The 126,678-nt window shown below is 40.8% G+C and overlaps 8 protein-coding genes across 11 annotated transcripts in view; 1 reads left to right on the forward strand and 7 right to left on the reverse strand.

The window, feature by feature from the left end:
- Nucleotides 1-12,379: 12,379 nt before the first annotated feature.
- On the reverse strand, nt 12,380-28,661 carry zgc:92275 (cholesterol 7-desaturase nvd). The gene is made up of 7 exons (XM_028602242.1): nt 28,142-28,661; nt 21,320-21,508; nt 18,445-18,623; nt 18,069-18,194; nt 17,606-17,725; nt 15,627-15,803; nt 12,380-12,826 (listed from the first exon to the last, which is right to left on the reverse strand). Exons 1-7 carry the CDS (start codon nt 28,656-28,658, stop codon nt 12,665-12,667), a joined length of 1,470 nt encoding a protein of 489 aa, XP_028458043.1. The 5' UTR covers nt 28,659-28,661; the 3' UTR covers nt 12,380-12,664.
- A 3,378-nt stretch (nt 28,662-32,039) lies between these two features.
- Nucleotides 32,040-38,169, reverse strand: LOC114571059 (bile salt-activated lipase). Its single transcript, XM_028601837.1, has 11 exons — nt 37,999-38,169; nt 37,402-37,549; nt 37,137-37,256; nt 36,819-37,016; nt 36,513-36,643; nt 35,956-36,063; nt 34,158-34,272; nt 33,362-33,548; nt 33,008-33,211; nt 32,403-32,612; nt 32,040-32,278 (listed from the first exon to the last, which is right to left on the reverse strand). Exons 1-11 carry the CDS (start codon nt 38,134-38,136, stop codon nt 32,110-32,112), a joined length of 1,728 nt encoding a protein of 575 aa, XP_028457638.1. The 5' UTR covers nt 38,137-38,169; the 3' UTR covers nt 32,040-32,109.
- Nucleotides 38,170-40,665: 2,496 nt separating this feature from the next.
- On the reverse strand, nt 40,666-45,093 carry LOC114571097 (bile salt-activated lipase). The gene is made up of 11 exons (XM_028601891.1): nt 45,028-45,093; nt 44,516-44,663; nt 44,252-44,371; nt 43,971-44,168; nt 43,716-43,846; nt 43,457-43,564; nt 43,221-43,335; nt 42,289-42,475; nt 41,938-42,141; nt 41,057-41,266; nt 40,666-40,947 (listed from the first exon to the last, which is right to left on the reverse strand). Exons 1-11 carry the CDS (start codon nt 45,091-45,093, stop codon nt 40,767-40,769), a joined length of 1,668 nt encoding a protein of 555 aa, XP_028457692.1. The 3' UTR covers nt 40,666-40,766.
- Nucleotides 45,094-49,203: 4,110 nt separating this feature from the next.
- On the reverse strand, nt 49,204-58,470 carry LOC114571244 (bile salt-activated lipase-like). Its single transcript, XM_028602108.1, has 11 exons — nt 58,405-58,470; nt 57,841-57,988; nt 57,599-57,718; nt 57,318-57,515; nt 57,063-57,193; nt 56,826-56,933; nt 56,577-56,691; nt 54,933-55,119; nt 50,382-50,585; nt 49,771-49,980; nt 49,204-49,661 (listed from the first exon to the last, which is right to left on the reverse strand). The coding sequence occupies exons 1-11, from the start codon at nt 58,468-58,470 to the stop codon at nt 49,481-49,483; spliced, it is 1,668 nt and encodes a 555-aa protein (XP_028457909.1). The 3' UTR covers nt 49,204-49,480.
- LOC114571245 (bile salt-activated lipase) lies at nt 57,907-66,303 on the reverse strand. Its single transcript, XM_028602109.1, has 12 exons — nt 66,226-66,303; nt 65,708-65,855; nt 64,463-64,582; nt 64,182-64,379; nt 63,927-64,057; nt 63,689-63,796; nt 63,440-63,554; nt 62,090-62,276; nt 61,745-61,948; nt 61,143-61,352; nt 60,144-61,033; nt 57,907-57,988 (listed from the first exon to the last, which is right to left on the reverse strand). The coding sequence occupies exons 1-11, from the start codon at nt 66,289-66,291 to the stop codon at nt 60,853-60,855; spliced, it is 1,668 nt and encodes a 555-aa protein (XP_028457910.1). The 5' UTR covers nt 66,292-66,303; the 3' UTR covers nt 57,907-57,988; nt 60,144-60,852.
- A 1,044-nt stretch (nt 66,304-67,347) lies between these two features.
- Nucleotides 67,348-79,034, reverse strand: gtf3c5 (general transcription factor IIIC, polypeptide 5). Its single transcript, XM_028601477.1, has 11 exons — nt 78,693-79,034; nt 77,184-77,382; nt 76,779-76,980; nt 76,396-76,579; nt 75,530-75,634; nt 73,607-73,721; nt 73,314-73,394; nt 72,908-72,996; nt 72,458-72,540; nt 70,206-70,345; nt 67,348-67,667 (listed from the first exon to the last, which is right to left on the reverse strand). Exons 1-11 carry the CDS (start codon nt 78,894-78,896, stop codon nt 67,474-67,476), a joined length of 1,596 nt encoding a protein of 531 aa, XP_028457278.1. The 5' UTR covers nt 78,897-79,034; the 3' UTR covers nt 67,348-67,473.
- A 14,582-nt stretch (nt 79,035-93,616) lies between these two features.
- Nucleotides 93,617-99,393, reverse strand: gfi1b (growth factor independent 1B transcription repressor). Of its 2 annotated transcripts, none has more exons than XM_028602142.1 (7): nt 99,106-99,393; nt 98,593-98,693; nt 98,000-98,179; nt 97,126-97,355; nt 96,810-96,947; nt 96,021-96,186; nt 93,617-94,169 (listed from the first exon to the last, which is right to left on the reverse strand). In XM_028602142.1, the coding sequence occupies exons 2-7, from the start codon at nt 98,684-98,686 to the stop codon at nt 93,991-93,993; spliced, it is 987 nt and encodes a 328-aa protein (XP_028457943.1). In that variant the 5' UTR covers nt 98,687-98,693; nt 99,106-99,393; the 3' UTR covers nt 93,617-93,990. The 2 variants fall into 2 exon arrangements, with proteins under 2 accessions (XP_028457943.1, XP_028457944.1); XM_028602143.1 differs by lacking the exon at nt 93,617-94,169 and adding an exon at nt 95,483-95,567.
- Nucleotides 99,394-102,829: 3,436 nt separating this feature from the next.
- The window catches only part of tsc1b (TSC complex subunit 1b), a 36,674-nt gene continuing 12,825 nt past the window's right edge, over nt 102,830-126,678 (forward strand). The window contains exons 1-14 of one of the 3 annotated variants that reach the window (XM_028600824.1): nt 102,830-102,954; nt 110,741-110,959; nt 111,231-111,334; nt 111,763-111,915; nt 113,493-113,637; nt 115,198-115,352; nt 115,445-115,518; nt 115,627-115,805; nt 118,580-118,698; nt 120,709-120,874; nt 120,999-121,120; nt 122,095-122,188; nt 123,253-123,360; nt 125,117-125,768. In XM_028600824.1, coding sequence (XP_028456625.1) covers nt 110,851-110,959; nt 111,231-111,334; nt 111,763-111,915; nt 113,493-113,637; nt 115,198-115,352; nt 115,445-115,518; nt 115,627-115,805; nt 118,580-118,698; nt 120,709-120,874; nt 120,999-121,120; nt 122,095-122,188; nt 123,253-123,360; nt 125,117-125,768 — 2,180 coding nt within the window. In that variant the 5' untranslated portion in view covers nt 102,830-102,954; nt 110,741-110,850. Of the gene's footprint in view, nt 102,955-103,431; nt 103,745-110,740; nt 110,960-111,230; nt 111,335-111,762; nt 111,916-113,492; nt 113,638-115,197; nt 115,353-115,444; nt 115,519-115,626; nt 115,806-118,579; nt 118,699-120,708; nt 120,875-120,998; nt 121,121-122,094; nt 122,189-123,252; nt 123,361-125,116; nt 125,769-126,678 lie in introns of those variants that run through there. The other 2 variants (XM_028600826.1, XM_028600825.1) reach the window with 2 other exon arrangements.

Below are 126,678 nucleotides of genomic sequence, written 5' to 3' on the forward strand. Positions count from 1 at the left end.
TTCCTCTAAATCTCTCCTCCTGCCCACCACTCACACATCAATAAAGCTAGATCAATCTGCTCTGCAGCCATTATATAAGCAGTTTGCTGGAGGAGCAACACAACACAAGACTCCCCGGCTCAGTCAGACTATCGCACAAAAATAAGCGCAGGCAGTGTAGAAGGCAAAGATTACTGCAGGCTTTGAAACTTAAGTATGCACACATACATGGACACACTCTTGAGTTCGCACTTTGAGCTGCCGCCCACACATACAGTATGCGCAGACTCACACCACCCACACGGTCCTCTGCGAGGCTAGAAGAAGAGCGTTTGTGAGTGTATGTTTTTTAAACTGCTGTTGAATAATGTCTCATTACCATCACGCTGTATGGTAATACAGACAAGTAATTTGGTTGGAAACTGTTCTTTTTCTTTAGCCAAGGCAAATTCATTGAAATAGCACAATGAGGCAGTTTCATCTGAGCTTTCCTTTTCTCAAAGGCAGAGCAGGATACCCAGGGCTCGGTTTACCCCTATCACCATTTCTAGCCACTGGGGGACCATAGGCAGGCTGTGGGAATGCATATTACTGTTAAAAAACCTCATAAAGTGACATTTTCATGCCATGGGACCTTTAATGTCAGTGTATGGAGCCCCTAAACTGACAAAATGTACCTAAACTTTAACCAGGCAATTCAAAAATATAAAAAGGGAATACACCAACAAATATTGTTATTCAAATCATCAAAATGGAGTGTAAAAAGAAAAAAAAGTTCTATATTTTTCCTTTCACCTCCAATCACCTGGTTACAAATGCAAATAGATTAAAAAAAAGTCCTTTACCACCAGTCAGTTGATAAAATAAATAAAAACTCAATTCAGTTTACTCCACCAATTATTTTACACTAGCTACGGACTAATTATCATCCTATTTTCTTTTTTGGTCTTGGCACAAATGTAATCATTTATCTATTACCTATTTTCCTGACACAGCATTTCCCCATTTTCTTCAGAACATTCCCTTTTCAAGATGTTGAGATGGTAGGTTTGCGAAAACTACGAAAGGTCTTACAAGACTCGTTGCCTGAGGACCAAGCCTAACCTTAACCATTCGATGTCTGACCTTAACCACCATCTGGACACTTCCTCAGTGGAGCGATCAAGTTGACTGTGTGATTAGCTGGCTAACTCAGCGTAAGTTCCTTCAGGAAGACTGCTATGCTTCTCTCTCTTCCAACCCAATCGGCTGCATTGTCATCAGCTGAATGTGGGCATTTACGCTTTCAGTTAAAGCAACACTAGAGAACTTTTCCCGCTTCGGTCCCCCTACAGGTTGGAAGCGGAGATGTCCATTACATGACATTATGCAAGTTTGCCAGATCGGGTAGCGTGAGCTGTAGTTCCAATGAGACAACCTGTAGGGAGACCGAAGCGGGAAAAGTTCTCTAGTGTTGCTTCAAACCAACCGGATTTTGCCACAATCTCTGTGAGCTATCGCGTCGTTGCATTCAAACTTTAAATCTTCTCTACACTTTGCTGCTGTCAGTTGTCATTTCAGGCTAAATCAATGCGACCCTCCTCCACCCCGTTCACCTCCGGTTCTCATCATTCCCAGCACCCAGGGTTCCTCCATCAGAAGCCCAGCTTCACATCACATCCATCCAGATCTTCAGGCTTCCTTTATCCCTTCATCACCTCCACCAGTGCCTGGACTCCATCGGGGGGGGGGAAGGGGGGTGATATTCCTATATATCCACGGCCTCTATACCCCTTATAATTTAACATTGCGATGGAGTCTAATTGCCAAAGACTCTAAAGGCCCTGAAACACCGCAGAGACTACAGCTGACAGCCAAGTACCATGTTCGTTGTGCGCCTGCGTGAGAGGAAATAACTCTCCATACCAGCAAGCAGCGGTAACCTATTCTTCCTTCAACAAGGGATAACTGTTAAACTGTTAAACAACCTTGCTGTGATACACAACAAACAGCGCTTGCTCGATCAGAACCTACGGTCCCTCTGCTTCACTCCCCGCCAGGAAGACGGCGGATACTGGGCGATGGCTAACCAGACTGTCCCTCTCCCGGTCGGTCATCTATTCTCTCAGCAAATAAGTCTCCCTGCAGTGGGAGCGGAGGGAGCGGAGGGACCTAGCGGTCCGCTGCTGGCTCGTTAGCCAACGTTAGCTTCCTAATTTCCCTCACCCAACGTGCCTTCATCAGACACTGGTTACAGAAAATTTACCAAACAAAATTGTCACTCTGTCACTGGTTTTTGGAAGAAACTTTCGAACGTCATTTTTGACCAGTTTTGACAGCTCTTATGTGTTTTGGATTGATCAGGGGAGATGAAAAATGAAAAGGACCCTCACAGTCATTTTTTTGCTTTCCTCACTCTCGTTTTCAAGCTGAACAGCCAATCAGATGAATTGGGTGTTCGGCGGACGACCACCAACGCTGATTCAACATCTGGATGTTGAAAAAAGGCCGGCGCTTGGCGACAGTTCGGGACATACCGCACAAACTAGGTCGGCTTGGTGTGTCAGGGCCTTAACATACCTTAACATACCTATCATGCACCATGTTCATTAAACTTATTTTCACTCTTAAATTAAGTCTCTCCTGATTGAAATACTGTTACCAAAACAAACTATACTCTACTATATCTTTTTTAGCTAACTATCTATCTGAAGCTAACTTTCCTCATTAAGCTACTACACCAGCCAGTGAGTGCACGGCCACAAAACCATATGTGCACTGGCTGTTTGCTGCTGTAGCCCTTTACTGTGTATACATATCTAGGGATTTGGCTCAATGAATCATTGACATTTAAACATCATATTGAAAATCCCATCACCAAATTGCGGCAAAAACTCAGATGTTTGTACAAAAACAGATCCAGTTACCTTTTGAGCTGTAGGAAAATGTATAGTTGAGGCAGTCTCCTAGGTTATGGTGATATCATCTACAGGTTTTTGTTCACATTAGTCATTAATGCATGGATAAATAGGGTCCAGGTTGAAAAATACCAGATTTCTCTATATTTCACTTCATTTTTTATTTATTTATTTTTAAATTGAGTGGTAAAAAAAGCCTTTAATTGAAGAATCACCCATGTATGAAACACAAAGTGGAAGCGATGGGGAGGAAAGAACAGACAGAGCATGTCACACTTGAACTCCTACATACTTTAGCGCTTAGCATGACAGCAGTGTGTTTGTCTGCAAACTGCGTGTCTTCAGCTCCTCATGTTGCTCTTGTGTCAGATGGGAGCTTATTTCAGAACATTTTGCTCTGACCCGAACATGTCCAAGTTGAATTGTGTGAAGAGATGTACCATGAATACATATGTACATGTGTGTCACTTAAATACATGGAGCAGCATTTAGCATGGAGCTGATGTCCATGTTTGTTGGACGCTCACATTATCTGATCGAGGTGGGGGGGCTAAACAGGTCATGCTGTGCATTGCCAGTGTGTTGACACAAACGGAGTCTTGCAAATGGATTTTCCTTAATGAGTCATCTCAGATGGATGCTTGCCCATCTGATGTGTTTCTCATGTAGAGTGAAGTCCTTGCATAAATTATAGATGTGTGAGCTCCCTCAGTGTTCGCTTGCTTGCTTGTCCCGATGCCAAGTTGAAGCATTCATGCTGCAGAGAACACTATGACTCTTAGGGACTTTAGAGTCCAGGTAACATGCTGCAAAGTCTTGTCTGGGGATGCAGGCCTGATCAATATGGATCAATGTCTAGTTTCCCATTAGAGCGGCCTGTCAGCTCCAAATTCTGGCTTCAGTAATTGAGACAGACGACTCAGTCAGGGGAGAATTAGGATTCGTACATGTTATTACATAGTATTATGTAATAACACAGTACATATTACATGATGTTCTTGTTGTGCAGCTTACCATTTTGAAACACAATAATATATATATATATATATATATATATATATATATATATATATATATATATATATATATATATATATATATATACATATATATATATACACTTTATAAGTAATATGAGTGATTTGTTTTCAAAAATAAATCACTCATATTACTTATAAAGTATATATATAAATCACTCATATTACTTATAAAGTATATATATATATACTTTATAAGTAATATGAGTGATTTATTTTTGAAAACCGTGTCTTGGCGGTTACCTTTGCCTTATCTCTGGCATCAGACTTTAAAGCCAGTTATCCACTCTGGGAATAAAAAAAAATAAAACTATGTAAACTTCATTAAAAATGCCCAACACAAAAATCTCCATAAACTGATTTTTCTACCAAGTTAAATTTTACATATCACTTTAACATGGATACATATAAAATTAATTAATATTACTGTTATATATATATATATATATATATATATATATATATATATATATATATATAGATATTTTTTAAACCCATACGAATCTGGTCTGCAGTTATTTTCCCTATATTAGGACACATTTGTTAAAGCTAACCACAGTGTATTTATAGATTTGTTGGCCATTTGGAAAATGGTAAATTTGTATTCTCTATAGTTTAACTTGCAATATCATCTGAAATCTGTAGCTATGGCAACAGCTACAGTGTAAAACATGATAAATCCATTTTTATTCTGATTTCTTGAGGTGAGAGAGACTCCTTTGACAATGGCTTAACTTTGGAACCTTATTTTATATATCCTGTTATGGACAAGCATAGTTTCATATGATACCAAATACATTCACTAGCTCGCCGACGGGTTTAAGCAGCGCTTAATAACATTTCAGACTGCCAATTCCATACAAAGACCAGACAAAGCCCATGTTACAGGGCTGACTTTAACGAGCTAAGTTAGCGTCACTGTTCAAGCTGTAGGCTACAAGAACGTGAACGTTTTCACGCTCCAAAATGTAGCAAACTGTCACTGCCGCTATAACAACATAAAGCAAATTGCAAATGCACTGCAACAATGATGCTGAAAACATAAATGTAATTTATTTGACGACAAAGTCCATATAATATCAACTTACCCTGGGGAACGTCAAGTAGATTCTGCCAATCGTCTCTGAAACATTTGACAAGGCTTCTTCATAGTCTTCACGTAGGTTAACAGCAGTTGGCATCCAGAAGTGTTGCATTAATGCCATCTACCGGAGAGCGCTGGGATCGTCACTTGAGACACAAATTGTTTGTGACAACAACAGCGCGGAAAAACTGTCTCAAAAGTACCTGCACAAATAGAAAGAGATTTACAAATATATTTACATTGAAAAATAAGTTCATTTACAAATGATCAAATGCGAGTTACAAATCAGACGCACGGACACAGATACGCATTTGCGGATACAAATCGCTCTGCATTCATTTGTGCATTGTGTTTCACACGTCACAAATTAGAGGCACAGATACAACACAGATTTATGAATACAAATCACTCTATTAATTTGCGAATTGTGTTTTACAAGTTGCAAATACTTATGAGACTGTTTTAGCACCATACATTTGGGGGCAGCAGGGCATGCTGAAAACAACTTTGACTTATAGTCACCTTTAAAGTTGTACATGTAATGGACGAGGAAATGTATAATTAATTTGTCTCCATAAGTCGTGTTTCTGTCCACCTCATGAATGTAAATGCAATGTTCACTCAATATTTAATCCAGGTCTATGTCTATCTTTGGGTGGCCAACCGTGTGGGGCTTCCCTCTGCTGCGCCAGTGCACGGAGCTCAGAGCAGTCGAGTTCTGCTGAAATCCGCCGCGTGACACGGGACGGGTTTCTCAGAGGACCACCCTTACATATGGAGTCATCCAGCGGATCTCGACCCCTCTGAACTCTGTGCGCTGCTGCCGTGGAGGGACGCCATACACCGCTCATCTGCACACACTGTCCACACTGCCATGACACACAGCTGGATTTAAATCAGCAAAATATCTCTTTAAGGTGAAGCTGTCTGTTGCTACTGGAAACAAGGTTGATGAGAGTGTAGTTGCGGAAGTTGCCGGTGTTGTGTCGAAGTCTGTTCCCCGTCAATATGTGTTTCCCCCTAACTAAACCTAAACCCACAGACTGTAGCTAAATGTTAACAGTCTATGCCTAACCCAAACCTTATCCCTTACCCTAATTATGGATTGGGGTGGGGGAACAGTGTGACACAACGCCGGGAAATCAAAATAAGGATCCAAACTAGACAAAAAGCCTCTGAGTCAGTGGTCCTTTTCTCTTTGGGTTTGTCGCTGATCGAGTGACTCTGAATATAAAACATATTCATCGATGATGTCGCCAGTGTCGTATATGACGCCAAACTTCATGTTTTATGTCATATTTTATATCTCCAGATCAATGCAATGCAGACTTACTTTGTTGTTGTTGTTTAGAAGCAGAGATGTGCAGCGTTTCAATGAGGTCCTCCGTGCAATTGCAGGCCATCCAGAAGTTTTTTAATCCATCATGGAATTACAGTGTTTTTGTAAAATAAAAGAATATTTATGAATCCAAAAATTAAGTCACGTAATCTCCCATTTCTCCAAGACGCTTCGACCTAAATTAGTTCTGTGTTTTGAGCTTGATAGCTAACACCAGGGCCTTTCCAAAGGCATCCGTTAGTGTTACACGATAAAAACTATTTGGTCAACTTTTTGTTTGAAAGGCCATCTTTTACTGTTACTGCCATCTTGGCTGACTTTTTTCACAGCAGACATTTTTTGACTTGTCATAGTAGGAAAAGCCCAGCTGAAATTGATAACCTTAACGATGGCTCAGTTCCATCAAGTGTCACAGTAAGATATTTCAGTGAGACAGCATGCACAATACCAGGGTCTCTCCTAAGTGGAATGCAGCCATCATTAATGGTTTTGAATACACCTGTGCCTTTCCTACTATGACATGTCAACATATCTGCTGTGTTGGTCTTGACTGATGATGGCTGTGTGGACCAATCACATGAGGATATGTCAGTATAGACAGGGAGCTTGCCCAGCCAATATATAACCCAACCCTGAACAACATGTTACCTTGCAACGGTGTGCAACAGGCTTCGAGTTACGTTTTCTCTTGTTTGGTGGGTGTGTCTCTCGTTAATTGACTGTTTTACATTACGCGTCACTTAGCTGACGCTTTTATCCAAAGCGTCTTACAATTGCTATATACGCCTCTGGAGCAACTATGGATCAAGTATCTTGCTCAGGGACAAATTGGTTGATGCATCACAGTGGGAATTGAACCCAGATCTCCCACACCAAAGGGATGTGTCATATCCACTGCACCATCACCACCCACAGGTGATGCCCAATCAACAGAGACGTGTCTGTAAACTTTTGGTACTAAAACGGCACAGCACTTGCACACATAACAGTGTGTTCAATACACCCTGTTACAGTTTAAAAAAAACTTGATGCTACGTTTTGTCGGGGCTGAATGTGGCCTTGATGAAGCCCTGGATGTGGAAAAAAAGCCAAAAGTCTACTTTATTATTGTTCTCTGTGTGATTGCAAAACACTTCTGAGAGATTAAATTTCCAACATACATATCCTGATAGGTCCTGAGAAAAATAATGTCTATAACTTCATTGGGCATAACAGCATTGAAGTTATACAATTTATTTATTATTATTATTACACAAGGAGACCATGCAAACCAAAGATTGGGGGGGGGAAATGGCTCAGACCTCAGAGCGTTAAGGCTGAATCAAACCATTTTTAAATAATATTTTAGGCATCTTTGCCTTTGACAATTTTAAATTTGATAATCAACATAAGAAGCGGGGGGTGACATAACTCAAAAGTGCACTGCATCAACAGCAAAACAAAAAAGGAAGACATCTTTCATCACTGCTCTCTTTTTTTTCTCTTTGAATGAATAAAATGGATATAAAGGCTTTAATTGCCGGCCATGTCTCCCTCATGTGCACTATGAAAGGAGATCAAGCTGGGTTTTGTTGCTAAGAATATGCAGCAGTAACAGCAGAGAGCATCCGAGCTGTTCTGATGAGAAGTAGGTCAATATGTGCCTTGGAAAGATGTAAAGATTTTTGATCCAAAATCAAACCTCGGTTTATCCGTGGCACCAAATCCTAAAGTACAAAGATAACAAGAGTCAGAGGTTGACAAACTGATAAGAGACTGGATCCTGTCAGGTTGACAGATATTTTAGAAATGTTGTACGATGAACTTAATGGCTTTTTTTCTCAATATGTTTACAATATCGAAAACTAATTCTTTATGTGCATGTGCAAATTATCCTAGTCAAGTTAGCTTTTGCCACCTCCAAATTGGGCTTATTCCAATTATTATATCTAGAGTGAAAGATTAGTCAGAAATGACTAAGGCCGGAGTCCAAAGGTGAGTGTGGAATGATCAGGGTAGGAAAGATTAGAAATGAGGTTAATAAAACAATGGAAGTATACGTGAGATTTGATATATTTTTGCAGAGGAACTGTGAGAAAAATCAGATGCAGGTGCTTGTTTTTCCCCAACTGTATTTGTATGGTATCCGAATAGCAGGTGTGATGACCCTTGCTGTGTTAGTGTGTTAGCTTGTTAGTGTAAGCTGGAACACCTGAGTGTTCCCAGGTTATTTAAGCCTCTCTCTCTCTCTCTCTCTCTCTCTCTCTCTCTTGCTCTGCCAGTCAGTCACTGCTGTTCAGCTCTTTCTGTTTTGCCATTGGTTTGGTTATGTTGCTGTGGGGTTATCTTTATGTTTAGTTTACACACGCATGCATGCACACACACACACACACACACACACACACACACACACACACACACACACACACACACACACACACACACACACACTACCCATATGGGATCAGCATATGCTTGACAAGGAGTGAAATGGCTATGTTATATACCATATGCTCTATGGTGCCTCTCAGCCACTCTATATCAGGGAATTCTTTCTGACAAATCCTGCAAAGATTACAGAAAATACAAGAAAATTGAAATGTCGGTGCCTAAACCACACTGTCCTCATGTACACTTACACCACTGACAACCACACCCCACACCTTTTTTAATAATCATTTATTTGGTCTGATTTGGTTTCATTTGAATAATAAAGTATGTTTGTGTAAAACATTACCACGGCGCGTCTCCCATTTGCTGTGGCATAAGAGCCGGGTCATAACAACAAGCAGTTCATTCATAAACCATTTTGCAGAAGTCAGACATCACTCGAATGATGATCCATACGCTTTAGCCGCCACTGAAAAGTATGGACAGTATAAGAACAGGAACGACCATGTATAGGAAGTAGCCCAGCAGCACCAGGAAGAGCAGCAGCAGAGCAGTGACGCAGAAGCAGGTGAAGTATGGTTGCACCAGTCTGAAGCCTCTGACGAGGCGGCCGGGGAAGATGCTGCATCCACATACGTGCGTGTCTGCCTCCAGCTGCTCTTCCCCGCCAACGCAGCACAACAGCGACGCAGGGACGGCCTGAAGCTCAGGGCCAGGACTGACGGCGAGGTCCGGTCCGGGCTGGTAAACCCTGTCACTGTACGACTCCTCCTGCAGCCTTCTGATCTCCCACTGTGGGAACGGGGTGGTCTGTCGACAGAAGGGGCACTGCAGTCGGCTCTGGTCCTTGGCCCGCCTCATGATGCCAGCTATACAGCTGTGGCACAGCGCGTGGTTGCAGTTGAGTAAAGTGACGTGGTGCGAATGGAGCAGCTCGCAGCAGATGGGGCACTCGTGCCGACTGCTGTCACTGCACAAACTCCTGACACTTCCACCGCAGCCGGCCTCGCGCCTGCCAGCCAAATCCAGCTGATGTGGAACAGATGTCTTTGGGTCAGCCCCATCTGTCGCCGTTTGCGTGTCTGCTTTGCGACTCTCATCACGGCTGTCCTGTTTGTGCCGAAGCAGAGGCTGTGCGACCGAGTCGCTCTCGTCGCCTCGCTTGCCCCTCGTGGTGTAGAAAACTCTGACACAAGTCCCTCCAGCAGCCAGCAAGTGCTTGTCTTCGAGTGTAACAACGCCTTCCTCCCCAGTTCCAAGGGCTTCTGCCTCATCCATCCTTCATACGAAGATTTTTTCTTTTTCTTTTTTCCTGCCCCGTTTTAGACATTTAACGCAGCCCTAACACAAGCTCAACATGTTTCTTTATTACAGCAAACTTACTTACTTCGTGGACAAAGCTCAAGTGAGCAACAACTGTTGATGTAATGCTTCAGTAAAACAAAGGCAACCCAGTCCTCTCCCTCTAAAAACCCAGATAAGATAAGCACATTCACAGATAAGGAGTGCTGTGCAATAATAAGAGATTCAGGGAAGTGCCACTGGCCAAGTAGTACAGTGAACATTTCACTCCTTCGCTCAATTTAACACGCTAACGTATGCAGTGCAACGGCAAGCTTTCGCCATTTGAGTATGCATGAGCAAACACATTAGAGCAGAGCAGACAGATTTATTCTGCATATTTAAATAAACAGTACATCTGTAGATTAGCCAGTAACAAAAATACATTTTAATATTAAGATGGAACAAAAGATAGTTCATCTGATATTCATTGTGCTTTCTTTTTTTTTGTTTTTTTTAACATTGCTGGTTATTTGCTTTGAAAGGTGTTTTCTCTCTTCTAACAATCTCACGGAAATTGAAATGCAATGCAAAGCAATTGCACATAATCAGCCCACAGCAATCACCACAGGCAACTGAAGATTAATGCACAGCATCATTTAACAAAGCCTCGCAGCAGTGTGGGGCATCAAGTCAGTGACGAGTCGACAATGTGCACAGTGAATAAACAATACAAATGCATATTGCTGTCTTTCATACAGATCTGCTGGAGCAGTAATCTGTATGTAAAACACAAACTAAATAATACACCGACAGTTTATGAAATACAAACACGTCCCAATTTTTAACATAAATAATCAGACTTGAAATTAAGTCAAGACTGACTCTAAATGCAGTGAAGATTTGTAATGCGTAGTCATAAATAAAAAATAAAAAAAACACAAAACTTTGCATACTGACATGAATCCCTGATCAGGGGAAACACATAGAAGTAAAAATATTGCTATAGATGTACAAGGTGTACTTCGTTTTATTACATACTTGCAAGAGCCCATCTTTGTTTCAGTCTCAGTGTCTTGTTTAAAGTAAACAAGACATGGTAAAATGAAGGGAACTTATATTTTCTTCAAATCCTATTCATTTTGGGTCAATCATTTTCTTGTATGTTACAAGTTCAGAACAGACAGGACCACTTCATCATTTCTCACCATTATCTAGCACAACCATGCTAATTAAAGGAATAGTTCAACATTTAAGAGACAGATTAGAAGATAGATATCATGTCTCTGTTAAAGCAGCTGTAATCAATAGTTGTTTTACAGTATAATGTCAATGGATGTCTCGTATGGGAACGTGGTGATGCTACAGAGAATTTTCTGCAGTCTGTAGTAGGACATATCACCAATGTTTCTTCTTAACCCAAAGTCTAGCTTCATTTTTCCTTGGTAGAAACTTTTTTAGAGGAATTGAGGAGATAACAGAGAGAGATATGCCTAAAAAACTGTTGAAGTGGTACTTTAGGTTGTCATTGCACACTGCTGTGACTAGAAAGTCACTATCAGCCGGCTATTGAGTACCCTGAGATATCAATCGGAAAACAAAGACACACCTGCCATTAAACCTGCGGCTGAGGCATTGGCCAGTGTGATTTAAACTTACAGATTGGAAGGCCAGATACGTGTTTTCTAATGCAGATAAAGTCAGAGTGGGAAAGAAACTGATATCAGATCATAGTGTTGTGAGACTTTTCACTGAACTCAAACTCAAGGCAGGTAGTTTATAATAACCCATATCAACATACAGACAGAAAACAAGATTAGCTTGCTGCTCTTCAGCACTGGTAATTATGTATAAGAGTATTCACATAATGCAGAGTAAAATGGCTTTGTGGTCTTCTTAGTATTGCTTGCTTTCTGTATTAGCACTGGTTCATCAAAATGTATGGGCTGAATCCACTCAGTTACTTATACCCGTCCAACCAGGCAACATGACATCTGTAGGCACTTGTGTATGTAAAGCTGGAAAGTCATATTATCCCCTTCAATAAGACTTATTAAAGGAGGTTATACGGTTTACCAGGGTACAAGCAGCCGAAATGGGTTTCCTCAGGAGGGTGGCTGGCGTCTCCCTTAGAGATAGGGTGAGAAGCTCAGTCATCCGTGAGGAGCTCGGAGTAGAGCCGCTGCTCCTTTGCGTTGAAATGAGCCAGTTGAGGTGGTTCGGGCATCTGGTAAGGATGCCTCCTGGAACCCCTCCCTATGGAGGGGTTCCCATCCAACTGGGAGGAGGCCTCGGGGAAGAACCAGGACTAAGTGGAGGGATTATATATCCCACCTGGCCTGGGAATGCCTCGGGATCCCCCAGTCAGAGCTGGTTAATGTAGCTCGAGAAAGGGAAGTTTGGGGGTCCCCCGCTGGAGCTGCTGCCCAACGCAGCCCGACCCCGGATAAGCGGACGAAGAAGAAGAGACGGTTATACGGTTTAACATAAGTTTCAGGCTTTTAAAAGAGCCCCATCCCAACAAACAAATCAGGTCTCCTTTTCCTCCTTTAATTTATTACTGTATATGTGACATAAGAAAATCAATCGTGGACTCCCCTCCTCTGACAGCTCTGATTAATGTCAACCCTGACCTGACATCTTCTCTGCTGATCTCTCCACTTTTAGTTCAGGGAGGTCAGAAGTCCAAAGTGTCACGCTGGTATTGCAGCCGCGGGCTGTTCCCGCTGTAGAACTGACTGTACCAGCGCCTGTGCTTCTGGATGGCTGAGTCTTCCTTCACGAGGAGAGGCTTGGAGATGTACTTCTTATTGTTCCAGATCATCACATCGCGCTCAAACTATAAACACAAGAAGAAAACAGGAGACGCTCACTGGACAGTTTCACATTATGATTTAAAAAAAAAAACATGATTCATTATAGGTTTGTTTTACAACTTCAAGTCCATTGGAAACTAGGGCTGCGTATCGTTTAAAAATATTTGATACCAGTACTGAGACCAATACCGTGACTTTGATACCGGTTCCTAACTGATCATTTTTTCGATACCAATTTTATAAAACAAAAAGAAATTACAACATTACACATTATGGCACAAATCGTTTTATTTATTGTTCAGCTCCTACTACGTGAGCCCCGTCTCTCTGAGTTTTTCCTGCGTGGTCTCTACGATGCATTATTAGATCTTGATAGAAGCATGCTGCGTGCTTATTGGCTTACTGACGCTGATGAGATTTACTCTTTAGGTATTGAAATTGGGTATTGAATGACGAGGCATTTTTCTATACTTTACTTTAGAGGTAATTTGGTCGGTGCCTAAAAAGTATTATTATATACAGTACAGGCCAAAAGTTTGGACACACCTTCTCATTCAATGTGTTTCTTTATTTTCATGACTATTTACATTGTAGATTCTCACTGAAGGCATCAAAACTATGAATGAACACATATGGAATTATGTACTTAACAAAAAAGTGTGAAATAACTGAAAACATGTCTTATATTTTAGATTGTTCAAAGTAGCCACCCTTTGCTTTTTTTGATAACTCTGCAAACCCTTGGTGTTCTCTCAATGAGCTTCATGAGGTAGTTACCTCAAATGGTTTTCACTTCACAGGTGTGCTTTGTCAGGGTTAATTAGTGGAATTTTTTCCCTTATTAATAAAAAAGCAAAGGGTGGCTACTTTGAAGAATCTAAAATATAAGACATGTTTTCAGTTATTTCACACTTTTTTTGTTAAGTACATAATTACATATGTGTTCATTCATAGTTTTGATGCCTTCAGTGAGAATCTACAATGTAAATAGTCATGAAAATAAATAAAAAAATGCATTGAATGAGAAGGTGTGTCCAAACTTTTGGCCTGTACTGTATATTATTATAATTTGGTACCCAGCCCAATTAAAAAACATGTTTGTGTCTAATCCCAGTACAAAATCAGCAGGGATTTCTGTTGTCGCTGATTAAATGTCACTCCACACTGCTGAGAGTTGGCATTTTGGTCCACACTCAAACTCTACTTCTGGAAATGCCCTCTATAATTGAGTTTCCTGAGGTGGCTCTTTGAGTTAATGCCACAAGCAAAAACAAAATGACAAAATAATTGAATTCAATTATTTTAAACAATTAGGTATGTAACACTGCAAAACATTTCAGAAGGGTTGTAGAAAATGAAAGAGGCTGACCAAAACGTGTCTCAAAACACAATATTAAATATTTTATTTTAGTACCAAAGGTTTGCATCAAAAACCTGGTCATAAATAACCTTGTTCTTTTTTCAGGTAGTTTCTTATTTAAAGGGGTAGTTTGGATCTTTTGAAGTGGGGTTGTATGAGGCACTTCTCCATAGTCAGTGTGTTAGCTACAGTAGATGGCGGTCGGCGCGCCCCCCAGTTTGGAGAAGCAGGCAGGAGTACCGACACGGAAGCTAAGCTATGTCATGCTGTTGATTCAATTCTAAAATGTAATCCTCATCTGCATCTGTCATGCTTCCTGTGTTTAATTAATCTGTTTATCTTGTTAATCTAACTGACAAACTTACTTTGGTAGAATTCTTTAGGCAGTTTTAGTGTGGACCCACCCATTACCATCCAGAAAAAAAGTACTTTGATCTTTGTCATTTGATCCAACTTAATAGTTTTCTTTTCTTTTGTTAAATCAATGACTGTGTTTTTTCCGTTTATCACACAGCTAATTATCAAGTTTAATGAGGGCTATTTACACCTTTTCTGTGACTGTGTGGTGTTACTTCTTCTGTTAGCAATGAGGATGTTGAATTAAATCAAAAGGCAGAGTGGGAGGCAAATGCACACAATGATCTCTTCACATCAGAGCAATCTTGAATCATAAACGTGTTACTAATAAATTAACAGTCATCTAACAGCAGCAGGGGCGGAGAGAGGGGGTGGCTTCTGGGGCTCCAGCCCCGAATCTTTTAAGGTTTTAAAAATACCTTCAACTTTGTGTCATTTCCACTCAGTCTCTCTGACTGGACCGGAAAATCTACAGAGCAAAACTTCCGTTACTGGGGAAATATCACCATTCATTCTGTGAACGCTACTAAGATTTTTTTCAAGAATAGCAATGCTGTTTACGCCAAATTTGTACTTTAAAAATAGAAACATCATTGCAACTTTTTAGGTGGCAGGACTGAAAATGAGTCATCCTCAAAATATGGTGTGTTCTGGTTTCAGAATAATGAAGACAGTTGGAGAACAATTAGATACAAAACAGGATGTAGGCTCCACAGGATGATTCTTTTCCTTGGCAACTATTGTGTTTTGCCCAAATGATTTACAGATTCAGGCATTCTATTATCTCAAATATCTGGAAAGATAGTGCATATAGCTGCCATAAATGGAGCATGGTGCCGGATCCCACCTATAGTTTGGGCTGAGCCCTGAATGTTAACAACGTCTGTCTGCGTCCTTGGACAGTAGTACGTACGCTATTAATGCAGTTTAACTACTTTGTACGTTTTGATGCATACCCTAAAAATACCTTATTATTTTATAGATCGTGCTGACAGCAGGTTGAGAGTCCATAGACTGAACCGTACAGTTAATCTGCTGCAAATCCAAACAATGTGACAATGAAGGACCATGTGACAGTGATAGTAGAAGGTAAGTGTGTACTGCACCTGAATGCACTCTGCTTTGAGGATGAATTTGGGCACCAGAGGTGGGATGTTAGACTGATAGTAGATGGTGTGGGAGACACACTGCAACAGAGGCTCCACTGGAGTCACACAGTGCAAGATAACACCCCGGCCCAAGAAACTGTGTTCAAATTGCAGGAACACCACTCCTGGACCCACCTGAAACACACACATGTATGGTCACTGCAACCTGTAGATTAAATTTTCATCAATTTAAGTTGGTAGTCAAATATATTTTGATTTATTTGACATCAAGCCCATCTTACAGAATCTGTAATGCTTCAAAAGCAACAGTGTGTTGATCAGAAATGAACGCATAGCCAGACCTTCCTCCACAGCTCTGCGGAGGAGGGTCTGGTCCACACAGCATTCTGGGATGGGAGAAAAACGTGCTCTGGTTTATTGGCATTTCTTTAAACCAATCACAATCTTCATGGGCGGTGTTAAGCTCCGCATGGAGCCGCTGCAAAATAGCCTCGGGAAGGAACTTGTTTTGGAGGAACATGTACGTTCAAAAGTCGTGCAACAAAAAACTCAGATTGGACAGATAGTCTAGCTAGTTGTCTGGATTTACCCTGCAGAGATCTGAGGAGCAGTTAACCATAGTCCTCAGAAATCCACCAGAGTTTAAAATTCCAACACAAAGAAAGCGGAAGGTAACGGACATCGGTGAAAAGACATACATCTGGCGGAATCTCCTGCGGCACCGGAGCCATCCCGGAAGTGGAACGTCGCAGGTATAGACTAATTGTAAAACATTGCATTTACATTCATGGTTAAGCCCAATAATGACCGCCTCTCTGTCATGTATTTAATTTCATTCCACAATAATGCTGCTAACCGCCCACATTAGGCCAACCATATATTTGCCATAAACATTTGTGTCATGTCTCTGCAACTGGCACAGACTGCACAGGGTTTATTAACTTTCCAGGCCAACACATTCTTACTTGGTCAGGACCCCTTGGAGTCACTTTTTAACTTACTGGGTACCCCTTTAGGTAAATTTTTCAATGTGCAGGGTTATTGGATAGACTTCAAGATGTGGTTAATGTGAATTCACACAAAATTACTTGGTTATGTTAAGGAAACCAAACAATTTCAGGTTGAGGTTCAGGAATAGATTGTGATCCTATGTTTGTTATTTAACCTAAGTTACCTACGTAAGGTAAAATAACTCAACGCTGACTTTTGGTTTCACATAGGACACAAACAGCGGTCTCCTGGGTGAAAGTCCTGTGTTTGACTTTACGTCACTCTTTATACTATGACACCTGATTTCCTCCTGACAGGCACTGTCACTACCCGATTTGTTCAGGTCCTATCCCCCGACCAATGGGCTATGCTGACCCTAACTATTCGATTTCAATGCCTAACCTCAACCATCTACGCACATGTATAAAACAAACTGTGTTTCCAGTAAGAATCGGCCAGTGACAGACAGTCCTGCACGTGCAAAACTGATGCTAAAGAGGTACCCAGTGCATTAAAAAATGCCGCCAAGGGGTCCTGACCAGGCGGCCATAACATGAGTTGTGGTGTTTTTTTGCATCAGACAAGTAGTTTTCTCAGCTGTATGAACACTGAGTTCTGAACACCAATGTTCTACATTGAAGATTGTTGGAGGCTTTCAGTCCTGCTGGTTTTGTAATAAACACTGTTGCTATAACACACAGCTCACGTCCTTTAGTCTCTGTGCGGTTTTCATGAACACAAATCCTTTGACACAGCCAGAAGCCATGTTAATGTTAACTTTTCATCTAATTTAACAGCTCTGTGCTCTTGAGTTGAGGTACACTAGATCTTTTTTTTTTATTTTTTTTTTTATCTTAAAACATATCAGTGTGGGTGAAATCCATTTTAATTTAATGGCACTATTGATTTGATTATTGTTGTGTGTCAATATAATTTACAAATCAGTCAACAGGGAACTGCAATGCTACTTTGAACATGTACTGTACCTGTCTGGCCACGACACAAATGTCCAGCAGAGACCAGTGGCATCCAAACACAGTCAGCGCATGTTTCACCAACATCTGAGAACAATGTTTGTTGGGCTCTGGCTCTGGTTCCCATTGAACCTTGAATGAACACACATTTATGCATATACACAGACACACACACACACACACACACACACACACACACACACACACACACACACACACACACACAGCACATACAGTGGCATTCAGACACAGAAGTACCTTCAATAATACTTCATCCTCCCGAAATAAATATATTCCATCTAAAATCTAAATACCAGTAAATAGCATAAAAAGGTTGGCATGGCTTAAAACAGTATGTTGAGTGTTTTCCACGCGTTTCAAGATTTAGAACTCATTTGGCATCCCTGAAACTTTGAGGATTGTAAAAGCACCATCACATGTTGTGTAGCATCTTTCAGCTTAGCACGATTCTTACCTTCCAGTCATGCCGCACAAACTCCCAGGTTTTGCTGTAGGTGTAGCGCAGATCTACTCCACTTAAAATGCCCGGTGTGTGCAGGTGGGCGAGGTGGGCGATGTCTGCTGCATTTTCAGGGATCTCCTACAGGGAGCAGAGGTCACCATGAGCACATTCTCTGCATGTGGAGCTTGATACTGAATGTATCTACAACTGAAAGTAAACCGTTGGAGGAAGCCAATGGTCAGCCACTCTAAGGGGTGATGTTTCTTAATTCTAAACAACTGATCACTTATGAAAAAGTAGAGACACCTGATAAATTGGTTTTCAACTTCAAACAAACTAAAGCCTCTTCATGCTGCGTACATAAAAACACACACACATATGAACCTACCTCTATGTGAGCGTTGATAAAATGTTCCGTTCTGCCCCGATAGACCCACTCGCCCTTTGTAATTTCCTGCTGCTCTGGGATGCTCCACTGAGGATCTTCTTTATCACAGTGAAACCAAACCAGGATCTGCCTGTTGACCTCACAGCTGGGCCAGCAGCGCACCTTGGCAAACTCTGGCACTGAATGACAGATGAAACCCAAATCTGAATCATACAGTCTCTTTCGGCTTCACCACTTTTCACATATGACCAATACACAATGCTGGTCTATTGACTTTTGGTAAGACCACTTCAGCTTATTTAATATTTAAATACTATATTACCATAATTTAAAGTCAATGTATTAACTGAAGATATTCATGCTCCCCGGAGGATGAAACATTTCCATTAGTTGCACTCCATCAGCTTTCCTCTGGTGCCATCCTCCAGCCAAATTGTACTCAAACTAATGTCCCGATTATCTGTAAATATGCATGTTCTTCAGGATATGAATCTTAATATTTTGTATTCTTAATATTGCTGACCCCATACACTTTTCTGCAAGCACCACCGTTGGCCCATTTCCTTTTCAATTGCACACAAAAAAATATTTGCATCTCTTCGCCATCACAGGCTGAAATGTTAGGGTTAGGTGTAGACATTACATGTCTGCCACAAAATGCCCTGTAGCACCACCCTCAGGACAAAATCTGCATTTTACTGCAGAGCTTGTTAGTTCCATTAAAGGGGTGATAGAATGCAAAACCAATTTTACCTTGTCATAGTTGAATAATGACAGATTAGTGGGTAACTAGGATATACATAGAACCTCTAAATCCCATTGACACCTCTTTCCTCTGCAAATCTCACAATTTGAAACTGCCTCTGAAAAAGGGCAAATCTCAACAAGCCACCTAGTTGACGTCAACTCGGCGGCTCCTCCTCATTTGGCTCTAGTCTCTCTCTTTGTCACGCCCCAACATTTGCATAGGCTACACAACTGACCTGCGATCAGTTAGTCTTCTGACTCTAGGTCGGGCAGATCTCAGAAATTGTATACATTGTTCATTTGCTATTTTACCATTAAATTCACTTCTGAGACTTTTTTTATGTGAGAAATCAACTATGTAGAAGTCAAATATGGGCCGTTTTACGAAAATTGATGTCTAATTGCAAATTTTGTCCGACTGTGTGTCGGAGTTCAGCGGCCGGTGCTGCCTGTGTCCGTCAAGCTGGCAGGCCACGGCACTCCATACCCGCGCAAAGTCACCGTTTTGTGGGTTAATGGACTACCAAACGCTGCTGCCTGGACAGAGCTCCAGGGCCTGCAGCTCTCCTCTTCCTGCTAAATGCCCCGTGTGTGTGATTGAGAGCGTGGTCAGCGAGCTTGTTACGCCAGCAATCTATTACCACAGGTTCCAGTTAATCTTATAATGTGTGTAATTATAATGTGTTGAGGTATTTAAACAAACGATCGGTGAAATAAATGCCTCTTGTCCGTGAGTCTCATTGATAGAGCCTGCGGCTGGATGGAGCTAGCTCTATCAATGAGAGCTAGCTAGCCTCCTCTTAGAATTCCTCTGAAATTCACAAAAAATTATAAAATTGAAATCGGACACCATTGTTAGCTTTATAAGACCTTGGGCTAGAGGTTATATAAGTGGAGTAACAAAATTAAAACTGTAAATATACTCAAATTACGCCGAAAATGAAGCTAACTATCCATGATTTGTAGCTACACATAGCTAAGATTGAAGGGACAGTCGCAGCTAACGAAACCCTTAATGTTCACAAATATTCATTAACTTGAAATCGGACACCGTTGTTAGCTTTAGAAGATCTTTAGGTAGATATTGTGTAAGTGGCGTGACGAAATTCAAACTGTAAATATACTCGAATTACGCCGAAAATGAAGCTAACTAGCCGCAATCTGTACACATAGGATTGAAGGGACAGTCGCAGCTAACGAAATCCCTAGCTAGTGTTCACAAAAATTCATTAAATTGAAATCTGACACCATTGTTAGCTTTGTAAGACCTTGGGATAGCTGCAATATAAGTGTCGTGATGAAATTCAAACTGTAAATATAGCTACTATAGTTATGCCGAAAGTGTAGCTAGCTAGCAGCGATCTTTTGCCATTGTATTGAATGGGACATATAGCTAGCTAGCTGCTCCTCCAAAAAACGCCTGATGTTCATAAAAATGCCTTACATTGAAAAAGGACACAACGTTAGCTTTGTAAGACCTTGGGGTAGCTGTGATATAAGTGCCGTGACGAAATTCAATCTGTAAATATATTATAGTTATGTTGGCAGCCGGCCGCGGAGGCCCGTAGTGCAGTATCCACAAAGGGTGACTTTGCCCGTGGTATGGAGCCCAGCAGGCTGCCGCTTTCTCGTCAGACTGTGTGGAGCTCCTAAAGTCCGACACGTCTGACCAAATTTGCAATTAGCCATCGATTTTCGTAAAACGGCCCATATTTGAGCTTTATATAGTTGATTTCTCGCATAAAAAAGTCTCAGAAGTGAATTTGGTAATGAAACATTGAAGTGTCTGGAATTTGAGATTCTTTCGCTTCTCTAATGTGTGTGTATGGGGGATTCGCTCAACCAATCAGCTGTCCACTCGCACTCGCCCCCCCCCCCAGATTGTCTTGTGTTCTACTGCCAAGTTCTCCAGCGTTACTTGTCTGTATTTGCATGATCTACCTGTTCTGACCCTGCTTGCCTGTTATTTGGACCTTGGATTCTGCCTGCCCATCTTTGGATTTGTTAGCCTGTGTGACTAGTCTCTTGCGCTGTGTTTCATCAGGGGTTGAACATGCCCTCCTTCACTTCCCCTCGGAACTTGCTTTTTGTAGAATAAAAAACATTGGACACAACCTTTAGTTCATACCTTTTTCTGCATAGGGGATCCTCACACACTTGCCATCATTCCCCCGAAACTGCCATCCATGAAATGGGCACTCTATGCAGCTTCCCACCACCCGTCCTCCCACAGCCAGATTGGCACCCAGGTGGGGGCAGTAGGCATCTACCACGTAGGCCTTCCCATCCTGGTCCCGAAACACTGCCACCTGCTCACCTAGGGCCATTAATTACAATAGGGACAAACACTTTAACATTTTCATGACTGAGCTGACACTTTGGAATACAATGGTAATGTAATAAAATGTAGGATGTGACATTATGTGCAAGATTTAACACTTTTTGTATGTGCAATTGTAATGACTAAGTATAGTTGTGCCTCTCTACAGAGTATCTCCATTGACAAATCCACAGAAAAAACAGCAAATTGTTGTAAATGAGAGGATAAACATACAGCAACTATCCATGCAAATTATGTATAGATTCCTCAGAACAATGTTCCTCCAAACTATTTTTATGGTGAAACCTGCACATAGAGCAATTATTCCTGAAGACACTGACATGATCTTCATTTAAATTAAAAAGATGTCTGTCACAAACTGGCCCAAAAAACATTTGATTTTGAAAGAAAATTATTCAAATTTGAATAAAATGTTGCTACAGATCAGAGTGTTAATGTGGTGTTTGCTTTTTGTGATGTGTTTAAAGACATAATTTTAAGTGAAAACTGGTGCAATCTGTGTATAGGAGGTTTGGCGTGCATTTCTGTCTACCACAGTGTCTTTTTTTTTTTTAGCACTAACACTGGGGGACACCAAAATCTGAAATTGTACGCATAGTGGCTTTAAACAGATGTCGGTCCCTTCTGAAAGACTTTCAACACATCAAATTTTCAATTTTTTCATATTTTCATATTTTGCATATATTTAAAAGTTAAAATTCACTGTTTAGATCAGAAATCTTCAATGGTCTGGTATACCTATAGGGGGTCCTCAGAGTTACTGCAAGGGGGGAAAAACCAATAACAATAGGCTTACTATCCCGGAAATTAGCCACTAAGGTAGCCATCAGCAGATACAGTTAATCCTAAGGATTCACTGTGCCACATGTATATTTAACATTAAAACATGATTTATAAAACCATGCCAAAAAGTATTATTTTAATAACTTAGAATTCTATGGACTAAAAAGGTATGTTTAAAGGCTTTAGGCCGCCCACACGGGTTTGTAGGCCTAGTTTTATATGCAACTTAATTTTATACAATATACGTAGTAGGGGGTCCCTGATCCATCTCTCTCAGTTAGGGGGTCCTTGGCTTAAAAAACGTTGAAGACCCCTGCTTTAGATGGTTACACTTGGCCTGGTCAGATTACGTTCCGGGGATTCATTACAACTGCAGTTTAGTAGGTATTGGGACCCACTTTTGAATGGTGCATGTTAAGAATGAATCTGTGCTCAGTCAGACACCACATGTAGAGATCTCCACCTACTTTATTTGGCTTGACCTTTGGCTGACCCTGTGTTCAGATTGCTCCCAGATTAGCACAGGCTGGGACACTGGTCAGGAGTAACCGCTGAGCTACCAGTGACTAGTCAGGCTATTCCCAAGTAAAATTCTAAGAAATCTAAATGACACAGCACAGATGTCTCCAGACTGCTGTGGGTCAGCAGAACTGAACCACAGTGAAATGTGTGACAGCAGCATATGGGGAAAAGACACACTAGGCGTAATTGAATATATGATGTAAATCGATTACTGCAGAGGAAAGTTAGGGGCGAAACACCGCAGTCATTCACAGCAGGATGCAGATCCTGAAGGGGGCAAAGTTGTATTTTGGGACAAGAGCGCGAGTAAGAAGAACAGAGGGTATGTAAGAGAAAGAGAAATACAGTTCCGACTAATGTTTATTAAGCATCATGGACAGAAAGGCATTTACATTCTCTGGGGAAAAAACACAGTTTATGCTTAATTTATTGTTGTTCAACAGTAGAACCCCAGTATTGTCTGGCAATCCCTCATCCCCACTTTGGCAACCACTGATCTGCATCATCACATTTTAAATGTGTAGGAGCTATAATAATCTGTTGTACTGGTGCTGGCTGTAAATCTGATATATAGAGCAGCCAATCAGTCAACATGTGGTCAAGACATATACTGCATACTAAGCATGAGTTCATGCTTAATATAGTTCCCTCTTGACAAGTTCATTCTTGACTGTGGAAATAGTAGATTGACAAAACAGGCTCAAGCTAACACTACTATTGATCTTACGTCAGGAGATTAAACTTCATGACAACTGGGCAAACTCCATCTGCCATTAAAGACCGTAGGACATGATTAAAACCTCTGAAAAAAGCTAATAAGGGGAGTAAATTGGGATGGTTTCAGGAAATTACAAGGCGCTCTCACTCCTAACTCGTCAAATACTGACGCTTGGTCAGTGGCCCTCAGCATCAGATACCGACACACAACGCACCCTTTGGCGCCTGTATATAACGCACTGGGTGCCTAACCCTTAAACAACACCGGACCCAGGAGAACTGGGTTTGTGTCCCATTCTTGTCCCACGTGTCACTTAAACGTACATGTTTTAACCCCACCCACCATATTTTTCTAACCCTAACTAATTGTCCTGCATGTTACATTACATTATTACATGTCATTTAGCTGACGCTTTTATCCAAAGCGACTTACAATTGCTATATGTGCAATATATGCTATATGTCAGAGGTTTCACGCCTCTGGAGCAACTATGGGTTAAGTGTCAGGGACACATTGGTTGATGTATTGCAATGGGATATCCACTGCGCCATCACCACCCATCCGCATGTCACGTACTGTACATCTTTTAACACCACCCACGGTTTTTTTTTTTTTTTTTACCATAAGTGGTTTTACCCTGCAAGTTGAAAAACGACACCAGGGATGCCGACTTTGAGGGTAAAAAAGTGATCCAAGGTGTCCTGACCAAGTGCGTTAAAAAAACAATGACGCCAAACGGGTACCCAGAGCATTAAAAAGTGACGCCAAGGGGTCCTGGCGTCAGTATTTGACGTAATCGTATTAGTCATTTATCATTATTATTATTATTATTATTCTCTGGTTACAGATTGTCAAATGTGAGGATTCGTTGCTTTTCTCTGTTTAATATCTTCATTGAATTAAATTGAATATCTTTGTGTTTTGGATTTTTGCTCACATAGAACACCTCTGGGAACTTGATGTGATGGATATTTTTCACAATTGTCAAAATATTGATTGGATTAAATGATTAATTTAATTGAAAGAGTAGTTGGTAGATTAATAGGTGATAAAAATTGTAGCTGTAGTGTATGCCGATTCACTCGGCAAGAGCAGGTTTTTTTTTTTAAACTGGTGGATATCTTTTCCGGGTAGAAGACCTTTCATATACTGTTTGTGTATTTATGGCAGGTGATTCGACTGAAATATGAAAGCACCACCTGCTCTTTGAAACCTTTTTGAACTCAAACTCAAAAGAAACTCTCCGAGGAGATCAAACAGCCGGCCACATATCGACACGACAACAACAAATCTAAAATGGGAAACGCGTATCTGTTTTAAATAAATCACATATCAGTGTGTGAAATAAATTTACGTTTTGTAACAGAGTTGCTACGTATCAAGCAGCGCGGAGACATAAAATGTGACATGTTAAAAGCTTTAAAATTGTGAATGATGAGTTGTCATGAGACCTGATGCTGATTGGCTGTCAGATCACATTAAACACAAAGTCAGGTCAAGAGGTCAGCTAGTTCTCTTCAAATAAAATCAATCAATCAATCAATCAATCAATCAATCAACCAATCAATCAATCAATCTTCATAATAGAGACTTAATAATTTACTTGGATTCATTTGATTTTAAAAAGATGATGATGTTAAAGATTTGGTTATAAAGATTTTAGGACTGCATGAAATGTAGCCACTTAGTGTTTGAATGATGATCACCTACATATATTAATGATAAAATGACTGAAGAATGTTAAACTATGTTCGCTGCACTTTAGGAATTATCTCTGTATCATTTTAAACAAGACCTTTGAAGACATCCCTTTAGCTCTGGGAAGTTATAATTTCAATTCAATTCAATTCAATTCAATTTTATTTATAGTATCAAATCATAACAAGAGTTATCTCAAGACACTTTACAGATAGAGTAGGTCTAGACCATACTCTATAAATTCTAAAACCCCAACAATTACAGTAATTCCCTCAAGAGCAAGCATTAGCAGTGGCTATTGCGACAGCGGCAAGGAAAAACTCCCTTTTAGGAAGAAACCTCGGCAGACCCAGACTCTTGGTAGGCGGTGTCTGACGGGGCCGGTTGGGGGTGTGATGAACAGTGGCAAATAATAGTCACATTAAAGATAATGGAACAGTGACTTTGAAGGTCATCGTGGAAGTTCATGTCATAGCAGGGCACATTGTGTCATACTGAGTAGTGCAGTCTCCTATACCGGATCCTGACTACTCTGTGCGTATGAACATCACAGCAGGGCGTTGCGGGATGTAACGTGGCGCTGCAGAGCACGGGTGGATGCGGCGGACGCAGCAGGACGCTTCACTTTTTTTATGACATTGTATAGCCTCGCGAAAACTATCAGTGAAAAAGATTAACCAGGAATCAGCAGATTGATTGATAATCAAAAGAATCATCCGTTAGTTGCAGCTTTACTACAATTATGTAATCATTCAATAAATACTACTTCCATCTCCATGACGCCTTTAAATCAAACAAGCAGTTAAAAACTTGAAAGAAACAATGAGGCTTTGTTCCAAAAGACGAATGTTACTAAGCAACCTGAACGCTAAACTACTCTTAACAAAGAAAGGTAGGCCATTGTTGTTTAAGGGTATACTTTAAATACCAAAAAACTTTGTAACATGATTTGTCTCTCCCATCCTGGCAACTTAGCCCCAAACACTGCCTACCTGAGAGAGGGCAACAGGGACCGGGTGACATGACAAATGTCAGAGTGGTACAGAGGCCAGCAGTGACAATTAAACCCTAAAGAACTGAACATGTGCTAGTTTTGCTTTCCGGAAAAGGCAAGTTAAGCCTTATGCTAACCTTAGCCGGGAGCTATAGCTGCAGCCGCTAGCCTTTGGCTACAGTTAGCAGAAGGCTAAACAATAAGCAACATTTTCGATCCATCTCTGAAACGCTTTGCTGATATTGACACGTGGTTTATTGCGTTTATTGTCAGACTGTCTTTTAAACTTTCTTTTGATACGTGTAGGTGGGGCTGGGCAATAGGGAGAAAATCAAATCAGATATCAAGATATTCTTGACCAAATACTTCAATATCGATATTGCGGCAATATTCTATGGTTGACAATTGGTGCTAACAAAATATCTTCACACTTAGATTTTAGATAAATAATCATTAGTAATGTGGACATAATGTCTAAGTGGGGAAAAGCCAAATAATAGAACAGCTATAACAGCCTGGTAAGTTCAGAAAAGTACATCACCTTACTGTAACGCAGCCTTTAAAACCAGGAAAAGACAACACTACATGCCATATTACGATATTACGATATCCAAAATCTAAGACGGTATGTAGTCTCATATCATGATATCGATATAATATTGATATATTGCCCAGCCCTACGTGTCTGTCTTACTTTTTGGGGTTGCTTTGCAGTGTAGGCAGTTGTTGCCAATGCTGGAATAGCAACTTTTTCGGCAGGATTACCACCACTGAATCAGGATTTCATCATCCAAAGTGACGTGCACGCGCATCTGCTTTTGTACGTAGTAGAGCCAAAGGAGCACCCTCTCTCTGAAATGACCTATGATTGATCTAAGTCTCCAATCACAGGATGGATTTTCTCAAGCCTGAAAACAGAGCCAAGAGGAGGTGCAGAAGACTAGTTATCTCTCAGACCACTTGAATTACAATATGCTGAAAGACTGTTATGGAATATTTGCCCAACAAGGCCAACTGCCTACCGAGGCATAATAATAATCATAGGGGATCATCTGTATGACAATAGCCCCTCCTACTGTCCTGAATTGTAATGCATTTATTCTTAAAATCATTTAAAAACGAACACATTAACTGAGTTAGATGTCAATGGAATGATAATTGTTTTGGTCAAGTAAAAAAATTTGATCTTCTGTGCACCTGAGAATTACACTATTTTGTTTAGGATGAATGTTATTGACCTTACTATGGTAGCTGATTTGATTGACATTACACATTTACATGACTACTTTTTGAAAGTTAAACAGTACTCTTTATTATTATCCAGATCAGTTATACTGGACTCGGACTCTGAAGGGATACCTTAATTAGCCTATCTTGTTCTGGGACACTCACAGCTATTGACACTGCCTGCAATAAAAACCTGTGCATTAAATCTGGGTGCAAGCATGAACTTAGAGTTAAACTTTAACACTTACACAAACATCTCCTAGCAGTTCACTAAACTCACCTGTCTGCATCTCACATCTAGCTGAGGGCTTATATGACATCACACTGCTACCAATGCCTGCTGCAACACGGGTGCAGTCAGCGTCAGCATCTTTACTAGCCTACCTGTCCCACTGCTGAGCCATTTGTCTGACATCACTTATCTCCCGAGGGTTTTCATACCTTCACACTTTAATTATGTTACAAAAATATGACTATATTTTCCCCCAAATCAAAATACAACTTATTATTGATATACGAGTGGCTGTATTGATTGTTAAGTTACCCACTGGTCATCATGTTTGTCCAGCATTCACTTAATGCGTCACAAGCTATAATATGACACCTGGTTACTTTAGTTACTGCAGGGCCTAGGAGGCTAACCCAACCGCGCCACTAATTACCATACCTAGAACAGATACACTTTTGACCTCGGCCATCTTCAGCATGTGTGAGTCCAGCACTCGGTACCAGCCGTTCGGATAGACCGGAGGCAGCTCTCCGGTTTTCCTCCTGCGGCGGACCTCGTTCGCCGCCTGGGCTCTGGAGCGACCGTCCTCGGCGATGTATCCCACATCGTCGGGCCCCCTAAGTAGCTCCAGGGGACTGAAGAGCAGCCCGTGCAGCCAGCCAATGGCGAGGAGGGAAACCCCGGCGATGATGCAGACCCCAGCCCGCGCGAGCAGCCCAGTTTCCCTCCATATAGGGTACCCGTTGCCTACCGAGTCCAGCAGGTCTCCGCTTTGCATGATAAGCATTGCACCTACTCCCAGCCCAATAATTACAGCCACCTTCCAAGTGGACATGCTTTGATATCCTGTGCCCGGTGCGGCTCTGTGGTGTCCCTGTCTCTCTCGGCTAGTTATGAGCTTCCAGAGAATTTGACATGTGTCATCGATATGTAAGCGCTTTGGAAACAAGATCATCCCACTTTTGTTTAAGCCCCACCTAGGGTTGGCACTGAGCAGAACTTTTATTTGGGGCCCCCTCTTTTCTCTCTGCCGCTATTAGCCTACCTGTATTTAGCCTTACCTAATTAGATTACATTAGATCAGAACAGCTCAGCTGCAAGTGTTTTCAAATTAAAAGCACAACGATTAAAGACACAAAGATTATTTGGTCAAGTGGAGTTATTTAAAGGTGATCCTCACTTGTTCCATAAAAACATAGATTCTTTCAGACTGCAAAGTAGCCTACAACTGATTTAATAATATTAACACATTGGTCTAGACTTATTGCACCTATTCCAAAACCAGACAATAAAATTGATTCAATTAATGTAATGACAAGTTCAGAATCAAACACAAATGTATGTAACTTTTGCAATATAAGAAAGTCACGTAACCTCAGCAGCATCCCAGAATTCAATGTTAGATACCCTACTGTCACCACTTGGTTATTTGCACTGTAAGATAAAGGAGGAGCAGCTGTACATACAGCATATAAATGCCATTGACTGTATCCTGTAGCATTACGATTTCAAAACATAACAAAACTGCCAAGGGTGTCCACATACTTTTGACCACATAGTGTATGCAGTAGGCAATGTAATGTGATAGTATATCGTTAAACAAGGCAAAGCCAATCATAGGCATTCTCATTATTAATGACTTAACTTAACACACAAGACAAAGTGAGTAATTGTGCATCATTGTAGCCTTGCACCGCATCAACAATTAAATACTAAGCAACGGTTGTAATTATTGTGTGTTCCTTGTATGCATCAAGGAACCTTTAAAAGATCTTTAATAGCTTCCCTGGTATGCATTACATGTATTAGTTCATATGTTATATATTTTATTTCATACATAATATTTATTTAGTTTAATGTGTTCTACATGTGAAGAGTTAGGCCATGTACGCCTGTATAATTAACCTATACGTAACATGACTAGGCCTGCAAGCACCCACTTGTAGGCCCTCTTAAATGCAAGATCTCAGACTGTAATATAATATTGGCTTCTTGCACATATATTTATTGGATTTATAGTAGCTCAGCAGTACATGTATTGCACAAGATCAATATGTAGTGCAGTGCTGGTAAATGTAGGCCAGTTAGCAGCCATAACCAGAGAAAAGGCCAACTGAAATGAGGCCGTCATCCTGGCCCTAAAATAAAAAGTTATTCCCTGAGTAGAAACCAGGAAGATGTAGTCTGTTCTAAACTCATTGATTTTTTGATGGTCTCCTTGCTGGGGTTTGAGCTCCAGGTGTAGGTGAATGTGGAGTAGGCTTTGTCCAAACCAGCCTTGCCCTTCTCCTTAGAGAAAAATTACACTCATACTCAATTTAGAAAATAACAATTTGTTAATGCACCTTTTAGATGTGTTGGTGTATTATGCGGTAATTAACGCAAACTGCATGCTTAACAAGTTTCCCTCCTCTCTCCCTCTTGACAAAGTTACAGCAGAGTGCATCAATTAGTGAAAGTGCTCATATTATGCTCATTTTCAGGTTCATAATTGTATTTAGAGGTTGTACCGGAATAGGTTTACATGGTTTAATTTTCAAAAAACACCATATTTTTGTTGTACTGCACATTGCTGCAGCTCCTCTTTTCCCCCTGTGTGTTGAGCTCTCTGTTTTAGCTAAATAGTGAGACATTTCACTTCTGTTCCATCTTTGTTGGAAGTCGCACATGCGCAGTACCTAGGTAAGGACTACTAGCCAGTCAGAAGTATGAGGGCGTGTCACGCTAGCAGCTAGGCGAGCATTATAACATGTGTTACAAAGACTATGTTCACTGCAGGAAAAAGTGGCCCAAATCCGGTCACTTTTAATTATTTCATGGTACTTTTATTTCATAAGTCCACATTTATTAATTTCAAGAGACTTTTATTTCATAAGTCCACATTTATTTATTTCAACAGACATTTATTTCATAAGCGTGGTGCTCCGTCAGTTGAGCAGTAGTTGGTGGTATAGTTACCCCAGAATAGGTGACTGCCGGTCGTGCTGCTCCGTTCTGAATGTGAGAGATAGCCAAGCCCCCTGATTTGCATATAAGAACTGGAAATAAATAGAGAGGGAAATAAATAAATGTGGCATTAGGAAATAAAAGTCCACAGAAATAAATAAATGTGGACTTATGAAATAAAAGTCTCTTGAAATAAAAGTAACTAAGTACTAAAAGTAACATGAAATAATTAAAAGTAAAACCTTTTAATATATTTAACTAATTGATTCATTTGTATATGAATATTTACATTTATTTAATTATTTATGTATTTATTTATTGCCTCATTTATTTATTTCACGATGTATTTCAAAGGCATGTGTATTTATTTATTTATGTATTTATTCATTTATTTAATATTGAATAAAACGGCATTCCATAATTACATGCACAAAAAAAGATATGTAACACAATAAAGAAAAGGGAAAAAGCCAAAAAGCATAATATGAGGAACCCCCACTAGAGGGCATGTTTTCCACTAAGACTTATATAAATCTGTATGTCACTGCAGGTAGATTTGGAGAAAATCCTACTCTCATGTGGCACATTGTCAAACACCTAATACCACTCTGTCAGGAAAATGATGTATGGAAAATAAATTAACATTAACATCTAGCAGATGTAATCCATGTCTGTATCAATATGTTTTGTTAATGAAGATCTGAATCCAAATACAGATTCAACATTATTTTTTTTATTATTATTAAAAAAATAACACATTTAGAGAAATGGGTGGCCTCAAAGCAGAGGTAATTTCTTTCTGAGTGCTTTCAGTCTTGATTTGGCTGGTGGGGGTTTGTTTCTACTTGGCTGTGATTGGCTGTGTATCAAGTGACTTTTTAAATCACATTCAACTACATACCTTATTTAAGCTTTCATTTTTTGGGATTTTGAATTGAGGGCTGATGGCTGCAGTATGTTAAGGTCTTCATATGATGTGGGTGGGAGATTGTGTCACATCTTATCATTTATTTATTATGAGACAAACTCTTTTGCTGACTCATTAAACATCCACTGGCGATAAAGGCTACCCCTTTAGGTAGGTATTCAAGTTGAACCATTTATTTAAAAAAAAGTCTCAGATAGATCTATTTTTAACTCATAAGGTTTATTGTACACACTCTTTTATTTGGAGGTGTTCCTAGGGAGGTGTTCCAGGCACGTCCAGCTGGGAGGAGGCCTCGGGGAAGACCCAGGACTAGGTGGAGGGATTATATCTCCAACCTGGCCTGGGAACACCTCGGGATCCCCCAGTCGGAGCTGGTTAATGTTGCTCGGGAAAGGGAAGTTTGGGGTCCCCTGCTGGAGCTGCTCCCCCCGCGACCCGAAACCGGATAAGCGGACGAAGATGGATGGATGGACTCTTTTATTTGTACATTTGGTGTATTTTAAATGAAAACAAAAATGCATCACTGAGCATGTTATGGGAGACTGGGAAGGGTGCTGGTCCAAAGGTGGACAAAACGCTGCCTCATTTCCTGTCCAATGGAGCTCTCATTCATCTTAGCATTGATGTCCAGGAACTGCTGTCCAGTGCTGGTGAATTCAGGCCAAGTCACAGGCACCTTTAGGTTTCCTTTGTTTGGGTTTCTGTAAAAAATTTAAAAATAAATAAGTAGAGGAAGATGTGTAGAGTATCCATTAGTTTTGTAGTAAAATAATCCTCAAGCTGTTAAAATGTTACAAAGTTGCACATGCATGCAAAGTGTTTTACCCAGTTCTGGCGAAGTTAGTCCAGTAGGCAATAATATAGCCAGACAGGTCTCTCTGTCTGTCCCCATAAGCCTTTGATGTGGTAAAGGGTTTGCCAAACACGTACTGCAGGTCATCAGCGTGATCGGCTCCCACCCAGTCATGGTAGGGTTTGCCTGGTCCAGCCAATAAACTGGGCTCAGACAGCAAGTAGGAGTAGGTACGGCCAGACCTGTTTAGTGTGTATATGTCCGGCATTACAATTGGCAACAATCTGATTACGCCAGTCACAAACGTTGCCCTTACCGTTCAAAGACACAAAAGAAAAAACAACCTTGTGTATAAAAAGTGTATTTTAAAAATTCCTTAATGTTAAAGGGAAATATCAGTCTTATTTCAACCTGGACCCTATTTCCCCATGCCTGTGTGTCTAAGTGACTAATTTGCTGTTTTTGCAACTGACAGGCTCAGATTGGTATTCTAAGTGTCTGACCACATTATGGAAAGATGACAAAGTCTCATTCTGAAATAACGCGAGGTGAGGTTTCAATGAAAGTCTGGCGTTCTACATTTAAAATAGCAACTAAAAGATATTTGAAGGCAAAGAAATCAAGCAGTTGGCCTCACTTGGCATAAGCTGCATGCTGGAAGATGGCAGTCTGTATAGGAACCAGGAAGAGGTAGTCAGTCCCAATATCCACAGCAGCTGTCTTAATATTGGTCTGGGTGGGTGTTGATCCCCAGTTGGACGAGTATTCTGCAAAGGCAATCTCCAAACCAGCTTGCCCCGTCTCTTTGGTATAAGCAGCAAGGAGCCTCTTTACGTCTTCTCTGCAGGGGAAATAAGGTAGAGAGCTCCGTTAAGGAAAAGGACTTTGCCACGTTGCTGTCTTTGGCCTCCAAATTTCTTCTCTAGCTTTCACTGTTTAACTTTTAAAGCTGTGGGCCAACAAAACATCTCTGAAGACGGATTAGCCTTACACTATAGTGTCTTGATTCTTGTCACCAAGGGAAGGAATGTCCTTCGAAGTGAACAGATGTCCATCCATGTTATTAACCCCTGCAAGGTAATCAATTTCAGCGGCGTTGTGAAACAACTTGCCAGGCTGATCAGGGAGGAAGTCTCCATCGACAACAGGAGACAGAGACAGGTTGTTCACACCGGGATCTGAGAGAAAGTGGCATATATTCATATATTGGTGGTTTGTATGTAAAGCATGATTAGCTCAGTTGTAGCTCAATAATGCTGTGCAATTGTACTGTGATAACTTTATTTTGTACTTTAAGATGGATTATGACCAAATGTCATAAGAGCATGGCTGGATTACTGAATGTGCCTACTGGGCACACCTGCAAAATGGGACTTGAAGAGACACATACAGACTATAGAGAGATGCAAAACAGCTGACACAAAGAGACACAACTATGATAAGAGGCAAAGAGACACAAAGCAACTACAAAGAGGCTCAAAATAACCACAAAGAGACACCCAATAACTACAAACATTCCCAAAACAACTCCAAAGAGATGCTAAATGACTACATAGAGGGGCGTAACAACCACAGACCAAAATATAACAAGACGAAAACAATTACAAAGTGACACAAATATATGACGCAAATGTCAGGGGCCTATTGTCGCATAATAGGCCCATGCTTAAAGGCACCCTAGACCTAACTACAACGGCACAATTTTCATAATTTGTGAATATTGGTTATTTACATGTGTTTATTATATATATTCTAAATAAAGTAGTTTGAAGGAAAATAATGCTCACGGTCTGGTGAGCCTGGTACAATGATGGGAGCAGCCATGACGAGAGCCACAGCATCAGTTGATTTGAGACAGGCCTCCATCCTGTCATCAGTGGGGCAGCCGACGGTCTCTGCAACCTGAACACATGGGAATAAAGCAGGTTGGAAGTAGACTGGCAGAATGCCTGATCGCAGCTAAACTAAGTGCTTCAGCTCTCCACCACTGATCAACAAAACAGCAAGTGAGTCAGCGAGTGGTGGTAGAAAAGGCTGCTATAGTTAACAATAGAGATGGTCCGATACCGATACCAGTATCGGTATCGGCTCCGATACTGCCTAAAACGCTGGTATCGGTATCGGGAAGTACTGGAGTTTATGCACCGATCCAATACCACGTAATAAAGCCCTAAAGAAAAACTACGTTAAAGTAGTTTATTTATGTTCTTTTTCCGTTATAACTGACTGTCAAACTGGAAAATAAAAGAAAGTTCTGGGGCATTTGTGTTTGTTCATGTTTTACAAAGAGTTTAAACTGAGCCAGACAGACAACAAAGATAGAAATCATATCCCATCCATACAGAGATAGTAGTATACAGCTGTTAAAACATAATAAAATATATGACCCACTGGTATCGGATCGGTACTAGGTATCGGCCGATACGCAAGTTCAAGTATCGGAATCGGTATCGGGAAGCAAAAAATGGTAAATTATTCAAGCCCTGTGGAAGTTTTCTTGTTTGTTTTTGTATACACTGATCAACAGGCCTAAACGGAATCTTGCAGATTTGAATTTTTACACTTTTCAGCAGTGATCCAGAATGAAAATCTGCGGAATTTAGCGGACTGTTTTTCTGCTTGGGGATGAGATGTGTTTTTTTATTTTTTTATTTTTTTTTAATTTGCAGAAAATCTACAAAAATTCTGCGTAATTCTACATCCAAAGATTCTGTGTGACCTGCTTATCAATAGAAAAAGACCAGGAACATGAACATTTCCACACGGCGTGAATACTTTTTTATTGGCACTGATATTTGGTGTAAATGACAATGAAATGAGCGCTCTGTCTGGCCTCTTTGATTAGTTGGCCTGTTGCAGATTACAGATCACAACAGCATCACTAGCAAGTTAGTCAACCTATTTAGCTACAAAGCTAATTAAAAAAAGAAATTCACTGCATGCCGTTGTTCATGTAGCAATGTATATGTAATTTTAATATTGAACGTATGTAACATAGTAAAGATTCAATATATCACCAGATGTTATTTATGTCTAACTTCCAATACCTAATACCAGGTTTGGATGTGAAACTATTGGATTAGTCTGTATTTCTACAATCTACTGAGGACAAAAGAAGGATTTACATTGTCATCATTTAATGAGAAAGTTGTTTAAAATTGTTGGACAGAGACTTTGCTAACCTGAGCTCTGACTCTTTTGTCTATAGCTTGGGATACTTAGTGTCTTTTGTGAACCCACATATGTGATTACAACTTAACTGCTGGGACTCAGTAAACTTTTCTTAACCTGAATCTATCGTCTCAGAGTTGATCCTTGAGTTTTGGTATCCGTAAGTCCTATCAACGAATACGCAGGAATTTGAGTAATTGGAGTCAGATATGTCAGCCTTCGGGCCTATGTCTTTTTCGGCAAAATTCCCCTTCTACAAATTTAAGATTATATAAGTCTTTTATTGATCCCCAGAGGGGAAATTCAGGTGTATTTGAATCCTATTATGAATATAAATTACCCTATAAATGAAAAATTAGGACTTTTTTCCTGTCAGCAGTGTAGATGGCTCCATGATATGTCACATTGGCATACCTCCTCTGCCACCTTGCGTGGGTTCCTGTTCAGTGCCCAGGGGCAGAAGGCAACCCCGCTCTGGGAGATGGCTCTCTTGAACAGCCCTTTGTTGTGGGGGGAGAGAGTCTGTGTAGGAAGACATAGAAGGAATATACAATTATTAAATGTAGTTGGATTTATTTAGCCTATTTGCATGACATTTTCAGGCCTCGACACTTATTGTAACTAATGGCTGCATTAAAAGGTTCAGCGGGTAACTTTTGTAAAAATAAACTTTTGTCATATTTGCTGTCTGTCACGATATAGTGACAGTTAAGACAAACTGGTACTTTCTTCGCTTGCAATCTTTTAAATTGACAAACATCATTTGTGTAATTATTGGCTCAATTCAAATGGGATCAAAAAATGATTTACATTGCAGCCCGGTTCGCGGCTGCCGGTTACAGTGTTCTCACTACTGGACCGATTTCAAGGATTGTTGTTCACAATAGTCATTCAGACACAAATGCTTAGGAAAATAGGGTCCAGGTTGAAAAGAAAATACAGGACACTAAGCCAAACCCTAACCCTTTCACCTGGAAGCTGACACTAGCTGCACCTGCAGACTCTCCAAAGATGGTGATGTTGTCAGGGTCTCCTCCGAACGAGCGGATGTTCCTGTTCACCCAGGCGATGGCGGCATGCTGGTCCCAAAGGCCGTAGTTTCCTGAAGTGGTTACAAATTTTTGAGTCAAAAGCATTTTAATACAGGCAAATCTGCTGACACACAAGCATCCACAATGCTTTTAAGAACTACCCCACTTTATTCCAGTAATTGAATGTAAAGAACACATCGAGGCTGATAGGAGGTAGAAGAACCAATTTCCATCCACTGCCCTTACCAGGTAAGCGAGAGTCCCCTGTACTGAGGAAGCCCAGGGTGCCCACACGGTATCCCACAGACACCACAATAACATTGCCCTTGTCTGCAATTTCCCGACCGCTGTACAGATAATTGTTGAGAAAATTTGGCCCCATAGAACCACCGACAATGAAGCCTCCTCCGTACAACCATATCATGACTGGGAGATTTGAGGACACTTTGGGTAAAAAAGAGAAGCATTTTATTTTTTATTTTTGGGGGGTATTTTAAGTACAACTAATGCATCAATGATTCTCACATCCATATAAAAGAACAAAACAAAGAAATAAAGCCATACCATTTTGGCCGTGAGGAACCCATATGTTGAGGTAGAGGCAGTCTTCACTACCAAAACTTGAAGTCTGGAGCATGCTGATCTGAAGACATCTCTGAGCAAACTTTGTTGCCTTCAGTATACCTGCGGATGAAAGAATATTGATCATTTCTTTGCAGTGATGATTTTGCCACCGAAGAGAGATTTCTACACAGATTTTTCAGATTTCTAGAACAAATGATGCAGTCAAATGTTCAGCTCTGTTTGGTCAGATTGGGTGTGAACGCACCATCCCAGCCAGGGTGAGGTTTGGGTTTCTCAAATGTTCCAGGCTTGGCAGCAAAGGGAATTCCTTTGAAAACATCTACGGAGCGGAAAAGACCGAGGCGGATATTCTGGCCTTGAACACCGCCACCTTCTGTTTGCACAACGCCCAGCTAGAGACACAATCAGAAAAGAGCTTTCAACTTCAATGAAAGCATAAAACAGTATTGCCTAAAAAGTAAAGAAAAGGAAATGAAACTCAAAAAAATTAATCGTGGCATCGTAAAAAAGATAACCTAGTGCATAGTGTGCGCATTAAAGACCTGTATTGAAAAATTGTGAACATATCCTTTAGCCTATTTTCCCCTTGATGCATTATAAAATGTTATGGGAATAATTTCTTAATGTTGTTGCTTGTCACTGTACACAGAATGTGCTTTTGAGAAATTGCATTTTTGAAACATTGTTAGAATTTCCCATGTGAGAAATTTGACAGGGATGAAGTGAACTATTTATAAGGGAAGGCAGACACAGTTTTAACAATAATCACATCCCATCAGTAACAGATTTACTCCATGCAAATTGTGTATGCTTTCAATTACAATTATTGAAACAGACTTACAGAGGCTGCTGCGGCCGTTCCCAGAGACAAGACAACAGCAAACAGAACCTTCAGTTTCTCCATGGCTGTCCAGAAACCAGCGAATGCCTCACCAGGCCCTTCTGCAAGTGAATGAAAGGTATGCATAGCTGTATACATGTGTTATATATAACCTCTTATAACCCCTGCTGTCATCCTGTGTCAATGATTGGACTAAACCTCTGATGGGAAACAGCCTGGTGTAAATCATGCCATCTGCTGAGTGAAGCAAGATATGACAATCAACACCCAATGCCAGATGTCAACACAGAAGTAGATATGCATTTTACAAGGCTATAAGAATGTTGTTTTCTTCTTTGATATTAGGAGTAAAATGTAGATCATACAGTACAGTGTAGATGTCCACATATTAAGGCCAATTAACAAACGGACGAGAGAAAGCCCAGCATAAGGAGGCAATATGCTTCTGTTGACTCACAAAAACAGGTGGAACGATTCACAGATTAGTTAATCACACACGGTTTGAGATTAGATAAAACTTCAGAAATAACCCCGCACATCTGAAGTGCTCCTATTGGTTAAAAAAAATGTATTTGACCTAGATTTTTAGATTTTTTCTAGATTTTGTCACAACACAGATGCTTCTTGTCGATAGATTAGAATATATTAGATTATAAACACTGTAGGACAAAAATACAACATAAAACAGGAGAATTTGGAACAGGATTGGGAAATCCCTATACGTACACTTCTCACATTGATAATGTATGCATATTACTGTTGTTTTTTTAATTACAAAAAAACATTTACATTTTCAATAACATTTTGCACATTTGTATAGTGTGTAAGTAATATACACAACCAACTTCAGGAATACTTTTGTACACCATAAATGTCTTGTATTGGTAGCTATATGAGATAATTATTAGTGTTAAAACTTAATAAAACTTAATGTGGGCATTGACTTCCTACTGTTGGGGTATTGTTGTGTTCAGTTTGTAATAGTTTTAAGTATAACAACAGGCTACTGAACAGTTCCTTTATGCAAGTAACTGTATAATTCACAAAAGTTTATTTTCTGTTTCTCCTGGGTTTAACATGGTTAAAAGGCAGACAAGTCTAATTGCATTCACAGAGACCAGATTATGTGTGGACAATAAGTTGGTAGCACCTTTTTAATACAAATTCTTCTACTAGACTTCCTCTAGTATTTCCAGAATTGCTGAAAAAAACAAAGCTGTTTGCAGTTAATTTTCTAACTGCTCAGGATATATATATGTATCTACTAACTGTCAGCAGACAGGTTAATGTTAGCGGTCTAGCTATACTGGCTTTGAAATGTGTTAAATTGCTGTTAGCTGGCTGTCCCAACCTAGTTATTTTATCATATATTACAAATAAAACAAAGTTTAATTTAGGGCTGGGCGATATATCGATATTATATCGATATCGTGATATGAGACTAGGTATCGTCTTAGATTTTGGATATCGTAATATCGTGATATGACCATAAGTGTCTTTTCCTGGTTTTAAAGGCTGCATTACAGTAAAGTGATGTCATTTTCTGAACTTATCAGACTGTTGTAACTGTTCTATTATTTGCCTTTACCCACTTAGTCATTATATCCACATTACTGATGATTATTTATCAAAAATCTAAATGTGAAGATATTTTGTATAGATATATATAATCTGTTTATTATTTATTCATTTGATTTTGCAACTGTTAACTGAAATAGCCGGTTTCTATGAAACTACTTGTGACATGTCATATTTGGCTTTGACTTTGACTGAACAGTTGCTCTCACTTTGCGGAAAAAAAATATCGGGATATATATCGTATATCGATATTCAGCCAAAATATATCGGGATATGACTTTTGGTCCATATCGCCCAGCCCTAGTTTAATTCCTGTTCCTTGTATGAAATTACGTGTAACAGAAGAAAATAGCCAATTCATGGTTGGAGCAAGGACAAACGACAATAAGTTATCTTATTTAGCTTCGTTAGCTATAGCTAACAAAGCTAAATAAGATAACTTAGCCTATGTTAGCTAATTAACATTAGCTAGTTAACATTAAGTCAAACTTGCATAACCTTAACTTAATCTTCTCGATAATCTCAATTATGTGTCTTGAGTAAATTAAAAACAGCCTCACCTTTTTTTTCTTTGTCAAGTGTCCATGTCATAACAGTGATAACAACCTCTAAAGGCCTCGTTTTGAAGCTGGTCCAGCTCTTTTCTGTCCTGATTCAGGAAACTAATAGAAATCTTCAACTCTGCCTCATCCTATTTTCCTCTATCATGTCACCTTGTCATTGACAAGCATTTATAATCTTGTTTAAATCAGACTACCTGTAATTAGCGTTAGCTAATGCAGGTGAGCTGGTACCATGGCAGTGCAGTCTGAATATCAAAAAAATAAATCGATCATTTTTTATTTTTTTATTTTGTTTATTCTGTATTGCGAAGTTAACATATATTTCCTGCACCACCAGTGATGTTTTGAATCATTAAATAAGATCTGATACCAAAATTGTATTAACTTTGCATCTGTTATCATTCAAAAACCACATGAACCAAATACCCAGGTTCCATGCAAAGTGAATATGTTTAGCACTACATATTCTATTTAGAAAGGCCTAAAACATATAAAATAAAAACCAAATAAAACCAAGGACATATAATTTGTATTCGTCATTAATTTATTTTTCATGAACCAATACTAATTTAATACTTCAGGTCTTTAGGTCCACATTTCAGGTGCACAGGTGATTGCACACAGTCTTTACTCTGAAAAGGATATGGGAAGGTTGGGTAGGATGCTAGACCAGAAATGCACATAACGCATTCTCATCTTCTGTCCAACATAGTCCTTGTTCATCTTAGAGTTGATCTCCAGGAACTGGTGTCCAGTGCTGGTGAATCTAGGCCAGGTCACGGGCACCTTCTCTCCTTTGTTAGGGTCCCTGTGGACATAACCAGAGAAAAGGGCATATGAATTGAGGCAGTTTTAGTTTTCTATTCCAATGTTTGATTCCGGTTGGTTTTATTTCTGTGATTCTCTTATGTTTATACCCAGTTTTGGCAAAGTTGGTCCAGTAGGCGATCATGTAGCCAGAGACGTCACGGTGGCGAGGCCAGTACCCCAGTGGTGTGGAGAAAGGCTTTCCGAACACGTACTGCAGGTCATCAGCGTGGTCGGCTCCCATCCAGCTGGGGTAGGGCCTACCAATGCCCCCCATACGGTTGGGCTGAGAGAAGAGGTACGAGTAGGTACGGCCAGTTCTTTGGTAAGACAAGGAGAGAAAAGGGATGACTACACCAAACAGAGCTAAATAAAGATGGAGTGTGATAAAAATAATAATTATTAATTATTATTATTATTATTATTATTATTAAGTGAATTCATTAATTGATACACAAAAAGCCATTTAAAGTAATTAACTTAAATTGTATTTAAATTATGCAATCAAATATATGTAATACAATTATCATTCCATTTTGCCATATTATGCCATTTAATAATTAGAAAAATAAAGTTAAACTGCTGAATAAAATGATTTTTTAGGCCTATATAACAAAATTGTTTCTAATTCTATTAATTAATGTATCAAACTGTCACACTTCCATAACTTTTGGCTTCTGCTTTACAGTTTGATTTAAATTCATCCACACTTAAGAAGCTAATGTGACACACTAAAAAAAAACATAAGGAAATAAAGGAACTCATTTTGTGAAAAACGCAAAAGGTGATCAAACGTTTTCCATTTGATGAATTACTTCCAAGCAAGTTTAAAGCATCTTTATATAAATGTTCCTAGGGTACTACGGTTGACCCCCTTGAGGTAAAGAAAAGTTACGTCCTGTTTTTATCCCGCACCTTCTAAAAGCAAAGTGTGGTACAAAAGGGCAAATAAACTGACAGCAACATCTGTACAGAAAGATCTTATTCTCACGTGGCGTTGGCAGCATGAAGGTAGAGGGCAGCCTGAGTAGGAACCAGGAAGATGTAGTCTGTTCCAATCTCCACAACGGTTTTCTTGATGGTCTCCTTGCTGGGGTTTGAGCCCCAGGTGGAGGTGTATGTGGAGTAAGCGTTGTCCAAACCAGCCTTGCCCTTCTCCTTAGTGTAAGAAGCCAGGAGCCTCTTCACATCGTCACTGCAATCAGGAAGTTTTGAAAATGAGGTCTGATAAAACGCCATACCAACGCACTTCTAACAAAAGTAGAGTGTTGCTCTTGGTAGATCCATTCACAATTGCCCTTTTCTTTTCAAGTTACGCTGTGATCAAATGGCTTAAACTCACATAGGGGTGTCCACCAGGGGGGAGTTGATTGAAGGAACATCTAAACCAGTAAACAGATGTCCGTCCATGTTGTTGACTCCAGCGATGTAGTCGATGGCAGCAGTATTGTGGAACAGTTTGGAAGGCTCATCCGGCAGGAAGTCCCCATCAATCACAGGAGACAGGAACAGGTTCCATACAAGTGGGTCTGACAGAGACAGACACAACCAGACACTTACTATGTACAGTACTAACTATGTCTCTTTTAGAACTGGCATTTTAATTTCCCATATGCTGTATCTGCTATTGGTCTGAAAAGAACAAGCTAGAGGAATTTAGCCTTGCGTGGCACTTGTGCACCAACGGTGATTTGGTAATTTATTCTTTATATAAATATATAAATCTAAACTCTTAATATGAAAGGAATGGAAGTGCCAATCAATCAAAATTGCTAGTTTAGTTAAAACACATCAGTGCCATCAAAATCCACTACAGTATGGGGAGCATTTAAACTGATGTGCACTGCATAATTTAAACGCATGTTGATGGTCAGTCAGCCATTGGGTGTAGTCTTTGCAGTTGGTTCAAGCACAAATTTTAGAAGACATTTTTAGGCAGTGTGAGGTCACTTTCTGTTTGACCAGCCAAATGTCCATCCAAATATAGATACATTTTTAAATTAATATCGAAAATCTGCAAAAGAAAATGCTAACTAATATGTGTTTCTATCCACTACTGTTTTGTGAACATAACGAGTTGAAGACATTGAGGTAAATATAATCTAATAAATATATCCTGTAGTAGCACAATTCCTCCAGTGGGGTGCCATTAAACCATTGCAGAAGAAGGGGGCGTAACAAGATGATTTTCCTGACATGACATTCCTCTGGTAGAAAGCACCACAATGTCTAAAATGAAAATGTAAACGTGGTTATGTGGCGTGCGGTCCTTACGATCAGGTGAGCTGGACAGACTGAGAGAGCCCGCCAACGTAAGGAGAGCAGGATCAGTCATCTTCAAACAGGCAGCCATGTTTTGATCTGTGGGGCAGTTGACCTTTAGAGCAACCTGGGGAGGGAGTTCAAATCATTGTTAATTGTTTGCCAGCCCTGGGATTATATACACCTTTAAATTAACTATTCCAAAAAAATGTTAAAAGTTCCATAGAAGAAATAAAACTGCTGTGTACCTCCTCAGCGAACCTGCGTGGGTTCTTATTAACAGCCCATGGGCAAAGAGCAACACCGCTCTGGGAGATGGCTCTCTTGAACAGCCCTTTGTTGTGGGGAGTGAGAGTCTGTGGGCAGATAATATATATTTTTTTATATATAAATGAAGTTAGATTCATATTGACAAGTTGTGAATTTCTTTTACCTTTTATAGTGTATATATATCATCAATTTATCATTTCACACAATGAGTTAGACACCTAGAAAAAAGCTTCTCACCTGGAAGCTGACACTAGCTCCGCCGGCAGACTCTCCAAAGATGGTGATGTTGTCAGGGTCTCCTCCAAACGAGCGGATGTTCCTGTTCACCCAGGCGATGGCGGCATGCTGGTCCCAAAGGCCGTAGTTTCCTGACGCGGATCAAACATTTCACTCAATCACGGCTGAAATTATTAATTTATTGGAACAATTTATAATAATGGCAGGCAGGCCAACATTGTCTAGGTTGAATTTTGTCACTGTGCTGGCACCTACCGGGTAAGTCAGAGTCTCCAGTGCTCAGGAAGCCCATAGTGCCCACACGGTATCCCAGTGTCACCACAATAACATTCCCTCTGTCTGCAATCTCCTGCCCGCTGTACAGATAGTTGTCCAGGAAGTTAGCACCCATCGAGCCCCCAGCCAGGAAGCCTCCCCCATAGATCCAGACCATGACCGGCAGACCAGTGGACACTACAAGACAGAGACAAGGAGAGCCAGTTGTAGAGTGTAGATCTGATATGGATGAATCACTGTAGGCTTCTCTCAGTCTTTACCTTTGCTGCCGTGAGGAACCCAGATGTTAAGGTAAAGACAGTCCTCACTTCCTCTGGTGTCAGTCATCAACATGTTCACCTGAATGCATCTCGGCCTGTACTCAGTGGCCTTCAAAATACCTGATTAGAGACACACACGGTGTAACAGCAGAGTAGGACTTGGGCAATGATGTATGTTTTCATGACACATTATAAAAACCTTTTCAATTCAATACTTCAATTAGTTAAAAGATAAGGGGGGATAAGTTAAATCAGACTACTCACCGTCCCAGCCAGGGTGACGCTTTGGTTTCTCAAATCTTCCAGGGATGGCAGCAAAGGGAATCCCCTTGAAGACGTCCATGCGACGGAAAAGGCCAATACGAATGTTCTTACCCTCCACCATACCTCCCTCTGTGTACACCACCCCGAGCTACAGGAAATCAAGCACAAAGAAAATGCAAGAAGATTGACTTGAAATGGTAGTAAGGTGAGATTTGCATTCTCAGTTTCCTTTTGGCATGTTTGGGGAAACATTTTCAAATGTCATGCAACACTGTAGCAATTTAAAGAATGCTTTGTTGCAAATAAAATGGTTAGAAAATGTATGTGACACAGACAAGACTTTTGATCAAATGCAATACAACATACCCATCAGTGATTGACGGCTCAATCATATTTTCTTAATTAAGAATAGAAGCTTAATTTATGGAAGTATTTCACTTTTTTAAATACTGAATGGAGAATATTAACACATGGTTCTTTGGATATACTAAAATAACATTTGTGACACTTACAGAGGCCGCAGAGACCGTCTCCAGAAACACTGCAACAGCTACCAAAATCCCCAGCTTCACCATCATGACCACACTGTGACAATCGGGTTGATTGTCAACCAGACTTTTATACAGGAGACCCCTCCCCTAAACAACATCTGACCAGTGTTCAGTCAGTGGGCCCGCTTTTTCCACTATTACATAACACATCATTTTTAAACCACCTTGTGTCAACAGCACTTTCCTCAATACTTCACATGGATGACCTCAAACAACTTCATCAAAATAACACGTGGTGATCAAACAGAAATGTAGGTGGATTTTTCTGGCTTGTAAACATGGGAGATAAGTTTTCAGTGGACATTGGGAGTAGGAAAAGTGCAGATTTCAGTAATCCCTTCTTTCTCTCAAACACATTGTTGGCGTTTATGTGGTTGTATTTCCTTATGACACATGAAGAACTATCTTTACCCCCTCCACCCCACAAGAAACTGCCAACATGCAAACTGACTAAAGAAGTGAAGTTGTGTGAGGATGTGTGTGGATGTGTGTGAGGATGGCCATTGCCATGGCCTTGGGCCAGACACTAAACCCTGAATTGCTCCTGATGCTGTGCCTCGGTGTGTGAATGTTTATCTGATGAACAGGTGGCGCCTTGTATAGCAGCTTCAACCACCAGTGAGTGAATGTGTGTGAATTGTTGTCTGTACTATGTAAAAGTGCTTTGATTAGTCATTAAGACCAGAAAATCACGATATAGTAAATGCAGCCCTAAGCACTATATAAATGCAGTCCTATACATTACATTTAAATAGTGATGGCAAATAAAAGGGTGAAAGGGGGCATCCTTGTCTTGGGCTTTGATATTACAACAAAAATGAAAGTTTCCTCTCAACCTAGGCCAAGAAGTAGGTTAGAATCTGGGCCACACATTTTGAGTTAACATTTAAATATGAAATCAGTCTATAGCTGTCACAAAAGAGAGGAACCTTGTACAATTGTAATATAAGGGAAATTATGTGATCACCGATGCTTTCTTTTGGCTTTAAGATCGTTTTGAGATATCTAGCGGGGGACTTTGAGAAAATTGCTGGGGCAAAAAAAAACCTTCACAGACATGCCTTGGCCTTCATGGAAAAGGTTTTTTGTGACTGATGTTTGAGATTTGATCTTTCGTTCTGTCCAACTGGACTCAAAGTTACACTGCTGGAGCAATCCAAAAGTAAATCCTTGCTTCATGTAAGACCCTTTTCCTAACATTGCAAAGCTGGACTGTAAATACCTTCTTCAGAGATTACAATGAGGAGTTTTAGTAAATGAAAGTGGACATGAGCATTGCTCCAAAATCTATTTTACTATGGCCAGTGAGGGTATATCAATCTAGCCGATAACCTACACACCAGCATCTTCATGGCTGTCCAAAAGCACCTGTATAGAAATGTGGACATATTACCATAGTTATATGTGTATAGGCTACATACAATATGTTCAGCCAGGGGCCACCAACAACCAATAAACCACAAGGAAGACACAACTGAGTCTTTGCTCGTATATGTCTTGTCTTGGTTTCTATATGTAATAATTATTAGTGTTTGTTGTGATGAATAAAACGTAATGTGGGCATGCCACTCATATACAGTAGGCTAGTTGGGGTATTAATCAAACAAATTCAAATTGCAATGACATTGACCAGATTATAAATAAATTGGCAATTTTTAAATAATAGCTCTATCAATGTAAAACAATACAAAAACATAATTTGTTGTTTTAAGACAAGCCAAGACAAAAATTATGTTGAGTGTAGCAGAGCTTTGTTTTCCTACAGGTTTCTGAATACTGCTGAACGAATCCATGAAGAACAAATTATTTGTATAAAATGCATTACTTCAACGACTGAAGTTGGCTTCCGCTTCACAGAGTCCGATTCAGCAGTTCAGTTTATTTGCACGTTTTTTGCACCTCTTACTGTTGTGAAAGCGTGTGAAAGTATTAATGTCTAAAACATACTTTAAGATATGTGAAAGCTTTATTATATTTATGTACACTAAAGGGAGATTTGAATGTATTTTTCACATGTAGACCACATTGAACTAGGTTCAGTTCCAAAAAAACACTATACCTAGACTTTACAAAGAATAAAGCTTTCACAAATCTAAAACCTATTTTATAAGAATCTTGAGCCTCTCTGGGATAATTTAGTCCAGATTTGACAAGTCTAGGTATAGTGGTTTTGAATCTGGACCTGGTCCAATGTGGTCTACGTGTGAAAAGATCCAGGAAATCTCCCTTTATTGCATTTTAACAAATGTGTGATAACAACCTCTGAAGGCCTTGGTCCAGCTCTTTAGTGTCCTAACTAACGTTAAAGGTCCCATGACATGAAAATTTCACTTTTTGAGGTTTTTTAACATTAATATGAGTTCCCCCAGCCTGCCTATGGTCCCCCAGTGGCTAGAAATGGCGATAGGTGTAAACCGAGCCCTGGGTATCCTGCTCTGCCTTTGAGAAAATGAAAGCTCAGATGGGCCGATCTGGAATCTTCTCCTTATGAGGTCATAAGGAGCAAGGTTACCTCCCCTTTCTCTGCTTTGCTCACCCAGAGAATTTGGCCCACTCATGAGAGAGAGAGACATCATGGCTTTCAAACGAGCAAAGTGGCAGTTGGTCAAGGCCACACCCCATAGAAGGTATATAAGAATGGACCAACAGATCCCGTTATTATGGCTATTAGAAGCACTTTTCCGGTGATCTCTTGCTTTACTGCGCAGCCTCCAACTGAGAGAGACAACGTAAATGTGACGTGAGCAACCAGTCTGAAAGTTGTAAGTCTTCTGGTAGCTGTGCCAAGAGAAATCTCAATCATTCCTAATCTTGCAGAGACAGAGAGCGTAGGTATATGTAAGGAGATAACATGGGCACAGGCTAATTATTGCTAACTAAAATGCTAGTTAACATTAGTAATTAAACCTAAACAGCTAATGTAAGTCGAAACTGCCTGCGAGCTTCTCCTGTACTATACGGTAATTTCTCTACAATGCGACAGTAAGTTGTGTGGTTATGACACAATCATTTTTACAAAAACATCTACTACAGAGCCATAACATGAGGTACAAGTTAATGGAGCCTTTTATACATTGTCGTGTTTCTTTAGAAATAAACAATGGACAAATAGAGTCTTTACGCTTCAGATGTAAAGTTATTCGCTGTCAAGTGACGTCAAAATGAATGCTAGTCAGTGGGATGCTAACGGGAGGTGATCGCTTTGTAGCATCAAAATGGCGCCATCGGAGGTTAGAGTTCTGAAGCAAAGCTTTCCCCCTTGCCACACCCCCACTCTCCACCTTCCCCCCCTTCTCTCCTCCTCAATAGCATTTAAAGCTACAGACACAGAAATGGCACATACTAAGGAACGCTCATTGTGGGACTGGTTCTAGTGCTAGGGCTGTAATTCTGCACCAAGGCTGAATTTCGGGAAAGAGACTTCAGATACAGTATTAGGGGCCCACTTAGGCCTATATAAAAGAGACTTCAGATACAGTATTAGGGGACCACTAAGGTCTATATAAAAGAGATTTCAGATACAGTATTAGGGGACTACTAAGGTCTATATAAAAGAGACTTCAGATACAGTATTAGGGGACCACTAAGGTCTATATAAAAGAGACTTCAGATATAGTATTATGGGACTACTAAGGTCTATATAAAAGACTTCAGATACAGTATTAGGGGACCACTAAGGTCTATATAAAAGAGACTTCAGATACAGTATTAGGGGACCACTAAGGTCTATATAAAAGAGACTTCAGATACAGTATTAGGGGACCACTAAGGTCTATATAAAAGAGACTTCAGATACAGTATTAGGGGACCACTAAGGTCTATATAAAAGAGACTTCAGATACAGTATTAGGGGACCACTAAGGTCTATATAAAAGCATCCAAAGAGCACCATGTCATGGGCCTTAAATGGATTTGGTGAAGACAGCTCTTAATTTGCATCGTAGAAATCTTCAATCATCTTGTTGTTCGTTGACATGCATTAACCAGGCACATTGCCTGAAACAACATCAGCTGTCACCATAGAGGCTATAAACTGGCTTACATTAGGCAACCTGTACGCTAGCTAAAGCAGATGAACTGAAGAGTTTTTTTTTATTTTGTTTATTTTGTTTTGCAAAGTTAACACTTATGCACCATCAATACTGTTTTGTAAATTAAGATCCAAAATATGATTAACTTAGGATCTGTTGTCATCCAAAAACCAAACAAAACCAATACCAAGGTTTCATGCAGTAGTAAATATGTAAATATGTTTAGCACTAAATATTAAAAAGGCCTAAAACATAATAAAAAAAAAAAACAATGAAATATAATTTGTATTCGTCATCAATTTATTTTTCATGAACCAATACTAATTTAATACTTCAGGTCTTTAGGTCCACATTTCAGGTGCACAGGGGATTGCACACAGTCTTTACTCTGAGAAGGATATGGGAAGGTTGGGTAGGATGCTAGACCAGAAATGCACATAACGCATTCTCATCTTCTGTCCTACATAGTCCTTGTTCATCTTAGAGTTGATCTCCAGGAACTGGTGTCCAGTGCTGGTGAATCTAGGCCAGGTCACGGGCACGCTCTCTCCTTTGTTAGGGTCCCTGTGGACATAACCAGAGAAAAGGGCATACGAATTGAGGCAGTTTTAGTTTTCTATTCCAATGTTTGATTCCGGTTTGTTTAATTTCTGTGATTCTCTTATGTTTATACCCAGTTTTGGCAAAGTTGGTCCAGTAGGCGATCATGTAGCCAGAGACGTCACGGTGGCGAGGCCAGTACCCCAGTGGTGTGGAGAAAGGCTTTCCGAACACGTACTGCAGGTCATCAGCGTGGTCGGCTCCCATCCAGCTGGGGTAGGGCCTACCAATGCCCCCCATACGGTTGGGCTGAGAGAAGAGGTACGAGTAGGTACGGCCAGTTCTTTGGTAAGACAAGGAGAGAAAAGGGATGACTACACCAAACAGAGCTAAATAAAGATGGAGTGTGTCACAAAAATAATTATTATCCTTTGATAAATCAAGGGAATTCATTCATTTATGCATAACATGCAATTTAAAGTAAATAGCTTATTTTGTATTTAAATGATGCAATCAAATATACTATCTTTTACAATTACCATTCAATGTTACCATATTATGCCATTCAATTATTAAGAAAATAAAGTTAAAATGCAGAGTAAACATTTTTTCTATTATTTTATGTATCAAACTGTCACACCATTACTTTTGGTTTCTGCTTTACTGTTTGATTTATGTCATCCACACTTAAGGGCTACCAGTCTTTAGAGACAGAATGTATGTACAGCAAGATCTTATTCTCACGTGGCGTTGGCAGCATGAAGGTAGAGGGCAGCCTGAGTAGGAACCAGGAAGATGTAGTCTGTTCCAATCTCCACAACGGTTTTCTTGATGGTCTCCTTGCTGGGGTTTGAGCCCCAGGTGGAGGTGTATGTGGAGTAAGCGTTGTCCAAACCAGCCTTGCCCTTCTCCTTAGTGTAAGAAGCCAGGAGCCTCTTCACATCCTCGCTGCAATCAGGAAGGTTTGAAAATGAGGTCTGATAAAACACCATAGCAACGCACTAGGGGTGGGCAATATGGAACAAAAATAATATCTCGATATTTTTTCCGATTTTGACGATAACGATGATTAGACGATATCCTTTAAAAATGTGTTTTTAAAAGTCTGAGTTACTTAATCACTGATGATAACAATGGGCACAATGTTGAATGAAAACAGTTCTTATTTATTTTATTTAAAATGTAAGTAAGTAAAAACAATTCAAAGACAAAATACTAATACTATACTAATAATAATTGAACTAGTGTAGGAGCATTTAACTCTGTGTACACATTCAGTTGTTCACCTCTGCTGTAATGTAAATTGTGCAGCATACAAGCAAGATGAAATCATAATAATAAACAAAGGGCTCTGTTCTGTAACATATTGCACACAACCAGGTCCTTATTGGAAGCAGTCCTGGAGCTGGGATAGGGTCGAGTCAGGCCAGGTTCTGATTGTCCTTTTTTTTTAAATTTTTTATTTATCCTTTATTTTACCAGGTGATGTCCCATTGAGATAGTCAAGTCTCTTTTACAAGAGAGCCCTGGAGCAAATGGTCTTCTACTTGGCTGTATAGTCCTTCTGACCGGGACTTATGTTGGGATCAGGAATAGTTGGATGTGATCTGACTGGCCCAGGTGAGGGAGAGGAGCAGTTCTGTATGCTTTCTTGATGTTAGAGTATACATGGTATAGTGTGTTCTTCCCTCTAGTAATACAATCTACATGCTGGAAAAAGCTGGGGAGTACAGACTTTAAGGACGCCTTGTAGAAGTCCCCTCCAGGTGATCGCGATGCAGTGTGTTCACTATGGTTAGCAGTGAGCCAAACTTGTGCTAACGTTAGCATCGGGGGCTATGTAGTAAATAAAATGGTCAGTATATTACCGACAGGGCTCCAGGTCAGGTGAGCCGTGCTGGGCAAAGATCCTGCTGTTGGTACTCCATTCATTGTGCACAAAAATGCAGTCCTCCGCCTCTGGTCTTGTCGGAGTTATTTTCTCATCCTGCCGTTAGCTAGCTCGGCGTGCTAGCGCCGACAACAACCTGCAGCGCCCGGTCTGGCGGTGTCCTCCGGGATGCTATGAGCCGCCTGGAAGGCTCTCGTAATGGCTGTGTTGTATCGTAGTCCTATTGATTAGTTCAGTGTGGCTGTACTTGTTTAAATATACACCGACAGGAGAGCTAGTAGCCGCTGCACAATCGCGCGCCGCCATCTTTGTTGACATTAGGGAATGTGTAGCGTTTCAATCATAGACAGTATAGACCCCGTAGCTCTGGACGGAGACCAATGAAGCACTTTTCCGGTGATGGTCAGCTTTACTGCGCAGCCTCCAACTGAGAGAATAGGCTCGTTCGAGATGAACTGCGCCTCGCCTGTAAAGCGGACGAGAGCAGGCGGCAGCAGCGGGGGGCGGTGACTAAAGTCCGCTCTCAAATCGGACAGTTTTCCAGCTGATTCCTTATATACTGTCTATGGCTGATTCCAGCAGCCTTCAGGCTGAACAACAAGTGACATAAACACTGTGGTCCGATTCCGATTTAATAAATTGTTATCAGACCCATATATCAGCTTGTACACAGTCTCCAGTTGATTTTATTATGACAGAGTAGCTGTCAGAATGCTCTACATGTGATCTGTTGCTGATTTTAATTAACAACAGACTGTAGATGATCCGTAATCTGAAGAGATTTAGTCTCTCTGTCTTCTAAACATAACTATCAGCCTCACAACAGGTGTTCTGTACAGAATAAGCCTTTAAATGAGACAAATAGCAGTTAAAATCCCTCCGATTCAAAATCAATAAAAAGTTTATATAAAACGTCGTCATGTTAAGTCGATTCTGAACCAATCAGCTGTTCGATCAGCTGAGAGGCCAGCGTTTCCCAGCATGCCCTGGGTCCGCCTGCGTCCGCCTGTCTCTTGCAGTTGGTGAAAAGCTGCTGCGCTACCTGCTGTCAGTACCCGATCCGTTCCACCTGCACAATCCGTTCTGCGCATGCGCAGATGATAATACCGTTTTACACCTGCCCGATCTGTTCCACGCTAGCCTCCACCCAAGCTAACAGCTAATTCGGCTAACCGCTAGCCGACAAATAACGCATGCGCAGAACGGATCGTGCAGGCAGAACGGACAGCTAGATTCAGTCTAAAATAACGTTAGGTCAAACATAATGGGAAAAGCAGGCTACAGCAAAATTAAGACTTTACAGTAACAATAAAGACAAGTATTAAGTGATTGTATTTTAAATGAGCACAAGTAAAGTAGAACTGACGTAACAGCTGTTATATATGTTAACGTTTGTTTTGAAGTTTTATTTTGAGGGTCTTTTAAAAGTTTGCATGCTGTCTCAGCTACCGGTTAGCCGAATTAGCTGTTAGCCAAACTAACGTTAGCTTAACTGTGGAGGCTGACGGACGGCAGACCGCTACAATCAGCTAGCGGTTAGCCAAATGAACTGTTAGCTAAAGTAACGTTAGCTTCCCAGTGGAGGCTAACGGCAGACCGCTATTAGCGAACCGAATTAGCTATTAGCTAAACTAACGTGAATTAGCTATTAGCTAAACTAACGTTAGCTTCCCGGTGGAGGCTAGTGTTGGAACAGATCGGGTAGTGTCGTAAATCATCGTACCAAAGCGCATGCGCGAACATCTTGCGCATGCGCAGAACGGATTGTGCAGTTGGAACGGATCGGGTACTGACACCTGCGTCTCAGAACTGCGGCCGCCTTGGTCTCGTGAGATTATCGTTGCCCACGTGTGCATGATGTCAGAACAAGTTGGGATCAAGTCGGACAAGAATCTAACCAGCATGCATTGGGCGGCGATCGCCGGTGATCGATTCTGCGCAGATCTGGGTCATCTCGAACGAGCCTAATGTGACGTGAGCAACGTGTCTGAAATTTGGAAGTCTTCTGGTAGCTGTGCCAAGAGAAATCTCAATCATTCCCAATCTTACAGATACGGAGAGTGTAGGTGTATGTAAGGAGATAACATGGGCACAGGCTAATTATTGCTAACTAACATGCTAGTTAACATTAGTAATTAAACCTAAACAGCTCATGTAAGTCGAAACTGCCTGCGAGCTTCTCCTGTACTATACGGTAATTCCTCTACTATGCGACAGTAAGTCACTTGGTTATGACACAATCGTTAGCTTATTTTTACAAAAACGTCTGCTACGGAGCCATAACGTGAGGTACAAGGTAATGGAGCCTTTTATACATTGTCGTGTTTCTTTGGAACTAAACAACGGACAAATACAGTCTTCAAACATTTCTGATGTAAAGTTATTTGCAGTCAAGTGACGTAAAATAAAAATGGCGGTCAGCGGAATGCTAACAGGAGGTGATGGCCAGTTAGCAACAAAATGGCGCCATAGATGGCTCGAGTTCTGAAGCGAAGCTTACCCCCTTGGTTCCAATCATTGACATATATACAATGGACCAATAGACCCCGTTGCTCTGGACGGAGACCAGTGAAGGCTATTAGAAGCACTTTTCCGGTGATCTCTTGCTTTACCGCGCAGCCTCCAACTGACAGAGACAATGTAAATGTGACGTGAGCAACGTGTCTGAAAGTTGTAAGTCTTCTGGTAGCTGTGACAAGAGAAATCTCAATAATTTCCAATCTTACAGAGACAGAGAGTGTAGCTGTATGTAAGGAGATAACATGGGCACAGGCTAATTATTGCTAACTAACATGCTAGTTAACATTAGTAATTAAACCTAAACAGCTAATGTAAGTCGAAACTGCTTGCGAGCTTCTCTTGTACTGTACGGTAATTCCTCTACTGTGCGACAGTAAGTCACTTGGTTATGACACAATCGTTAGCTTATTTTTACAAAAACGTCTGCTACGGAGCTATAACGTGAGGTACAAGGTAATGGAGCCTTTTATACATTGTCGTGTTTCTTTATAAATAAACAATGGACAAATAGAGTCTTTAAACTCTTCAGATGTAAAGTTATTCGCAGTCAAGTGACGTAAAAAAAAAAATGGCGGTCAGTGTAATGCTAACAAGAGGTGATCGCTTTGTAGCAACAAAATGGCGCCATCGGAGGTTCGCGTTCTGAAGCGAAGCTTACCCCCTTGGTTCCAATGTGTGTTTTGAAGTGTTTTTTTTCTAAGTAATTTAAATACTCGATAATGTCAAGTTGCACATCGTTAACACAACAATGACGATATTATCGTAAACGATATATATCGCCCACCCCTACAACGCACTTCTAGAAAAACGTACAGTGTTTCTCTGAGTAGAACCAATGTAGAATTGTGAATGTTTCACACTTTGATCAAATGGCTTCAACTCACATAGGGGTGTCCACCAGGGGGGCGTTGACTGAAGGAACATCTAAACCAGTAAACACGTGTCCATCCATGTCATTGACTCCAGCGATGTAGTCAACGGCAGCGGCATTGTTGAATAGTTTGGAAGGCTCATCCGGCAGGAAGTCCCCATCAATCACAGGAGACAATAACAGGTTCCATACAAGTGGGTCTGACAGAGACAGACACAACCAGACACTTACTATGTACAGTACTAACTGTATAATTTATACCTAAATGGCATTTTAATTTCCCATATGCTGGATCTGCTGTTGATTTGAAAAGCCAACCAAGCTAGAGGAATTTAGCCCTCCAAGGCACATTTTAAATAATTGATGCTTTATACGTGCAAAAACTAAACTGTTAATAGGAAAGGAATAGATTGGAGTCAATCAATTTCTCAAAATTGCCAGTTTGAATAAAACACATTATTGACTTCAAAATCTACTATTTGAAATTTGACACAGTGGCAGCAAACTCCTTGCTATAGCAACACGTAAAGACCCCTGATGAAGCTTCATTAGTCAGACCAGATCATCACAATGGCTGTGCCATGAGTAATCACTTTTGGATTTAATAATTTTATTTAATTATAAACGGATTAAATTCATTGTCATACTTTTTGTACTAGTTATACAAACTAGCCAATCATTTTAATTAGATGGTCTACTAAAACCTTGTCTTTTTTTTTTTTTACAAAGACCGGTAAGAGTGCTTTATCTTGGGTGTAAAAAGAAAAAAGTGACTTGATTTGGAACTGGATTTGCCTGAACTAAGGACTCGACAGTGACTTGCCTTGACTAGGCTTGCCCCCCAAAAAAACTCAAGACTTGCTTGAGACTTGAGACCAAATGACTTGGGACTTAAGAAAAGATGACTTGGTCACAACACTGATGGTCATTGGGTGTAGTCTTTGCTGTGTGTTCAAGTAAACATTTAGAAGAAATTAGGCAGAGTGAGGCTGCTTTCTGTTTGAGCTCAAATGTCCCTCTAAATTTAGCACAAACAAATAATAATGTCATGTAAAGTTGCAAAAGAAAATGCTAATTAATGTGCTTGCATTCACTAATGTTATATGAACATTAGGAGTTAGGCATTAAGATGAATATAATAATAATAAATATATAGTGCTGTGGAAATTGAAGTATATTTACAAAAGGCAATTTCTCACGTTGAGCACACAAGTGCGTGTGTCGTTTATTTTTTAGCAAGACAACAACTCTACAAGGAAAAAGGCGCTGACCAGCAACAAAACCCCGTAGCGTCTAACGTCATCACGCATTCAGAACTTTTAAAGGGGCCGCCGTCCCTGAACAGTCATAATTACATGAAGTGACTAAGGACAGTAAATTACATGTATATGTATTACGTTTATCACCGCATGTAGAACCATATTAAGAACAAGGTGCTGCATTAATAATCAACAGTGTGTAGAACCACACTTAACAAATAAGGTGAATTATGTATGTCACATTCCCTACAGTGCCATTATTTTCTCCAGTGGGGTGCCATTAACCATTGCAGAAGAAGCAACAAGATGACTTTTTCATCTATTCATTCCTCTGGTAGAAAGCACCACAATGTCTAAAATGAAAATGTAAACGTGGTTATGTGGCGTGCGGTCCTTACGATCAGGTGAGCTGGACAGACTGAGAGAGCCCGCCAACGTAAGGAGAGCAGGATCAGTCATCTTCAAACAGGCAGCCATGTTTTGATCTGTGGGGCAGTTGACCTTTAGAGCAACCTGGGGAGAGAGTTCAAATCATTGTTAATTGTTTCCTAGCCGTGACATTATATACACCTTTAAATTAACTATTCCAAAAAAGTGTTAAAAGTTCCATAGAAAGGATAAAACATTTCAGAGAAGCTGCTGTGTACCCCCTCAGCGAACTTGCGTGGGTTCTTATTAACAGCCCATGGGCAAAGGGCAACACCGCTCTGGGAGATGGCTCTCTTGAACAGCCCTTTGTTGTGGGGACTGAGAGTCTGTGGGCAGATAATATAGTGTTTTTAATGTTGTTGTTTTTTAAATGAAGTTAGATTCATATTAAGAAGTTGTGAATGTTAATTTTATATATATAATCAATCTGTCATCTTACACAATGAGCTTCTCACCTGGAAGCTGACACTAGCTCCGCCGGCAGACTCTCCAAAGATGGTGATGTTGTCAGGGTCTCCTCCAAACGAGCGGATGTTCCTGTTCACCCAGGCGATGGCGGCATGCTGGTCCCAAAGGCCGTAGTTTCCTGACGCGTATCAAACATTTCACTCAATCACGGCCGAAATTATTAATTTATTGGAACAATTTATAATAATGGCAGGCAGGCCAACATTGTCTAGGTTGAATTTTGTCACTGTGCTGGCACCTACCGGGTAAGTCAGAGTCTCCAGTGCTCAGGAAGCCCATAGTGCCCACACGGTATCCCAGTGTCACCACAATAACATTCCCTCTGTCTGCAATCTCCTGCCCGCTGTACAGATAGTTGTCCAGGAAGTTAGCACCCATCGAGCCCCCAGCCAGGAAGCCTCCCCCATAGATCCAGACCATGACCGGCAGACCAGTGGACACTACGAGACAGAGACAATGAGAGCCAGTTGTAGAGTGTAGATCTGATATGGATGAATCACTGTAGGCTTCTCTCAGTCTTTACCTTTGCTGCCGTGAGGCACCCAGATGTTAAGGTAAAGACAGTCCTCACTGCCTCTGGTGTCAGTCATCAACATGTTCACCTGAATGCATCTCTGCCTGTACTCAGTGGCCTTCAAAATACCTGATTAGAGACACACACGGTGTAACAGCAGAGTAGGACTTGGGCAAATTGTGAATTATGGTCTGTATTTTTGGATCTAGATGTAAAATCCAGTCGTTGATATGTTAAATCAGACTACTCACCGTCCCAGCCAGGGTGGGACTTTGGTTTCTCAAATCTTCCAGGGATGTCAGCAAAGGGAATCCCCTTGAAGACGTCCATGCGACGAAATAAGCCAATACGAATGTTTTCTCCCTCCACCATACCTCCCTCTGTGTACACCACCCCGAGCTACAGGAAATCAAGCACAAAGACATGCAAGAAGATTGACTTGATATGGTAGTTCACTCAGATTTCTTTTTATACATAGAACTACAAATGAAATGTGGCATGCTGCATTTAGAATAGAATTCTCAGTTTCCTTTTGGCATGCTTTGAAAAAAATGAAAATGTTTGAATCAATCAGTCATGCAACACTGTAGCAATTTAAAGAATGCTTTGTAACAAATAAAATTGTTAGAAATTTGGTGTGAGAGAGACATAGTAAGACTTTTGATCCAATGCAATACAATACACTCATCAGTGATTGACGGCTCAAATTATCATACGTTCAAAATCAACAATAGAAGCTTTATTTTAGGACTGAACAGAGAACCTTAAGAAACGGTTCTTTGGATACACTAGCATAAAAATGTTGTGACACTTACAGAGGCCCCAGAGACCGTCTCCAGAAACACGGCAACAGCTACCAAAATCCCCAGCTTCACCATCATGACCACACTGTGACAATCGGGTTGATCGTCAACCAGACTTTTATACAGGAGACCCCTCCCCCAAACAACACCTGACCAGTGGGCATGCTTTTTTCACTGTTACATAACACATAATATTTAACCACATTGTATCATCAGCACTTTCCTCAATACTTCACATAGATTACCTTAAACACGTCATCAAAATAACATAATAGTAATCAAACCAAAATATAGGCTGATTTTGCTTCTAACATGGGAGATAAGTGGTTTTCAGTGGACACTGAACAGATTTCAATAATCCCTTCTTTCTCTAAGACATATGTACCGTAATCTAAAAAATGATTCCTTGGCCTTGTGGTTGTATTTCCTTATCACACATGAAGAACTATCTTTACCAACTCCACCCCACAAGAAACTGCCAACATGCAAACTGACTAAAGAAGTGAAGTTGTGTTAGGATGGCCATGGCAATGGACTGATCCTGTCCTGTCCTTAGAAGCTCTCCTCTCCATGGAGCCAAATTGGGAATGATTAAATAGTGAAGACAAACAAAATGGTGAAAGGGGGCATCCTTGTCTTGTGCTTTGATATTGCCATTTGACTCCGTTGAAAGTTCCCTCTCGACCTATGCCAAGAAGTAGGTTGGAGTTTTGGCCACAACATTTAAATCTATAGCTGTCTCAAAGGAGAGGATCCTTGTACAGTTTTAATAGAAGGGAAATTATGTCATCACCTAATCCCAAAATCTTGTGTCAGGCTTTCTTTTGGCTTTGAGATCGTTTTGAGATATCTAATGGGGGACTTTGAGAAAATTGCTGGGGGGAAAAACCCTACACAGACATGCCTTGGGCTTCATGGAAAAGGTTTGTGTGACTGCTGTTGAGATGTGATTTTTAGTTTCCAACTTTTGATGTGTATCAGAAATCTGCTGAGTTGACACAGCTGTCCAACTGGACTCAAAGTCACACTGCTGGAGCAATCCAAAAGTTAATCCTTTTTTCATGGATGACCCTTTTCCTAATGCTGCAAAGTTTTAGTAAATAAAGTGGACACAAGCATCTCTCCAAAATGTTACATATCTATTTTACTATGGCCAGTGAGGGTATATCAATCTAGCCAATAACCTACACACCAGCATTTTCATGGCTGTCCAAAAGAACCTGTATACTGTAAAAATGTGGACATATACATTTATTACCATATTTAAATGTGTTTACAGTATACAATATGTTCAGCTGGGGGCCACAAACCACCAGGAAGACATTATGTGGTTTAATTATGTATACCAGTATTTTGAATAGTTAGCTACACCTACCAAACATGACATAGCTTTCCTCATTCCCTCCTTTTCTTGGAGAGAAATGCTTCAACAGTAAGCAGACAGGTTAGCGGTCTCAGTATGCTGGGTTTTAAAATTAGTTAAATTGCGGTTAGCTGGCTGTCCCAACCAATTTATTTTACATCATGTATTACAACTCATATTTATTTAAATTCCTGTTCCTTGTATGAAATTATGTGGAACAGAAGAAAATAGCCAACCCAGGGTAGCATGGACAAATGGCATTGATTAGCTAATTTAGCTACGTTAGCTATAGCCTAGCTAAGCTAGCTAAATCAAACAGACATAGTCTCCACTTAATTTTCACGATTATCTCAATTATTTGTCTTGAGTTAATTAAACACAGGCTTACCTTTGTTTTTTTGTGTCCATGTAATAACAGTGCTAACAACCTCTAACGGCCTTGTTTTAAAACTGGTCCATCTCTTTGAATGTCCTGAATTAGCTAGGAAACTAACGTAATGGATTTGGTGAAGACAGCTCTAAATTTGCATTGTAGAAATCTTCGACTCTGCCTCGTCTTATTTCCTGTATTATTATGGTACCTTGTTGTTCATTGACACGCATTTACCAAGCACATTACCTTAAACAACATCAGCTGTCATACATTTGTTTAAATCTGGCTACTTGTACGCTAACGTTAGCTAACAAAGATGAACTGCTAACAAAATGGCAGTGGAATCGGAATAACAGTAAAATGCATCAATATCACTATTTTTATTGTCTTTTTGAATTTAGTTTATTTTGTTTTGCAAAGTTAGCACATACTTCTGCACCATCAATAATGTTTTGTACACTAAGATCCATACCAAAATATGATTAACTTAGCATCTGTTATCATCCAAAACCAACCAAAAATCAAACAAACCCAATAGGTTTCATATGTGCATAGTGAATTTGTTTATCACTACATATTGTAAAGAGGCCCAACACATAATACAATAAAACCAAGGAAATATAATTTGTAGGCCTATTCATCATCAATTTTTCATGAACCAATACTAATTTAATATTAGTCTATAGGTCCAGATTGCAGGTGCACAGGTGATTGCACACAGTCTTTACTCTGAGAAGGATATGGGAAGGTTGGGTAGGATGCTAGACCAGAAATGCACATAACGCATTCTCATCTTCTGTCCTACATAGTTCTTGTTCATCTTAGAGTTGATCTCCAGGTACTGGTGTCCAGTGCTGGTGAATCTAGGCCAGGTCACGGGCACGCTCTCTCCTTTGTTAGGGTCCCTGTGGACATAACCAGAGAAAAGGGCATATGAATTGAGGCAGTTTTAGTTTTCTATTCCAATGTCTGATTCCGGTTGGTTTTATTTCTGTGTTTATCCTATGTTTATACCCAGTTTTGGCAAAGTTAGTCCAGTAGGCGATCATGTAGCCAGAGACGTCACGGTGGCGAGGCCAGTACCCCAGTGGTGTGGAGAAAGGCTTTCCGAACACGTACTGCAGGTCATCAGCGTGGTCGGCTCCCATCCAGCTGGGGTAGGGCCTACCAATGCCCCCCATACGGTTGGGCTGAGAGAAGAGGTACGAGTAGGTACGGCCAGTTCTTTGGTAAGACAAGGAGAGAAAAGGGATGACTACACCAAACAGGGCTAAATAAAGATGGAGTGTGTCACAAGAATAATTATTATTAAGTGAATTCATTAATTTATGCATAACATGCAATTTAAAGTAAATAACTTATTTTGTATTTAAATGATGCAATCAAATATACTATATTTTACAATAACCATTCAATGTTACCATATTATGCCATTCAGTTATTAAGAAAATAAAGTTAAAATGCAGAATCATTTTTTTTTCTATTATTTTATGTATCAAACTGTCACACCTTCATCACTTTTGGCTTTTGCTTTACCGTTTGATTTTTGTCATCCACAATTAAGGGCTACCAGTCTTTAGAGACAGAATGTATGTACAGCAAGATCTTATTCTCACGTGGCGTTGGCAGCATGAAGGTAGAGGGCAGCCTGAGTAGGAACCAGGAAGATGTAGTCTGTTCCAATCTCCACAACGGTTTTCTTGATGGTCTCCTTGCTGGGGTTTGAGCCCCAGGTGGAGGTGTATGTGGAGTAAGCGTTGTCCAAACCAGCCTTGCCCTTCTCCTTAGTGTAAGAAGCCAGGAGCGTCTTCACATCCTCGCTGCAATCAGGAAGGTTTGAAAATCAGGTCTGATAAAACACCATACCAACGCACTTCTAGAAAAACGTACAGTGTTTCTCTGAGTATAACCAATGTAGAATTGTGAATGTTTCACACTTTGATCAAATGGCTTCAACTCACATAGGGGTGTCCACCAGGGGGGCGTTGATTGAGGGAACATCTAAAGCAGTAAACACGTGTCCATCCATGTCGTTGACTCCAGCGATGTAGTCAACGGCAGCGGCATTGTTGAACAGTTTGGAAGGCTCATCCGGCAGGAAGTCCCCATCAATCACAGGAGACAATAACAGGTTCCATACAAGTGGGTCTGACAGAGACAGACACAACCAGACACTTACTATGTACAGTACTAACTGTATAATTTATACCTAACTAGCATTCTAATTTCCCATATGTTGGATCTGCTATTGGTTTGAAAAGACCAAGCTAGAGGAATTTAGCCCTGCAATGCACACATGTGCACCCACAGATTTTCTTTAATAATGTATGCTTTATATACGTGCAAAAACTAAACTGTTAATATGAAAGGAATAGATTGGAGTCAATCAATTTCTCAAATTTGAATAAAACACGTCAAAATCAAAATCTACTACAGTGTGAGGTAGCATTTGTAATTTGACACTGTGGCAGCAATGTCTATCAATGTGCACTGGAGAATTTACACGCATGTTAATGTTCAGCAGAGATGTGGACTGAGACTTGGAGTCAACTCAAGTCATCGTTTTAATGACTTGACTTGAGGCATGACTGGCTGTCAGTCAAACTCCTTGCTATAGCAACACGTAAAGACCCCTGATGAAGCTTCATTAGTCAGACCAGATCATCACAATGGCTGTGCCATGAGTAATCACTTTTGGATTTAATAATTTTATTTAATTATAAATGGATTAAATTCATTGTCATACGTTTTGTACTAGTTATACAAACTAGCCAATCATTTTAATTAGATGGTCTACTAAAACCTTGTCTTTTATTTTTACAAAGACCGGTAAGAGTGCTTTATCTTGGGTGTAAAAAGAAAAAAAAGCGACTTGATTTGGAACTGGATTTGCCTGAACTAAGGACTTGACTTGACGTGACATAATCAGTGACTTGCCTTGACTAGACTTGCCCCCCGAAAAAACTCAAGTCTTGCTTGAGACTTGAGACCAAATGACTTAAGAAAAGATGACTTGGTCACAACACTGATGGTCACAGGGTGTAGTCTTTGCTGTGTGTTCAAGTAAACATTTAGAAGAAATTAGGCAGAGTGGGGCTGCTTTCTGTTTGAGCCCAAATGTCCATCTAAATTTTGTGCAAAAAAAAAAATATAATAAATATATAGTGCCATTATTTTCTCCAGTGGGGTGCCATTAACCATTGCAGAAGAAGCAACAAGATGACTTTTTCATCTATTCATTCCTCTGGTAGAAAGCACCACAATGTCTAAAATGAAAATGTAAACGTGGTTATGTGGCGTGCGGTCCTTACGATCAGGTGAGCTGGACAGACTGAGAGAGCCCGCCAACGTAAGGAGAGCAGGATCAGTCATCTTCAAACAGGCAGCCATGTTTTGATCTGTGGGGCAGTTGACCTTTAGAGCAACCTGGGGAGAAAGTTCAAATCATCTTTAATTGTTTCCTAGCCCTGACATTATATACACCTTTAAATGAACTATTCCGAAGTAGTGTTAAAAGTTCTATAGAAGAAATAAAACATTTCAGAGAAACTGTTGTGTACCTCCAAAGCGAACTTGCGTGGGTTCTTATTTATACCCCATGGGCAAAGGGCAACACCGCTCTGGGAGATGGCTCTCTTGAACAGCCCTTTGTTGTGGGGAGTGAGAGTCTGTGGACAGATAATATAGTGTTTTTAATGTCGTTTTTTTTTTAAATGAAGTTAGATTCATATTAACAAGTTGTGAATGTTAATTTTATATATATCATCAATCTGTCATCTTACACAATGAGTTTCTCACCTGGAAGCTGACACTAGCTCCGCCTGCAGACTCTCCAAAGATGGTGATGTTGTCAGGGTCTCCTCCAAACGAGCGGATGTTCCTGTTCACCCAGGCGATGGCGGCATGCTGGTCCCAAAGGCCGTAGTTTCCTGACGCGGATCAAACATTTCACTCAATCACGGCCGAAATTACTAATTTATTGGAACAATTTATAATAATGGCAGGCAGGCCAACATTTTCTAGGTTGAATTTTGTCACTGTGCTGGCACCTACCGGGTAAGTCAGAGTCTCCAGTGCTCAGGAAGCCCATAGTGCCCACACGGTATCCCAGTGTCACCACAATAACATTCCCTCTGTCTGCAATCTCCTGCCCGCTGTACAGATAGTTGTCCAGGAAGTTAGCACCCATCGAGCCCCCAGCCAGGAAGCCTCCCCCATAGATCCAGACCATGACCGGCAGACCAGTGGACACTACAAGACAGAGACAAAGAGAGCCAGTTGTAGAGTGTAGATCTAATATGGATGAATCACTGTAGGCTTCTCTCAGTCTTTACCTTTGCTGCCGTGAGGAACCCAGATGTTAAGGTAAAGACAGTCCTCACTTCCTCTGGTGTCAGTCATCAAGAGATTCACCTGAATGCATCTCGGCCTGTACTCAGTGGCCTTCAGAATACCTGATTAGAGACACACATGGTGTGAGTAATGATGTACTGTATGTTTTCATGACACATTACAAAACTTTTTTGATCAATTCAAGTTAAAAGAGAAGGGGTGGCAGACGTGACTGATGATGCTATGATTGCAAGAGGAGCAAACATATCTAGTTGCACTAGCAACTAACAACTAACAATCGTGCTGCAAAAGTGTCAACTAGTTAAATAGTAGAGGCTGTTTTCGCTTCAATAGTTAACTAGTAAGTGCAAATGTTCTAGTAAGCAGTGTTGCAGTCGAGCCACCAACTGTCAAGTCTGTGTCAAGTTTCAAGTCACCAAGGAAGAGTCCAAGTCGGTTCGAGTTTAATAAAAATGATAATAACAATAACTTATTTATATAGCGCCTTTCAAGAAACCCGCTTTACAGAATTACAGTGGCTATACTAGGGGAGGTTGTAGGCTGTGGTAAAGTCCAGGGATGTAGCATTTTAGATATCTGCAGGGAGGGTGTTCCAGATGGGATGGGGCAACACTCAAGGTTCTGTTTAGTCACCAGTACCTGAGTTTGAGTACGAGTCAAGTCATAGAAAAACGACTCGAGTGAGTCCAGGACACGAGTACTCCATTGCTGGCCCCTGCATGAAAACAGTTACAGACTAAATATATATCAATGATCAATATCTTATGTCAATTGATTATGACCTATTACACACAAAAAGTTGTCAGAAACTTCATCCAACTTCCAAGTCCTATTTCATGAAGGCTCAAGTCCGATTTCATAAATCCTCAAGTCCAAGTCATCAGTGCTCAAGTCTTAGTAGAGTCACGAGACCAGAGAATAGCGACTCAAGTCCAGGACTTGAGTACTTCATCGCTACTAGTAAGACCAAAAAGGATGCCACTCGTACTACTAGTGCACCTTTTTTTTTTTTTTTTACCTTACTAGTGGTACTAGTAGACATTTTATGCCCTACTAATGGAAAATGTGCACTTACTAGTAAGGCATAAATATCCTCTACTAGTAAACTTGTTGACGTTTTTTGAACTAGTGCGGCCATCTAGTTGAGGAAATTGTTGCTTGATTTTGTGGATATGTATTTGATGATCAAATGGCTTTCCATAGATAAGTTAAATCAGTGTACCCACCGTCCCAGCCAGGGTGGCGCTTTGGTTTCTCAAATCTTCCAGGGATGTCAGCAAAGGGAATCCCCTTGAAGACGTCCATGCGACGAAATAAGCCAATACGAATGTTTTCTCCCTCCACCATACCTCCCTCTGTGTACACCACCCCGAGCTACAGGAAATCAAGCACAAAGACATGCAAGAAGATAAAGTTTAGGGTAGACTTGAAAAGCATTTTTTCTTTTACATAGAAGTACACCAATGAAATGTGGCAAGCTGCATTTAGATTTGAATTTTCAGTTTCCTTTTGGCATGTTTTGGAGAAAAAAAATGCAACACGGTAGCAATTTAAAGAATGCTTTGCAATATTCTCATCAGTGATTGATGGCTTTGCAATATTCTCATCAGTGATTGATGGCTCAAAAATTAACAAATTACCATACTTTCTTAATTAAGAATAGAAGCTTAATTTCAGGACTGAACAGAGAACTTTAACACATGGTTCTGTGGATACACTAGAATGACATTTTTGTGACACTTACAGAGGCCCCATAGACCGTCTCCAGAAACACGGCAACAGCTACCAAAATCCCCAGCTTCACCATCATGACCACGCTGTGACAATAGGGTTGGTCGTCGGCCAGATTTTTATAAAGGAGACCCCTCCTTTAAACAAAACCTTATCAGTCAGTGGGCATGCTTTTTCCACTGTTACATAACATAACCCATAATATGTAACCACATTGTATTATCAGCACTTTCCCCAAACCACCCCACCTGAAATTGCCAACATGTAAGTGAAGCTGTGAGAATGACCATGGCAATGGACTGATCCTGTCCTGTCCTTAAAAGCTCTTCTCTCCATAAAGCCACATATAGAATAGTTAAATAGTAATATCTAGTGTGTGGGGGGGGACCCTACACAGACTGACTGCCTTGGCCTTCCTGGAAAAGGTTTGTGTGACTGATGTTTGAGATGTGATTTTTAGTTTCCAACTTTTGTTATGTAACAGGAAGGCAACCTCTGCTGAGTTGACACAGCTGTCCATCTGGAGTCAGAGTCCCACTGATGGAGCAATCCAAAAGTTAATCCTCACCGATGATTCTTTTTCTAACGCTGTCACGCTTTAATTAATTAACGTGGGCATACGCATCGCTCCAAAATGTTACATATCTATTTTATTATGGCGTATAGCCAATAACCTACACACCAGCATCTTTATGCCTGTCCGAAAATCACCTGTATAGAAATGTGGACATAAACATTTATACCACATTTATGCCCATACATATGTTCAGCCAGGGGCCAGAAACCACCACTGTTAGATTAGTAGCAGTTTGTACCTTTTTTTAATGAACTATCCTGTATGTTTTTTTTGTTAATCACCCTCATTGCTGTTTTCACATTTGTTGTGATTTATCCATTTTATCTCAGTCTTTCTTAGAATTACGAATTCTTATTACTATTAAATAAAGGATACACAGGATGTGACCGCCACATGGCATTTCTAAGCTATATGCCTCGACAATGATGTGCATCTCGTGTCAAGATTTTGAATGTTATTTGGAGATGTGAAAAAAAAAAACAAGCTGCATATTGATTGGTATCCCTGACATATGTCAGTGTACTGTATCAACCAAAAAACATAATTACAAAAACAATATGGTTCTTACACAAACCACTAGAAATATTGCCATGTTTATTTACATACTTCAAACGTGTCTTTTTTAACAGAATTATGTAAGATATTAACAGTCGAGATTAATGTCATCAAAGCGGTTATGTTTTGCTACATGTAATCCAGAATTTCTGTCTCCATCTCGTTTTCACTGCCCTCCGACGGCAGGAACTCCTCGTCTTCATCTTCTTCTTCTTCATCATCCTTGTCGTCGTCCTGCACCTCTTCATCGGAATCCAACTCTTTCCCTGGGTATTTGGAAATTTGGGTAGCGCGTCTGCGCTTCTTCGGGAGGGCTGGCAATGCTGAGGGAAAGAAATACCATCAGTTAACTAGAAAAGTGCCCTCAAAATAGAGATTCAGAGCCAGGTGTGTCTGGGGACATGTGGGTGGGGAACAGGGAGTCACTTTTCTTTCAGATGCAGAGAATAGTGCAATGCCAATGTCCTGGATCCGCCTAGCTGTATAAACTTGATAAAGAAACAAACAGGACAATAAGTCCAAACTTCTCAAATTCAAAAATGTTTTGTAACCAACCACACTAAATTTAACCTCCGTCTCCCTTTCCAAACATAGAAGAGTTGAATCGCACTCATTTGTCCCTCCCAGCTCCGTTACAGTCAAGATGGTGGCGAAGTAAACAAAAACAGGGGTTTATCTCATCATTACATATCGGTCTGGAATTAATCTGCAGATGCTGCGGTTCAAAATGAGACCAAACCTTGCTTCCTTCCTATCCATTGTGGAGTGAGAAAACGCCCAAATTGTGGCCTGCAACAGACTAGGTGAGGCATGTTTTCAAGCCTAGCCGGTTTCGGTTTTACCAAGTGACCGCGTTCACTGGTGACTCAGCCAAATGCGTCATGGTTGCTCGTAGCGACAGAAGCGGTCGAAAACACCAACACGTAGATGTCCTCGTTAAAGCTTTTCATTTTACGCGGCCAGGATTGCGCGGTCGATAGAGCGGGCGCGCACGTAGGGTCGTGCCTCGACGCAGAAGGTCCGGGGTTCGAGTCCAACCTGGGACGATTTCCTGCGTGTCTTCCCCTTCTCTCTCCCTCTCCCCCCCTTTCATTGCTTTCCTATTACTGAAGGCGGAAATGCCAAAAAAAAAAAAAAAAAAAAAAAAAAAAAGTTTGCAAACCCTTGACTTCAACTCATCAAGAATCTTCTCCATTTTTAGATTATCCGTTCACGGTGGAGGCACGCAAGAAAACATTTTCTTCACAAATTCAAGGTAACAGCAAGTAATTCATATACAGATGATCATTACTGGGATTGAAGTATTCATTTAATATCTAGGTATTAAACAACTGCATATCTCACGAGTCTTCTTGTCCATAGAAGCGCTGTTAAAGCCTAATATGACAAGCCAACAAAACAATCAATCTTTTGTCTTGGTTAAAATGACAAAAGTGTTCAATGCTAATGTCAGCATGCGAACAATAACAACGCTAACATTCTGCCTCGCTCCAGCACCAGCGCTGGTCACCCTTTTGTCCATGTGTCTACGGTAAGAGGAAAGAGCTTTATCAGTGTAACTGTAGAACTGTTACAGTGCTCATATTATGCTCATTTTCAGGTTCATAACTGTATTTTAAGGTTGTACCAGAATAGGTTTACATTGTTTCATTTTCAAAAAACACCATATTTTTGTTGTACTGCACAGCTCTCTCTCACTGCTGCAGATCCTCTTTTCACCTGGTTTCTGTTTTAGCTAAAGAGTGAGACCTCTTTTCATCTTCTTATGTACTATCTTTGATTGCACTCGCACATGCTCAGTAGCTCAGATGTAGAGCATGTCAGCTAGCTAACTCTAGAGACAGTAAAAGAAAGCCTGTTTCTCCAACTTTGGTCAGTTACAGGGCAGGATTAGCTGGGAGACTTCTAAATGAGGGCGCACATGTAAGTAGGTCTTTTGTAGATTATGGTGAACTTGTGTGTGTTGTAGCAGTGCTTTGCTACTGAGAACGACGTAGCATGCTAGCGTTAGCATGCTAACGCTAACGCTACGAGCTAACGGTTGTGGTTAGCCAGCTCATTTCGGACTGTGACGTCACAGTCACGCCGATTTTGAACAGCTCACTAGGAGACTGAAGGCAGGACACGTTCAGGAACCGTATCTCACTCAAAACACCATGGATGGATTTTTTTCAAAGTTTGTATGTGTGTGGAAGCACCAGAGACACAAAAGAACACCCCAAATCCCAGAAAAAGTGTTTTTTTTCATAATATGGGCACTTTAAGAGGTTATATCACAATAGGTTTACGTGGTTTAATTTTCAAAAAACACCATGTTTTTGTCGTACTGCACATTGCTGCAGCTCCTCTTTTCACCCGGTGTGTTGAGCTCTCTGTTTTAGCTACAGAGTGAGGCATCTCACTTCTGTTCCATCTTTGTTTGGAGTCACACATGCACAGTAGCTAGGTAAGGACTACTAGCCAGTCAGAAGCTGAGTATGAAGGCGTGGCCTGACAGTACCTAGGTAAGGACTACTAGCCAATCAGAAGCAGAGTATGAGGGCGTGCCACGCTAGCAGCTAGGCGAGCATTATAACGTGTGTTACAAAGTGACGCACGTTTGTCTCTGAAGTAAAGGCTGGACTACAATAGAGCTGTTTGGAGCAGTTTGTGAACAGTGTTTTCTGTTGGAGATGGTAAGTCCCTTTGGGCTGGACTTTGGGCTTTTTCACTTTGTAAACCACAAAAAAATATAACACAATAAATTAAAGGGGAAAAGCCAAAAAGCATAATATGAGCACTTTAATGTGTGACCACATGTCTCCATACAGTGATCCTGAATGAGGGCAGCCGTTCTTGGTCTTGAGGGATATTCTGCGTACCTGGTTTCTGGGCTCGGATGAGCTTCTTGATCATGGCAGAGATCATGTCCCTCAGGTGGTCGGTGGTCCCGAGGCGACACCAGCCGTCCCGCTCGTCACACACCTGCTCATCGCCCTTCTGCTCAATCACCTTTTTGATACTGGACCCACACACACAAATAGCTGCAGTAATCAAGAACTATAATCCAGTACTATTACACATTCTTAAATGGGCCCCTCTGCATGAAGAGTACTTTTACTGTTGGTACTTTTTGATGCAAATACTTTTGTACTTTTACATAGTAGACTTTTGAATGCATGAGGTTTATTTGTAACAAAGTCATTTTACACTGTGACATTACTACGTATACTTAAAGGAATACGCCACCGTTTGTTGAAATAGTGCTTATCGAGGTCTACCCTGGCTGTAGATAGGTGGGCCAATGAATTTTTTGTGCATGCATTGTTTTAGTCCGGTGCAACACTGGCAGCGCCGCCGCTAGTTAGCTTAGCGTAGTGAATGGAATCCTATGTTGCCGGTTAGCATGTTGTGAGTAAAAGTAAGCCAACAAAAGACAAAAAAAAAAAAAAAAAACCTAATTACTTGCACTGAGACAAAAAAAATGCATTGGCCCACCTATCTACAGCCAGGGTAGACCTCGATAAGCACTATTTCAACAAACGGTGGCGTATTCCTTTAAGTCATTCTTCCACCTTTGCATCCAAACCACAGCAAGAGGGACAAATGGCCATTTGTTTTACAGTAATTGCCTAAGACTTGATTAGTTTTCTCTTTTTTGGACACATAACTGTAGGGATAGGCGGTATAAACTGTATAGAAAGTACACCGGTATAAATTCACCCTCTGGTATGAATTTTGACTATACCGTACTATATTTGTTGATATTGATTTGTTGTGCAGCCCTAGTCTGCATGCACATTTTTTCAGACTAACATGGTTGAATAATGAACAGAGCAGCTAATATTGGCAGCGAGAGCAACAAGTTAGCGGCCTGCCAAGTCGTCACTGCACCTTACTCTCTGCTGCGCACTGTGTGTGTGTGTGTGTGTGTGTGTGTGTGTGTGTGTGTGTGTGTGTGTGTGTGTGTGTGTGTGTGTAGGAGAAAAGCAACAGTAAATAACAGAAAAAACTCACTTCGCTGAAATAGGAAACACTGTGCTGCAACAGGTTTCCTTTAGTTTAATAAAAGGTATTCATTTTTAGGATTCTGTTATTCTACAGTGTTCAAGGACAAAACGGATATTTAAATCCCAAAATTGAGAACCAAATACCTACCCAACAACATCTGAATATTTGGGTCCAGCCCTACTGTTGCTATGTGAAATGTGTCCTCGTAATACACTAATAGCTGCCATGCCATGCATAATATTTAAATTTTAAGAAAAAACAAATACCATGATATATACCGTTATCGTCTGTGCTTCAAATTATACCGTGACGGAAATGTCAGGCCACACCATCCAGCCCTACATTTAGGGCTGGGTACCGAACGTCGATACTTTTATGGTATCGGAAAAAAAACTTCCGTACTTTCGGTGCCAAATTTCGGTTCCAAAAGCGTCTAAGCGCGTAAGCGCAAGCTTATCTGTCCTCTCTGCATATTGACACAGAGCGGAGCTCCGACCGACACATATAAACACACACACACACGCACACGGAGAGGTGCGGATGGAGTAAACTGTCTGCAGTTTTGTTAAAGTCACAGAGTCACGGTTGGTTTCAAGTGTGGTTACAGTTTTTTAAAACTTCACGCAGACAGCGTTTGCTGCGATCTGATATTAATGGCGAGCCGAAAGCGTTCGCGGTGCTGTTTACGTTACACTTCCTCTTAGACAAGCAGCCACAACGGTGGTGTCTCTGCCCTGATGACTGACTGACATGCTGAGCTTGCAAGGCAAGGCACTTTTAATAATGTTACTCTGTGTGAGCAGTTTTACCAGAATTTTTTAATTTTGATAACTGTTTTGATTCACAATTAAGATGGAAACTAAAAGCTTTGTGTTTAATGTATTTTTGTTGATGTTGAAATGGATTTTAAAACATATGGTATCGTAAAAAAAAGTATCGTTAGGAATCGGTATCGAAACTTTGGTATCGAAATTGGCACCGGATCGAAAGATTCTGAACGATACACAGCCCTACCTACATTAAATCATATTTGAGACAATTTAAGGCCTTTACATACACTTCATTCACCAATTCTTAGGACTTTTCCAGAAAGAAACAGTGCATGCTCAGCACTTTGACGTACCTTTCCACATCCAAATCACAGAGCTGGTAAAACATCTGTCTGTGAGGAGGCAGCATGCCTTCTCTGAATATGTAGGATGCCTCCTGTGGAGATGAAACAGAGGTCTGTTGGTCTGCAGCAGATATCATACAGATTGCGCCGAATGAAAAGTTTTCCATGACTGTGATGGGCAATCCCTTCCCTCGTCCATTTTAGACTTTGTCAGAACCGATAAGACAACCCCTTATTATCTTAACCTTTAAGTTTACAGAGATCCAAATTGTTTTGGGAATGAAAAAAACTAATATATATATATATATAATTATTATTTGAATAAATACAGACAAAATAGAAAAGCCAACCATAAAATCAGTTTTGCCATTAAGCAAGAAGAGCTTGAAACTAGCATGTTAGCACCATCGCCCAATAATGTCCCATTACTACAGGAGGTGATACTGAACACTGACGGACCTTCAGCTGGTAAGAGACTGGGACGGGATCTCGACTGATGCTTGGACCCTCCTGAGCTGGAAGTTCCATCACACTTGCTGCCTGGGGACCTGGAGGAAGGGAAAAAAAAGCCACAGCACTTTTTCCAACATGTCAGTTTACCTTGGCAACAGCAGCGGAACTGGGGAGATTATTGGGTAATATGTTCCCACTGTTTCAGACAGGACACTCGCACCAAGGTTATAAAGATTGATTGCAGCCATACACATTTTGGTTTGGTGGCGGGGCCCTGGAACATATCTGAGCAAGCTTGGCACAGACTAACCCCTGAGGACAAGCCTCCCCTGGCAGAGCTTGAGACTTTTAATGAACACATATTAAAAAGAAATTTAGGGAGAGTTTCATCAAAATAAATCCACAGACTCACCAGATTTGTTAAATGTGATAGGCAGACTGTAGTTAAGGGCACTCCTCTTGGCTTTGACCGGCATGTCAGATATAGAATACCCTAGAAGTGGGGAACAGAGAGGAACCAACGGTCAGTGTCAGGCAGACAGGTCTTGACTCAAAAAAAAGGATGTTGTACAAAATTATTGATTTGGAACAGCACTTAATATCTGATGTCAAAAATAGAAAGCGCCCAGTAAGTCTGCACAGAAGTCCGTAAAAAAAAAAAAAAAAACACTTTGAAAACATACAGTAACGGCCTCAGGTTGTTACCGTGCTTGGTGCTACAGCGGATCCTGAAGTCCAGCAGCTGGTATTGCTTGGAGTCTGTTCTCTTTCGGGGGTCATAGCCCAGCTTCACCCACAGACTTCTCCACGGCCCGGTCACCTACAAAACACATCGGTTTGGTTAAAGGAAAGGAAGGGACTTCACAAAATAATCATTTGTATATATCAATTACTTACCAGTGTTACCTTGAACGCCTGAAGAATGACTTTGTTTTTCTCGTATGTGTCCATGGACCCCACCCCACCCCCGCCCATTACTTCAATTCATCAAGAATATTCTGTTTTGGGATTCTTTGTTCACTGTGGACCCACAGTGGACAATGGACCCATTATATATAATATATAATAGATATATAAATGATAATTTTTGTAGGTGAAATATTCCTTTAACTTATTGTACATTTGGACAGAACAAAATGTTTACTCTCCCTTATCATTTTTGAGCACATTTCTTTTGATCTAAATAGGACTTCATGATGTCATTAAAGCAAAGAACAGACCGTATGAGTCACTGTACAAAGAGTGGACAAAGCATGAACCCTCGTACAAGAAAATGGAATTAAGAAGAGTAGCTTTGCAACAAACACGGCCTTTGTGAAGCTCATAGTATTGACCGAAAGGAAATTTTCTTTACAGCGAGTATTCAAAAAGGCGCTTCACAGCCCCTCAGTTGCATTGTTATACATTTCCTATATTTTAGTCCCAAATAAATAGATTTCAGTAAAAAAAAAAAAAAAAAGAGAGTTCTCTGCGCTTCTGCAGACCATAACAATCCGGTGTAACCAAGGCAGGACAAAACAGTGTAAAGTAACAAAAAATTGCCAGTGCAACACAGATGTCTTCTTACTTGATAGTTTTATTTCTTAAGGTGCATAACAGTGACTAACGTTTCGATGTAATCCTACATAGAGTCCTGGACTCTGGTGAAGATGTAATCCTACATCGAAATGTTAGTCACCGTTATGCACCTAAAAAAGGAACACGCCGACTTATTGGGACTTTAGCTTATTCACCGTAACCCCCAGAGTTAGACAAGTCCATACATACCCTTCTCATCTCCGTGCGTGGTGTAACGCTGTCTGACGGCTCCAGCATTAGCTTAGCCTAGCATAGATCCTGCAGGTGAATGGTTCCAGTAATCCTACTGCTCCAAATTGTGACAAAATAACGCCAACATGTTCCTATTTACATGTTGTGATTTGTATAGTCACAGCGTGTACACAAAACAACATAACATGAGACACAGCCGTCTTCTAACAGTAAACAAACCCCAAACTATATTCTCAGGCAGGCTTGCGGCGAGCATATCACTCCACCAAAGTACTATATTCTTCCGCCTGAGAATAAAGTTCCAGGTTTGTTTAGGGATAGAAGGTGGCTGTGTCTCTTGTTACGTTGTTTTTTGTACATGCTGTGACTCTATAAATCACAACATGTAAATAGGAACATGTTGGCGTTATTTTGTCACTTATTCGGAGCAGTAGGATTGCTGGAACCATTCACCTGCAGGTTCTGTGCTGGCCTGATGCTGCTGGCGCCGTCAGACAGCCTTACAGCACGCACGGAGATGAGAAGGGTATGTATGGACTTGTCTAACTCTGGGGGTTACGGTGAATAAGCTAAACTCCCAATAAGTCGGCGTGTTCCTTTAAGAAATAAAACTATCAAGTAAGAAGACGTGTGTTGCACCGACAATTTCTTGTTACTTTAAATCTATTTCAACCTCCATTTGAAGATATTCCTGTTCAGCTACTGCAAAGCAACACCTCACTGAGGCTTCATGCTTAATTTCCATTTAAGATTCAAAGTTTCAAAATATATCTGAACAGCGTTTATTTTTTCCCCTGAAATGCCGCCCCCCTCTCCCCCCCCACACTCCTGTGTCTACACGGTGTCAGCTCAGCTCACCATGTAGTAGGCGAAGACGGGCAGCAGCAGTTTGAGTTTATCAGGGTGGATGTTGATGTTGGCCTTGACGGCATTCCGGGACCAGATGGGCCGGCTCTCAAACATCTAGTGACACAAAGTGGCTTGAGATAAGATAAAAAGTCATACATCTGTAACATTACGCAACATCCGACTTTTCCGACTTCAACCAGGTGCCATTCCTGGAAAGAAAACCGTTGTTGTATGTAGGTTGTATGATGGTATGGCTACACTAAAGAGTGATTTAAATTTAGTTTTATTTTAGTATGCACAACAAGAGAGAGAGAAAAAAAGAAATACTATTTATATATTGTCAACAGAACAAGGGGGTAAACTATTCTTCTTTATCGATTACTCTATCAATTTTTTCCCATATAAAATCTCATTATATTTAGAAAATGACCATCACTATTTGGCTGATTTCCCTATTAATTAAGATGATTAATGTTCAATCTAATCAACGATTTCAGCGCTACAATAGACGGCAAAGGATTGTCAGCCTAATATTACTTTCAGTGTGACTTATTTACTTGATTTTAGTAATTTACATTTGCAGTTTGCCATTTGTCAAATGTGCCCTTAATTAAAGAGCCAGCATCGATTTCCATCTGGTGAGCCCTGGATTATATTTTGTCTGGAGAAGCCTTTCTATGGCCAGTTTGGATTGCTGGCACTTGTAAGTTATTGTCCCTTCTGTCTTAATAAAGGACTTAACTTAATTCAGAGTGCCATGGATTTCCTAATATCTTTTCTAAATTATTCTTCACATTACACTAGTGACCCTGGCCATCAAGAGAGCGTGTTTTGCTTTCAGTAACCAGCAGCCATTATTACAGCAGCAAACATACTTTTCTCAGTTGTTCTTCAGCCTGCCTGTCACTCTCCTTCACGGAGATTCGTGCCCAGTTGTCCTTGGCTGCCTCCAGGCACTCGGTGGGCACAGTGGGCTCAGTGAAGCTGACAAAAATGGCGTTGTGGGGCCGTCGAGCTCGATTCAAACCAATAAAGTTCCTGTTGTTACCGAATTCCTGGCTGTAAACGGAAAGGAGGAGAAATATTATAAATATATTCCTGATAAGCTGCATCAGCATCACAGTGACATTAAATATGTAGGGTTTCCAATATTTTTGTTTAAACAAGACAAATAATTACACTTGACAAAAGGGAACTAGCAAAAACTGTATGGTTGACGGAGTAAATGATGGTTTTCATTTCCCCACAGAGCCCTTACTGTGACTTTTGATAGACGTCGGGCCGGTAATAATAATCCACAGGACAGTCGAGGCGTGAGAAGATGGCCGGGGGAAGAAAGAGGGGCACGGGCTTCTCAAAGAACTCTTGATTCTCTGATTTGCGGAGGATGATTTTGTCGTACAAAGAAGTGTCTTTTCCACCTTCTGAGTGCACAGCTAGGCACTGAAAGTCTGCCATCCCTGCAAAAAACAAACACTTAATCAAAAACAGCTAACCTCATCTATTTTTTTTTTTCCATGTCACTTTTTTTTTATTCTTTATTCTGAGATGTCCAAACAATGTCTATATGATAATAAAAAAAGTGCGTCAACATATAACATCTCAGTGTTCATCCGTAGTGAAAGGAAAGAAAACGTCAGACTATGAGGACTTTAAATCCAACCTTGGAATTTGTATGTCGTTCCTATGACTCCAAGTATATCCATGTGGATCTCGGCGTCCTTGGGGTCCTTTTTCCGAACCCGTCGCCGCACTCTGAGTACGAGGTTGCTTGATGGGAAGCGGTTTCCACACAGAGGGTGACAGAAAGGATCCTTAGGTCGGAAGCGTAGCTCAAGACGCCTGTTGGGGTGAGCGAAGGACTGTGGGATTCACAGGAAATGTAGACAGGTATCAGATTAGGGCAGTTTAGCTACAGCCGTGATGATGAAGATATGACCAGAGCAAATATGTTGACAGTTATGTACTCACAAAACATCCACTTGACTAATCTGTGTTACAAACCACCCAGGCCCCTTTTGAACATCAGTGGTGCATATTTCTCTAAGAAGTTACAATTAAACTACGGCTATTGCGGCCCCTGTGGGTCAGGGCTTCAGGGCAGTTGCCTGCTTAAAAGGTACAGCGTTCTTTTGGAAGACAGTAGCTCAGTCTATAGGCACTTTTGGCTCGGGAACTGAAGGGTCAAGTCCCCGGTAAGTACGAAGTGTGGACTGAAGTCTGGGGAGGACCGGTAGCTCCTGGGCAAGTCACCGAACCCCCGACTGCCCCGAGCCCCCTCCCTCGGACATTTCTCCCCTTATGCATGTCTAGGGGTACTGTTTGTGTATGTGTGCATGTGTGTGTGTGTGTGTGTGTGTAATGAATAATAACAACAGAGTATAATAAATGAATTCTCATTGAACGTTCCTGCTTCGTCTTCTTTTGTTAGGGGGACAGACGTTTCTGAAACACTGAAATGTAGCATTTTGGCTAACTATCAAGCTATGCGATTTTAAATTCGAATAACGTTACTTCAATATTACAAAGTATTAGAATTAAAATATATAGGTTCATATGACATTATATAACTATTTGTTTGGCAGTTTATGGCACGTAGCTCGATAATTTAACATACATCAAAGTGAGGCATGAAACTACAGAATGACGTAGCTGGCTAGCTAAGTTAACGTTATAAAATCTAGACGAGACTTTGTGAACTGTAACGGTGACGTTATTAAAGGCTTAGTGTCGCAAATTATTTTCCAAAAACTGAAAAAATGATGAGGGTCTTATTTGAGACATTTCACATTTTGACTTGCAGTAGGAAAAGCACAGCTGAAATTGATTACCTTAACGATGGCTCAGTTCCATCTAGTGTCCCAGTAAGCTATTTCAGTGAGTCAGCATGCACAATACCAGGACCTCTCTTAAGTGGAATGCAGCCATCATTAATGGTTTTGAATACACCTGTGCTTTTCCTACAACTATGACATGTCTGCCGTGAAAAAGGTCCATTATCCCTTACCCTAATAAGCACAAGTGGTTTAGCAGCTTCATAATTAATTAAGGACATTGTGTATGGGGAATTTGGGACACTAACTGCACGTAGCTATACCCCATGGGGTAGATAATAAACAACCAGGCCTGATAACTACAACAGTCTGTCCCAGTTGTGAGTTAGTGTGCTTACTTTAGACACAGCTTTTTCCCCTCCGAGAGTCTCAAGCATCTTGTCAACACTGGTAACCAACGCCGGATACTCCACACACACCAGTTTCTTGTCCTTCAGCTCCACGCTGGACGAGCTGCCGGGAATATCTGCGTCTTCAGTCTGACAGGAAAGAGTCAGTTCTTTCAGAGTAAAATCCATCTTACACTCCCTTAAATCCGCCATAGTGTCTGTTTTAATTGGGATATTCCCGCAGGCATAACACTGACACTAGCTACATAAGAAGACCCGCTCGTGTACAACAGCGCGAGTGTGTGTGTGCAAGTGCAAAATAACGCCGGGCGGAAACGCAACCGCGCACATATAGTTCCGCATGCATACATTAGACTAGACCAGTGTTTCTCAACGGGGGCGGAACCGCCACCCAGGGGGCGTTCAGAAGATGATGGGGGGCGTTGGAAGCATTATTTTGTAAAGGGGGGCGTTGACCCAGTAAGCACACATACGTCGGCAAGTGGAAGTTTTCCCTTATTAATAACAAAGCAAATGGTGGCTACTTTGAAGAATATAAAATATAAGATATGTTTTCAGTTATTTCACACTTTTTTGTTAAGTACATAATTCCATATGTGTTCATTCATAGTTTTAATGCCTTCAGTAAGAATCTACAATGTAAATAGTCATGAAAATAAAGAAACACATTGAATGAGAAGGTGTGTCCAAACTTTTGGCCTGTACTGTATTTTTCAGATCTCTCAATTGCCATGATGACCAAGATATTCAACGGGGAAATGTGGAAAGCTGCCATATTCCCAGTCATTACTTTGCCAAATCATCTGTGGTAAGTTTACAAAATCGTAATTGAAAATGGGAGTAGGAAGTAAAGAGAGGGCAGCATAAAATGACATCTTTGGTTCAAAAGTAAATACTTTTTAAATAATTGTGATTACTATGAAACCTTGATGTTAGCCCTTTTAGAGAGAGAGTTATGGTATTTTTTTACGGGATGATTTATAACATGCTATTTAAAGCTTTAATTTACAAAGTGATCTAAATACATATTGTCAGAATTGCACTTTAACAGCGGTTGAGGCTAGATGGGATACAGCTACGGTGACGACAGTTAAATTTAGGCACCAAAACGACTTGTTTAGTTCAGGAAACAGATCGTGGTTTGAATAAAAAACTCTAGAGGAACGAAACACGTTTTCCTGGGTGAAAGCATAACAAATATATTATTATATTAGTCTAGATTTTGCGTGATTTTTGCGTAACTTTTGGCCGTAGCTGTATCCCTTCTACCGTAAACAGCCCACCTTGAACTTCATCCAAAATGAAACTGCACAGACTGCAGCGCCCCCTACTGACCAAATGTCCTTACTGTTAAATTATATTTAAAGGCTGAATTGGAGCTTCTGAGGAAAATTTAGCAGAGAATTTAAGTACGTTAACGACATTTGGCTTGCCATATTCTACTTGATGAAACCGGTCCTTCTATTCCCATCTGCAAAAAAAAAATATTACTCAACCACGTCTTAAAAACAAAGGGAGATGAAACTAAAAATGTATTAAAAGATACTTCTTTGAATAACGCACAAAACCCAAATCACCACCGAGGGATCCTACTTTCCTGAGTACGAAGCCGGCCATCAGGGAGTTCCCCGACTGGCAACAGACTGGAGCAGAGGCTGTAGCAGGGACAGCATTTTTTTTTTGCTACTGAAATAATTTACATTTTGATAGAAAGTTGACAATACAGTGTGACAATTAGTTTTTGTTCTCCAACATGTACACACTGCTGTTGTGAAGCAGTGATATACAGCTCACGAGTGTGTAGTCAAAAGAGAGAAATACTGTATATTTCAGCGACTCCTACAGATTAAGAAAAATAATTAATTTTGTTAATAAATAAATGTTATTCTTGGCTCAATTGTTAAGTGTTTGGGTTCAAATAACATTACCATGATCCCATAGGCATCCAAAAATTGAGAAAGTGACGTTTTTTAAAACTGAAACAAGGTGTTGGACATCCTGTTGTGTGCGTGTGCAAGCCCTTTTTATTACCACGGGTTTATTGTAAGTAATGAACTATTAATACTTGATTTAAAATACATTTAGATCCACATCATTGGTTATTGTTATTTTTTTTCTTAAAAACTGTGTAGTGGTGGAAAGTGGTGGAAATGACGTTTTATGGTGGAAAGATTGTTTCTGTTTATTTTGACTTAAATTGCCAGTCCAACATATTTTTAACCATGTATTTTATTATTTAACATATGAGTTGAACAGTAGGCCTATACCTAATAGTTTTAAAAATAATGATTACAAATTATATGAACCTCAAAACATGCAAATCAGATAACTAGATCATATACAATCAGAACAGATAACCATATCATATACAACCTGTATATGGATGGTTTGAGTGAATGTGTGTCGAATGGACTCAACTCATTGACATCAACTATCTGGCAAATTTCCTGCAAGGCAGTGGCATTGATTTGAACATGACGTTTAGTCACCATGCGTAGGCTCAGGGATGAGACCACAAACATTGTCTGGTTCGTATATACAAACTGTATATGGATTGTTTGACTTAATGTGCGTCAAATGGACTCAACTCATTGATATTTAACTGGATCGGCTTTTATTCTGTCCCTGTATTCCTGTGACTTCTTGGCCATCGACTTCGGCATCTTAAATATAAATATAGATAAATAAAAATAAATATAGAGTGTACTGGAATGGTTACATAACAGTCCAAAAGCAGAAATATATCATGAGAACATGCAAAGCTACAAAAACAGCATATATATCATGTCCAAAGCTATGCCTGTAATTTCTCAGAGGTGGAAATGACATTTTAGCAGTTTTTCTGCAATATTAGCATACCCTCATGTCAGGCTTAGCTAGTTTTGTACTTAGCATGTTGTTTACTCGTAATACACATAAATACATTATTTCCATATTTGTTGTACATAATTCAACCGAACTACAGCCAAGGTGGAAACGACGCTGAATAAAAATACTCTGTATAAAAGCTTGAGTTACCTTGATTTATTTTCTTGTGCTGAAGAGCACATGGGCCTGAAGTCTCATCTTCAACTAATGCCTCCTTTTCACTATTATTTCCATGGTTACCAAGTAAATAAAATATTTAAGGTGGATCTATTAAGGTGGATTTTCTTGAGGGAGGTGGAAATGACGGAAAACCTGGGGACAGACTTATTTTATTCCAAAAATAGTTTAAAATGATGATATACATATGGAATTTCGATGGTATGATATTATTGTATTTGTCCTTCAGACAAACATGTTAAAAAATATTTTTAAATTGATCCTTTAATATAATATCTTAACATTCAAAGGGGGCCAGTCTGTGTTGGGGGCAAGCATAAAACTGCAAAATCTGCTAATAAACAGCCTTGCAAAAGCATTTTTAAAAGAAAACGGGCAAGATTTGGTGGTTACTAGGATGTTGGAGCATGAACTTCATAATGACAATGTATTTGGGCATTTTTTTGTTTTTTTATTTACAAAAAAAAGCCAAAGACACAAAAGTGCCTGTAGTTGGAGAATCACCCATATAAGCCTGCATCTCTACGATGTATTGCATACGTTAGAACGACGTATATAAGCCTACATCTCTATGATGTATTGCATACGTTAGAACGACGTATATAAGCCTACATCTCTACGATGTATTGCATACGTTAGAACAACGTATATAAGCCTGCATCTCTACGATGTAGTGCATACGTTAGAACGACGTATTTAAGCCTGCATCTCTACGATGTAGTGCATACGTTAGAACGACGTATATAAGCCTACATCTCTACGATGTAGTGCATACGTTAGAACGACGTATATAAGCCTACATCTCTACGATGTAGTGCATACGTTAGAACGACGTATATAAGCCTACATCTCTACGATGTATTGCATACGTTAGAACGACGTATATAAGCCTACATCTCTACGATGTATTGCATACGTTAGAACGACGTATATAAGCCTACATCTCTACGATGTATTGCATACGTTAGAACGACGTATATAAGCCTGCATCTCTACGATGTATTGCATACGTTAGAACGACGTATATAAGCCTACATCTCTACGATGTAGTGCATATGTTAGAACGACGTATATTGCCTGCATCTCTACGACGTATGGCATACGTTAGAACAATGTATATAAGCCTACATCTCTACGATGTAGTGCATACGTTAGAACAATGTTTATAAGCCTGCATCTCTACGATGTATTGCATACGTTAGAATGACGTATATAAGCCTACATCTCTACGATGTAGTACATACGTTAGAACGATGTATATTGCCTGCATCTCTACGACGTATGGCATACGTTAGAACAATGTATATAAGCCTACATCTCTACGATGTATTACATACGTTAGAACGATGTATATAAGCCTACATCTCTACGATGTATTGCATACGTTAGAATGACGTATATAAGCCTGCATCTCTACGATGTATTACATACGTTAGAACGATGTATATAAGCCTACATCTCTACGATGTATTGCATACGTTAGAATGACGTATATAAGCCTACATCTCTACGATGTAGTGCATTCGTTAGAACGATGTATATTGCCTGCATCTCTACGACGTATGGCATACGTTAGAACAATGTATATAAGCCTACATCTCTACGATGTAGTGCATACTTTAGAACGATGTATATAAGCCTGCATCTCTACGATGTATTACATACGTTAGAACGATGTATATAAGCCTACATCTCTAAGATGTATTGCATACGTTAGAATGACGTAAATAAGCCTACATCTCTACGATGTAGTGCATACGTTAGAACAACGTATATAAGCCTACATCTCTACGATGTAGTGCATACGTTAGAACGACGTATATAAGCCTACATCTCTACGATGTAGTGCATACGTTAGAACGACGTATATAAGCCTACATCTCTACGATGTATTGCATACGTTAGAACGACGTATATAAGCCTACATCTCTACGATGTATTGCATACGTTAGAACGACGTATATAAGCCTACATCTCTACGATGTATTGCATACGTTAGAATGACGTATATAAGCCTGCATCTCTACGATGTATTACATACGTTAGAACGATGTATATAAGCCTACATCTCTACGATGTATTGCATACGTTAGAATGACGTATATAAGCCTACATCTCTACGATGTAGTGCATACGTTAGAACGATGTATATAAGCCTACATCTCTACGATGTATTGCATACGTTAGAATGACGTATATAAGCCTACATCTCTACGATGTAGTGCATACGTTAGAACGATGTATATTGCCTGCATCTCTACGACGTATGGCATACGTTAGAACAATGTATATAAGCCTACATCTCTACGATGTAGTGCATACGTTAGAACGATGTATGTAAGCCTGCATCTCTACGATGTATTACATACGTTAGAACTATGTATATAAGCCTACATCTCTAAGATGTATTGCATACGTTAGAATGACGTAAATAAGCCTACATCTCTACGATGTAGTGCATACGTTAGAACAATGTATATTGCCTGCATCTCTACGACATATGGCATACGTTAGAACGATGTATTTATGTATACGTCGCGGAGAGAGCGGCTATATGTCGCTGAAACGTCGTGCCAGTGAGCAAACTACCAAAATAGCAAACTACCAAAATACTACGTATCCCCGATGCATTCTGATTACATCGCCAATACAACAGGACGTCGCGGCGATTGCTTTTTTTCTTTTCTTATCTGAACGCAGCTTCACTAGTAGCTACAGAGCTCATTTAAGATGATGCTCTTACATCCCGTTTCCATGAAGGCAGCACGGAGCTGCGCCAAACAAAGCTGACAGAAGCACAGTAAAGTTAGGACACCCGTCTCATTCAGTCGCAGTGCTGTAAACTGGCAGCTTTTAATGTTGCAGACCACTTATTTTTTTAGTAGTTTAAGTGTAAACATGTATTATTGTGAATCTTTGGTTTAAACTAGCTTTCAAACAAACGCCCCCCAAGGGCACATGTCATCACCAAAATACTTGTCTGTGTGTGTGCGTGCCTGCGTCTTCTGCTTTTACCCTTTGATAAGTGCCAGCTTGTTTTCCGTTGGAACAATTCGATTTTAGATTTGAATGAAAACTAGATTTGAATGTTAAATTGCTAGCTGTTTCTGATTGGCTACTGTTAGTGTTTGTAATAATAATAATAATAATAATAATACATTTTATTTAAAGCGCATTTCATGACACCCAAGGTCACTTCACAAACAAAAAAAGGACATTCAAATTATAGTCATCTTATAAAGGTGCTGAGGTTCACACCATGCAGCAGGCCTTTTGATAATACCTAATTATAGTTTGAATGTTATCTAGTCTTGGCTAGATTGGCTGCTGTTATTTAATTTGAATGTCAAATGGTTGCATTTTTTGCATGCGTTAGGGACCTGGATAATGGATAGGGGGGCGCTGGCACAAAAAAGGTTGAGAACCACTGGACTAGACTCTGGGTTCCTTTTACTTCTTTCCACCTTGTTAGCACAATTTAAATTGAATTCAAGTAGAACAATTTAACCATAATGAAGAATATTGAGACATATTTCGATCGTTTAAATCTAAACGCTTTAAAAAAATTTAAAACAAAGATGTCATGAAATGAAGATATGTATCTTAATTATGAGCTTTAATTTACTGACATTCCAAGAATTGCATGTTTTTACAAATGTTTTATTATTTATATATATTATACTATACTGTATTATTACTATTAGAACACATTTGGCCACAGGGTGGCGGTGTAAAACCAAACAACAATAGCAGTCAATGGAGGAAATTCTCTGGCACTGGGAGTACCATCATGTCTCCATCAAAGTTAAGCAAGTCAAGTCACTAAATCTTCTTGAATGCTCTGAGTCCATGTGAACGATCTGTCTATGTATTGTAATTTTATATTGAGGATTGGGTTTTTTAACAGCCACTAAAAGTATATTTGTATTGTCAGAAGGAGACACTGTTGTCACAGGGACCTAAAGAGGATTTGCGTGCTGTCCCTCCCAGAAACTGTCAACAGACTGTCATCCCCTCAGAGAAGAAAGAAGTCTTTGAAGAAACAGTTGTATTGACCAAGTTATTTCAGATGCTGTAACATTATAGTCTGATGTGACAGTGTTTACTTAGATTCTAGTTTGTCTTCTTCTCTCATGCCTTCAAGGGAGTACAAGGCTTTAACGTTGGAGTCTTAACAATATGAGCCTATAGCTATCTCATATTCACTTTTTGAAATTACCGCTATTTAATCAAGAGTATTAAGTTTGTTTTATTTTTTTATTTTATGTTGCTGTTTTTTAAAGAACAGTTTGACAATTTGGTAAATGTTTATATAAGTATGTCCTGTGAGATGTTCCTGTGTGGTAAATATGCAGTTTTAAGTGCAATATGACTGAAAAGTCTGCTGGAATAATAATAATAATAATAGGTTTATTTAAAATAGCACCTTTTACAGACAGTCCCAAAGTGCTTAACCAGAGAAAAAATAAATGGTGCATTCAAGTGCAATTTTAGAGCTTGGGAAAATAACTTCCCTAATTGGAGGTCAGCTCAAGAATGTGATGCAGTTTTTGGGTGACTGTCCTGTGCTGCATGTTATACTGCAACTAGTAAATGATCCACCTGTAGATCTGGGACAGGTCTATGACAGGTGTAAATGTGTCTATTTAACACTGCATCTTGTTGAGATAAAACATACACACGGACAACAAGTAGACATTGTTGTTTTAGGTTTACAGGCTAGCACACAAAGGCCCTAACGTTCTATCAGAGCACGGTTGCCAGTTTGGAGCGCTGCCACAACTCTGAACAAAATCCATGTGTCTGGATGTGTTGCTGGGTAGCTTGCTACATGTAAAGTAAATAACACAGCTTGGGAATTTGTTTTTAAAAGGGCTATACTAACAGTTTTCCCCTGATTCCAGTCGTTGCGCTAAGCAGAATCCTGAACAAATCCATGTGCTGGATCCGCAGAGATTAAATTCACGATTTTTCTCATCACACTCTGCGTAAGATTTTACACCTTTCTCACAGCAGACGTTTTGACTTGTCATAGCAGCAAAGGCACAGGTGTAATTAATAACATTAATGATGCTTTCTGGATGACATACACGACTCGCTGTGATAGAAGAATAGAAAGGAGCCATCGTTAACGTCATTAGTAACACCTGTGCTTTTTTCTGCTATGACAAGTTAAAAATGTCTGCTGTAAAAGAAGCCTGTTGCTTATGACCTTATAGTGGCAAGGAAACTACTACTACACTGGACCAAATCAGAACCAAATGTGGAGAAGCCCATACCAATTCCAACAGTAACACTATCTATGTGTTCTTGTGCGTTAATTGTGTTCTGTTGACCTGGCTTCCGTTTATGGGAAATTGAAGCAACTTTGTGAACCCTATCAGAGCTTCAATAAAAACATAAATGGTGACATCCAGCCCGGCCTATCATAATGTTATGAAGCGCAGAGTTTGTGGGAGGAATTTAAGGAGGAGGGGACAGAAGGTACCCAAGGCTCTGACTGACAATCTGTTGTCTGCTGTGGTGGAGTAAGGATTTTGACAATCTTTCTCTTTTATCTTTCTTTTCTCTCTTTTCTCTAGAGGGCCCCCGTCCATCAAACATTCGTCCAGCAGCTCTTGGTGCTATCTCAGGCGAGGGCCTGTCCGCTCCTCCCTGCGGCTCTGCTGGCCTGTTCCAGCCGTTACAGTGTGGGGAGGCCATGATAAGGTTATCAGACGGCCTCCACCGCCACACTTACTCTGAACAAGCCTGCTGCTCTCAGATTTCACCCCCCTCCCACCACCCTGCTCCCACTCACTCAGACATATCCCCTCTACTGTCATCCCTTCTCTTAGCTTCTGTGCCTCCAACCTCCGGACCTGCAGCCGGCTGTTTGTTAGTTTCTGTACGCGAGGCCATATTGGAACATGTGATGTAGACAATTAGGCCACACCTACAAGGCCTGGTCGTTTTCTGTAGGCAAAACAGAGGATTATCATCAGTGATTGCTTTCGCTGCACTCTTGTAATTTATTCAGGTGGCTTCGTTGTGAAGATCTGGCCATGACCGTCACGCTACTGCACAAGCTGTTTAATTTAGATACAACTCTCAGAATGCTTGTGACCCACACCCGCGGTTGAATATGTTTGTGCACTATGACCAAGGCAATCAGAGTGATTTTGTTTCCCTGTTTTATCTGAATAGTTTTTAGAGACCTGAAAATAAAAAAAGGATCCAGTAATTTCTAAGTTTACAAAAACAGTTTACAAGCCAGTATCAGCACGCACCACTTCTGACATATTTTATTGTCACGCCACACAGGCGTGTCGATAAATTAATCTTTGGCAACAAATGCAAATGCTTTTTGTTTGGAATGAATGTAAATAGGGCCTTTAATGGCTGCCCCTGCTTGACGGAGAGTTGACTAAGAGTACGAAGGTCATTGAACATCGCAACTTCGAAACTAAATTAAACTCAAAATGATTTCTGGGAGTCTCCCATGTAACCACATCAAAGGATGTTCATAAGCAAGTGTTGGGGCTTTTCTCATATTGATAACAGGCCGGAAGTTACTCGAAGGCACCATTTTGAGTTGCCTACTTGTGAAATGGATGATTAAATCCCAGGAAAAGCAACCACAGGAAATGATGGCCTTTTTGTGCGTGTCATCATCGGCGCACTTATCTATGGGAGGGCAGGGTGTGCTGGACCACAACACACTGTCACTGGCAATCAAATAGTATCTGAGCCCAACACTGTGACAGCAGCGGATGTGATCATACAGCATCTTCCTGTGTCCAGTCAGACAGAGGAAATCTGCTGACAGTTTATTTTTCTATGTGGATTATATTCTCTGTTTTCAAAGCACAGTGATGCCCACCCCTCCCCTTCCCCCCAGTTTGGAGAAGACGACTGGAGTCCCGACACGGAACAGATAAGCAATGTACTGCTGTGTACAGGGGCAGCTGCAAAACATATTTAGGCCACCTTAAAAAAAATCTATATCAGTTTAAGTGTACGCTATATTTAGAATCATTTCACCACTTTACTTTGTCATCAGACAGCCCTTTCTGATGGGGAACCGAAGCTGTTCTATTCATCTATGCTCTACTTTGTTCTTATTCACCGAAGTCGCACAAAAACAACAAACTAACCGATGGAGGCAGCGGTAGACCAGCAACTCCTGTGTTCTGCTATAGGTAAAATTACTGGTTCTGTCAAAGGAGTCTGGTAGACTTTAAGAGAGCATTGATTGATATAACAGCTTCCTTTTTCGTCAGAAAGGGCTGTCTGATGGCTAAATAAAGCTGAGAAAATATTGTAAGTATAGCGTACACTTAAACTGATGGAGATTTTTTTTTAGGTGGCTAAAATACGTTTCGATGTGTGGCCCTATCAATTCAATTCAATTTTATGTATAGTCTCAAATCATAACAAGTGTTATCTCGAGACATTTTACAGATAGAGTAGGTCTAGACCACACTCTATAATTTACAAAGCCCCAACAATTCCAATAATTCCCCCAAGAGCAAGCAGTGCGACAGTGGCGAGGAAAAACTCCCTTTTAGGAAGAAACCTCGGACAGACCCAGGCTCTTGGTAGGCGGTGTCTGACGGTGCCGGTTGGGGGTGTGATGAACAGTGGCGATAATAGTCATATTAATAATGGAACAGTGACTTCAAATGGTAGTCGTAGTAGTTCATGTCATATCAGTGCGCTGCAGTGCGTTACAGGATGTAGCGTGGCCCCGCTGAGCTCAGCAGGGAGTGCAGCAGGACCACGGCGCCAGCTGGAACCAGGATCTTGGTGCCAACGTTCTCCAAGGAAATACGCTGGGTGGAAAAAAACATAAGTGCTAGGTAACAGCAGAACATTGCATAGCTTTTGTTTTGGTACTGCCTGCTTCTCCGAACTGGGGCTGTGCTGTGCATCTACTGTAGGTAATACACAGAATATAGAACACTACCTCATACAACACCCCCCCTCCTTCAAAAGATCCAAACTATCCTTTTGACAGATGCTTACACTCATCACTCATTATTTCATTGGATGATCTATTTGGAATCCCTTTCAAATGCCCCGATTTTGTTATTCAATTCTGTTTTTTTTATTCTATCTCATATTTATATTCTTTATAAAATTACACTACAATCATTTGTATATACAGTATTCAGTGAAAGCATTAAAAACAGCAGCTCTAGTTAGTCTGGATCTGTTTTTATGAAATCAAAGTAAAGTAACAACTCTCTTACAGATTTGTAGGCCTACTTATTTGCAGCTTCAATCTTTCCTGGCCTCTTCCATGTGCTTCTGCAGCACTTGAATAAATACTCTCTATTTTTATTTTCAAACAAAAGCCACATTTTCAAACCGTCTTTCCTTGCATAAAGTTGAACCCAAAAGAACCAGTTGGTCTTGCCATTGCACGATTGCCCTGATTGTTATGGAAAGCATATAACATGTTGCTCCGTCAAAACGCAATCTTAAAAGGAGAGGGGAAAAAAAAGAGGAAGTCGTAATAAACACCGAGGAACATGAAAGACAAATCTAAATCCTAAACGGCTGAAACAGCTGACATGGAAGCAGACAGAATGTAGAAACAGGAGGAACAGAGAACAAATCTGGGTCCTACAACTGTAAAAGGGATTTTTTTCCCCCTCTTTTTTTTGGGAGGGGGGGGGTTGTTGTTGTATATGTTTGAAACAGAGCAGTTGGAGAAAAAAACCTTTTGTCACAAGTTCTGACAAAAGGTTTATTTAGTGGCACATATCTTCCAACAGGTAAATAGTGACTCAGACTCCTGGGGACATTTCTGCGTGGCCCTTCTTGGGAATCTCCCACTCTGTCTCCCATGACTGTGTCATGCCTCAGGCCATCCTTCTATCCTGGAGCGTTTCCACAGTACTGGCCAGGGTTCATTTGCATGGAGCCAATTTGCAAGACAAATTTCAGCTGTGTGCTCTATCTGTTTGTCCTGTGTGTGTGTGTGTGTGTGTGTGTGTGTGTGTGTGTGTGTGTGTGTGTGTGTGTGTGTGTGTGTGTGTGTGTGCCTGTGTGTCTGAGAGACAGCTCTGCATTGGTATTGGGGTGTGGTGGTTTTCAGCGCCAATGTGTCTTGATTTTTTTTTTTATTTGTTGGTTGGTCTTTGCTTGAAGGAAAAGATTTGGTCGATCGCTGTGGTTGTTAGTGCGTGTTAGTATCAGATTGTGCTGTTACTCCACTGCAACTTGCAGACATGTTTATGGACTTTTGAAATCAATTGAATGCCCCTTTTCACGCGGCCTCTGAGCTTTCAGAAACGTCTTACATGAGAAGCTCGGCGAGAGCTGGCCAGTTAGAAGGACCATCAAGTCAATTTGCAACTTTCAGGATACCACAACACCTCAGGAAACAGAAATATGCAAATGGATGAGGGTTTGAACCAGAGCTGCATAACCACATAAACAGCTCCAGCACAGTCCTCATCTGTTTTTTTCTGGCATCTGTGTTAAAAAAATAAATAATCAAAAGGTCTCCACCGCATTAAGCTTTTCACACCCTTGCACCTGTACACAGGTGAAGGAATGTTACAGGTGCATGCAGACCTGAATGCTTTTTTTCATTTCTCCCGGTTTTCACCAGGCTACCCCCCGCAGCACCGCCCCTCCCCTTTCAGGACACATGTCCTGTTTGTTTGGCATGTCCCACCCATGATTTTTCTCTTTTCTGTTGGTTACCTATAGAGGATTTTGATTTGTTCTGTCTCTGCTCTGCTCTTACCAGGATGCAGCAGTGGCTGCAGCCAGGTCTAACTGTAGTGGATCACAACGGACCCTGTTGCCTTGGTAATATCAACACGTTTTGCATAAAGACCTCAGATTTGTTTGCCAGACCGTAAGCCCTCACGTCTACTCTCTTGCCTGTGCAGACACTGATTTCTGCAGCCGTGACTGACTCCCCACGGCACAACATAGGTGAACACACTTTTGAACTTTGATAAAATGATGATCCAAAATTTAATTTCTATATGATTTAAGGTTCATTTGTTTATTTATGAGGACAATGCACAATAGTGCATCAACAGTTCTGTAAATGTGCCAGTGTTAGCCAGCTGGCTAATTCTCAACTGTAGTCCTAGTTACCCAGCATGCATGTCTTTGTGGTGGGACAAAACTGGAGCACCCAGGTAAACCCAAGCTAACATTGGGAGAACATGCAAAGTCCACACAGAAAGGCCCTGTATACGTATCGAGAGCAGGATGCAGAGACCTGGAAACGCTGACCAATCAGAGTTCACTTGGCTTTTTCAGGAGGGGAAACAGAGCGTTTAAAGGCCCAGACACACAGAGCCGACGGCCAAACGACAGCAGAAAAGGCAGTTTGGCTGCTCAATCTCCCGAAGTTGGTCAAAAAAGTGCCTCGGAACTCACCAAAGCGACGAGACGTAATACGTCTACATAACAGCAGGCGGCGCTAATCTGTATTGTCGCCCGAAAAAATGAAAACCGGCAGCTGATTGGACAAACGCGTCACGTGGGTCTGGTTTCTCCGGAAAGCCAGAGCCAGACTGTCATGGTCAGAATACGATCTGATATTGTACTAAAATAGTTCACCGAAACATGTTTCTGAAAACATTTTAAGCGAGAAACAGGCCGTGCAGTTGCTGAATCTGTCTTCATTTCAGATCAGCAAAGGTCAGTTTGAAAGATTTTCGTCAGATTTTGAGAGAATCTAGTCACGCTCATCCTGCTCCCCGTTTCCGGGTTAGCGCTCTACCAATCAGATGGGTCATTTGAGTCCGACTGCCGGCAGGGCCCGCCCCGCCGATTATACATGAAGGCCAGAACAGACTGGAGTCACTGACCTCGCCAGACTGTCCAACGGCCGATTATCGGCTCTGTGTGTCCGGGCCTTTAGACAGAGTGTGATACAGGTAAAGTCTGAGGAAAATAAAGGGTTTCTGAACATCAAAGCATGTAAACATGTTCTAGTAGAACCCCAAAATACAAGTATGAATCTGAAAATGAGCATGATAGAGGACCTATAAAAAAAAAATCGAAAAAAAAAAAACATTTGTACAAACACATCTTGTTCGTGTCAGATTTAAAAGGGGCAGGTGATGATCTGATTTGCCTCGAGCAGCTTAGTCCTAACAGGTTCGGTGTTTGAGGAAGGTGGTGAGTCTTCATTAGAGCCGCCACTTGTTTGTTGAAGTTAATCCAACAGGCTGGCTGGGTGTGGTAACGGCTGACTAAGTAATCAATCCCTCTTCCACAGCCTCCTATTAATCCCTGTATCCCATTAGACTCAACGCACTGTAAAGGCCAAGCACTCACACTGCATTGTATGCATGCGAGGGTGTGTAGCCAAAAGTTCATCATGGTCTATCTGACAGTTTGTGCAATTGTGATTTTTTTTTTTTTTTTTTTTTTTTACTGGGATCAAAGAGCTGGTTGTCACTCTGAAGTAATAACGAGGACACTGCTGAGCATCAAACAGAATGAAAGATCTCACTTTCAGTAATGGCTGCTAACTCGCCTTCGTCTGCTTTCTAGTCGACTCCCAGGAACGACTATCTCTCTGGCGTCGGATTTGCATGGTGTTCCAGGTGTGTTATTTGAATGTAGCATTACTCCATTACTCACTATCTCTGGGCCCGTAAGAGATTTTAACCTGAGGCCACAGTCACATAGTTATTCTACATCCTGCTCTGACTGGAAAGCGACTTAGAAAAACACACAGAAAGAAGCAAACAGGCAGTAAAAGCATGTTTACAGTGCTCATCTTAGACACACAGGTGTGCATGTGTTTTGCCTTTAAGGTGCAACGGATTTTGTAATGTTACACTTAGCACGTCTTTATTTTAAAAGAACGACCAAAGATGTTCCTACTTTTCACCCTTTATTTCAATTTAAAGCATTTATCAACTCACACACAGATCCCAGTCGACATAATGTACAATGCCATGCTCAAGCACACTTTAAATAAATTATATGAAACCAAAAAATAACGTTCTTGCTGCTTTTGTTATCAAAAGCCAAAAGCATAAGTACATTGATTCTAAATGACAACAGCACGTCTCCCATTCATCCACATATAAACACAACTTTTGAAAGATCACTTCCAATATATTAACTAATACAATTGAATTAATTTCTTCGTTATACTGACGACACTTTGCTATAGTTAAATAGCCTTCAATCCGAATTCCATATCAGCTTATTGTTTGAATAGAAATGTATTATACACATTAACACAGGCTCTGGTCTGGCTTCCTCTTCACTTCATGCCGTGCTGGGTCTCGTGGTGCCTGCGGAGATCCACTTTACGCTGGAAGCCCTTGGAGCAAATGTCGCATCCAAACGGTTTGAAGCCCGTGTGTTTCCTGCTGTGGGTGATCAGGTTGGAGCTTTGGCTGAACGCTTTACCACACACTTGGCACTTGTGGGGCTTTTCACCTACAAAATAAAACACAGAGATATGATGTAACTAAGTACATTTACTCAAGTACTGTACTTAAGTACAAATTCAAGGTACTTTACTTGAGGCTTCTCTTTTAGGGTCACTTTCTACTTCTACTTCGCTACATTTCAGAGAGAAATAGTGCACTTCTCACGCCACTACATTCATCTGACAGCTTTAGTTTACTAGTCACTTTACAAATTAGGATTTTTGTACACGTAGTTCATACAAATTTAAATTAAACTACCCAACAATATAACTGCCCACAAGTCCAGCTGAAATGATTAGCAGATTAAACACTTAGTTGATGACAGAACAGTTTGGATCGTTTCCAGTCTCTAAAATGGGAGGAGTTTTCTGCATCGAGTACTTTTACTTTTAATACTTTAAGTACATCTTCCTGATGATACTTAAATACTTTTTACAGTATTTTTACAGTGTGGTATTAGTACTTTTACTAAGGGACTGTTCGTTGTTTATTTCAGGGGCCACCAGAGGAGTTTTGGGATCTTTAGTCAAAATAGACCTGACCCTCCCTTCACCAGCAATACATTTTGGATGACCCTCCAAGATGATTAGGAAAAAGGCATGACCCTCCCCAACAATTTATTGATGCCTCCTGTACTTGTTTGCGCTTGGCAAAAATGTATTACTTCAAATACTAAGTTACTCATCTAGTAAACTAGTATTCACATGAAATAAAACAATAAAACATTGAGACCATTCAACAAAGCATGCTGGGTAATAAGGACTTCAACACTGGTTGCTATGGACTCGTCACTTGCATATATTAGCATAGATAAAGCTGCCGAAGCTGAACATTATCCAAAACTCCATTTCTCAGACGAGCGTCAATTTGGGAGCTTGCATGCGACCACTCCTTCCTTCTCAAATGCCTTGAAAAGGCTGTCGTTTGCACAATTTCACAAATAATCACCGGGAATGAAAGGATATTGTTGTCGTACGGTGTTTTGGATGTTTTTGAATTAGACAGTACGGCAATCATGCTAATGAATACAATTATTTTTTTCAGCAGATGTCTTAGTTACAACACGATAGCGGCATTTAGTTACAACACGAAAGCGGCATTTATTCAGCTCTAAAGCTACAGCTCAAATTGTCTGGCTGACTGAACAGGGAGGGACCCATCTGCTGGCGATAGGGGCCGAGACTGAGAGAGCTACATGGATAAATATGCACCAAACAAGCCACTTTGAAATGTTGCTGTTCTCATCATACAAAAGTTGGGTGACCCTCCCCCCTAGACTAAAACAAATTGGATGACCCTCCCATCAACAAAGAATAAAAAGACATGACACTCCCCTATTTTCCGGCGGTTGTCCATTCCATAAATACCAAACGGTCCCTAAAGGATCTGAATACTTCTTCCACCACTAAATAAAACACAGAGAAATCAAGCAGTGAGAAAATCATTTAGAAATGATTTGTGTAAACAAGTTGCAGTTTGTTTCCAATTGCTTCGGGAAAATCAGGTTTGTCATCCGTATTGTAAATGGTGCCTGCGTGTTTTTCCCCAAAAGATAAGGTTTGCATTAACACATATGGGTGAAGAATCAAGCCATTGTTCAGATTTGTCAAACATTTATTTGCAACAAATGGCGACGGCATAGAGTCCCTTTTACAGAGCTCTGCATGAAGCAGGAAAACCAGATAGGCAAATCATCACGCCATTTGTTTAATTTCATTTTCTGATTTATCAGTAGTTATATTACTCCTGCTAACAATTCCCACATGCTGCACCTGGAAAGCAGATTACAGCAAGAGGAGCCGTGGACAGTTTCATATACGGCCGCCTGCTGTGAAACAATCTACGTACTGTGACTTACCGGTGTGAATGTACGTGTGTTTCTTCATGTCAGACTTCTGGTGGAACCTCTTGCCGCAGTACTGGCAGGGGTAAGGCCTTGTGTCCGAGTGGATGAGCAGGTGCGTGGAGAGAGTGGAGGAGCGCTTGAATGATTTGCCACACATCTTGCACTCAAAGCTCTTTTCCTGGTCAAAGGCAAAAGTAGAAATCATCAATCATCCACAAATGAGCAAATGAGAAAAGTCTGCGCTTCAAGCTTCATTTTTGGCCTTGAAAACAACAGATGAAAAAAATCATTTCCACTTTCCCTCTCAGAATAGAGCAGGCTACAATAACCATTTTTAAGCCGGCAGGGTAATTTGTATTTTTAAAGGGACAGGCCATCTATTTTACTCCTCGTGAGGAGTACTGCTCAGAAAACAGACGTATAATGTGCTATAATGGGCACTTTCTTTTCAAAATCTTTATTGAAAAAACATTGAAATATATAACATTATATATTATTATACATTATATAACATTTCACTGTAAGGGGTCTATAGATATAGAAAATAAACCTGATGATGTCATAGTGATGTCACCAGGGTCATATCAGCTTATCAGATTTTTAACGTAGAGCCTGTGTCACAAACTCGAGGCGTCAGAATTGAAAGATGTGGACATTTACCAGACAAGAAGAGTCTGATCAAAACACTAGCATTATGGGACACGTAGGAGCTTATTTACTGATCTATTCTGGAGCAGCCCATTAAATGGAAGGAGCTTATCATGTTTTATAATGTGCAGCGTCTTGGAGTCAGCGATATACCTGCAAGTGGACATTCATGTGTTGCTCCAGACTGACTGCGTGGCCGAAGGTCTTCCTGCAGATGCTGCAGCCAAAAGGTCTGGTTCCACTGTGCGACCTCCTGACGTGAACCTCCAGCCCGTGGGGCGTTGAGAACACCTAAAACAGTTAATGGAGATGTTTCCACCGGATACAGTGCAATTTCCATTTCCATTTTGCCTTGATGACGCGGCTCGATGAGATGCTTCGCAAACCGAAATTCGATTGAATCTCCCGATACTTTAACCTTTCTATGTTTGTGCAGTATACATATGGGAGGCTAACATGTGGTGCGTACCTTCTCGCAGGTGATACAGTGGTAGGTGTTGGAGGTGGGGGAGTAGTGCGTGCTGCAGTCCAGAGGCTGCGGAGGCTGCGGGCTGCGGCTGATGTGACTGCCGTACAGATTGCTGGCGTGCTGCAGCACTGTGGGGCTAAAACTCATCTGACGGAGCTTGTAGGAGGAAGGCACCGGCTCCCAGGCGTACGGCGGCTTGTAGTAGGGAGGGAATCCGGCCATGTGAGGCTCTGAGGGTGCACACGTACACACACACACACAAAAGAGTCAACTATCTGACTGCAAGTTATACTGTAGAGCAGCGATATTCAACAGAGGGTCCTTAGAGTAAAGGCTGTTTTATGCTTCTGCGTCAACTCCTACAGCGTCGTGACCCTTTCGGAGTTCTGCGTCGGGGTTGAAATGCGTTTTCTTTGCATCGCGGTGCATTTCACCGCCAGAACGCTAAGGGGTGTGTGGTTTCCGGAGGAATCTGACCAATCACAGTCCTCGCGTTCTGCGTAGCCTCAACGCAAAGTAACAATTTTTTTGGAAGTGCTGCGTTCGACGCAGAAGCATAAAACAGCCTTAAGTGGCCACCAAATTATGTTTAAAATGTTACTTTTCAAGTTTCCTGTCTGAAAATATACAATAATATGAATCCAACATATAAATAAAAGCAAATGATGTTTAAATAATATATCAATATCCATTTATTTTCCTCCATCCGGCTTAGTTTAACATGCAACATAATTCTATACAACATATGCACAATAGCAGGGGGGTCCCTACTCCGTCTCTTATTCAGCTAAGGGGTCCTTGGCCGAAAAAACGTTGAAGACCCCTGCTGCAGAGGAAGCAAAAAAAGATGGCGATAAATGCACTGGCAGCTTACCATTTAGGTAGTATGGCTGCGTGGGAGCCATGGGGGGTCGGGTTGGCTCTGGGTGAGCAGGTAAGGGACATTCAAGCTCTGCCTCGTCCTTTTCGAAAGAGCAGTGGTCCACAGGGGAAGACTGCCCCTCCGACCGAGGCCTGTCTTCAGAGTCCGTGCTCTGGACCTCTAGTGGGTCTTCTGCAAATCCACAACAAATAAAAAGGTGTGACTGATTCAAGCGAAAAGACATGTCTCTGTTTGATTAAATAGCAAGCAAATATTCTATAACAACAAAACCCTGTTGTTACTATTGGAGGACATTTTGTTTGAATAAGAAACATCTATTCAGTGCTTAGCCTTGACATGTTGAACTGGAGAGTGATGATATATCAGTTCATTAAAAGCATATAGGCCTGTATGGTTAATGCACACCCTTCTTAAAATTGTTTCAAACGCAGCAGCTGCTAATAATGACATAAGGCTGTAAAAGTAGCCAGTACTAATTGAATTGTTCCAACCATAGCTTCACACTCACAAACACACACACACACACACACACACACACACACACACACACACACGGATAATGTCATCTTTAATGCGAGTCTTACCTGTACTTGTGGGGGCCTTCGGCTCGTCTTCATATGATCGGTGAACATTATAGGACGTGCACCTTTTGTTTTTCACCAGAAATGACCGGGGCATATTGATCCTACACCCCCCCAAAAAAATAAAAAAAATAAATAAAGTGAGTAAGTGACACAATTACGCTTAAAACGCATTTTGAAATAAAGGTTTTAGGCTACATCTTTTTTGTCTTTAGTTGCAGGCGGGTTACTTTGTTATAGGCTTATTTAATGTATTAGGTAATAATCGTATCCACATATTAAACTCACGCGCTAATAATAATAGGCTACAAATAGCCTAGTAGGCTAATATAAATGATTATTTCTTTCTAATTGGTTAACAGGCCTATACAGACATGTAACGTTTAATTTGCACATTTGAGAAACGTTGCGGTTGAAATGGTTCTATTATTTGTGAAAAGGTGTTACAAGTCGTCCAAACTTTCCCTCTATATGGGTTTAAAAGTTGTTTTACCTTCAGAAGATATAGTTACTCACCGTTAACTCAACAGGTCCCCGTCGAAATGAAACGTGCAGTAGGCCCCAATAATAGGCTACTACTACTACTAATAACAATAATAATAACAATAATAATAATAGTAATAATGTCCTGGTGTGAAGCGGCTCTGCGGAGTAAAATCCTTTCCTTAAAAGTCACAAAAGCAAAGCAGCCTAAAACCATCACACTTGTTGCTCTCTCTTTTTCTCCCCTCGCTGATTTTCAATCAGATAATTTCGCTGGAGAATCTGACTGTGCTTTCAACCAATGAAATGGCCAACCTGCAGGTGGAAATTTGCGTAAAAACACACGGGGCCTTTTGCTGTCCCTGGAACAGTTAACACAGAACACCCAGTGCTCCGAGGGGGGGTGGTGGAATAGGCCTAGCCTACATGGTCAAAAAGTTACTACATATTCTCTTCAAGCAGAGCGTTTCAGTGCTTTAAATGAAGGATATAATAATAATAAGAATATTGTTTGCATTCAATTACATATTGCGCTGATCTTAAAAAGAAATAATAATAATAATAATAATAATAATAATAAAAAAAAAAACACATATCAATTTAACATCAACTTATTTTATTTTGATTTTATTTATTTTTTTAAAGGAAGGAAGAATTTCCAACCAAAAAAAAAAAAAAGAAATCAGACCATTTCCACCTCCCAATGTTTGAATTACAGGATTTAGTCGGATAATGCATGCGTGTATGACTGTGTTGTGCACAAGGTTTTAATGAGCTAAAGATCATACGAGTCTGTATCACCTCCAAAGATACACACACCAAACCAGTCCGGGAGATTAACACTGTTGACTCTTTCTTTATTTATTAAAGCATATCGATATTCAGACTTCTTTAGTCACGCACGCACAGAATGACAAGATAGGTTGAAATGAAAGAAATATATACACGTATTTAAAAAAATAAATAAAAGAGCCTAATATTGGGGGAAAAAAACGGTTTTCAGAAAATACTGACATCTTAATAAATGATGTTGAAGAGCATCGAGTCGAAGAATCGAGAACCATTAAGAGGAGGATGAGAGGCTTTATGAGCTAGGGAAGAACATGGGGAAGAAGTGCAAGTGCGACATCTTGTGGACGGCGTGTGTAGCTTAGGCTACATCATAACACGAATAAGTGTTGGGGGGTCTTGAGATTTTTCATTTGATTCATTTTACCCTTAAAACAATCTCTGAATCAGTTCTGTGACTAGGCTTTATTTCTCCACAATATTAAACTGAGCAGCCTTTTAAATCATGTCATGCAATGTGTGTATTTATCTTACTATGTTGTGCATGCTATTTGTATTGAAAATCATTTAAAAAAAAAGGTTTGTCAGAGGGGCAAGTTCATAATAAACACACACACACACACACACACACACACACACACACACACACACACACACACACACACACACGGAGCACAGCACAGCAGCCTACCCGCTGGCCAAAGGATGTTTAAATGGAGCATGTTTAAGTCTTATTGAGGCTTGTTTATTAATTTGCTCTTGTTTGTGATTCTATGTGTTCTTCTTGAATCTATTTTTACAGTGGTAAGTGTTGCTGTAAAAGAGCATGGATGTGAAGCCAACTTGAATTAATGTTAAGAATAACTCACTTTCATTTTTATGGAATCACGTTTTGAGAGGAACCCATTGTACACTGAACATATGTCATGGTTAGGTTCACTTTACTGCATACTCCACCATGCACATGTCCTTGTATCGTTCATTCAAGTTTATGTAGGCTATGTATGTGTTGTTATTTGTTGTGGCGGGTTGATGCTACATTTAGTTGTTCTGGCACTCATGAAATGACAATAAAGTAACTTTTCTGTTCATTTTACGCTGTATGACAGCAGCCGAATAAGACTAATTATCATAGAAAGAGACAGGGACTTTTGTCAGTGACAATGATGCAACGTCACATTTTATGATATCATATAATGTTGAATGTAATCCGAATGTAAAAGAAACTTACTTTTTTTAATTTGTTCAGCTTTAATATTACAAAGTAGTATTGAGGGTATGGAAGCCCATTTCTGCCAGGAAAAGCTACAAATAGATAAGATGTCATGGATTGCCAAACATAAAAATATTCATGGTAAGTAAAAATTCTGAGACAGTGGTTCCCAAACCTTTTCACGTCAATGACCCCTAAACTGACACAAATTAGACTACGGATCCCCATTTGATTTTTGCAGCCTGATTTAGTCCTAGGGTCCCGCATATGCTTTTGGATGTTTTATTACAGAAAGTGTAGAAGAAGCCATTTAAGTCCCACCCCCACCGGAGGGTAAAACAACTCTCCGCTCTTCTTTGACTTGTATTGTGTGAAGGTGCCTCCTCATCAATTCCGTCTGCTAGCAAACAACAGAAAATGCCTAAAAAGTGTGTGATGGGATGCCCTATCAACATAGCAAATAACCCATATTGTGGTGTTGATTGTTTTCCCCTGCAGTGGGCGTGGTATGACTCGATGCACTCTGTCTCCGTGACCAAAAGTCATACATTCTATCCAGGGCTTGACATTAGTACCCGCCAACCCGCCAAATGTGGGTACATTTCGGCAGTGGCGGGTAACACAGTCACTCTCACTAGCCACTTTGGCGCATGGCATGCCTTTATATTGTAGCACTGGTGGCTGGAGGTGCCCCTTTGCCACCACCCGACAGGAATAGAGGATGGATACCCGGACCGAGCCCATCGAGACCCGACGGTACCCGCCGGGCCGGGCTGGGTTCGGACAGATATTTAGAAATGATGTTCGGGTTTGGGTCGGGCTCGCTCACATCAGTGCGATAAGGCAGCGAACATTTTAAATTTAAAAAAAACTATTATGTAGGTGCGCGCCTGTGTTAATGTGCGCTTGTTGCCACTTCCTACAGTTGCTTAATAAAAGCTTTCCACACAAACAAACGTACATGTGTCATTAGTATAAGACAAAAATTAGATTTTAACTGTGTCGGGCTCGGACATAAATATCTTAATGCCTGTTGGGCTCGGGCTGGGTTCGGTTACTGCTCTGTCGGACGCGGGCCGGGCTCGGACAGAAAAATGCGGCCCGATCCGCACTCTAGACAGGAACACAGCTGCGACCCAGTGTGCAGCGGCAGCCCACGGCCAGAGTATGGTGGCCTGTACAGCACAACAGACCAGCAAGCCGCGGAGACCCACTAAAAAAAACACTAGCCACAGTGGCTAATGAGCAAAAAAAAGCTAATATCAAGACCTGATTCTATTACTGTTACTTTGCATGGAATTAATTCAATCAGGAGAGACTTCCTTGCAATTATGAACATATTTATTGTACAGACAAACATGTAAATATACAAGTCTCTGGAGATTGGACTCCATCGAAACCAAATGTCCTAAAGGGTTTAAGGAAACCCAAACATATCCTCCGATGGAGTCCAGACGCTGGTGGTGGTGAATGAGCAGAGGAACCATCGACAGCCAAGCGCAGACGATACCCAAGTCCGAGGGCGTGACCACCGGTGGCAGAAGGGGAGGAGGCGGGACAAACTCTATTTCCTGAAATGACAACTGCCAACCGCGGAAGAGAGAGCAGATTTAAAGCAGGAGGTCATGCTGTGATAGGCTCGTGACAATTGGCCGACCCTGATAGGTTTAATTAACGACACAGCTGGATCTGATTACCACTGACAAATGACGTACCATGAAACAGCTGATCATTATGAGTGATGGAAAGGGTATATGAAGTCTTCCTTTAAGAATTTAGGCTGAGCTTCATTAGTGACAATAAATTATTCCCTTTTCTGCTGGGGACCCCCTGGAAACCACGCCTAGACCCCTAGGAAGTCCCAGACCCCACTGTAGTAAGTAAGTAAGTCATAATTTGGACTTTTATGTGAAATTATGTCATAATTATTACGTGTTAGTCAAATTAGGACATAATAAGTTAGCATTTTTACTATTGGCAAATTATTACATATGTTAAGTTAAACATTTTGAATTACTATCTCATCATCCTGACTTTAAAATATAAAAATAGCATTTTGACTTACTTTTCAATTATTTTGACTTTAAAATTATACAAACACACACATAAATTCAAACATACATACATACATACATACATACATACATAAATTCAAACATATATGCATACATACACAGACATTTAGCTATTTCTAATTTTTCATCCATTCTTTTTTTTTCTGCTGTTCATGGGCTTCCATATAGATCTCCCCACTACCAATTAATGACGTTTTTTTTTTTTTTTGTTTTTTTTAAAAACACTACCTGGGAGAAAATAAAAATCTAATTTGCGCGTGCGCTTTTCACATGTGGGTCACGCGAAACCGCATTACACCTTCATCCTTCCACCAATGGGGAGATGAGAAAAACAATCTTAGCTTTGCAACAGGGCGAATAATGTGCCGGTGTGCACATGAAATGACTACGGTCTGAGTTATCAGATGCAATTTAACACATTTAGTCCAGTTGTTGTTCGGGTCAGCGAGTTGTAAAAGTTGTAATTGCGAATTGCGGGGGCGCTAACTTGTGGGATTAGTTTGCACGCAGCCCGACAGCGGAGGCTGACATCGGTGGGATGGGCTGTGAGGTGTTCAAGATGGCGGCGCCCTGTGGAGTGCTGCTACTCTAACAGGTAAACAGCTCCGGTTATTAACGTCTCGTGTGTTTTTCATACAGCGAATCTTAACGAATGTGACTTGTTTTACGGCCAACGAGGTGTTCGGCTTGCTTCTCCGCCGACTGAACGCGACTGACAGGCAAGATGAATCCCCGAGCGAGTGTGGGTCGCTGCTGCCAGCTAACGTTAGCTCTTGGCGTTGGGACTGACTTGTTTTTGGGAAAGAGCCGGTGATGGATTTGGCATATGTTGATGCTTTAGACATGTATCCGTGGCTATATCTGCGTTTTCTGTCATGCGTGGGAAGGGGTTATCGCTTTGCCAGAGGAAAGATGCTTGCATATTTTTGTAATAATCGGATAAAGTAAACCCAACCCTGCCCATTGTTCTCTGCGAGTTGTTTACGACAGGCAGCAGCCAGTGGCCAGTCCACATACAGCAGCAGCAGAAGCAGCACTGCTGCTTTTCAGCCTCAGCCGGTCCGTTCCGTTCCGGGCTCGGCCAGGCTCTGTTCTGCTCGCATTGTGCATGTCACGATCACATTATCATCATGGCCTGTTTTTTTTTTTTTTTTTTATTTGCATATTTGATACCTCTTTATGCATCACAGTCAAAATATCTCTTGCAGCTTTTTTGCATCATACTTCTTTATTTGTCTTTTTTTTTAAATATATTTTGGCTGCAAACGCACTTGCATGCACAATTTTCCCCTATTATAGGTGTCTTTTACGTTTTTTATACCAAGGACCCCTTAACTGAGAGAGACGTAGCAGGGACCCCCCTACTACATAAATTGTATAAAATGAAGTTGCATATTAAACTAGGGCTACAATAACGTGTAGGGTGGCCTGAAGCCTTAACATATACCTTTTTTTTAGTGAATAGAATACTAAGCTATTTAAATATTAAGTGTTGGCATGATTTAATAAATCATGTGGCAGTGAATATTTAGGATGAACTGTATGGCTATCTTAGTGATTACCTATAGCTCAGTAAGGCTATCATCAGTGGAGATTTATAATTTGTTAATTATACGTGGGAATTATGTTTAGACATTTTAATTTTTGAATAAAACTTTCAAAAATTGACAGTAATTTGGAGGCCCCCCCCTCCAGTGACTCTGAGGACCCCCTGTTGAAGATCTCTGCCCTATTATGTTAATCATTACTATCCTGTTTATTTCAGTCAGTCATTGTCAATCAGTTTCTCCTTTCACCGTGGAGACAAAACGGTTCACTAGTGTCACAGTTTAAAAACTAGTGAGTCCCTCGGTCACATTATACTGGACTCACTGTCCCCATTGCTAGGCTGGGCTATAGGGAGAAAATCAGAAATCGCGATATTTTGACCAAATACCTCTATCGATATTGCGGTGATATTCTAGGGTTGACAATTGGTGCTTTAACAAAATATCTTCACACTTAGATTTTAGATAAATAATCATCAGTAATGTGGACATAATGTCTAAGTGGGGAAAAAGGCAAATCATAGAACAGTCTAAGTTCAGTTTACTGTAATGCAGCCTTTAAAACCAGTAGAAGACAACGCTTATGTCATATCACAATATTACGACATCCAAAATCTAAGACGATATCTAGTCTCATATCACGATATCGATATAATATCGATATATTGCCCAGCCCTACCTGAAAGTAGTAAAATATAACTAATAGGCCTACTGAGTATATGGACAGTAAAATAAAACTAACATTACCAATGTTATTAATATAATTTTCAAATTTAGAAGTAAACCTAAGCAATTTCTTAAAAAAAAAATAAAATAAAAAAAAAATACCGGTACCATGAACCCACTGTCCTCAAGGTCCCTACAAATTATAGTGCAATACTAGTTTTTTTATTTTTTTTTCTCTCTGTACTGTTATCAAGAACAATACTTTTTTCAATACCTCTGTTTGATGAATAAGCACACGTTTTTCTACAAAACCCTTATTTTATTTAACAAAATATTGGAAGCGTCTCCGTGCATCAGCATTTTAATGTCCCAACACACAGAAGCAGCCTTACAAGAACTTAACCAAAACAAGACGTAGTCTAACATAAGCTGGATACCTCCTGATCTAAATGAAGAGTCCTGGGCTCGGTAAAGCAGCTCTAGCCGCCTGTTGGGATGAGTGAGGGTCTGTGTAATTTTTTTTTTTTTTTTTCTTTCCATTAATGAAGTTAACCACAAGCCTCCCACAGCCTAAATGTCTTCATACTGCTTGTTTTGTTCATCAGCACTGATGCATTCGGGTGACTGTTAATAGTTTAGTTTTTCTAGTGTTGTGGAATTCTTCTCTTCTACGTTGACTTGTCATGTCAGCCTAGTAAGAGATCAACTGATTTTTATAGATATTTTTGAATAAATCCTTTTGCATATTTGTCAGGCCTGTGCTGCAATTTTTTAATCAGTCGTGCAGCTAAAAAATATGAATGAATACTTCTACTCTTGGGTCTGCCTGGCCATTTACATGACCGACGAAAGTTAACATTTGCTATTGTCTCTGAATCAACTGAATTATTGATCTGTATCCTCATCACTGTCAGTTACTTTAAGATAGATAGATAGATATCGTGATATGAGACTAGATATCGTCTTAGATTTTGGAAATCGTATTATTGTAAATGGCTGTAAAGCGTTGCCTTTTCCTGGTTTTAAAGGCTGCGTTACAGTAAAGTGATGTCATTTTGTGTTACCAGACTGTTCTAGCTCTTCTATTATTTTTACCTTTACCCACTTAGTCATTTTATCTACATTACTGAAGTTTATTTATCTTAAATCTCATTGTGAAGATATTTTGTTAAAGCACCAATTGTCAACCCTACAATATCGTCACAATATCGACGATATTGTCCGACGTCTGGTCGGACAGAACAAGACTCTGGGGACTTTCTATGGGCATTTTGCTCCATTTACTGACGTTCTATAGACCAAAAAGTTAATGGATCCATCAGAATATGAATTGATGGATTAATCTGTAATGAACATAATTGTTAGTTGCTCTACATCATGTTTAGTCCAGTTAACCACTCCCAACATTCACAGAGATGAATGGGAATGTGTTAGTTGCTAACTGAACAGGGCAGTTGGGTGGATGAGAATCATTCCTTCAAATGGACCGAGCAGGCCGTTGATGTCTTTTTTTTTTTTTTTTTTTTTTTTTTTTTTTTTTTTTTTTATAAATGTTTTTATTAAAGTGCTTTAAAATATTCACCCAGGAGAAAAGGAGGCTGTTGGTAACAGCTTGCACACAGTCAAACGTTACTTCCAGTGTGTGTGTGTACGTGGAAATGCTCGGGCCGCATAAAGGTCCTTTGTGTCCTCCTGAGTGTTCCCAAGCTGCCTGAGATCACACGGAGGGTGGTTCGTGTTTGTGCCACTGACCTGTCCCTGCAAGAAGGAAACAAAATTAAAAAAACACAGCCAGACTCCAGAACCCCGTGACTGAGCACTTAATTGATAACGGGGAAACGGTTGCGCTGTGACCTCTTCTGTGAGTCACCAAACAAGAGCACATTTGCATATTTTGATTAGTTATGAATGAGAGCGGCTCGAGGACATTAATATTGTTTATTTGTTTCTTCCCAGAGGGCAGTTTTTATTTTATTTTTTTGTGACTTTAGTGGAACTAAGATAAAATACGCTGTTGTTACGTTATTGATTCTCTTCTTCTTCTTGTCGCGCTCCAATTTAGCTCCTGTCGTCTTAGTTTCGGTAGCATGTGACTGTGTTGAAAGATGGAATATTCCGTGCTGATGGAATAGTTTGTAGGATTCCTCCTAGCAAGTTGAGTGTTTTTGCCAGAGTGTTGAAAGGAGATGTTAAGAGCTGACGACATGTCTGGTGCTCATTCATTACTCCTGTTAGGGGAATAAGCTGCCGGCTGAAATTCCCCCCTTGACCTCCTTCACTGTGGATGACTGACTGAGCGTCTAGTAGCCTGACAACATCAATGATAGACTAATTACCTGAAATGGTAAACACATTAGGCCAGGTGGTTTTAAAAGCACATTGCCGATATAGTCAACATAATAATAAATGTTAAAAATGTCATTTTGGGCACTGGTAGTAAATGGGGGGAAAGATTGGAACTAGTTATCTTTTGCAGGGTCAGCTAGGGTAACCTGACGCTCCAGATGGTTTAAGATGGAACCAAGGTTAAAGGTCAGCTAGCCTATACTGTGAAATCATGTTCTGCAAAAGGGCTTTTCTGGCCATCATTCAACACCACAGCTCAGGAACAGAAGGGGTGACACTTTTGTCAGGTGCTAAATTGGTGACACCAATCTTGAAACTGTGGGTGGGTGGGGGCTGTGTGACTGTGTGTGGCATCTACTTTTCACCAAAAAAAGGACTTAATACATTTTTATGAAATTCCTTCAGAGTCTACACTACATATACTTAAGGATGTAACGATTACCGGTGTAACGGTAAACCACAGTAACAATTTCCGTTTCCATTTAAAATATTATTATTATCACGGTGGATTGCCGCGGTGGGGAAACCGCGTGTTTAATCTTTCCCAGCTTCACCCGAGTCTCCTAAAGTATCTGCGCGGGCGCACTGCGTAGCCTACAACGTGCGTTTCTTGAATTTGGAGCCTTGGCAGAAGGAGGAGATGACAGCACTCAGGACATTTATCAGCCCTCTAAGAGGACTAGGTGTAAAGCTTGGGCATGTTTTGGTTATTAAGAATGCCGAAGGACAGTTGATTGAAGATGGTTCTGTCTGCAGGACGTGCAGGAAAAAGAATTAACACCGTTACACTTTTTGAAACTATTTCAGCTTGTGTAGGCCTATCGGTGCTTTCTGAATACATTGACCACACTTAAAATACCGTGATAATTCCGAAAACCGTGATCATTTTTGTCACTTTAACCGTGAGGTTAAATTTTCATACTGTTACATCCCTACGTATACTGTGTGTGCAGGTGTACGAGGATGGAAACTGCAACAACTGCACCGGTTGGCCAAAGGCAAACAACAATTCATTCTAGTTTAGGCTATTTCATTTTGGAACTTTTATAGGCCACTTCAAAGATACAATGTCCCTGAAATGAGTTTGTGATTATTTGGCTAAATATTTGTTATATGGCCTGAGGTGATCTCTCTCTCTCTCTCTCTCTCGCGCTGCAACCAACACAACCACTAAGCTTTATGCAAATTAATGCGCGGTCACACCAGTTCAGTTATAGTATTCTCAATGAGTCATGTAAACAAAACACTGGGATTGCAATGGAAAATCAGTGATCGAATGTGCCCTATTCTAGTTGTACCCATATAGTGTGGTTTTCACATGTTCTGTGGTGACGTATTAAAGCGTAGCTTCGTTATCGGACTCATCATTCGTCGCGTTTTCGGTGACAGAAGTATCGATGGCTGCCTGCCGAGTTTGTACTTTCCTGAGAAAATGATTTTATTTTCCCGTGTCAGGGACACAACACACTTTGACGGTAGGAAAGTCTCAGGTGTAAATAGTGAAATGAACAATGGCTGAATTCCGTTTAGCTGCTTCGGTTCCAGGCTCCTGGTATCGCGCATTTCGGCTCACTGTCACACGGCCATGACTTACTGTGGCAATTGAATAGAACTGAGCCACCAGTCATGATGTTGGTAACATCTGTGCTTTTCCTGCTATGACAAAGTCAAAATGTCTGCTGTGAAAAAAGGCCTTTGGGAAGGGAAAATGAGTTTGGGCATTGCTGCTGCATATGTTGGCAGTGGAATAGTGTGAAAGCATTGGCAGGCATGATTGTCGTGTCACCCGTGCACACATAAAGCCCACCTTGACATATCCTCACCGTATAGGGTTAATAGGGCTATGGATGTGTTAACAAACGGTTGCTTATTTACACAGCCAGCGGACGCAGAGCGGCATTAGCATTTATTTGGAGTCCCGTTTGTGTCCACCTGGTATATGAAAGTCCAATAACTGTCCTTTTTAGTGCTTATTTCCCGACTACCCCACCAAGGGAAACATGTGGCTCTTTAGCTGCTAAACGCTCCCATTATGTTCACCAGCTAGCCGCTAACTTTGTGTGTCTGCTGTTTTATGCTGGGCTACTTTTTTTTTTTTTAAATGATTAATCATTTAGGTTTGTCATTTCCCTTAGCAAGTTAGGGCCGACAGCGTACAGTTGCTATTGATCTTTGCTGAATGTGTCAGTTAACCAATGATAGCCGACACACAGCTTGCATTCATTGTTGTCAGCGGTGTTTTAAGCTGTTTGGACCACAACTTTTAGTTCAATCTCCCCCCTCATATTGCATCTGTTTCAGCTTCCAGCAGGCACGTTAACCTTTATTTTGTCACGCCCTTTTCACACAGTCACACACACACATACACACACACCTGGAAGCTGCCCAGCACATTCTTATCTGTTGGCAACTGATCAGCTCCACTGGAGCAGTTGGAGGGGTTTAAGGGCTTTGCTCGATGACAAAGGTAGTAATGAGGAAGAAGTGCTGCTCTCATTTGGCCTAGTATCCCATCCCAAAGCTATTATGTTGTCAATTCATGAAAACAGTCCTGTTAGTAATTATGGTTCCACCATTGTCACCAATATCCACACCAAAAGTGTCTGTCTCATTAGTTAAGTACTTGATGGTCATACAGAACTTAGTAACCATGAAATGTGCAAGTCTTTATAGCAAAACCATTGTGTTCATGCTTCATATGTGTATTACAACTAAAAACTGCTGTGGTATCACATGGTTCTCTAATAGAGTGACCTAATGGGAACTGAAGTGACGCCCATCTGTATTCTCCAAAAAAATGTAGTTCATTTGATCATTTAGAGGTGTTATTCCTTAAGTATGAGTACATTTGATGAAGGGCTAGCTACCTCCATAAAGAACAACCCTCCCGTTTGTTGCCATGTTGAAGAAATGCCTTTAGCACAAACCCCTGCTTCCCAGTACTGAGTTGGTATTACGTGACCGCTAATCCTAAGATCACAGCTCTAACTAATTCTTGGAAATGTTTACGAATTGTTCTTGGTGCGATGTAGAGGTGCCTGGAGACTGTGTTGGTGGGTGGCCCCAGGAGTCCTCCAGGCAGGCAGGCAGGGACGGACACAGCGAGAGAGACGCGGCCTCCCCCTCCAGCACTGTCACCACCATGGCCAGGGAGCAGCCCAACGTGGGGGACCTCCTCCCGCTCCTTGAGACCTCCGACCTCCACCAGCTAGAAGAGATCCGAGGCGTCCTCAACGAGCATCTCAGCACTGGTAGGGCAGCTTGGCTTGTTTAACGCCAACGTGGTTCATCTATGTGGGTTCTGCTTTCTGGGGAGCTTTTGGGGATATTGTAACTTTACTCATGAGTTAGGCCAGTGTGTCAGATCACCCCAGATTGCTTGATTAATGCCCTTTTTTACCATATGTTTTGAGCGGACTTTTCTTCTTTTAACATGGCTCCGCTGGTGGTGGAATTTGCTGGTTAGAATGCCTACTACTCCTTTCTTTCAAAAACAAACTCATTCAAATTTTCTTTCCAAAGAGCGAGGGTCCATGCTGCTGAACGGGCTGGTGGACTACTTTTTGGAAACCAACTCTGCCCAGGCCATGCATATCCTCTCCTCAGTCAGAGAGCCACACGATAAGGTGAGAGACGCCCCCTACACAAGCCTGATGCCTGGTCACGCCAGGATTTAAAACGGCAACATTTTGTCATGAAATCGATTCATTCCAGTTGAATCGCCGGGATTAGAGGATCTGCTTGTTATGATGGCATGCCATACATGTGACATGGTTCCCATGGGTCCTTGAAAGTTTGTAAATTTGAGAGAGGAAAATCAATGCCTTGGAAGTTAAAAAAATAAATAAAAAATGAGTGCTTGAATTTTTATATTTTGTGCAAGAATAGAAATGTAAGTTCTTTTTTTATATCTATACATAGATATGGGAAAAAAGTGCAATTCTAAATTAAGTTTCCCTAATTATAGTTTCCTTTCCTTATTAATTAATAACAAGAAAAAAACTCCAGCCACCATAATTGTGTTATCTGTTATCTGTCCCTCCCTCCCTCTCAGCACCTTCTGGACAAGATGAATGAGTGTATGACCAAACAGGCCTGCCGCCTGCCCACCCTCACCCTGCTCGGCCATGTCATCCGCAAGCAGCCGTCCTGGATCCACAAGATCGCTCGATACCCTCTGCTGCTCTCGCTGATCAAATGCCTGAAGGTAACGACCCGGCTAGGACTCGGTGAACCAAGAAATCTCTTCGTCACGGCACTAAGAGGAGATTTCTCTTCCAGCCTAGGAATTGATATCACATAGATGTGATATTTGGTCAGACTCCTCCTCAAAGACACATTTCCTCTGCTCTGGTCCAGATTTCAATGTCTCAAGAATTGTTGGATGGTTTGCCATAGGGCTGCAACTAACGATTATTTTAATAATCAATTCATTTTTCGATTAATCAATGAATCGGTTGAAAAAAAAAGCATTAATTTAATTCAACTCAATACATATTTACATACATACTTGTTGTTTTAGTTAATAGTTCTGTAAAGGTAAGTAACCCAAAGAGCAGATAGACAAGACACACACACACACACGTTCACTTGAAGCTTATTCATTAAATTATTACCATCATTGTAGTAAGTGCAAGTTAAGTTAATTTATACATATAACACATTTAAACACAACTTAAGATGACCAAGTGCTATAAAAGAACTTTAAAATGAAATAAAGTACAATACACACACACACACACACACACACACACACTCACACACACACACGTCAACAATAACTGATACGGGACAAAGCACAGAATATATAAACATGACAACAGATTGAAAAATGAATGGGCCACAAAAGGCGAGTAAATAAAAACTGTGTCTTTAGTCTTGCAAACTATACCACCCCTGCTTTATTACTGTTATTACTGAGCTAACGCTAGCTTGTCATGCTAGTCAGCTGGGTAACTAGTAAACAGCAGCACCAGAAGAGCTACTGGAGGGACGGTACGTTCCTCACTTCAGAACAGAACAGAAGTAGGATAGTGTAGTGACTTTACCCTGCTGTTGAACTCCCTTCCTCCTCATCAAGGACTCCAACAGGTTTACGTTTTAGGTGCTGACTCATCACCGCGGTGCGCCCGTGCCATGCCGTGTCGCTTTTGCTTATCTTGCAAGTAACACGTTTTTGATTTATTTAGTGTGAAATGCTCCCACACCTTGGATGACTTGGGTCGTACTGATTTCTCTGCCTCCGCCGAGTGTTTCAGAGCAACGTTACGGGTCTCTCCGTATTTCCTCTACCCCCGCTCTGCTCTTTTTTTTTTTTCTTTTCTTTTGCGCTGCTCCGCTCTGCGCTCAACTCAATTTTTTTTATATCTCTGCGATCTCTGAGTGGCATAATAGTTGCACGACACAACAAATCGATAATGAAATTCGTTGACAACTTTTTTTTTTTTTTTTTTTTTTTTTTAATAATCGAATTTTATCGGTTTGTTGTTGCAGCCCTAGTTTGCCATGACCTTTGGAACATGCACATATCACCCTAAGCTTTAAGACTTCCGAATGGAGAGTCTATGTACCTTGAGACAAATTTGTCATATAGGGCTATATAAATAAAATTGACTTGACTAATTGTTGCAGTCGTTCCCATAAAAGTTCCCACTTGTAAATACTGGTTAACATAAAGAACTGTTTTGGTAAAATGTTCTTCATCATAATGACATATTTACCAAGATTTAAGTCTCTGCCTTTATCATAAACGTGAATACTTGTGTGTCTCAATTTACCCGGCAGACGGACACGGACGTTGTGGTGCTGATAACTGGAGTGCTGGTGCTGATCACTCTGCTACCCATGATCCCTCAGGCTGGGAAACAACACCTGTGGGAGTATTTTGAGATCTTTGGCCGCCTGGCATCTTGGAACCTAAAGAATCCCGGTAGGAGCCTTCCTGTCGTGTCTCACAAAACATGTCGTTGCTACATGTATGTGTATTTGATTTGGATACTATTCAGGAGGTCAGCCCCAGCTGGTCCTTGGGGGTGGTAGTCTCTCATAACCGGACCCTCCGCTACAACGCTGTGGAGGAAGGTCTGGCTAGTCCACACAGCGTTCTGGGATGGGAGAAAAACCGTGCTCGTTTATTGGCATTTCTTTAAACCAATTGCAATCGTCTTGGTCGGCGCTAAGCAACGCACGGAGCAACCGCGCCGCTGCAAAATAGACCCGGGAAGGAACTTGTTTTGGTGGAACATGTGTAGGCTACGTTCAAAAGTTGTTTTAGTCGTGCAACCGAAAACTCAGATTGGACAGATAGGCTAGCTAGCTGTCTGGATTTACCCTGCAGAGATCTGAGGAGCAGTTAACCATAGTTAGGGTTGGGTACCGAGCCCCGTACTTTTACCGGTACCGACCGGATCACGTTGGTACTACAGAGTATTGGTTCATGTAAAATCAAACGGTGCCTGACTTCGGTACCTGAGAGAAAGCGCAAGGTCCCACGCGCGCACGCGCAGAGGTGCAGACGGAGTAAACTACGTCGGCTCTGCAGTTTTGTGAAGTCATGGCAATGCCGATAAAGTGGTTACAGTTTTACAAAACTTGACGCGGACAGCGTTTGCTGCGATCTGATATTAATGGCGAGCCGAAAGCGGCCGCGGTGCTGTTGATGTTACACTTCCTCTGAGACAAGCAGGCACAACGGTGGTTTCTGTGCTCCGGGGACTGACTGACAGGCTGAGGTTTGAAGGCAAGGCAACTTTATTTCTACAGCACCGTTCAGCAACAAGGCAATTCAAAGTGCTTTACATTAAACATTAAAGAGCAGTTAAAAATGGTCATGATGAAAATAAAAATATTCTAAATAAATAACAGAATGTTCTAAGTAAATAGGATAGGAATTATTTTTACAGCTGAAATATATATTTTTTTAACAGTACTGTTACCGAATTTGAGGTACCGGTATCGATACTGGTATTGGTTCAGATGCGAAAGGTACCCAACCCTAACCATAGGCAACACAAAGAAAGCGGAAGGTGACGGACATCCGGCCGAAATGAGAGACATCCGGCTGAATTTCCGGTCCCAGAAGTGGAACGTTGTGGATATAGACTACTGGGGTGGTAACTCCTCCCATACCAACTTCTAGTACAGCAACGGATAATAATTTCAGAACATATCCCTATTAATATTGTGAGAAACATTTCCTGGCACTGTAAAAAGGCAACTTAATGTTGTATTTACTGCATTATTTAAATCTCATAGGCTCCAGAATGGATGTTTACACTCACAGCCATGTACAGTAGGCAGTTAACTGGAGCGCGAAAATCCAAATTTGGTGAAAGGGGAGGAAGTCTGGGTGGACAAAATAGAAAACAAACTACAAAAAAAAACTAACTGGGTTTGCCAATTATCTTGGCAGTTCAAGTTTGTGCTTTTTTGCCCCTTTTTGATGTTGTTGTTTTTTTTTTTTTTTTTTTTTTTTTTTTAACTCGTTCAGGGCACATTTCCGATGTCTACCTAATCCACCTGCACGCAAGCGTCTACTCCCTCTTCCACCGACTCTACGGCATGTATCCTTGCAACTTTGTGTCCTACCTGCGCTCCCATTACAGCATGAAGGACAACATGGAAACCTTTGAGGAGGTAGTGAAGGTGAGGATATTAACCCTGCCGCTCTTTGCCAAGTCTTTGTAGCCAAAGACTATTGTTACTAATCTAGATTTTGTGTTTAACCATTCATTCAGCCGATGCTGGAACACGTTCGTATTCACCCAGAGCTGGTGACAGGAACCAAGGACCATGAGCTCGACCCCACCAGGTACGTCCCACACCGCTCTGCCTGGCAAGGGAACACTTTAGCGTTTTCGTCTTCTTTTCCCAAGTCTACTGCATCTCTTATGACCACTGGTGCTCTGCTTCGCCGTAGGTGGAAAAAATATGAGATCCACGATATCGTCATTGAATGTGCCAAAGTGTCTCTAGACCCCAAGGAGGCCTCCTGTGAGGAGGGCTACGCCACCATGCCTGAGAACTTTTACCCCCAGATCCACCTGCGACCACAAGACTGCACTTCCAGCCCCTACACTGACCTCCACAGCAGCTACGGTCAGAAAACACTTCATACATATCAGGGGTGCTCCATTATAGAAAAAAGAAATTCCTAATTGTGATTGTTTTGGTCAATACTGAAATCATGATTATCCAATACGATGACTCATTGTCTTTTGGAACGATGTTGAAATTAAAAAAAACAGTAAAACACCTTTTTAAAGCAGGGCTGTAGTCAAGTCTACCTTTGTCGAGTCCAAGACCAGGACTAGTCGAGACTGAGTCCAAAGAGGTTCAAGACCGAGTCCAAATGAGAGACAGTCGATACTGAGACAGGAAAAAAAAATCCCCTTCAAGACCACTCACCCACCTGTTAGTTTATAATTTATGTGATGTGAGAGACAGTAGATCTTCTGTTAAGATGATCATTTAGCTTTTATTGTAATAATCAAAAAACAAGTGCAATAAAACACTATAGGATCAAATTAAGCCATATTATTTACTTAAAATATAAAATGAAAATGTTCCCATTCTTGAACTTATTACTTGTCCTGAAGAATTCATACTACAAAGACATTGAAAAATGAAAATGATTGATAGCTGAAGATGGAGGTATATGACTCAGCCAGGTGTATACCAGGCCACCAATCTCAATGCCTGTTCTAGATGGATTTTGAATTAAACTAATACCTGTTTTCTGAACGAGCGCGCTTCATCAATGGTTTTGTTTTGAAGGAGGAAGTTACTTTAGAACGAAAGCATATAGTGCTGGTTTGGGTCGAGACCAACTAGAATATTTGGCAAGTCCAATGGCTGAGTCCGAGACAAGTCTGAGTCCAAATACCAACGAGTCCGAGACAAAAAAGCTGCTCAAGTACAGACTCAAGTCGGAGTCCGGACTCCAGTACTACAGCCCTGCCTTAAAGTGTGCCATTTCCTTTAATCCCATTTTTCCTTTTTATTTTACATTCAGAATACAGGAAAAAATAAGTTAACTTAAACGAAACCAAAACGTAATCTGCAAAATAATCGTTTTTTTTCTCGATTAATTTGTTTTAGAGACTATAAGGAGCTGAACTCTTATTTAATATTTTGATTAATTGCAAAGCCCTTATACACATGACACTTCATAGAGCCAACAATACTTCATAGAGCCACAAGAGTATAAACACACACTTTATTTTTATTGAAAAAATATGTGTGGCATTGTTCTCCGCTGGGAAAACTATGCAAACAACTGCTTCTAAATGACCGTTAACTTATCTTCGTTATTTCTGTACTACAGTTTCTTGTTAAGTATTGGCCAATATATATGCAGATACTAAACTGTGTATATATATATTTTATTGATCTAAAATTTGACGATAATATTGGACATGTCAGTGTATCATTCATGTTCTAAAATGTACACTCCCTTACAACCCAGTGCAGCAAGTGCCAAATGAATCGGTGATTAAGTAATTGGAAACAAGTAAAGACTGTCGCTTTAGATTTTTATCAGACAACTTCCCTTTACTACAGGAAAACAACAGGAAATGACACGTACAGAGTTATGACAGGAAGTTGCAATCAGGGCTTCGGCTCCTCAGATATGATCATGTTTACCATGACAGTAATAAAATAAAACATGCTATCAAAAACAAAAGCTCAGGTGTGGATGGAATAATGTTTTTTATGATTTAAAGTTGATAGGGGCTCCTGGGTAGCTCACCTGGTAGAGCGTGCGCCCATATATAGAGGTTTACCCCTCGACGCAGTGGCCGCGGGTTCAACAACGCCCTGCGGCCCTGTGCTGCATGTCATTTCCTCTCTCTCTCTCTCTCTCTCTCTCTCTCTCTCTCTCTCCCCCTTTCATGTCTTCAGCTGTCCTATACAAAAATAAAGGCTTAAATGGCCCAAAAATTAAAGTATGCACACTTTCTTTCCTGCTGGAACTGAGTTTAAAATGTTGTTCAGATGTTCCATATGTATTTTAGCATAAACAAAACTATTACCTGTGAAAGTGTTCATCTTATTTTCATATAATTATCAACATCTTTCATGATATAGTACATTTTTTGAAAAAAATCTGTTGAGAAACATAATGTAACGTAATATAACGATATAGGAATGTCTGTTTCTGGCTAGCTCAGCAAGCAAATAGCCCACTGCAAAAACCATATACAGGACATGGAGTGTTTCTATAAAGCAGTCCAGCTGTTCTGCTGATATATAATAGATAAATACATGCAGTCTAAATGGAATGAGGAAAAATTGTGACTGTTGAATTCATATTTATAGTGTCTCATAGTACGTATCACCATATGGCCCCGACCCTAATCTACAGTCAGACAAAATACTGGCAGAACTTCAGCTAACCTCTTCATGTTAAGCTGTTATTTGAGGATCCCTGTTGAATAAATAAACCATTTAAGTGCATCTTCCTGTCCTAATGCAAATGTAGTGATAGTATTTATTTTATATAAAGGGCAAAAGAAATATCAAGAGTCACCACTATAGTATTATCAACAGTAAGTACTGGTTGTGCCCTTGTTTCTTTGCTTTGTCAGACAATCGGTTTAGATTTCACATTGGTATTTCAAAGTGTAAAAAAACCAAAAATCATCTGCAAATGAATCAACAATGACCAATGTTATTTGGAGCCCTAGTGCAACCCTTAGCAGTTCTGTTGTTTTTCAGGGAGACCCTTGTGTTTTTGATGTTAAACAGTTGGTGTGTGTTTTTCTAACTGGTTTAAAGGAGAGTGACAGTGACGTGCAGAAGAGCAGAGAGAGGTTGTAAGGTGCGTCCGTTTTGAAGATTGATCAAACTATTTGTCTTCTTGACAACAGGAAGCTCTTCTTCGACCCCGTTCTCGACTCCGCGGCAGCCGCTGCCCCCGCCCCTGTCTTTGCCCCCCTTCTCTGGGACCCAGTCCTCGTCCCGCAGCCCACAGACCTCCAGACGTCAGGTAAGAGCGTCCCAGAATATGGTCAAAATCACAAGATTGGTCAGTGACTGATCAGAGGGCGGTACCAGAGCCCGCGTCGTTAACGCTCTTGTAGCGTGGCCATGTTTACACTCCACGTGTCGCCTGTCAAAAGAGTGACTACTACTAACTCAAGAACCACACCGCGCCCTCAAGAAGTTGTTTTGTCAGGCTGGGACAAGTGTGACATTCTGAGGATTTTTAGATGGAGGGAACTTATTAATCAATAAAACTTTGTTCATTTTGTATGTCAACATTCCACTTGACCATAATATGATTTTGCTGCACCTGTATCCAACAAATCTGAATCTGAGCAAGAATATGAATGTATTTATTTTGCTATACTTCAGGCAAAACGGACTATAGCTCTCATCTGGAAGAAAATGGAGGCATCTATTGGTGCTTCGATCAAGAATATGGCGCAATGTATGTCCATGGAGAGGTAGAGAGAGAGAGACACCGACCGACCGAGGGCTCAGTTTACATCTATCGCCATTTCTAGCCACTGGGGGACCATAGGCAGGCTGGGATTAAGGACATTAATGTTAAAAAAACCTCCATAAAGTGAAATTTTCATGCCATGAGAACTTTTAAGACCATCAAGACATTCACCTTGATATTGTTTGTTACTTCTCCGTAATAGTCCCCCACAACTACTTCCTTCCAGCTTACCCTAGATGCTTTTGAAACTCATCTGTCAAATGTGTTAAACGCCTCAGCAGTCAGCGAGGGAAGCAATTTGTGGTTTCTGGGTCATTATAGCAATCTGGGAATGTGACTTTAAATCGCAAGAATACTTTCTTAAAAGGTCAGTTTGCCAAAATGCATCTGTGGATTGAGTAGAGTAGTAGTAGTTTTGGGCAGCACCAACAAAATGCCATTTACCCTCCATGTATTGTAGTAAAAGGTTCACAGGCAATTAAAGCAGAACTATATGCATGACCAGACACTACAACATGACCAGACACTACAAGGAGTGATGAAATAATGTGCTTGTGGTGATTTGGGTGAATTGGCTAAGATGTATTTCACAAGTTGAGAACCACATGAACATAACAAGGTATCCTCCGTTTAGAGACACATTTTAGGAAATGTGTCTGTTCAATATGAAATTACAGCCCACAGCCGGTTACCTTATCTAAGCAGAACGACGGAAATAGCTAGCCTAATTTATTAATTTCTCCTTTTATTAATCCGTATTAAATCCAAAGTGTAAAAACAACAGGCTGTGGTTTCACATTGGAATTAGTGGGCTTTAGGGTCAGTGTAACGCTTATCGGTTCAATTTTCTAAGCACAAACGAACATTTGGAAAAACAGAAAAATGGGTTCAAATATCAAAATTTTCATTTTTTTCCACCTTGACAAATAAAAAAATACTAATTAATACTTTAAACTTTTCTTTTTTTTTCCTCCAATTTTCTGTTTTTATTCAGAGGATCAGAAATTTATAAAATTACAAAATTGCGTCTGGGCTCCAATTATTCAATACTGCAGTGGTATTCTCTCCCTCGTTCCGTCTAGCTATGCCCCCCACTCGAAACCATCCGTTGCAAGCACCTCTGACCCCAAAGTCTATCAGTTTGTTTGTTTTTTTTGGTCCATATTCAGTTAATGACCTGCATATTCCGCAAAGTAGAGGAAGAGAATACCATTGCAGTATTGAATAATTGGAGCTCAGATGCAATTTTGACATTTTCTCAATTTCAATCCTCTGAATAAAAACAGAAAATTGGAAAAACGGGTCAAAGATCCAATTTTTTTTAATTTGTCATGGTGGGGGAAAAAAAAAGAATTTGGATAAGTGTTACACTGACCCTTTTAGAAGTGCTGGTAGGCCAATTTTGCCTGGCTGTAATTTCATATTGCGTGCAGACAATCTAACGGAGAGAGAGAGCGAATTTCCCAATGGCTTGTATCCATGTCCTGATGTTGTGCTCTGTCAGATCTGTAATCTGTAGTCATTTTTGCTGTTTGGTCTCTTTCTTTGCAGAACTCCAACTGTGAACTCAACTTTTCCTGTGGGGGGAAGGACTCTCTGTGGAGCCCCTCCTCGTTGTGTGGCATGGCCACGCCCCCTTCCTCACGGGGCATGTCGCCCAACTTGGAGCTCTCCCACAGTGCCTCACACCTTTCCAGCCGCTTCCACTGCACGTCAGGTCAACCCTTACTCCACTACAATAGATTTCCTCTCTGCTGTCGGTGTACTGTAGTGCGTATTTTGATGTTTTTGAACTGACGCTCTGGAATGTTCTTTTCTGCTGATTGTTTTGATCCGAGCAGGAGGAAAAGGAACGCCTGCCTCCAGCACTCCAGCCACCTCTTCCCCGCCTCCCACCCTATCAGATGACTTCCCCATAATCTCCTTACCAGCCAACACAGTCCAGTCCAGTCCACCAAGAAAGGTATGCTCTCTGCCATCCATCCATTTATATATATATTTTTTTTTCTTCTATAAATGCCATTATAACAGGACAACCGTTTAGGATGGCAACAATCCCCAAACAAACTTCTTCAATTGTTTTCTTTTAGAATAACAGAATTGCAGAAGGCCAATGGGTTGGATTGTAATTATCACCAGTATGCTGTTTTTCTGAATTTCACAGTAGCTTAATTGTTCACGATAGTGTTCCTCTTAAGGCCCTGGCACACCATCCTGACTGTCTGGCGAGGTCGGTGACTCCAGTCTGTTCGGTGTGTCCCGTGACGTCGTCCTTTGGAGGGGCCGTCCGCCTTCATTTTTTTTTTTACATGTTGAATCGGAAGGCGGGCAGTCGGACTCGACGGCCCATCTGATTGGTGTCGCGCTAACCCGGAAATGACGAGCGGGATGAGCGTGGCGAACTCCTCTCAAAATCTGACGAAAATCTTTTAAACTGACCTCTGTCGATCTGAAACGAAGACCGATTCAGCAACTGCACGGCCCATTTCTCGCTTAAGATGTTTTCAGAAACGCATTTCGGTGAACTGTCTTCGTAAAATACGAGATCGTATTCCGAACGAAGCCGCCATTATGCCCGGTTGTAAAATCTGCCAGACCTACGGAACACGTTCATCCAATCAGCTTCCGGTTTTCATTTTTTTGGGCAACAATACAGATTAGCGCCGCCTGCTGTTATGGAGGCGTATTACATCTCGCGCACGCGCAGAAGGTATGCTCATCATATTGTTTGTTGTCAGCAGGAGTCTGATTTGTTTGGATTTTTGTCTCCATAAATGTTCTTTATCCTGGTGTATAAATGTAGTGTATGCATGTCTTTAATCCCACATTATAACATAGAGAAAATGTTCACAGAAAGAGCTGGAGCGAACCATGGATTAATATTTTCCAAAAATGAAATCATTATACAATAAAGCTATAAGCTGTCTAACTTTACAGGATCGTCGACCAGGAGACAGCAGTAAGCCTGCACTGGTGAGACAGGAACCAGTAAAAGAGACTGAGAAGAGTGCAGAAGCAGCCACACACAGAGGTTAGTCATGACCAGTCTCATCACTGTGACTTACTGTATATTATTATCATCATCATCATTTCGAAGTAAAGGTTCTTTACAGGTCCTCTATTTTCAATAACATCCGAAATGAAATCGTGGCAAAGCAACAGTTAACTTTCAATCTGGAAGGCAGGGTCTGAGGATAATTAGACCCGAGCCTGAATAGACCTCTGATAGAGAGAGAGCACCATGAGCCACCAATTACTGCACTTTACAGCTCACACTCTCTTTCTGCCTCAAAAATGTTGAACATATTAGCAGATAGACATGGGACCTGCTGCCATACAACCGGCTCCTACCTGGACTCAGTTTGACTGAATGTCATTTCTCTGAGCACATTTGGATCATTAGTCTTGAGAGGTGCAAACATCTAACTGACTTTCCCAAACATAACCATATAAAGGTACTTTATTGTCACATACGCATACATGTAGCAAAGTTCATTCTCTGCATTTAACCCATCCCTCAAGGGAGCAGTGGGCAGCCATTTACAGCGCCCGGGGACCAGCTCCAGATCTGAGCCAGTGCCTTGATCAAGGGCACTGACTGGAGAACCTAGTACATGTTTTTTTTGATGGTGGGGGATAACCAGAGCACCCGGAGGAAACCCACGCAAACATGGGGGGGGAACATACAAACACCAAACAGAAATGCCCGGAACGGGCACCAGGATAGCTCAGTTGGTAGAGCGGGCACCCATATGTAGAGGTTTACTTCTCGACGCAGTGGCCCTGGGTTCCAATTCCGAACTGCGGCCCTTTGCTGCATGTTATTCCCCCTCTCTCTCTCCCCTTTCATGTCTTCAGCTGTCCTGTCAAATAAGGGCCTAAAAATGCCCAAAAAATAATCTTAAAAAAAAAAAAAAAAAAAAAAGGAAAGCCCAGAACGACATGGATTCGAACCCAGAACCTTCTTGCTGTGATGCCACGCTGCTAACAATTGGGCCACCATGCATAGCCGAGGTGTGTAGTTTGTGTTTGATGTTTTGGCTTTTTAAAGACGTTGTTTTTCTGACGTCGATATGCTATACCCTTCCTCATCAGACGCTGGAGCTGGCGAGAACGTCTCCATGACTTTGACGGAGCTGTCGGTGTTCATGAAGAAACACGAGCTGGAGCTTCAGCTGAGAACGGAGAAAGAGAGAGAAGAGGGTGAGTATCGACTTGGTATAGATCCAATAACCAGATCCGGTCAGTGTGTGACTCAGCATGAAAAACGCAGGTCACATTGTGGCTATCTTCTTCAAAATTCCCCCCTGCCCCCCCCTCATCAAAACCATATAATGCTGCTCACAAGCATGTTACACTCTTGAATGCTTTTTATGTGTGGCAAAGGAATGGCCAGACCCACGTCTGGACCAGTTCCATTAAAAAATAAATAAAAATATATTTACTCGTCCGGGAGTTTTGGAAAATAAAAAGCGCCATTCAGAATCGTGTTGCTTCTGTCTTTCTCCATCATGCCTGCAGCCTGCAGCAGGAGGATGTTAGGAGGAAGTCGCAAAGCCGAGTGAAGTGAAAATAAATTAATAAATGGTGGCATGCGATTTAAAAAAAAATAAATAACGCATTATGCTCGGCCCTTAATCGCATTGCGATTAACGCATTAATGGTGACAGCCCTAATAAAAAATATATAAAAATAGCGATTCTTTTCACTGTTGGACTCGTGTGCTGTTATTACTTACGGTTTTACGATTTTAATTAATTACGGTTTCATCAACATTTAAAAGTTCCATATAGTTTTTTTCTTTAATATTAAACATAAATTTAATGTGTATTCCATTACGTTCTTTTATACAACACATAGGCCTTGTTAAAACACAACACATTAACATCAAATGAGAAAGGAAAAGGGGCAAAATTTATCTTTCTAATGTGTACAAATTCATTCTTTAGCTGACTCGATACCATACAAATATTTACTCAACATTAAACAGGCATACAGATTCTTGGGGCCCATTTAAAGGTGCAGTAGGTAGGACTTATAAAACTAACTTTCTGTCATATTTGCTGAAACTGACCCTACGTTCCAGTAGAACTACATGAAGCAGGTCATTTAAAAAAAAAATCTGGTTCCTCTGGCACCACCTACAGCCTGTAGTGCGATTTGCAAAAATCCACCGCTCCCTGTTCAGATGCACCGATCAGGGCCAGGGGTGGGTGTCTAACTGCGTGTCAATCACTGCTCATGCACACGCATTCATTCTCCCTTGTGGGGGGAGGGGCAAAGGGGACCATTTGGGCTATAGCAGAGAGGGGAAGAGGGACTGAGAAGTTATTGATGTTCAAAGTCCTGGATCTTCCCAATCCTACTTACAGCACATTTTTTAAATGGAGACCATACATTTCTAGCAACATATCACAATCTCACTTTTTTTTTTTTTTTTTTTTTTTTTTTAAGGCAGTGTCGGTCAGCGCAGTATTTAGTTGTGACCGAACCCAAAGTGTTGAATTGGATCACATCTTTAAATATGTGAATTCTTTATCCTGTTTAGCTGAATGAACCTGAGCTCATGCACTATGTCTAAATATCCAGGATGCTATCACGTCCCTGTTTATATCCCAGTGTGTGTTCAGCTAGCTCTACACAGTCATTGGTTTAAATTTTACCTGAGCCACTTGTGCTGAAAATATATGTACAGTACTGTGTGAACCACTTTGAATACAAGCGTCTGCCAAATGGCACAAAGCTCTGCCGCCAAAGCGAGCTGTTTAGACTTAAACATTCCCGCTCCCTTTGGGGGGGAAAAACGGAATGCCCAGAAACCTTTTTTATTTATTCATTTTTTTCTCTGTGGGATAGCAGGTCCTCGACACAAATGTTTAAGCACCGACCTTGATATTCAGAACCTGCATTCAGGCTAAAATCCACCACAGTTAATGTCCACGTGTTGTTTCTGCTGCAGCCGCCATCACGGAGGAGCTGCTGAAGATCACCGAGGAGCCGCTGGAGCTGTCGGGTCTGAGGGGCTTCGACTCGCCTTTCTACCACACCACTGAGACTCTGACCGGCTGTCAGGCACAAGACAAGACCCTGGTCAACACCCAGCCTGCAGGCCCCGTCGGGGACCCCCACCACCACCAGCACGCTGTATCGACGCCGGACAAAGGGGAGACGACGGCGAGTACGAGCAGCGTCGGGAGCGACCGAGGAGGAGCGGGAGACAGCCGGAGCTCAGCCCTCGGACTGGAGCAGTCCTGGTCCTTCCAGTCGTGTTTCACCCCCATCGATCACCACCTGCTCCGGAGCCCCTCCGCCCCGGACGACGAGGTGACCAAGTTCGGGATGTTCTCCCCAAGCCCGTGCAGCGGCAAGACGCCGGCCCCGGTGCCCTACGAGTCGTTCTTCGACCTGGCTCTGCCCAGGGCGGCCTCGCTCTTCGTGGGCCAGAAGACGTCTGAGGCGGTGCACAAGGCGACGCTGGAGCGGCTGCTGCGGCAGCAGGAGGAGGGGCTGGAGGACGGGGAGGAGGAAGGGGTAGTGTCCGCTTCCCCCCTGGAGGTGCTGGATCGCCTTGTTCAGCAGGGGAGCGACACCCACGATAAAGTCCTCAAGAGGTAAGAGGCTAGCTTCCAATCTGCAGTTTGATTTCTTTTCGAGGATTTGCTGGCTTTTATTTTTTTGGGTTATTGTTATTAGCTGTTAAACCGTTTTTTTTAGGTTTTCCACTGTTTTGACTTTTGCACCTTTTTCCAGCCCTCCTTCAACAACATTCGACCGGTACAAGTCGCATACACGTACAGAGCACATTTGGATGAGTCACCCACAATTCATCGGTTTGTTCTCATGGCACCCAGTTTTCAAAAAGTCCTCCTTACTGGAAAATAACGACTTAAAATCAAAGGTTTTAGGGTATTTTTCCAAACCAATGGTTGTTTTAAAGCAGGTGTAGATCAATAATCTTTTCAATCAATCAATCAAACTTTATTTATAGAGCACTTTTCATGCATGTAAAATGTAGCACAAAGTGCTTTACAGTTAAAAGCAATTGACCCATCCCCCCACCCCCCATCACATAAATGCATTCCCAGACACACACCCACCTCCAACATCCACAAACACCATCTCATACACACAATAAAACTAACATGTGACCGAGCACAGAAAAGCTAAGTTAAAAAGATGGGTCTTGGGCCTGCTCTTAAAATATTCTGAACATTCTTTGCAGCCCTGAGGCCCTCTGGCAGGCTGTTCCACAGACGGGGGCCATAGTACTGGAACGACTCCTCTACCGCGAGTGTGTGTCCAAACCTTGGGAATAATCAAAAGGCTAGTACCAGAGGACCTCAGGGTCCGCGAAGGCTCATAGGGTAAAAGCAGTACCGAAAGATAAGAAGGCCCAAGACCATTAAGAGATTTTAAAAACCAGCAAAAGAACCTTAAAATCTGTCTTTTGTGGTAATAAATAAAGACACAAGGAGGTATTTGCTCCCTCAGTTCTTTGAGTTTGTTGTCAGTTTGAAACTC

The sequence above is a fragment of the Perca flavescens genome, chromosome 16 (genome assembly GCF_004354835.1).
Source record: "Perca flavescens isolate YP-PL-M2 chromosome 16, PFLA_1.0, whole genome shotgun sequence".
Taxonomy (NCBI): domain Eukaryota; kingdom Metazoa; phylum Chordata; class Actinopteri; order Perciformes; family Percidae; genus Perca; species Perca flavescens.

Excerpts from the sequence above, each read along its gene's own strand:
- zgc:92275 (XM_028602242.1), bottom strand. The coding sequence starts at position 28,658 with ATGATCTTGTTTCCAAAGCGCTTACATATCGATGACACATGTCAAATT. Across the intron at positions 17,726-18,068 it reads TTGTGCGGCATGACTGGAAG|GTTCAATGGGAACCAGAGCC; the intron begins GTAAGAATCGTG and ends TGTTCATTCAAG. Across the intron at positions 15,804-17,605 it reads TTTGTGTCGTGGCCAGACAG|GTGGGTCCAGGAGTGGTGTT; the intron begins GTACAGTACATG and ends TGTGTGTTTCAG.
- LOC114571059 (XM_028601837.1), bottom strand. The coding sequence starts at position 38,136 with ATGTATACAGCTATGCATACCTTTCATTCACTTGCAGAAGGGCCTGGT. Across the intron at positions 37,257-37,401 it reads ACCTCACCCTGGCTGGGATG|GTATACTGAAGGCAACAAAG; the intron begins GTGCGTTCACAC and ends TTTCATCCGCAG. Across the intron at positions 36,064-36,512 it reads CAGCTAGTGTCAGCTTCCAG|ACTCTCTCCCCCCACAACAA; the intron begins GTGAAAGGGTTA and ends CTTCCTACACAG.
- LOC114571097 (XM_028601891.1), bottom strand. The coding sequence starts at position 45,093 with ATGATGGTGAAGCTGGGGATTTTGGTAGCTGTTGCAGTGTTTCTGGAG. Across the intron at positions 43,565-43,715 it reads GAGCTAGTGTCAGCTTCCAG|ACTCTCACTCCCCACAACAA; the intron begins GTGAGAAGCTTT and ends ATCTGCCCACAG. Across the intron at positions 42,142-42,288 it reads CCCCTGGTGGACACCCCTAT|TGACGATGTGAAGAGGCTCC; the intron begins GTGAGTTTAAGC and ends TCCTGATTGCAG.
- LOC114571244 (XM_028602108.1), bottom strand. The coding sequence starts at position 58,470 with ATGATGGTGAAGCTGGGGATTTTGGTAGCTGTTGCCGTGTTTCTGGAG. Across the intron at positions 57,516-57,598 it reads GGTGCCTCACGGCAGCAAAG|TGTCCACTGGTCTGCCGGTC; the intron begins GTAAAGACTGAG and ends TCTGTCTCGTAG. Across the intron at positions 57,194-57,317 it reads TGGAGACTCTGACTTACCCG|GAAACTACGGCCTTTGGGAC; the intron begins GTAGGTGCCAGC and ends GATACGCGTCAG.
- LOC114571245 (XM_028602109.1), bottom strand. The coding sequence starts at position 66,291 with ATGATGGTGAAGCTGGGGATTTTGGTAGCTGTTGCCGTGTTTCTGGAG. Across the intron at positions 64,583-65,707 it reads GCGCCACCCTGGCTGGGACG|GTATTCTGAAGGCCACTGAG; the intron begins GTGGGTACACTG and ends GTCTCTAATCAG. Across the intron at positions 64,380-64,462 it reads GGTTCCTCACGGCAGCAAAG|TGTCCACTGGTCTGCCGGTC; the intron begins GTAAAGACTGAG and ends TCTGTCTTGTAG.
- gtf3c5 (XM_028601477.1), bottom strand. The coding sequence starts at position 78,896 with ATGGCGGATTTAAGGGAGTGTAAGATGGATTTTACTCTGAAAGAACTG. Across the intron at positions 76,981-77,183 it reads AACGACATACAAATTCCAAG|GGATGGCAGACTTTCAGTGC; the intron begins GTTGGATTTAAA and ends TGTTTTTTGCAG. Across the intron at positions 76,580-76,778 it reads GACGTCTATCAAAAGTCACA|CCAGGAATTCGGTAACAACA; the intron begins GTAAGGGCTCTG and ends TTCCGTTTACAG.
- gfi1b (XM_028602142.1), bottom strand. The coding sequence starts at position 98,686 with ATGCCCCGGTCATTTCTGGTGAAAAACAAAAGGTGCACGTCCTATAAT. Across the intron at positions 98,180-98,592 it reads GAAGGCCCCCACAAGTACAG|AAGACCCACTAGAGGTCCAG; the intron begins GTAAGACTCGCA and ends GTGGATTTGCAG. Across the intron at positions 96,948-97,125 it reads ACTGTATCACCTGCGAGAAG|GTGTTCTCAACGCCCCACGG; the intron begins GTACGCACCACA and ends TAACTGTTTTAG.